The sequence below is a fragment of the Perca fluviatilis genome, chromosome 11 (genome assembly GCF_010015445.1).
Source record: "Perca fluviatilis chromosome 11, GENO_Pfluv_1.0, whole genome shotgun sequence".
NCBI lineage: Eukaryota > Metazoa > Chordata > Actinopteri > Perciformes > Percidae > Perca > Perca fluviatilis.
In genome coordinates this window covers 34352518-34474322 of record NC_053122.1, presented here as the reverse complement: position 1 = coordinate 34474322, position 121805 = coordinate 34352518, and the positions used below count along the sequence as shown (strand labels likewise).

The following is a 121805-nucleotide window of genomic DNA, read 5'->3' as shown; positions in this document are numbered from 1 at the left end:
TCAATAGCACTTTCAGAGACAAAAAACAATGAAATGTTTGAATACTGGGACTCCCCTTTTGTTTCTTTTTCCATAGATAATGTTGGCCTTCTGGAATTCCATCACCAATATTTTTCGGAGTTAAACAGCCTTAGTGAATGTACAGGATTGAGCCCTCTAATGCACTTGTTCATAAATTGACAACTTGTTGGTCATTTCATCACTGACTTAATTCAAATGTGAATAGTGACTGCTCCCACAATCTATGTGCCCACAGTTTACTCAGAGTTTAAGACGCATTAATAGTTTTTTGCAGCTGCTTTTGAGAGTTTAGAAAGTATTTAGTTTGAGGAGCATCTATTTTGCTTCCGTTTTTTTTTTTTTTTTTCAATACAGCAAAGGGGAGAGAGAGAGAGAGAGAGAAAGCTGTGTGCATCAGATATTTTTGGCATTTTCCATGTGACATCTAATACTTAAAATGTATTTCCCTTTTATACTCACAAATCACTACCGCTTTTTCTCCCAACTTAAATTGAGATTGGCTTCTGCGCAGCCTCTTTCCATTCGTTCTTTCAGTCATTCATCCCTACCAATGTGCCTTGGTAAATGGTTAATCTGGATTTGCTTCAGAATTAAAAAAAAAAAAATAAAAAAAAACGCCTGTCCGTGGAGCTGGGTGTATGTACGAGAATTGCAAATCCCATGATCAATATGACGCTGGTATATGCACCGTTTCTGTTGCTTTTTGTACACTGATCTAGAGAGACTGAAGCTGCAGACAATGAGAAACTGCACAACGCAGCTGGCAATAAAGGAAAAGTGCTACAACTGGTTGATAAGAATCTGTTTTCTGGAGTTCTGACTGGGGGGGCTCTTTATTTGTTCAGTGTTTAACATCTCTCAATTGTTTGAAAAATAAAAATGATCTAAATCTTCAGCTCCGTCGACTGACTCGTGGGTCTTTTACGGTGCCATTGTGTTCATCGACCTTGGACATTTTGCCCTGTGGAAACTAAATGGTCAGTCAGGAGTGCTGTATACTTGTGCCTTTTTGTTGTGCGCTCCACTGTCGAAGTTGCATTATGCTGTAAGTTTGTTTTACTCGCGCAGTTCGTCCATGTGGGGGTGCACTTGTCCATTTGTCTTCTTTTGTCTGCATTCGTGTGGGCTCATTGGTTTCGGTTCACTGGGAATGAATTGGTCAGACTTGTCGATATCAAGGCCAACAAAGAATATATGGTCCCCCTATTTCATTTATTATTTTAAATAAAATAATCCTCAAGATTTAGTTTGTTCTCTGTCAGTGGAAGCCTGGAGTTGACAACACTAACAGTAAAGAAATAGCCTTGTGTGTACAAAAGTGATTTTTATGGGTCCCTTGTTTGATAGACTCAGATGAATCATAACTACGTCACTCTGTGCTGACGTAATCTGATTACACATATCAGGATGAGTAACTGCCCCTCTTGGGTGTGTTCTCTCAGACTCTGAATCAGTCCTCTGCACACCTGTATGATGTAATCAGCTGCCACATGCAGCCTCAGAAATACAGCTGTGTTTATGACCAGAGACCGAGGAGAGACACCTGGGCTTACGTCACTGTTAGTTTCCCAGGTTTGACATCCTATCTCGTCTCGTCAGAATCTGTTGGGACAGGCGCCGCTACGTCACCGCTGAAGATGTGCGATTCCATGAAATCAAAATGATCTCATTGGTTATTAGAGCTTATTTTTTTGTTATGTATTAATGTGCTGATGATTTTCTCACTAACTCAATTTCATTGTTTTGTCTATAAAACGTCCTCTTGCTTCTTTTTTTTCTTCTTCATCCGAACAACAATACAAAATCCAAATGTACTATCACACGCAATAAAGAAAAGCACCAAAAGCTCACGTTTGAGAAGCTAGAACCAGCAAATGTGTGACTTCTTTGCTTGGAAAAAATGGCTGAAAAGATTGATTATCCAAATAATTGTTGATACATTTTCTGTCAATCAATTAATCATTTCAGCTCTAGTTAAATGCAGCACACTTCTGCTGGCAGATTGAACACAAAAAACTGCTTTTGATCATTCTCTAGATCAGCACTTTGCAGCTGGTACAATATGTATTATATGTGTGTGTGTGTATATATATGTCTATGTGTGTGTACTAGGGTGACGCATCATTGTCGGAGTGATAATTTCTATCTCGCATTTCCAGGCTGTTACAGGTGTGTGTATATACAGTATCTCACAAAAGTGAGTACACCCCTCACATTTTAGTAAATATTTCATTATTTATCTTTTAATGGGACAACACTGAAGAAATGACACTTTGCTACAATGTAAAGTATTAAGTGTACAGCTTGTAGAACAGTGTAAATGTGCTGTCCCCTCAAAATAACTCTACACACAGCCATTAATGTCTAAACCGCTGGCAACAAAAGTCAGTCCACCCCTATGTTAAATTCCCATAGAGGCAGGCAGGCCAGTTATTTCATGGATCCAGGATACTATGCATCCTGATAAAGTTCCCTTGGCCTTTGGAATTAAAATAGCCCCCCCACATCATCACATACCCTTCACCTAACCTACAGATTGGCATGGGGTACTTTCCATAAGATCATCTCTCAATGCAAATCAAACCAGCTATTAGGCAAACTGAAATAAAACCATGCCAATTTACACTGTTCTACAAGCTGTACACTTAATACTTTACATTGTAGCAAAGTGCAATTTCTTCAGTGTTGTCCCATTAAAAGATATAATGAAATATTTACTAAAATGTGAGGGGTGTACTCACTTTTGTGAGATACTGTATATGTATGTATGTATATATATGTGTGTGTGTATGTGTATATATATATATATATATATCTCAGTGTTTAATCTAGATTTATTTTCAGTATGAAACCTCTCCGTCAGAAGCTCCTTAAACTCAAACATGCTTTTGCTCCTGATGACATCCAACTCCATGTCCAACATGGAAAAGTAACTGCACCGTGGAACCAGACTAGCTGAAACAAATGTCAGTTTTTGAGGTAACTAGCAGAATTTTTGGCCAATTTCATTTTCCGACTGGCCAATTATAGTCAATATAGCTCTATCTTTCCAAATAGCCCTATTGTCCATAACTAGATTATGTCTGGTCTGGGGAAAACAACTGGCTGTGTGTCACAGTCAGTAGGCTTCCTTTTAGAAAATATATATGTTGGTGTGTAACTCTTTCTTTATTATGGGATTCATATGTTTTCTCCAGATGTTATACATAATGTTACACTGTAATGTAGCCTACTTCGAATAGTAGTCTGAATAAGTCTGATTGCATTCAGGCTGAGGTGCAACTTGCAACATTTTAACAACTAAGTTACTTTTTTGTCTATAAAAAGTGATCTGTTGAGATCAGACATTTTTTCCGTTTCTGGCGTGTGAAGGGAAGCTGCATCTGTTATCTAACACCCCATAGCCCCGACATTACGTCACCTCAGTAGCTCAATAGTGCTTAGTTTAGTTCCTCAAAACTTTTTTTTTTTTTCTTCTTTTCGACAGTGACTCAAAAGAGTGCGACAGTTTTGGTATAGCTGCGAGTCTGGTTACGGTATGCAGGGTGGGACCGGTGGATCACTCCCACCATTCAGGAATTTGGGAAGTTTCCTTCCATATAAGGAGTTTTTGATGTCAATCGCGATCTAAAGAAGAGGAGGAGAAAGGTGGAGTCTATCGATTAACGAAGCGTATAACCAAAGAGTATACAAAGGAGCGAGAGAAGTCCTGTCGCCGTACCGCCGTGATTTCTGAAACCGTATACTGGGGAGGAATGGGTATTTTTTTTTATTTGAGTGTAGACTTATAAACCCTGTAATATATGGTATTACTCTATGCGCTACGGGCATAAATTCATGGAACAAGTGATACAACTTTCCATAATGCAGCTGGTGTGTGTTGCACTTGTTTAGCCTAATTAAAAATTAATTAAAAAAAAACTAATAAAAAAAATAAATAATAATAGACATATTCACATAGCCTATGCATTTTATTTTCCAACATAAAAGGTCTAACTACTGTTTCAAAGCCTTCTCTAACAACCCTGCCAGGATTAAAAATATGAGGGTGAGAAATAGCCTAGGCTACTAAAGCCTTTTTTCTATTTGTTTCTATTTTGTTGGACAAAAAATAGTCTGATATAAACAAATTGTGTTTTAAATAGTCTACTGAAAATATGTTCCCATAGTACGCTATGTCATCAAATAATTAACTTCTGATGTAATTTCAATCCGGGGTGTTTCTTTAAGAGTTTGTTCCATTCAATAGCCTACCATTGATAATTTCCTCCTGATTCCTCTCTGCTGGAAAGAGACGTCCGGTCTCCACTACGTTTTTCGCGCCCTTGTATTGCTCCGTTCAGTGACACATCGGCGGCGAACTATCTTGACTCTTGAATCCTAGGCTCTTTGGGAGAAAGTGTGGGCTCGCTCTAATTGGCGGCCGTAAAAGAGAAAGGAAGTATTTAGTTCACTCCGAGGTTTCATTGGAAGAGAAAGTCGAAGATTGTTTAGCTAGATCAGGGTTGATTCTCAAGTAGCTGTCTTTTTATTTTTTAACCCAAACAGAAAAACCTCAACTCTTTGACAATGGCTTTTACCAAGGGTCCTTCCTACGGATTATCAGCGGAAGTCAAAAACAAGGTAGGTGTTAATAGGTTTTTATCATATCATATAAAGTTGTCGTTTAAACTTTTCTTCCCATCATCCACTCGTTGTGCTTTCCTCGGACCGCGAGCATCGGAGTCACCTGGCCTCCATTTTGATATGCGTGCTCGGGTCAGGTTAACGTTATTCAGAGGTCGATGGAAACACGCGTGCCAAGAGAGATTTAAACGTGTTTATATTGAAGGATGAGCGGAATCTAGAACGTTCGCAAAACTTTCGTTGAGCGGGAACTTTGCAAAGTGTGTATTAATCTTTTTGAGTTTTACATCTCAAATTTAAAACCGAATACCCCACGCAGGAGACAAAGTTAAAACAACAACAGACTATATGGGCGTTGTCCCCTCTGGCAAAGAAGTGTCGTTGTGGCAAAACTGTTATCCCCGTTTCCAGCATGTTCTATTCCCCCCCCGAGCAGCTTCCGGCGTTGTGACCCGCATTAGCAGATAATGTAATTCATCTATTAGTCCCGGGACTGGATGTCATCCATCCTCATTATTCCCCATTCCCTGTGTCTTTGCTTTAAACAGCAAGAATTATTTCCTAGCGTCCCCCCCCCCTCCTCCCCTTGCGGTAAGGTGTCGTGCCGCTTCTCATGAACTTTTCTTCGCTCAAATCAAGACCGACCAGGAAGTTTATTTGTATTTTTTTCCTCCTTTTTAGTTTTCACTCTGCAGAGTAAGTCCTTGTATACACTGAAGTCACATAAACCAAACAGTCTCTAAAATGACCCACTTAGTGGTAATATGTACAACTTGTTGAGTGCGGCCTTGATGAGGAAAGCACCTTATGTTTATTTGGACCTGCCTACGCAGACCTCTGCACACCCGGATCCACTTAGAACACCGTAGCTGATGCCGGGGAGGACTTTTCTGGCCGTGTGTATCACACTGAGCTGTAACGGAGCGACCGTGGAGACGTTCCTTGCAATTGGGTTGTTACCGCGTAATAGTATTAAAAGTAGTAATTCACTCCTCCTAATACTATTACTGGTGAACCACGAGGTGACTGGCTTTTTTAAATTTATTTTTTATCTTGGCCTTAATTTTCTTGCCTGCATGGTTTACCCTTTGTTACTAAAACAGGGGGAAAATAGTATGCGTTGCAGCTATAACCTTACATATAGACAAAGGTTTTGCTCACTCAGCTCTCCGGCACACACCTATACCCTTGAACTCACCTTTTTTTTTTTTTTGGCTGATTTTAATTTTTTATTTTAATTTTTTTAATTCTATGTATCTGCATTCCTTGACTGTGCCCTTGTATGGAAGTGAAAGCCTCAAGTCTCCTCCTCAAATCTCTACACAACAACATGGGCTGGACATAAAGAAAACCCATGGATTTCCTCTGTCTGTTACCACTGATGTCCTTGGGGGTGTAAAGAGATGCTGACTTGAGTGATGTTTCCTGCCAGTGGTGACGTAGCCTCTGTGAAATGTGAGGCATTTAAAGGATTTGCACTCCTCCACGCCCCCCTATATATCTAGAATACCATGAACTCAGAGTTGACCAGCTGCAATAAGCAGTGGTCTACATTCATTGGATCAACACACAGTTGGGCTCCCTCTCTGCTTTAGCCAGCTCTTTCATCCAACCACTGTGGGGTAAATTCCTTTGCGCTCAGCTTGTCTCTATAAATTACATCTGTAGGATTCTTTGTGGATTCTTTTTTAAATATGGGGATAACTGAATGAAGGAAATGTAATTAGAGGACAGGCATTCCTTAAGCGTACAACCAGCTGTGAGCAAAGTGCGGCCATCTACTATGTAAATGGTAGGTTAAACTCAGAGAGAGAGAGAGAGATTTGCACGAACACCTTACCCTTGACTAGAAGGGAAGAACTCTATACCGGTTTTCAGTAGTCCCTAATTTAACGACAAACGACTTGTTGTTTACGTGGTCATAGTGCTCTTCCTGAATGGCCTCTCTCATAGCCAGCATGGCGTGCTTCTCACACTTATGTCATCAGTCAAAAACCAAACCTTGTAAACCAAAGTAACACCTCAATGTGACAGCCTTACAAGAACGTCAATCTTTGTGCCATGTTAAGGCCCTTAACACACCCACCCCCCCATTTCCACTTTCAGCCACTGCCTTCCTGTGTTTCAGGGGAGAATTTAGCAGTTTACTAAAGTGTGTGTGTGTGTGTGGACAAAACCCCCCTGTAGATGTAGCATACTACACTGAGGCAAAGTAAAAATCAGGGGTGACCCTGAAACATGATAACATAGTCATAATAAAGTGTGTGTGCGTGTCTCTCTTTGTAACAAAGAGGAAGTCTGTGATGAACTATGAATGCCTTTACTGTTTAAAAAAATAAATAAATAAAATCACCTAGTGGCTGCTAACCGAACACACATGTGACCTTTGACTTCTCTGCCCAACCAGATCGCACTAAAGTACGACAACCAGAAAGAGGAGGAGCTGAGGGTGTGGATCGAAGACACCACCGGCGCTTCTATCGGCCCCGACTTCCAAAAAGGCCTGAAGAGCGGAGTCATTCTGTGCGAGTAAGCGGACATCAAATCTTGTCTGTTACACCATGAAGGCTTTGATCATCCGTTTTTATGATGTACAGTGGCCGGGGAAATCTTTAAAGTATTTGCCTCCTTTTTCTCTCCCAGCCTTATCAACAAACTTGCCCCAGGCTCTGTGAAAAAGGTCAACCAGTCAGCGCTCAACTGGCATCAGGTGAGTTAGTTGATGAAACAAGCTTTTAACCAATTCAGGGGTGCAAAACTAGTGTCTTTTGGCAGCACCAGTTAATTTACATGTATTTATTTCTGGTTTATTTGTCAGGGACAACACACACTAATAATACATACAAGTAAAACGTGCCAGAATTAGAGCTCACCCTAAAAAGAGAAGGGATTTAGCTATAAAATAATAACATTAAGATTTGGCCCTAGTCAATAAAAGTTGACTACACTAATTAGCAATGATGTTTCATGCAGTGTTGTTTTTTTTTTTTATTATACATAGTTCACATTAAAATGTGCTTTGAGTGTTTCCTATCAGTTAGGATGTCCGTACACTGAATCATGCTAGGTCATGTTGATAGGCAGTGACAGCTTCTTTTGCCTCGAGGCATTTCTCAAACTGGTTCCTTTTTACCGAGTTGCAGCCAGTCACCGTAAACAAATCCACTCCCTTATTTGACACTGGCTGACAAAGGACTGCTCCTTGTTTTAAAAAGGATATTTAAGATGATATGCGAACAGAAAAACTAATCACACCTCTGGCACTCTAAATTGTGCACACGTTGTCGTTTTGATCCTGTATAAATTGGTTTGGTCTTAGCTGGAGAACCTGACGAACTTCATCAAAGCCACCACGGCGTATGGCCTCAAGCCTCATGATCTCTTCGAGGCCAACGACCTGTTTGAGAACGGCAACATGACGCAGGTCCAGACAACGCTGCTCGCGCTCGCAAGCATGGTGAGTCTTTTTAAAATCCGACCCTAAGTGGCGGGAGCAATGTTAAATTATTACGGTGAGTGATTGTCCTACCATGACCAAATGTCTACACTGTCTTTTTCTCTCAAGGCCAAAACCAAGGGCTGCCAGCCACGGGTGGACATTGGGGTGAAGTACGCTGACAAGCAGGAGAGGATGTTTGATGATGAGAAGATGAAGGCTGGACAGTGCGTCATTGGCTTACAGGTACTGTACTTTTTTTTTTTTTTAATGTTTTTTTTGAGATTCCTGGGTGAGCTGCCTGCAGGGTTTAACATGTGAAGAGGCTGAAACTCTGATTCTAACGGTGATCAAACCAGCAAAAAACTGAAATCTGCGTACACACACTCCAGCTATGTACACACAGCCAGCCAAACATCTCCATACCTAGCACATTCTACATTGAGACTACTTATTTATTTGTAGTTTCCAAAGGGAAAAATGGAAATATTACTCCATAAAGTCAGTTGCGGCTTATTAATTTGATACATTTGGCTACATCTGACAGAGGTGAGGGACTTCACCTGCTTGGAAAGCTGAGCTCAATACTGCATGTGTCGAACCCAGACTTTATCACGATGCCACGTCAAGCTTGGCATACTTCAGTATAAATGCTGCCCATTGTTCTCACGGCCTCCGCGGCTTGTGTTTTTGTTGATGTTTCCGTTGCCAAGATGTGTCAGGTAGACATGAGGGCTACCGACACGGTGAGAACAACTTGCAATCGGACTCGCTGCCTTCATTTTGAGTATAGGGCAGTCATTTCTGACAGCTGACTGAAACTTCAAAGTATTGTTTGCGTAAGTGTCATGATTCCCTCGCAATCACTCGGCTCACATTCTTGTTATTATGCAACGTTTTACCACTGTTTTGGTATGGCGTAAGTGCAGCATGGGGTTTAAAGCGAACTTCAGTTTAGTAAGTCTTACGTCCATGTATTGTGGCTCTCTGTCTTTTTTTTTAGATGGGGACCAACAAGTGCGCCAGTCAGAGTGGTATGAACGCTTATGGCACCAGGAGGCACTTATATGACCCCAAAGTTCAAATCCAGCCCCCGATGGACAACACGACCATCAGCCTGCAAATGGGAACCAACAAGGGAGCGAGCCAGGTAATGCAACACGCTGCCGACTTCTCATGACATCCTAAATAAGACTCGAGTGGAAATGAGCCTCGGGCCTCACTGTCCTTCCACTGCTGTAAACTAGTATTTGGTAGTTTATCAACCAATATGGATTTTTTTATTTTTTATTTTTCATTTTTCTCTCCATCAGCCTTAACCGATGACCGATACGGGCTGCCGATTTTCTTGAGCCGATATTTGGAGCTGATGTTGTCAGCCAATGCCGATACACGGAAAAACGCAAATATCGGCCGGCCGATTAAAATCGGTCTATCGCTAGCGTTTAGTCTTGTAGAAAGATGCAAACTCCTGGATTGTCTTGAGCCAGGCCAGACGGTCACATGATCGGTTCGGCCTATCACGTTTGCTCAGTGAAATCAGCACTTTTGTTTAGAAGCATAGACCGTATAGCAAGATGGGACAAAGCAGCTCCTCTTCCTAGCACTGTACAAAATTGAAGCCAAAGCCCCTGGTTTAATGCCTATACTAGGAAGAAATAAATGTTAATAGGGCCACAAAGTGTTTTTCTCATTTATTTATTTTGTCTCCCGTCTCTGCTACAGGCTGGGATGACGGCTCCAGGGACAAGGCGTGCCATTTACGACCAGAAGCTGGGCACAGACAAGTGTGACAACAGCACCATGTCCCTACAGATGGGCTACAGCCAAGGAGCCACCCAGAAAGGCCAGAACTTTGGCCTGGGGCGGCAGATCTATGACGCCAAGTACTGTCCTAAAGCTGGAGAGGTTGCAGATGATCAAAACGGGGCAGGAATCGCCCGTGACTTCCCAGATTTCCACGATGAGGGTTACCAAGGTTACCACGAGGAAGAGCAGGTGTACCAAGACGATGGAACAGATTACTAGAAGGAAGGAAGGAAGGAAGGAGGGAGGGAGGGAGGGAGGGAGCTGAGGAAGGGAAAGAGAGATTGTCTAAAGGAGGCATGTTCTGCAGAAAGCTGAAACTCCTTAAGGGCTTATTTTTTATATCCACAGGATGTTGCACCTTTCTGTTTTGGTCATATCCTTTTGTAGTATTGTTTTCTTAGCCCTGTTTGTGCGAAACCGATGTTAGACATATCATGATGAACTGCATTCCTGTGATTTTTGTATTTAAAGTGACCACAAAAGCCAATCTATTTGGCTTAGCTAGTGTTTTTTTATTCCAGGGATTTTCTTTTAATGTGCCAAAGCCCTACTATTCTTTCTTTTGTCAGTGTTTCTTTTGCTCACTCGTTAGTTACATTAAGGGAGGTTCCTATTTTTTGGTAAGGGCAACATGAAACTAAAAGTGGAACCTTTAGGGAGTTTTTTTTTAAGAAACTGTTCTTTTGTATCTGTAATTGCGGAATCATCTGTATAACAACGTAATTCCTGTGAATGAGACTGTACATGCGTTTGATACTTCAGTATCCTCTTCATCCCCTCAGTATTGGTCAGTAACAGACAATAGATACACTTTTGGTTGTTCGGACAGACGACAATTTTAGAACAAACTAGTCTTACCTTTTTCATATTCTGGCTTTTCTCATTCATTTCACTTTTTTTTTTTTTTTTTTTTAAGAGAAAATATTCCCTTGTTTGCATAACCAGTCCAACTAGAGTTAAGCTTGTTTTCTTTGGAGTAAAGCTGGTGGGGGAAGTGGATCCAATAGCACAGGTTAAGTTTTTAACATTCCAAGCAAGAATACTGGACTCCTTTTTTTTTTTTTTTTTATTGTGTAAGTGAATCAGTTTGAAATATTGATTGATATGCAAACCAATCATGCAATTATATTTGATCATTCCAAGATTATTATTTATGCATATTTGTGATTTGAATGGGGGTTGTTTTGTACCTTGACTGAATAACATTTGGTATTGACTATACTTTTTCCTGTGGTATAATCCTTATGCCAGTTTTTTTTATTTTATTTTTTTTATTGAGAACTATGTTTGTGTGAATACGGTGTAATAAAGATGTGTATTCCTTATCATGTGTTGATTTGCAAAAATACTGATGTAATGTTTGGCACAAAGGATGGGATTTATTTAATTGATCTGTCGATCATTGGTTATTAAAGGTCCTGCACAACCATCAGTTAGTATTGGCTTAGTGCAGTCCACAAGTTTCACTATTACTACATTACTGCACACTTCTGTGTAATACTTCCTTACGAAACATACAGTATATTTTTAAAGGAGGAGGGGGGGGGGTGACTTCTTGTGGTATTCATCCATACACTTATGGCGCTTTTCCATTACGTGGTACCTGCTCGACTCGCCTCGACTCTCCTTTTTTGGTTTTCTATTACGAAAAAACAAAGTCCCTGGTACCACCTCAGTCAAGGTTCCAAGCAAGCTGAGGCGATACCAAAAGGTGACGTGAAAGCGACAGAGGGGGGTGTCCTGAACAAACCCGCCATTTTTAAATTGTTTAGCCAGCTGTTTTTATTTATTTTTTTTATTTTTTGCTGCCTCCAGCTTCATTTGAAACAAAATGTGTCTTCTGGCTGCGGCAACAACAACACACCTTCGACGCTCTGTGTGTGTGTGTCGCGTTAGGTCATGGCAGTTTACTGCGGCGCCGCTATGACGACCAGCCGCGCTGAGGCGCTACTAAAATCTGCAATGGAAAACGGACGCACAGTGCGTCGAGTCGAGGCGAGCAGGTACGTAATGGAGAAACGCCAATAGTTTGGGTATAAATTGTCCAGGTTTTGCAATGTGTATCTCTGAGATTAGATGTCTCAAAACCTGGGTAAATAAAACAAAGCATTAAATGGCTAGATACTGATTAGAGGAAGTAAGAAAATACTGTGTTTTTGCAATTGGGTGAACTGACCCTTTAAAGGTGCAGTAGGTAAGCCTTATAAAACTAACTTTCTGTCATATTTGCTGAAACTGACCCTATGTTTCAGTAGAACTACATGAAGCAGGTCATTTAAAAAAAAATCCAGCTCCTCTGGCAATTTGCAAAAATCCACCGCTCCCTGTTCAGATGCACCAATCAGGGCCAGTGTAGGGGGGTCTAACTGCGTGTCAATCACTGCTCATGCACACGCATTCATTCTCTCTTGTGGGGGGAGGGGCTTAGGAGACAGTTTTGGTCTCTAGAAGAAAGGGGGGGGAGAGGGAGTGAGAAGTTGTCGATGTTCAAATTTTTCGGCTAAGTCCTGGATCTTCACAATCCTACCTACGGCACCTTTAAATTCCTTTATGACCCAAAGATGTTGCGCTTCATTCTGGTCGATACACACCTACCTCAAGGTGAAGTTGCACGGATCAATCATTTAAAGCAAATAGTACAATATTGGACTTAAGCTAAAGTTAAGAACTTATCAGCAATATGTACATAACGTATCAAAAGTAAAAGTACTTAGTGTGTAAGTTGCATTTTAATGTAGCTTGATAAAGTGGAGATGAAGTGGAGATAGTTTTAACTACTTACGGTAGTTTAGTAAAACTGCTAATAAGAAGGTAAGGGGTTAAGTGTAAGAGTGTTTCCCACCAGTTTAATCTCAATGTATTGTATTTTATCATCATATCCAGTGCAGTAAAAAGTACATATATGTCTATATTTATAGGGTGATATCAGGTAAAATGGGCCATCAGGTAAAATGGGCCATTTAAGGTTTGGGGGTCCCAGCCCCTCTGGAATTTAGAGCCAATGACTGCAAAGGATTTCAAACTGTTGTCATAACTGTACTTGACAAGTAACAGGTGATTTGATTGGTTCATGGTTGCTATGGTGGGCAGTGCAATAATTCAAATCAAGACTGCACCAGAAAGCTGCATGGTGAGTAGCCTGGCATACCAAATCTAACTAAACTATTATAAGGATGATAAATCTGTAAAAAAACAACAACATGCCCATAAAAAACTATGCATAATATCTGTCTTGATGGCATCAATCAGAAATAATGTTGTTAGTTTGGTATATGAACATATTTTTTGAAAAAGTGATGCTTTTTTGGGGGGCCCAATTTACCTTAACCCCTTGAGGTAAAATGGGCCACATGGTTTCAGCTAAAATGGGCCATCATTTGTGTCACTCACAAACACACATACACATGTGTTTGAGTGTGTGTGAGTGAGTTTGTGTGTAAGGGTGTGTGTTTGTGTTTGTATGTGTATGTACGTGCATACACACACACACACACACACACACACACTCACACCATGACCCCCCCCAACAGTAATAATGGTAGTATTTTATTTACAGTGAGTATCAAACGAGAAGCGAGGAAGCCGAGAGGGAGAGGAGAGAGAGGGAGAAGGAAAGAGAGAGGAAGTGAGGAGGAGAAGGAAGGATGAGAGAGGAAACAAGCAGAGGAGACAGGAAGTGAGAGAACAGGTGAGGAGAATGCAGCAGAGGAAATGAGAGGAGACAGAACGAGAGAAAAGAGAAGGAGGAGCAAGGACCAGAGAGGAAAGGATACAAAGATAAAACAGGGAGGGAAAGGAAGGCCAAACAACTACAATCTGTGGAAAGAGGAGAGGATGAAGGGTGCCTTAGATGAATACAGGGAGGGAGTGAAGAAAGGAATTACAGTGAGTGTGCACTTCTTATCACGAGCATGGGGTGTGCCGCGATCCACACTGCAAAGACGCATCAGCGGAAAGGTGACTGGCAGTGAACATGTGTCAGGGCGGAAGCCCTACCTTCCAGAGGAGGCGGAAAGGGAGCTTGCTGCCACCCTCAAGACATTGGCGCAGAGGGGGTTTCCCTTCACAAGGCGCGTGAGTGTCCAGCAAGTGGCCTTTGATTTTGCAGCCAACAACGACATATCTGGTTTCTCCCTGACAGCAGGAAGGGCCGGATATTACTGGTTTCAGAACTTTCTAAAGCCAACCCAGAGCTTGGGATGCGCAAGCCAGAGGTCCTGTCTGCAGCACGGGCTGCTGGACTTAACAAAGAGGTGGTTAGCCAGTGGTTTAACCAGTATGAGAACCTTTTGGTCGAGCTGGGTATTGAGGGCACACCGTCACATATATGGAACTGTGACGAGTCTGGGCTTCAGGACCGTTCAGTTCGACAAAGGTTGTTGGACAGGTTGGCCAGCCATGTGTGGAGGTGTGTGCCGGAGAGAAGGGGAGACAACAACTTGTCTGGCAGCGTTCAATGCAGAAGGTACATACAGTCGAACAATAATTATTTTAGGGAGGCGACGTGTTACGTTCTGAGTGGCTACAGGGATGCCCGGAGAACACCAGCGTAAGGTGTTCAGACAATGGCTGGATTACCTCTGACCTCTTTCTGGAATGGGGTCAAATGTTCATTCAGTCCCTCCCCAGGGATGACCCCAGGCCCCATCTTCTCCTCCTTGACGGCCACAGTAGCCACGTCTATAATCTGGAATTTATTAAGCTACTGAAAAGCAAGAATGTGCACATCATGTGCTACCCTCCCCACACAACCCATGCGCTGCAACCGGCGGACAAGGCCCTCTTCAAGAGTCTAAAGCACCACTGGGACCAGGAAGGGAGGAAGTGGACAAGGATGATGGCTGGGCAGAAGCTGTCAAGGATGGAGTTCTTTGCGGTGTTCAGCAGGGCTTGGGCAAAGGCTGCCACTATTGAAAATGCCCAGGCAGGGTTCCGGGGGACAGGGATGTTCCCTCTCAATAAAGATATTCTCCCTGAGACTACTTTTGCCCCCAGCAAGACCACCGAAAGAATGCTACCATCCACTCTACCATCCCCGCCCACAAGGCTGCAGTCTCTCCCACCCCCGCCCACTAGACCATGGTCGCCCCTGCTGACCTTGACCCACTCTGCCCGCCAGCCATCAGCCCTGCTCTCTGGACCTCAGCCCTCCCACCCGCCAGCCAGACGTCAGTCGCCTGCCGATCCGCCAGCCAGACCTCAGTCCTCTGCTTCCCTGACACCCCTGCTACCTCGGGAACCACTGCACTTTTTCCCAGAAGATGAGGTGGTGCTTGAAGAGGTTGTGTTGGAGGATGTACCGGAAGAAGATAATGACCTCTTCAATCAGTTCACACCACAGGAAGAAACCCACTCCCAGGATGAGGGACCTTCAACCTCCACAGTAAGTGATATTTTATACTACTTTTCAAACTTAGGCTACATGACATGTTACACATGCATGCTCACGCAAACATGCGCATGCACATTCATGCACGCACGCACGCACACACACATACATACACACAATTTAGTCCCTAATCATATAAAATGTACACCAAATAATTATTCTATTTCTTGCAATAATATAGGCTCTTTTTGTTATTTTCTTTCTGTTCAGTCTGTGAGATCGGTCACATTCAATGACTTGATCTGAATGCCGCAAAGGGAGAGGGCCATCAGAAAGAGAGTGAAGCGCCACCATCGTATAACCTAACAAGTGAGCAACACATTGAATATATTCAAACAAAAAAACATCCAGCAAGCATCCAGCCAAGCAAGCCAGCTGGTACCGGGCAGCAAGCGAACGAAAGGAAAAAAGCGGAGCAAGAGAAGCAAATCACCTTGCAAAGTCTGCAACACCCACTATGGTGACCCAAATGACCCTAAGGCTACTGAGGAATGGTTAAAATGTGTTCCATGTTCTGCCTGGTTTCATGAGAGCTGTGGTGAAGACAATGGTATCTGTGCTGACGATGGTTTCATTTGCAAAGACTGTGTTTGAAAAGTTTTCACACAAACATATCAGTTAATAATTTGGAATGTGAATTTTTGTATTTTTGTGAATGCACATTTTGTTCTAAATGTGTTGTTCACACACACACACACACACACACACACACACACACACACACACACACACACACACACACACACACACACACACACACACACACACACACACACACACACACACACCACTGACAGTTCACTGATCTATGCTGTTCCAAAATGGATTTTTTATTATGCACATTTGAATATGTGGGTTTGCACCCAAAATGTTTTTGAATGGCACATATGAATTTTTGTTTAATGCAGTTTAAATGTTATGTGGCTGTATAAGCAACTGTGTTTTAAAATTAAAATTGATGATAAATGACTATTTCCCTTTGGAGTTTGACTGGCCCATTTTACCTGAAGCTGTGGCCCATTTTACCTGAAACTGCTCATGCAACAAATGTTGGCAGAGCTGATGTTTCAAGAACTGTAGGGCCTAAATAATTATATTTTATTACATAATTTCAACACAAAATTATCAAAAACAGTCATTATTAATCATAAAAACACATGGAAAAGGCATATATGGTATTGTATTATTGTCCCAAACGATTTACCAAAAAGTGGCCCAATTTAGCTGATGTCACCCTACATATTTTTCCCTTAAATGTGGTGGAGTAGGTATCATCAAATACTAAATCAAAGTACAAGTACCTCAAAGAGAGTTGATGCTCAGCAGAAATTGGAGTTATTAGCGCCCTTTATATATAAAGGGAACTAGGAGTTATTAGTGCAGGGCACTAGGAGTTATTGTCATAGACAGTAGGTTATTGTACAACACTACCGCCTGCTGGTTCAAAGCGGGACCTACCGCCGGAAGACACCACCGGATGTTTGCCTTAAATCGCGCGATATGAGGCCTAACGAGACTTCTGCCCGTTCTTTTCTCCCGGAACTTCAGGCAAGATGGTAGGTGCTCAACAGATTGTGAAGCTTGTCAAAATTCAATCTACATGCATCCGAACTCTAAAATAACTAATTAGGATAGCTAGCTATGACATCCGACAGTTCTACGCGTTCGCTGACCATTCAGTAGAAAATCGTTGCTCAGAGTCTCAGATAAATGTCTTTTTTTTAAAGGCACTGTATTAGCCTTAGCTATGGCTAAGCTAACCCGGTGGTTCAACGTAGTCTATACCAATAGCTACAACATAATTGTAATGCCATTGTACGCCCGAGCAGGGATTCCGTAGCTAGATGTTTACCAGTGACATTGAATTTTGTTGTTGTTGTGTTTAAGCACTTGCGCGACAGTGTAAGTGTACAAGCTACATACTGAGGTGGGATGATGTCTCTTTCAGGCAGACACCGAGATCAAGAAGAAGCGTACCTTCAGGAAGTTCACCTACAGAGGTGTGGACCTGGATCAGCTTCTGGACATGTCCTAGTAAGTTTCAAACACTACCGAGGTTAAACAGCTGATGCTGCATGGTGGGCAGCTGGAGCCACGGTAACGTTATTACCTTTTCTCAGTTTGATTGACTTGTACGTGAACATACACCCTGCTTAACAGTCTCAATTCTTAGCTTCCCATCCAATATAGTCCCACGCTCAGCCCCTAAAAAGGATGTTGTTCCAATACGAGTAATTTCGAGAGATTTACATCCAGTCAATCACATAGATCAGTGGGAACCAAACCACGTCAAATAACGTTACCTCTAAACTAATACAAAGTAGACCATTGACCCCCATAAGATCTTGTCCCAGGGTCCTCCATCTCATAGGATTTTAGCCTTTTTAGATCTTTTATTACAGACAGTATATGAAACTCATGACCAAATTAGTCATACTTGCTGTCATTGTGTTACTTTTGGATGGATGATGTGCAAATTCTGAGATCAAAGTTTTAAAGGTCCCATCTTATGCTCATTTTCAGGTTCATATTTATATTTAGGGTCTCTACCAGAACGTGTTTACATGCTTTAATGTTAAAAATATTCTCATAGTGTCTGAAATGCTCCGTTTTGCCTACAGTCCCTCACCCTTGAAAAGTACAGTCTGCTGTGATTGTTCAGCATTTCTGGTTCTTCCCTCCCTCCCCCCCCGCTTGTGCTCTGGGAGATGCTAGCTGGAACCGCAGGTCGACCAGTTTATCAGTTCCGATTTAGCATCTACACTGTGCTCTCGGAGTCTCTGTACCGCCATTCCAGCCGGGGAAAGACTAGCGGTTGTGGTGGGCGTATCGATCCTAATATCGATACCAACATTGATATTGATCAATACCGGTGTATTAAGATCGATACTTTAGTTTCTCTCCAATATGCACCGCTGCGGATTCATCAAAGAGGCGACCTGTCTGTAAGTGCTGCTGCTTTAAAGTGGTACTGTCAAAGTACTGTCAAAGCGCGGTGCAGGCACACTTTGCTCCTCCTCTGCGCCAGGCCGGCAGCGGCCAGCAGCGCACACACACAAGCAGTACAGAGAAGGAGCAGAAGAATGGCAGAGAGGAAGAGGAGCGCTGTGTGGCTATATTTTCAGGCCGAAAATGAAACGACGGCAAGCTAGATAATTTGTAAAAATGCTGTAAGATACAGTGGTAACGCGACAAATTTATACAAGCATATGAAAATTCTGTCCTTAGTTTTAACTTATTAGTAATCCAAATGTAAAATCACAAACACTTAGGCTAAAGGTCATGAAAATTCATCCTCAATTATTAAAGCATCTGCATCGGTGATATTGGCCCTGTATTTACTTGGTATCAGATCTATACCAAAATATTGCAGTATCGCACACCACTAACAAGCAGCACTTTCTTCCGATTCTAGTTGTGACATCACAACTGTATGGAGGGCCTGGCGGCTCGTTTAAGCATGAACTGTATGAAGTATGGACGTAGTCTCCGTGACCTCACCCATAGGTTTCTGAGGAGTGAAAATGAAGTGCAAAGTGGCCAGCTCCCATTGGCTTTTCTGAATACGGGCTGTCATTTCTCTGTGGACTGAGCGTTTTTATACTTTAACAGTATTTATATAGCACCTTGACCTGCTTTAGAATCAAAAGAAATGGAAGTCTTACTTTTTACAATATGGGACCTATAACCGAGATGCTGGCACTGAGTGGACATTACACTGAAACAGGAAAGTCATTACTTCATCAGTTGAACGGGTTTAATTGAGTGAACTTGAGATGACCATTTAACATTCAATTGCCACTGGACTGTTGTGCATATTACAAAACATGTAAAAAGGATTTTGAAGATGGCCAGAGGCCTCATTGATGATTCTGTCCTTTTCTGTGTAGTGAGCAGCTGATGCAGCTGTACTGTGCCCGCCAGAGGAGAAGGCTGAACCGCGGCCTGCGTCGCAAGCAGCAGTCCCTCCTGAAGCGTCTGCGCAAGGCAAAGAAAGAGGCTCCCCCCATGGAGAAACCAGAGGTGGTGAAGACCCATCTGAGGGACATGGTGATCCTGCCTGAGATGGTCGGGTCCATGGTTGGAGTGTACAATGGCAAGACTTTCAACCAGGTTGAAATCAAGGTGAGGTGCTATTAAACAGGTGGGAGGCAGAGCATAAGTGTCCATTTTGGAACCCCAGCCTTCTTGGACCTCCTATCATTACTTTGCCCAATTACTTTGAAGGAATGTCACTGCAGTTTGAACAAAGTTGACATTGGGCGCTAATGTAAAACATTGACATAAAGGTGGGGGTATATTGCTTTTGTGTACCCAGATCAGGCTGTCGGAAGTCAATGCACAAGTGCCTGCAGTTGGTCTTATTTTGAAGCGGTTTGTCAGTGTGGTTCTGCACCCTGTCCACAAAGCCATCGTCTCCCATGTATTAATGTCAGGGCAGTAGGCATAAAGTTAAAGCTGTGAAACCATTTTAATCTTGATGTGTAAGAATGCTTCACTGGGCACCATTATGATGAAGATTGAGAATTAGTACGGTTTGACAGGCCAGGTATTATCTTACGATGGTTCCGGTATACATGCACAACTGTGGTTGACGAGTTGCTGCAAATGACCGGAAAATTGATGCATCGCATACAGCATCATCGATGTGCAACTCAAGTTTATATAGGTCTGGAAAATGATTTTGGGCAGTGGTCCTGCCAGTGTATGTGTAACTTGGTGTTCTGGAAAGTTTCCCAGTTATATGTACTTTTGAGTTATCCACTACCTCAAGAAAACATGGAAGAAAATGCCACACAGTAAAAGTCTGAAATCTCCACCAAAGAATTGCAGTGTGTAAAATATGTACAACCTTAAAATATTCCTAATTACATAAATTTGTTATGAAGGAGGCAGGGTGTTAAGACCATCTAATGGCAGTGTAGTGTTGGCAACTGGCACTACTTCCAGAGTACACAGACCCCTACCTTCTCCAGTCAGAAGCAGTGATATACTTGTAGTTCTAGATATTACTTTTTTGGTAGAGCTGCATTAAGTGTACATTTAGCTGTAAATCTTGTACCTTTTTAGATTATGATTAGCAGCTAATACATTGCTGTCCACGCAGCTATAGGTGCACCTAAGTGATCTTGTTACCAACGTGTTTCTTCTCTCTCCACAGCCTGAGATGTGTGGTCACTACTTGGGCGAGTTCTCCATCACCTACAAGCCAGTCAAGCACGGTCGCCCTGGTATTGGAGCTACACACTCTTCTCGGTTCATCCCTCTGAAGTAGAATGGCTGTATTCTTTGTATAAATAAAACAAAACTGTCTGCTCCACGAAATTTGTCTGCTTTGCTTCCTTTAGCATAATATTTCAAAAATGATTGTACATTTCTTGTTTACAGGGTATAAGCTCCAGGTTTGAGCTTTTAACCATTAGGGTGCCTTGATAAACAGTATGGTTAGCTTTAAGATAACTCAAAGAATACACAGAATGTTGGTAATGTCAGTTGTTTACCACCTGAATAATTACATCCAATAAACGTGTTTGTTTAACTCATGTGACATCAAAGCAATTCAGAAAATGATTTTACTTAACATGTAGAAACTAAAGTGTGGTACAAATGCACAAAAGATTAGTTATAATTGGGAAAACACAAGTCTGTAATGGCCGAGGAACCCTACCAGTCGTGTTTTCCAACTTATTTTTTATTTTTTTCCTTGACTGTCTCAATGGTTAATCCGGGTGGAATTTTACATGTCAAACATTTGTCATAAATTAATGCGCAGTCCAAGGTAATCCATAAATGGCTGAAATACATTTCTGAGGAATAACGAGTCGATATCTAGTTAATGAACCCTCCTGCCACATTCCGCGCAGCACTGACCATCACTGAACCATACTGAACGCCTCCTGTAAGCGGCAGTGCGGCCCTGAAAAAGTACCGGTGTGCACTCCACCAGGGATAAGGTTCCTCTTCTTCTTTCCGATCTGAACGCCAGCTAAATTGTGTGTGGCCGCTCTGGGCCATGGATACAGCCTCTAGCAGTTGCACAATCTGTTTATTGTCACCAAGCTAATACAATCTAGAACTTGGTCAAAGAAACAGTGGCCATATCGGTAAGTGTTTTTCTTCATTTCAGCTTGTTTCGTAGGGACAGTCGACTAAGTGTCTGTTTTTACAGAATCCAAGCCACCGATAGTTAGCGGCTCGCTAGCTAGCTAGCTAGCTAACGATAGCTTCAGAGCGAAAATGACAGAGATCTGTCATTTCAGAATGAAGCTAAGTAAGAGGTTTTAAACATAGACACGGTTTATTGACTGTCATTTTCTAACAACTTGCGGTTTTGTCATTCACTGCCAAATGTAACTAACGTTAATACCGTTTAAAATGTTTACACAAATTAATTTGCCGGTGTTTTTCCCAGTGTGACTGAGGAAGGTTAGTTGAAATTCGAGAACAAAGATCTATTGTAACGTTCGGCTAGCTAACTGTTCACATTAACGTTGATTCAATTCAATTTTTTTTAATTTAAAGTGGCTTTATTGGCATTAGTTTCAATAACAATGTTGTCCAAAGCTTTAAAATACAATTTTTCCAAATATTCGGACAGATATATATATAACATTAACACAACATTAAGATTAATTTATGTTCATGATATATACAGTATATCGTTTGTGTATTTGTGTGTGTGTGTGTGTGTGTGTGTGTGTGTGTGTGTGTGTGTGTGTGTGTGTGTGCGTATATAGCTATTGTATAGTGTGTGTGTGTGTGTGTGTGTGTGTGTGTGTGTGTGGTGGGTGGGTGGGTGGGTGGGTGTTTGTGTGGATCATTCCCAGTCCCTCAGGTTGTGGCATGTTGATACATATTCATGGGAAGCATGCTATGCATATACACATTAACGGTATTAACGACACCGATATTTTATTATTTAACTCGACTGGTTTCCCAATCTTAAAATTAGATTGCAATGAACTATCGAGTAACCTGCTGAGCCAAATAGGGCCTTTCCATGTATACAATTACAAGTTACAGTGTAATTATTTTCATTTTACATAATAATAAGGCTCTCAGTTACATTTTGGTTAATCTCCATTCATAAATACACTTCCATCAGTACACTCCTCTTAAGATATCCCCAGTAGGTACCAGCAGGTGACAGCTTCATCTGTGATACAGGATATTGTTGAATTGACTCTTTAGCTGGTGACTCAAGATAAGGAATTATGTTGGTTGGATATTATATTATTATATTTGTTATAAGCTCAGTGTTTCTTAACATAGATCTAAGGTGCCTCGTCACAGTATGAGACCAGTCTGCCACATCTTCTTAACACTAACATAAGAAAGGGACTTCAGTTTTTCAGAATATATGATTTTTTTCCTCTCCTGTTTGCATTATACCAATCCCTTACCCAACACAGAAGGATAAAGGAAGGAATGTGGGGTATTCCCTGTTCCCTGTACTTCACCTGAAGCAGAGTCTGAGAAATATCTGTCCAGTGCATGAGAGACTTAATAGGAATTATACTTCTTTAGTGTCACTCTGGTCTGTAGTTATGGCTATATGGCTACATGTTTCTGAGTCCATATACTTTTAAAGTCTTCATGAATGATTTATGTTTTTCCCGCTTCTCACTGATGTACATTGTGTTGCATGTATGTCTTCTCAGACAAAAGTATGTTCATATCTAGCTGTCCTAGTGAGGCTGTGCCCCTGTTTAGTCTTTGTTATTTTCTGTTTTGATTTAGAATGATTCTTAGTACCGTACTTTGTTCATAGGTTACAGAATCGGAGTGAGGTGTGTTGACCTGTGAATGCCTAGAGTCAAGAAGGTCAAACTTTGTGACAATAAAGAGGGTATCTGGAAAAGGTACAGTATAAGGTCCATGTTATATCTCCTTTTAACTGCTTTAATGCTTAGGAAGATGGATAAATAAACAATTTAACCAATTACATAAAAAAAAGAATGCATAAGCGCAGTTTTGTCTTGATTTCGACACCTCTTACCATTTCTTTCTAATGTCAACATCCAGCTGTGTGACAGTGAGCATGACGGCTGTGGACGGCCTTTCGGACAGCACCGAGGTGGTGGAAATGGAGGATGTCCCATCTCAGTTTTTTGTGGAGAAACACTCTTGGGAGGGCCTGCGTGACATTATCCACTGTAGCAGGAAGTACTCTGGCATGATCGCCAACAAGGCTCCCCACGACTTCCAGTTTGTGCAGAAGAAGGACGAGAATGGACCCCACTCCCACCGGTTGTACTACCTTGGTAAGCGATTGATGCTTGATGATGGGGCACAAAATCCCCTGCATCAGCTTATACTCCTCCTTTGTACTCCTTACACTAGACCTCAGTCGTGTTTGACTGCTCTAGGCAGGCTAATTGCCTTGTGACGTTAAAACAATCACTGTGTCAAATTTCTCCTTTAGCACAAGCTTTTTTTTTTTTTGTTCTTGTTGAAATTGCCTTTTGTTTCTTTTCTGTGTGTTTCCCAGGAATGCCTTATGGAAGCAGAGAGAACTCATTGCTCTACTCAGAAATCCCCAAGAAGATCCGGAAAGAGGCCCTCTTAGTGTTGTCATGGAAACAAATGCTGGATCACTTCCAGGTGAATTCCTCCTCTCGTCCCGTTCTTGCAGTGCCGGAACCAAACAGCACAGCGCGATGTGTCTCACAATGTGTTGTTATTGAGCAGTATTTCATTATTTGACTACAGCTTTTTACTTTGAGATAAGCAGTCCCTGAAGGTGTGGCAGTATCGCTTCTAGCAACCTGAGATATGTTCCTTAACTTTCCTTAAAAAAGATTAAGCAACTATGATATAAACTATGAGAGGAATGTTTGCACTGAACAACCATTGAGTAATTATTTGACCTGGGGGGGTAGGGGATTAAATTAGAAAACTTGTGTGTGTGTGTATGTATATATATGTATATATATATATATATATATATATATATATATATATATATATATATATATATATATATATAAACCCTCTTCCATTTTTTTAATGTTGTGCATACTGTTGGTTCTCTAAGGCTACGCCGCACCAGGGGGCCTACTCGAGAGGAGGAGTTGCTGAGAGAGCGTAAACGTCTGGGAGCATTTGGTATCACCTCTTATGATTACCATGCCCAGACGGGCCTGTTCCTCTTCCAGGCCAGCAATAGCCTCTTCTACTGTCAGGATGGTGGCAGCAATGGCTTCATCGTGAGTACACTGCTGTTTTCTTCTTCACACCGTTCCACAGTGCAACTAAGTGGTGTGCGCTGGGCAGTGTTGGGCAAGTTACTTCCAAAATGTAATACATTATAGATTACTAGTTACTATCATTTGAGAGTAATTAGTTATATTACAGTATTACTCTCTCTGAGTTGCAATGCTTTACATTACTTTTGCGTTACCTTTGAGTTACTTTCACCAAAATAACAGCGGAGGTAGGCTATGACTTGGCAGCTAGCTTGTGCATTTCACCACGAGATCAACAAAGTCTCATCTTTATCCACTTTAATACATCATCATTTATTCATAATATGTTGTATTATTAATCTGAATCTGCATTGTAACTAAAACTTTAAAATAATTAGTGAAGTAAAACGTATAATAGGCCTACTGGACTCTAGAAGTACAAAGTAGGAGAAAATGAAAATAATCAATTAAAAGTAGCCTACCATACAATTGTATTGAAGTACGGTATAGTTATACTTTCCACCGCTGATAAAATATAATGCTAATATTTACATGTAGCATGCCTAGACATTAATTCCCGACATATTTCTATCTGTCAGCTGCTTGCTGACGTACTGTCACCTGTTGTTGGGACACAGATGTTGTCCGTACCGTCTCTGGTTCTGGCTCTGACCAAAGGAACAGTGACGGGACAGCTCGCTTCAACGCAGCGTAAAAAACTAAAAATAACGTCCATTCTGCAAATGTATCTGTCTCTGCAGTCATTTCAACCACCAAATTCCACCAACAGGAAGTAACACTCACAGACTTTATTCTTTGCTGAAATGTAATGTAAATGTAAACTAAATTTCGGGTTTAAAATGCGTTGTACTCCTACACTGGCGCTGGGGCTGGTACATTTGTGCCCTAACTTAAGTACATAACAGCAACTCAGAGACAGAAAGGATGTTACCAAGCATCTGCTGGGTAGAGATGTGAATGCACTTTTTTATGTTCATAATAATTGTAATTCTGTTTGTCTGGAGTTAAAGCGTATGTTAAATTCATACTTTTACTGATCTGCTAGTGGCACCATCATTTGATCGCATGTGGCTAGGAGTCGCTCATAAGGATCGGGAAATCGGTCTCCTGCCGACTCTGCTAGCCTAGGGTAGCTAGCCAGCTGGTCAGTCACGTTTTCAAACGTAAACATCAGAGTAAACACTTCAGAGTGTAAACACAAGGTGGAGAAGATGAGCTCAAACTAACAAGACCAGCTCTGCGGCCATCTCATGACTACAAGTCACAATCCGGGAAGCAGAATTCTGCAGATTTTTAGATGTTGAACAAATGAAACGCAGAATGTTAAAGGCCGTTTTACAGTCGCCGTATCCGAGCTCGCGCGCACCAATGTGACGTCAAAATGACGTAGATCTCGCTGGCGCGCCAGGATTTTGAGTGCGCGACCAGAGGGTAGCCACTCTATTTTTTTCAGTGCCGCACGACAAAGCGGAAACAGGAAGCATGAACACGCTCGAGGGCAACCGAATGCCAGGACTCTCAGAGTGACTGCAGGTCTCTCTGGTAAACTTACTGGGTTAAGATGAGTTCTTTTATGGCGAATGAAAGGCTTGATCCGACGAAGTTGGTCATCGACTCAAATCGAAGCATTGACGTCAATGCTGCTGCCAGTTCTGTCGTTGTTTACCTTGTCTTTTTCTTCTAGTTTGTAGAAATAGCAAAGTCGGTAGTCGTTCCTAATTAGCGCCACCTCTGTTCAGGAGACGACTGCAACTAGTGTCGCGACCACTATAAACCGTTACAGCGTTCCCATGACATCACACTGGCGTTCGACCGCTCGGCCACGGCAAGTATACCCCACGTTTAACACATCTCCACCCTAAGCAGAAAAACAGTCCGCTGAATTCTGCAGATTTTCATTCTGGATCACTGGTGAAAAATTGTAAAAAAAAAAAAAAAAATCAAAGGAACACAGAGGAAAAGGTAAAGATGGATATCCGTCACGATCCCGACTTTGTGGACGGACGGGACCATCTCTGTTTGTCTATACAAATGACAGCTCTGCTGTCAACCCTAGCTCTAAGAAGCACATCAGGCACATTACACTGTATATGATTCAGAGTTTAAGGGATTTGCGTGTGTGTGTGTGTGTGTGTGTGTGTTCTCGTGTGTGTATGTGATGTTGTTTGCATGTTTGTGTGTCACAGACAGGCAGGCAACAGGTCGTTAGCGTCCATTGTTCATAACCCTGATTGCCTGATGAAAAAAAAGCTGGTCCGGGGCATTGAGGCTGCGATATCGCTTGCCAGGCGGCAGCAGCCGGAGCAGTCCGTAGTTGGGCTGGCTGGGGTCTCTGATAATCCTGCGGGCTTTACTGACACAGCGTTCGTTGTAAGTCTGTCCATTTGTACTGTCATTTCCATGGTTGTACATTTGAACAAACACAACTCTTATTTCAAAACATCAAGGGGGAGCTGTTTATGATCACACTCAAGCAGGAATCGATGCAGAACGAATGCTCACCACACCTAAAGCGTGATTTATGGTAGTGGGGAGGCTCCACGCAGAGCTTTCGCCGTAGCCTACGTAAGCGGCCTGAAGTTTATACTTGTGCGTTAGTGTGTGTGCGCCGATCTCTTTAAGAGAATAGCGTGTGTGTGTGTGTGTGTGTGTGTGTGTGTGTGTGTGTGTGTGTGTGTGTGTGTGTGTGTGTGTGTGTGTGTGTGTGTGTGTGTGTGTGTGTGTGTGTGTGTGTGTGTACATGTACATGTACATGTACATGTGGGGAGTGTGTGGTAGAGCGAGCTAGAGAGTGACGGTGATTAGCTTCGGAGAGAGTACTGACTCTAGAGGCATAGTGGGAGAAACAAAGTCTCTCCCCTGTGCTTTCTGCCCACTGTGGGAAATCTGTAGCAGGAAAAGTTAACCCTCTCCCTGATTTCATGTTGTTTATGGAGAAGGAGAACCAGGAAATGAGTCGGGGGGGATACTAGGGGGAGATGCAATGCTACCAAACCACGGCCGAGGGACGTGAGTCACCGCAACGTGTAGTTACATTTTCCGTGAGGTGCACCTCAGGCTACGGCGTAGGGTCAGTATCTCCACCTACCTACGTACGTAGCCACAGTGTAGATTTAATGCAGAAGCATAAATCACGCTTAACTGTGCTCATTGCATCTTTGATGTCTGTAAAAAATATCTCATGCTTGCTTCAGGTCTCTCCTATATGTTTTAATCCAAAAGTCACTCTTCTGTTTGCGTTGGACTAAGCTTGTGTATGTTGGTTTTAGCAGTCTGCTCCTGTAAAGCCTGTGGAGATCAAGACCCAGTGCTCAGGGACCCGCATGGACCCCAAGATCTGCCCTGGAGACCCTGACCTCATAGCCTTCATCAACAATAACGACCTGTGGATCGCCCACATTAAGACCGGCGAGGAAAGGAGACTCACTTACTGCCACAAAGGTCCGAAGGCAATAAATTGGCATGCAATAAGTAGCTTCCCATGCTTAAATATCCTCTTTTAACATACCATAGAGCTGTGAATTAAAGAAAAGATTGTTTTGATTTTGATACTAGATGACACTAGATTTTTCATATTTTTTCCATTATCTTTTCTTAGTACAACGTGGAGAGAAAATACCATTGAGATGCTTTATTCTATCATATCTTTTATTACCAAAATGCACAGTTTAGCACATGTGGATGTAAGCTTTTTTCCTAATTTATTACATTCTTTTCCAGGTGTGGATAATGTTAAGGAGGACCCTAAGTCTGCAGGAGTAGCAACATTTGTCATCCAAGAAGAGTTTGACCGTTTCACCGGCTACTGGTGGAGTCCCTCAGCAACGGAAGGTAGTTGTTATGCCTTTTGATGATTACCTGACATTTTTAAACATGCAGATTTTTTTTTAACCATATAGTTTTACCTCCGTCCATAAAGGTGGTTATTTTTGAGTTTGCTATTTTCTGTATACGCTAATGTATTTTTGTCTCCCGCTCTCAGACCCTAATGGAGCTAAAACCGTGTACCTGCTGTATGAAGAGGTTGATGAGACAGATGTAGAGATTATTCATGTTCCATCTCCAGCACTGGAGGAGCGGAAAGCAGACGCATACAGATATCCCCGTACAGGTCAGTGTAGCCCAGTCTCTCTCTCTCTCTCTCTCTCTCTCTCTCTCTCTCTCTCACACTCACACTCACACTCACACACACACACACACACACACACACACACGCTTCTGGATCAGTGCATTATTTTGGATCAGTGAATTGTTGTCTATTTTACATTTTCCTTTTATTTATAGGTAGCAAAAATCCCAAGGCTACCCTTAAAATGGCAGAGATCAAGACAGACCATCAAGGAAGAGTAAGTCTTTCGCTGTCTTTGTTAGTCTTTTCCTCTTCTCCAAAATTATAATAAGGTTTCCTAATGCGTGTTTATGGTTGTACAGATTGTGAGCATGCAAGATAAAGAACTGGTCGTCCCCTTCACCTCCTTGTTTCCTGGGACAGAATACATCGCCAGAGTAGGATGGACGAGTGACGGAAAATAGTGAGTGTTACTCTCAAATTCTTGACTCTGTTGCCTTAACGATGCTGTCATTCTCAAAATAAAACCACCACAACGAAGGTATACAGCCTGGTATTGGCACTAATATTGTGACATGAATTAGGATACATTTGGACACAGATAATATTCTCTTTTGCAATTTAAAAAAAAGTTTTTTAAACGGAATGGCTGTAACGGTTCGTGTATTCGTACCGAACCATCACGGTACGGTACATTGTGTCTGTCTTTGACAGCTGCACTACTGTTCAAAATAAATGAAAAGAAACGTATCCTTATGCGTTTTCTTTTTTCCCGTTGTACCGAACTCACACCAAACCGCGACTCCTAGTGACCCTGTTTCCATCCAAGTCTACGAGTACCTGGGAGTGTACATTGACCATAAACTAGCCAAAAATAAATGCCTCTATTTTCTGAGGAATTTGAGGTCCTTCTAACATCTGCCAGACAATGCTAAGGATGTTTAATGAGTCTGTGGTGGCCAGTGCTGTCCTTGCTGTTGTGTTCTGGGGAAACGGCCTTAGGCTGCAGACACACCGACCAGACGGCCGACCCTCGGCAGAAAAGGCAGTCGGACTGATCGGTCTCCCCAAGTTGGTCAAAAAAGTGGCTCGGAACACACCAAAGGGACGAGACGTAATACGTCTCCATAACAGCAGGCGGCGCTAATCTGTATTGTCGCCCAAAAAATGAAAACCGGCAGCTGATTGGACGAACGCGTCACGTGGGTCTGGTTTCTCTGGAAATTCAAAGCCAGACTGTCATGGTGGCTTGTTCAGAATACGATCTCATATTGTACTAAAATAGTTCACCGAAACGTGTTTCTGAAAACATTTTAAGCGAGAAATAGGCCGTGCAGTTGCTAAATCTGTCTTCATTTCAGATCGACAGAGGTCAGTTTAAAAGATTTTCGTCTCTAGTCACGCTCATTCCGCTCCCCGTTTCCGGGTTAGCACTCTACCAATCAGATGGGCATTTGAGTCCGACTGTCGGCAGTGGTTCCCCGCCGATTATACATGTCAAATTGGCCAAAATGAAGGCCGGCGGTCCCTCGGACAGACGACGGCACAGAACACACCGAACAGACTCGAGTCACTGACCTCGCCAGACTGTCCAACGGCCGATTATCGGCTCAGTGTGTCTCGGGCTTAGGTTAGCAGACGCCAACAGACAAACTGATCCGCGAGGCCAGGGACATTGTGGGGGTGGAGCCGGACTCTATGGCGGCAGTGTCCCATCCACTCCATGACACAATAGTCAAACACTGGAGTACATTCAGTGCAAGACTCATTCCACCTAGATGCACCACAGGAAGTCATTCCTGCCTGTGGCCATCCATCTCTTCAACTCCCCCCTCAGAGTGTCAGACACTGGGAGGCCCTGGGGTAATTCATAAATATTTATTCATTATTTATATCTTTAACTCTGCAATATTGACTGTGTGCAATACCTAATGTCAATACTCCAATAACAATTCAACTGTGCAATGCGCCGGTTTACTTGCATTAATAGTGCATTTGTTTATACCGCGCAACAGATCCCATTTCTCAGCACCATTATTATTTACATTATGATTTACACCATTATAATATTCATACATTTGACATATTTCATATTTCTATTTTTACTTAAATATTGATGCTCTACATTTTAGTATAATGCACATATTTCTACTTCATTTTTACCTACATATTTCTTGCTTCTATTTTGTTTACATATTTCGTATTCAATTTTATTTCTATTTGTTCTGATAATTTCTCTATATATTTCTACTCGAGAAGGGGTCATGTAACGAACTGAATTGCCCCCGGGAATCTTTGAAGTATTTTAATTGACTGATAGATTGATAAACAGATCCTTGACTTTTGTGTACCGTTCCACCCCTAGTCAATGGGCAATTATGCTTATGTTTATGGTTTTGCATAATGCAATCTTTTGAGTTCTGTCTGCTCTGTGTCCCCCTAGTGGCTGTGCAGTGCTTCTGGACCGCAGCCAGAGAAAACTACAGCTGGTCCTGCTGCCTCCAGCCCTCTTCATCCCTGTCACGGATGACCCAGCTCAGAGGCAGGAAAGTGTGGAGGCCGTGCCCAAAAACACACAGCCATACATAATCTATGAAGAGACCACAGACGTCTGGATTAATGTAGGTCTTTCCACGTGGCACGCCTGTTGGCTACTTTAAACCTGTCTTTCCTCTTTCTATTGAACTAATAGTTACGGTTGTGAATGCTGTAGGTGTTTCAATCACTAACTGACTGTTCTTCTCTTCCCACAGGTTCATGATATATTCTATCCCTTTATTCAAACAACAGAAGATGAATTTACTTTCATTTGGGTAAATGAGTCTAAAACAGGTTTCAGCCATCTGTATAAAATCACATCGCTGTTACAACCGGGCTGCTACCATTGGACGGAGGACTACCAGCACATAGAGGGTAAGAGGCTAAGTCATGCTTCTGCATTTATTTAAAAATGATCCTATCAAATAATCCTGGTTTACGTCATAGTGCTCGGTATGTTAGGGAGCATGTTGATTATCTTATTGTTACCTGTTTTTGGCAGGAAACTTCAAGTGTGCAATCAAGGAGGAGGTTACATTGACCAGTGGAGAATGGGAAGTGCTGGCAAGACATGGTTCCAAGGTTAGACAACATCCATCAGTGTTGACTATATACTGTAGATTCATACCTATAAAAGATTTACAGGTGTTAAGGGTGCATTCAGAAATTATTTAGACATTTACATATATTTTGTCGTGGTGACTCTGTACCTCAACTCATTGACTTTGACATTTAACAAAGATTATGAGCTTAAGGTCCTAACTCAGCTTTAATTTAAGGGTATTTACATCTACATCAAATGAAGGAATTGTGCTGAGTATTATTGTGCTGCTGCACTGTCCTAAAATTGGGGCACTAGGTATTATTAAAAAAAAAGTCCTAAAAATGCTACATTGCTCATCCAGTGTATGATATGAACACCCTCAAAAACTAAAAGACACCAAGTTAACCTCTGGTATCCCCTAAAAATGTATTTAAATCCTGTGTGCCGAACTGAAAAGTTTTCTGTACCTCACAGTTGCACAGATGCACATCTTGACCTGCACATGCTCTGTTTTTGTACACCCTTATCCCATTATATCCCATTATCTCTGTCATGCCCCATTGCACAGGTGCACAGATGCACAGCTTCACCTGCACTTTTTTCATATCTGTTTACGCTCTTTTGCACTATTCATCTGCCCTGGCATGCTCAACTGTTCGCCCCAACTTTGTTGTCATACAATTTTTGTACATCTGCTGATCTCCTTCACCATCTTAGACCACAATCTGCACCAACTGTATACTGACTCCTTACCACATTTCAGCATTTATATAGTCTGTCCATTTATGTATATCGTGTTATTACTGATCTACATCACTATCTAGACCACACTCTGCACTTATTGTACATTGACTATCTACTAAATCTCAGCATTTATATAGACTATTTGCACTAACTGTATATTGACTCTTTACTACATTCAGCATGTACATTGACTGTCTATTCATATATATATATGTATGTGTGTGTGTGTGTGTGTGTGGTGAATATATGTAGCGTTATAACTGATATACATCGCTAAATAGACCACAATTTGCACTTACTGTAATTTTCATCTGAGATTACATCTCAGCAGTGATATAAGACGGTCTATTCATGTTTATCGTGTTACTATTATATCCATCGACTTAGTTACACCTCACTTTGCGCCGGCTTTGTAATGCCAACTTATTCTGTACTTTATGTAGCCTATTGTATTCTGTATTCTTGTATTGTATTGAATGTGAAACTGTATGTTGTCTTGCACGCGTATGCTTTTCTTGGCCAGGTCGCCGTTGGAAATGAGAACCTGTTCTCAACGGCCTACCTGGTTAAATACAAAAATAAAAAACAGAATCATGCCTCGGCCTTGCTGCTACTGTCTTTTCTCCTATGTTAGATCTGGGTGAACGAGGCATCAAAGTTGGTGTACTTCCAGGGCACCAGAGACACTCCTCTGGAGCACCACCTCTACGTGGTCAGCTATGACTCGCCTGGAGATGTGGTCAGACTAACCAAGCCTGGCTTCTCTCATAGCTGCTCCGTTAGTCAGGTAAAACCATTCACTTTGTTGACCACTCGGCCAAATACATACATGCACATTTCAATAATCCATTCATTTATTTTCTCATCCAGCTGTTCATCTATCCATATTGCAGCTCACCCAACAAACAATGGGGTTTACAGATATTCCTCTCTAACTGTTTTGGCTGCTAGTGATAGTCATGTTTCAAAAAGCAAATGCTTTAGTAAAAGGAAATGGAAGACATATTTTCCAACAACATGGTTAAAACAGATGATGTCCAAGTGTGAATTTAAGGGCTATATGCAAAGTTTTATATGAACCTAAAATAGAACTAAATTGGAACAGTGACTTAAAGCTGACAGACTACTGAGTTTTTTTGTGATTGTTGCGGGCAAAAATCCTTGATTATGCGGCACGTTTTCTTAAAAAATGTGATGGAAAAAGTGATTCCACCAACACCCTGCTTTTTTTTTAACTTAATTTCCAAAAGTAGTTTACAGATATTCAGTCATTGCAATAAATAAACCAATAAGATACAACAATATATACAAATAATATAATATTAAAGTAAAAATAAAAGTAATAGTCTAAACAGAGGGAAATAAAAGATACAAAAGAGACAGACTTTCAAAAATCGTTAATAATATAGACAGCAGGAGCACTTAAACAAAGAAGTTTGAGTAGACATCAGATATTAAGATAGGTTTCTTATTAGATACCAACTTAAGAGACTCAAAGTACATGTCAAATTCAACCTCCAACACCTGCTTTACGATGATGTTCACGTCGCGTAATTACGTCACGTCATAACGTTCCCATGGCAACAGGGGAAAATGGCTGCTCTTGTGTGAAGTAAACGCAACATTTTTTCAACTTTCTGCTAAGATATATGTGATTTTTTTGTAACGAAAATGCAGGGATTATGAAATCATGCAAGCACCGCATATTTTGTGCGGAAATCGGCAATTTATACGGCGAAAGTGTGGCATATTTGAAAAAAATGCGGCCATTGAATTATGCGATCGCATAATCGCGTTTTTCTGGAGGGACTGGTTAACACAAATGGTGCAGATTGGGATTTAGTGTGAGTGCAGCAAATAGAAGACGTAAAATAGTTTTAGGCATATTAGAGAGACAATTTTACCTGAAAGTTAAAGCTACTGTAAAACCTGAGGAAAGCTGCCAGGGATTGTTTGGATAGTATATGGGATAAATGTTCTCTGGCCGTCGGCAGAATTTTACACCGACAGTAGCTCAAGTTGGGCTTTTTAACACAGAACCTGGTATACAATTCCCTCCTCCCTCAGTCTTTGTGTTCCTTCCTTGTCAGTTCTATTTTGTACATAATTATTTATATTTATATTATTTGCACCCTTCTCCCCTCTTTCATTCTGCAGAACTTTGACTTTTTTGTCAGCCACTACAGTAACGTGAGTACGCCTCCATGTGTTCACGTCTACAAACTGACCAGCTCGGAAGGTGAGCCTCTGCTACACGTGGTCCCTGAGTTCTGGGCCAGCATGATGGAATCACCAGGTAAACGGGATGTGATGCAACAAACCGCCATAAAGTAGTTTCCTGATTGATTCAATATGCACTGTTTGTATTTACATCATTGGGCTCGCTAAGTTTCTCTTAGATAGCAGTCTGACCAAGTGTGAAGGTTGCCCAACTATCTGTGATTTTATTTTTGGAACAATCAATAGAACAGAGTCTTTAGGGGAAAGTTGAGGTCTGGCTTTGATTAGATCAAGGACGGTCAGTTCAATCCACAGCGGCGTCCTCCAGACAATCCTGACAGCAGTCAGATAATATGGTGCTCAAACATCACGAGCAATTTGTGTCAGAGTTGATTGTCGTTTATGATTCATTAAAAGTGCCAGGAGTGAGATTGCAATTCTTTACTGTGGCTGGCTGTGGCTCAGGAGGTAGAGCGGTCATCTACCAATCAGAAGGTCAGTGGATCCCTGGCCCCCTGCAGTCTACATTAGGGCTGGGCAATATATCGATATTATATCGATATCGTGATATGAGACTAGATATCGTCTTAGATTTTGGATATCGTAAAAGGCTGCATTAGAGTAAAGTGATGTCATTTTCTGAACTCAAGAGACTGTTCTAGCTGTTCTATTATTTGCCTTTACACACTTTGTCATTAAATCGACATTTCTGATGATTCTTTATCAAAAATCTCATTGTGTAAATAATATTTTGTTAAAGCACCAATTGTCAATCCTGCAATATCGACATCAAGGTATTTGGTAAAGAATATCGTGATATTGGATTTTCTCCATATCGCCCAGCCGTAGTCTACATGTCCAGCTGTCCTTGGGCAAGATACTAAACCCCAAATTGGCTGTGCCATTGGTGTGTGAATGTGTGTGAATGTTTATCTGATGAGCAGCTGGCACCTTGTATGGTAGCCTCGGCCACCGGTGTATGAATGTCCTGTGTGAATGGTGCCTGTGCTGCAACATGACACATTGCACAATAGGGGTGCATGATATATCGACTCAATATTGTTATCGCAATATCACGTTGCGCAGTATTATATCGAAAGGGATTGCAATATTTGCAGTATTTTGTTTATATTGTGGAGCGCTGCGTCCCGTCCGTTGGCTGCGTGGCTTAGTTGTGTTTGATTTAGAGCCCGCTTGAAACGCTATAATGATCATCATTTCATTGACCAGTTACCGTGCCACTTGCACATGCTAATACACGGTAACGCACGGGTCCACTACGTGACAAACCCTATGGAGCGTACTGCGCGTGTGCATATTTGGACAGAGTGACCTTGTGAGTGAAGAAATGGAGAGAGACAACAAAACGGAGTGAATCAGAGAAGTTGTGTCCTGTTCTATTTATTTATTTATTTATTTATTTTATACTGTCCAACCAGTAAAACATGTCCTGTTCTGTAGACATGGTCCTTATTCATTTATTTATTTATTCAGGTTGGACCGGTCCAATATGACTGTCAGTTGAAATAAACCTTGTGTTGTAAGAAAACTTGTTTTATTTGTCATGAATCTATTTTGATGCATTTTCCCCTAACTTTTGTAATTTTACATATGTTTAAAAATATCGAAATGAATATCACGATATTCCTAATTGAAATTGAAAAATATCACATTTTGTCAATATTGTGCAACCCTATTTCACAATTGGTGTACCTTAAGTGTATGGTTTTGCAGATCCATTGCTTTCAGGTTCCACTAGTAGTTGACCCACAATCCCTGATAGTTTTAGAACATGCTAACCTGATGACCACATGTGTTAATATGTCTTCCAGGTTGCCCGGGAGATTACAACCCGCCTGAGATTTTTGACTTTCCAGGGAAGTCGGGCTTCCAGCTTTATGGGATGGTGTACAAGCCTCACAACATGCAGCCTGGCAGGAAACACCCGACTGTTCTCTTTGTGTATGGAGGCCCACAGGTTCGTGGATATATATTGAGTTTGAATTGGGTCTGTGTTCACAAAATGTTGCTCTGAACCTATATTACTGTGTAAATAAGAAAAAACCATTTAGGACAACATTTTTGCGTGTGTATCCAGGTGCAGCTGGTGAACAACTCCTTCAAAGGCATGAAGTACCTACGCCTGAACACGCTGGCCTCTCTGGGCTACGCCGTGGTCGTCATTGATGGGAGGGGTTCCTGTCAGAGGGGCCTTGAATTTGAAGGAGCACTGAAAAACAAAATGGTAAAGTAAGAGTCAGATGATTAAATTACCGTAATTCAGTAGGAGAATTTAATTCTGATGACTAAATGAATAATGAATACATCCTAATACGATCCGATACAACTTTATTGTCAGTTTACACTGAAATTAATTTGCCCCCGAGCAGCCCCGCTAAAAAAAGAAAAGAAAAGAAAAATACAGACATAAAACCTGTTTCATGATATCCTCGGATCCAGATTTTGGATAGACCGATGGATAAAAGAGTTCTTGAGCCTGTTGTATCTAAACGAAGGGACTCTAAATCGCCTGTTAGAAGGCAGAAGTTGGTATTCATAAATAACATGATTAAATGGCATTTAAAAAAAAACAAAAAAAACAAGCCATGTTAAATGACACTCTAATGTACACTCTAATCTGCCTTTGTCTCTTCAGGGTCAGGTGGAGATCGAAGACCAGGTGGAGGGGCTGCAGTATGTGGCGGAGAAGTTTAACTTTGTGGACCTGAGCCGTGTTGCCATTCACGGCTGGTCCTATGGAGGTTTCCTCTCTCTCATGGGACTCATTCAGCGACCCAATATCTTCAAGGTTAGGATGGTTTATCACCCTTCAGCCCTTCTTTTATCCTTAAACCTTGTATTCACTTTCTGTCATTGAGCATTCTCTGCTGTCTCCTTTAGCAAGTAATAAGAAAGTATACCATCACTATGTAATTCACTTTAAATAGAATGTATAGCTTCATTCCAGTCACAAAACTGGACATGTAGTTGCCACTTATATCCACATGGTGTCTGTGTTGTCCAATGTGTTGGTAAATATCCATCATTCAGTAAGGATATCTGCACATACATCCCTGTGCTAGAGGGATTAAAAGTTTAATTTTTATACCACCAGACCATACCACCCCCCCACCCCCAAAATGTATACTTTTCCACAGTAAGATTCTATTTTTGTATTCTTTATTTTACTTTCTTTTCCATCTGACTACACTGTGCTTCCCTGCCAGTTGGCTATTGCAGGCGCCCCAGTGACTGTGTGGATGGCCTACGACACAGGCTACACAGAGCGTTACATGGATGTGCCTGAGAACAACCAGCAGGGCTATGAGGAAGGCTCTGTGGCACTGCACGTGGACAAGCTGCCCAGCGAGTCAGTACACACACTTAAACAGTCAGACACTTATACCACTTTTTTGAGTTTAGTGCTTGAAACTTCTGAATATTTCAGTTATTATTGCAACCAATTCAACCACACTGCATGTCCTGTGTAATTGCATAGCTATTTGTACTCGTTTCATCGTGACTGCTGGGTACTTCTTATTTCCTCTCAAGTCGGGCTTCACATTCTTTGAAAGTCCCTGACGTGCAATTGACAATTTGGTCATTCTGTTTAACACATGTCCTTTACCAAATATTTGGGTCTAATTCTCATCTTTGGCCTAAAATGTGACTTGTGAGTTTGAACCTTTTGAACTGAAAGCAATACTTGCGTGTCCATGCCTGTGTGGCATTTTTGTTATGCACTTTATGTACTGCGGTACTGTATGTGCATGTTGGTGTATTGTTCCTTCCATTGCTACTTGAAAATATATATTTTTTTTATCAACACAGTTATTTAAATCTGGAGAGGTGAAATTAAGATTTAAAGTGGGCAGGCTGAGTGCCAGTTAGCCTCAGTTTTTAGGGACTGAGAAACCCCAAGGGCCTGACAAACAGCATGTCGGAGCACAGCTCTTGGATGCTGAAGTCAAACTAAAGAGTCTCTGAAGCCCTGCAGCTGCAGTATTTCACCTTTCTATAAATATGAAGGCATTCCCTGTTTTAAATCATAAAGAAATGGGCAGTCTTTCACTATTGGCTCACATGTGTTATGTATGTCTTATTATTCAATTTTATTTATAGTGTCAAGTCATAACAGAAGTTATCTCAGGACACAAAAAAGATTAGGTCTAGACCAAACTATCATTTACAAAGACCCAACAATTCCACCTGGAGCATGCATTTGGTGCAATAGTGGCATGGAAAAAAAACCTTCTATTGTATGGAACCCTATCAATTTGTAACCATGTAATCATAGAATGTGATCCTTGTCATTCCAGGCCCAACCGTTTGCTGATTCTTCATGGATTTCTAGATGAGAATGTGCACTTTTTCCACACCAATTTCCTAGTGTCACAGATAATCCGCGCTGGGAAGCCTTACCAGCTTCAGGTTAGCATCACAAGCCTTATTCCACCCGCCTCTTTCTGAAGTAGCCATATGAAATGTCTCCATAGTAGGTTGACATCATTTACATGCCTTTTCATCATACATGTCTATGTGATCGTGTGAGTCTGCACTACAAAAAATTTACAAAGCCAACAGCAAATGTGTTTAAGATATTGGCTTAGACCACTGTAATGTTAAGTGGTAGTAAAATACAACAGATGAATCCATGTCAGGATTCTATATGAAGAATTACATTTGTTGTAAGGTATTTTCCAAAGCAGATTTGACAGGATACAGACCTGTAGTACACGTCAGTCTGTAATTTGGTTGCCCTGTTTCAATTTTCCAGGTATACCCCAACGAGCGACACAGTATTCGCTGCCCCGAGTCTGGCGAGCACTACGAGATAATGCTGCTGCACTTTCTACAACAATACCTCTGAAATAAGACAACAAGGGAGAAGTGAAGTCTCGTTTCCCCATCTGTCCTCTTTTACCCCCAGCTCACTGCCCATCTTTACTCTCCCTGACCTCTGCACCCCAACCCTAGTCCCTAACTGTTCACCCTGTCTGTCTTCGAGACACTATCGGACACTCTGCAGCCGCAAGCCACTCTCTCCTTTTGAACTAGTCACCCAACCTCTCCACTATACTTCCCTCTTTCGCTCTCTCTGTCTCTTGTTCGGTTACTCGCTGTGTATCCTTCACGCCCTCCCCCCTAACCCTGTGTACAGTCTGGGGTATGGTTTACGAGCACAAAGATTTGGTGTCTCACCCTGAGAGCTGAACAAAGACAAGGACATAAGGAGAAACATTTGCAGGCTGTATCCATCGTCCTCATCTCTGCAACCATGATGGGTTTTTTGCCAAATGTTTTTGTGTTTTTTTTCTCCCCTGCTCCACCCGTTTTATTCACTTGAGTCAGTGGTAGGAACAGGGTTACAGTTCACAGATATGAAATGGGAATCTATAAGCATATTCGCAGACATGAGCTCACTTAAATACAGTTTGTCTCATACACTCACTCCTAAGCACACTCGCATAGAATTGCAATATCCATACATACTGGGAGTCCGTACCTTGCAGTTGTGTAACGATGAAGAAAGGAAGAAAACCGAGATTCTTCCTCTGTCCACTTGTTTTAAGTGTGTGTTTAAAATAAAATATTTTATGGATTTTTATTCTTTTTTTAATGAGTGCTGACAGAAGCCGCTCATTGATACTCTTGCGCTGTTCTTTCCCCTCACGTTACATTTGCTTGAGATGTCTGCTTGCCTTCTCAACACATAATTTATATTTGCCAAAGTACCTCTTGACTCTTGATCATGCTGGTATTTCCTTTTTTACTGCAATAAAGACAACAGGAGGGTGAGCACTGGAGTCTTACAACAGCTTTGTACCACCGGAATACAATTTGTACATGGTAATGAATAAATGTATGAATCAATCACATGCTCCCTTTCACTGCATTCGTCTTATTCAAGCGGTTCTCAAGTTGTGGCATGTGTCGTTCTTCTGTTAAATGTTTTGCAGGGTGCAACCAGGCTATCTTTTCTAAGAAAATGCACTCATCTACACTGTGTTTTTTCTTATACTGATATTCCACTCCTCTAACCCCTAAAGTATACCCCTGGCCTCCTGTCCCATTCACATCTGCAGCACACCTACCCAAAGCTCCACCACTGCTGCAACAACAAGGGCTTTCGAGTACTCCACCCCTTGCACAAGTGAAGCCGCAGATGCTTGGCGGCAGTCCTGTCCCCTTCCTTTGTGGATTGCACAATTGCCACGGTAATTTATTAATAGGGTACTCATGATAGGTGTTCAACACAAGCAACACGTTTCAGTTTTAATAAATGTTTTGTCAGGGATAGTCAGAGCAATTTTGTGGTGGTTGTGGTTTGTTCAGTCAGTAAAGTGTTACGCATCTTTCTCGGCAGGTAACAAGGGAATTCACCTATTGTGTGGCAGCCAGCCAGGCATTGACTTTAACCGGCTACACCGATACGCTGAAGGCAGAGGTCAGTTCAGAGCACGCTCCCATCAGATCAGCTGTTAACAGAGGTTGATCCCGAGTTGTCAGTGCCCGCGGGATCAGTAGGGTTTGAAGCACCTTAACAGTAAGCCCGACAAGGAAGCAGAAAGTGGTACGGTGAAAAATTAAAGCTGACACCTTAAAGCTCCTGAAGTATGCTTCCACATTATATGACTAAGCTGATAAAGAGATAGCAGAGATCTGCCACGTGTGGCTCAATGAAATGGATTAGTTCTACTGTATGTGTTTGGGCGTGCAGGTGGTTTCCAAATAAAGTCTTACTACCCAGACAGGTTTGGTTAAAACGGAGCATCGATTGGACAAATGAAAACCACAGACAAATCTGGATTGTTTTACATGGAAAGCAACAATCTGTGGACAATTTGAAATGTCCTCTCAGGTAAACCACAAACTAATCATTTTTTATTTTATTTTATTTTTTTCCCCCACCAGCAGAACCAATTTCTCCATTTAAGGGGAGGGCTTGCATTAGCAATTGACAAAATGTATTATAAAAAATAATAGCCCACTAGTATCCTATTCCATTTCTCTGACAAAATATTATGTAAGGGATAATGTAGAACAAGCCCGTCGGGGTTCAAGTTATGGTATTTGCTTCTGTGAATTTTTATTTAGGTTCTGTTGTCCGTTGACTGTTTTATGCTAGAATACTACCTTACGTTTTATTTGTTGCAAACTTGTGGATACTCTCAAAGTGACACATACAGTAATACACAGACAAAAGGCATTGTTAGTTTCAATCAATTTTATTGGCTCACTATGGCCCCCAAAATGGTTTAAAGTCTCTTAAAAACCATTTAACATCTGGCAAATATGACAAAGACAGTATAAATTACAAACGGGCAGCACCAGAAACCTATAGATTGATTCTTTAGCATTTAAATAAGGAAGGGAATATCTACAACAAACAAACTCTCGAGTCTCGAGGACAACAGATAATGTCACAACAAATCAGTTCTACTTCTGAAAAGACCGACGACATTCCTTCATACGCTATGTACAAAACCATGCCTCTGGTTTTAAAATAAGTCAATATGACTTAACATCATCAAACTCCCCACAGAAAACTTAGTCAGTGAAGAATATGCCTAATTTGATTCACAATTGCAGACGGAAAATGTATTCTACAAAAGGCTTGAATGTTTTTTTCAGTGTATCGTCAGTCTAAACGCAGTTTCTGCATTATAATCCTAGTTTACAGTGATTTATAACTTTACATAATGCCTTTTTGAACACAAATATTATGCTCATGTGGAAAATGACGTTATGATGTTTTTTACTAAGTCATTATTTGGTCCGCACCATTGGGTTTAAAAGGCCTTCTTAATTGGCCTGCACTTCAATCCTACATGCGTCCTTTACAAAATAAGAGCAGTTCTTAATCTGACAGTGTTGATTACTTGCTACAAAACCACATTTAAACTCAACCACAGCCCACATGCACAGTTGACACCACATGTCTGGTGATGCGTCTCTACTTGTTGGAAATCCTTCGTGGCTCACAGCACCGTGGACTGGCCTGGACTCGCTCTGGGATGTTCTCCTGACTAGGGGCCCCCGCTTTCGTGCCAACAGAAGGAATCAATTGCAATGGTACAACACGTCAAAAACTTTCCACTGCACGTTGGTTTTTTTTTGGTCTCTTTTTCCATCTGTTGCTCTAGGTGCAGGGGAGGAATCTGCTCGTCTCGTCTCTCCGAGAACAGAGCATTGGAAACCTGGGACCAAGAAAAGAAAGAATAGTCCAAAATCTACGTCTTTCTCCCCCATTCTCTTTGTCTCGACTTTTACATTCTGTCTCTTTCTAGTCTTTAGGCCTTTTTTAGGATTGCAGCAGGGGCGATCATCATCCTGCTGGACTTCAGAGGGTAGTAGCGGCCCCTCCAGGTCTTCCAGAAAATGCTCTGCTTCCTCTGGTGCCGCTGCTTGGGAGGGGGGGTCTGGAAGTATCTACCGTTTAGGTTGGAGTGACCGCAGTTACTGAACCACCAGCCACCTAGCAAGACAAAGGACAATATCAGGTTAGGTGCTGCCTTTGAGCCATATAATATTGGAAACTTGAAAAAACGACAATAAAAAAGGCATTTGTCATTGGGATTGTCAATTACAACTTACCAGAGAGGTGACTGGCACAGTTGGTGTCGTTTTTCTGGTCGTTGTCTTGGTCAGGGGTGGAAAAAGGCAGGCCGGAGGTGGCGTCAGTTCCCAGGGAACTCTCCAAGAGGCTGAACGTGTCGGCATTCTGAACCTTAAGCGAGTACTTGGTTTCCTCTCCGCCCAGATGGAAGGGGAGGCGGATAGACGCTGAGTCGTCACTCCAGTCAGAGAGCTTGATGTCAAGGATGTAGCCACCATCTTTAGCAATGGAGTGGATCTTTTCTAGACCCAACCAGAACTCTCCTAGAGACGAAAAAGCAGAAGAGGAATGGTGAAAAGACTGACACTGACATCTGCTGCTGTCTTGACTTCTGTTTGCCTTTGATCCATTGTAAGCGTATCAGCGATAAGATGCTTTTGGGGGACAGATTCTGCCCTCTAATGCAGTGGTTGTAAAGGACAGTAATGCTGTGTGAACTAATCTGGCCCTGGCCAGGCAGGCTAGCACCTGTCCAGTCAGTGAGAGTGCGATCAAAGTCAAAAGAGCATTTACCATCTAGGGCGCCAAAGCCTTTCTCGTAGGCCTGCCATAGCTGGTCAAAGTCGACTGAGCCATCTTGGCGCCTTTGGATCACCGTCCATCCGCCATCTGGACAAAAAGACAGAAACGGATTGATCAGGAAAAGTTGCATCAACCAGTTTGGAGACATTGTTTGTTTGAAGTCGGTGACTGATTGTCTAGTAGTTAGCAATTGTTGGCACAAAGACACAAAGGGCAAAATGGGGGAAATTTTTTCTCCGCTTACCAGCAGTCATCTCACAGAAGACTTTAAAGGGCTCTGCATTTATGGGCTGGATGGTGTAGACCCCACTTATTGTCTCTCCTCTCAGGAACAGCTCATGACAGTCTGTTGCCATTTCTAGAAGAAAAAAAAAAGAAATTCCAAATGTTAAGACAACCAGCTCCGTACAGTATCACTGCAATCCAAACAGTGTGATCACTTCTCATCTACACCGCTGTTCCATGCTATTTATTATGCATGACACATTTGTGTTTTGCTTTTTCTTTACTCCCTTTAACTCTGTTATTGTGATGGAGGTAAAAAAATGTTCTTTGTAAAATTGAGGCGGAAGGTTCGCTGGGCAGCTGCCAAATTCCAACTGAAATCTAAACTTGTTTACTCAACCCAGAATTGATAAGTAGGACATTTTGCTTAGGGAACCTCTCAGTGACATGTTTCTCTGCACTGCGAGCAGATACGACAATCGTTCCGAGTGAGCCTATCGGTAAGTCTGGAGATATAAATGTGTACCCGATAAAAGCCTTTGACCTAGCCCCAACAACAGAGAGAGAGAGAGAGAGAGTGTGAGAACCAAGACACAAGTCTTGGTTATAAATATGACCTTTCTCCCACTTCTCAAGCAGCCTTCCCTTTTTACGGCTGCTTTGGCTTTCCAGCCTATTGAGCTTGCACACACCACTACCCTTTACATTCCTCAACCCCCTTCTCCCTGTCATTGATTCTCCCCCCCACACCTCCCCTCTGGTCTGTCACAACTCCTTCACGTGCACAGCAGCCAGATATGTAATGCAGGAGTGCATACATGGGGAGTGATCAGCGCGTGGTAAGGAGGGGGGATATGGGCTGTCGCTGCAAAAAAGAATCCAATTGAGCTTGCACACACCACTACCCTTTACATTCCTCAACCCCCCTTCTCCCTGTCATTGATTTCCCCTGCTGGTCTGTTACAACTCCTTCACGTGCACAGCAGCCAATCGGTAATGCAGGAGTGCATGGCTGGTGCATGCATGGGGAGTGATCAGCACGTGGTAAGGAGGGGGGATATGGGCTGTCACTGCAAAAAGAAATCGGAGAAGGCAGTAACATAAAGCAGGGGACCCAGGAACCAATCAGAGCTGTCATGTGCCTAATGATGCATGATGCAACCAATAGCACCTCTTCAGTAATCCTTTTTTTAAAATCATGGATGACATCATCAAGTGATGCTATTTAATATCTTTACACGACAAAAAAAAAAAAATATTTAGCTTTTTTCCCCCCGATTGATTTGCGTTGGATATTGGCCTTCATATTGTTTCAATGTGAGCACGCCAGCTGACCGCGGGAACACAAAACCTCGTTTGTGTGTGATGACCTTTCCCCTAAAAGACGTGAACTCTCTGTGGCCGGTTGTGGCTGTGGTCGACCACGGGCTCAAGGGGTTCCCCTGAACTTTGGCACACTTCTTATTCATTACAATGGGAGAAAGAGAGAGAGGAGTTGGGGGTTGGGTGTGTAGGGATGGGGGGGGAGGAGAGGAGAGGATGACTGAAGAGGAGGAGGAGGGATGTCTGACTCCCTGACAGATCTAGGGGAAAGGTTGCTCATTCTTGAGGGACGTACAGGTTTGTTTTACACAGAAAGGTGGGACATCTTTAAAAAGGGGGAGGAGGCGAGTGTCTTCAAAACAGCGGGGGATATCTGTACAAAGTTCACAGATAAATATAGACCACCTTTTGCCCATTTTCCCATTGTTTTCCCTCCTTTTTTTTTTTTCTTGGCACAAGGACAGTAATCTGAGGAACATTGCATGCTCGATTTTTACAAAGCCTTCCCTCCTCACTTCCAGGTTCTCCTCATCTATCCCCCCCCCCCCCACACACACACACACACACTACAGAAACAAACAGTGTGAGTAATCCTATTGAGTTGCGTGAACCTGACTGAACTCTCTCGGACACCAGCGAACTTTCCCCCAGTTGAAACCTTGCCAGAGAAAATCCTGCTGATGTCACAGCTCGGAGGTGTTATTATAATATGTACTGGCTGACTGTTACTTCAGCCATGTTCACCTTTCACCTACTTCTCATCTATGGCTGTCAGACACAGAGGTTTGCCTTTAAATGTATTCCAATTTATTTGAATCTATCTTAATTCAAATCTACCATTGGAATGTGCATTAGAATAGGCATTTTTTATGCAAGCATTTCTTCCAATCATCCCTTTCGTCCTCTTTGAAGCCTAAACAGTCCTTAAGTAGGACCAAAGTGTGGTGGGTAAGAAAGCTGAAAGTGTGTCTCTTCCCTAGTTGGTGTGGAGTTGCTGTATATACAGTCGAGTGCAGTCTGGATGAAAGCATCCATTAGAACTGCTGCTCCAATCACAGTTCAGTTCAGGGAGCAACAGCTGCTTGGCGTGGCTGCTCACCGAGGGCATCATTTACTGCCTTTACAATTGCCAATTACAACAGTGAGCCACAGTATGAGGGTCACTGAGTAAACTGAGCCTCATTCTGACAATGTTAATTTCCCATTTTCTCTCCAACAGTACTTCAGGCTGAGTACTTTATATCCTGATGATTGAAATACGTTTCAAATAAGGCTATAAACTAAAAATATAATATATATTCTAGTTCATAGATCTGAAAAGTAGGATGGCTAAGTTATAGTTTTAAATAATTTCCTTTTAATTGTGTTCATCATTAGTTGAACAATGCCATTAGGATTTTACAGGCTAAAAAGCACAGCTTGGGCAAAAAGTCCACCAGTTGATATGTTTGGCGTCACGCTGAGAGTAGCGTGCCCAAATTGATTAGAGTCTTTGATTTTAATTGCTAGTGATTTAAGCTTCTTTAGAGCCTTGCTAAACAGATGGTCTGCTACATTTGGCGTCAGATTTTGTCCAGTCGACTTAAGACCGTGTCGGGAGGGGATTTCTGGCGCTTTCTGGCTTTACTTACCGACTGGTGAGTCGCTTTGCTCGGAAAGGCCACTTTGCACGTCGGTGTTGCTGCTCCGCGGGGGCGCTCTCTGCCGTGACTGTTGGACCTGAAAAAAAGGGGGTACGGACCACGATTGATGAGAGTGCAGACGATATGACAACGTGAGAAAAATACTTCACAACAAGTCCTCTGATGTGGAACGAGTGTTTGCAAAGCTGAATGCGTAACTGTAAAACGCGTCCTCACCTGAGTCTGCAGGGTCCTGATGCGCACATTCTGCTTGTCAAGCTTCTCCTGCTGGAGTCTGATCCGCTCCATCAGGTCGTCAACGCGTTTGTTTTGAGCCTCCATCATCAGCTGAAACGCAACACAACACACATTTCAATTTTTGTTTAGCTTTTGATCAACTTTTATTCTGCGCAACAGTGCCTGTGCGTAAAAGGTGGTGCTTTAGAACTTCAAAAGACATCGCCACAGAAGCACCAGCATGAACCAAAGGCTGTATATACAACTAGGAATGAACCCAACAAACGGGCCATTGTAGAGTTTCATTTAAAACCCCCGCGACATAGACACTAGATAACATTTTCAACTCTCAATGACGACCGTGTGTCCTTTTCCAACAGGCTGTGGTGTGGTTGTGTAACTAGCTCACAGCGCGGGATTTCCATCCCACTGTAAAAAGCCGTTCAGGCTCACGTACTGAAGACCTGCAACTCTCATAAGCCCCCCTTCCGCTGTGTGTGTGTGTGTGTGTGTGTGTGTGTGTGTCTGTGTGTGTGTGTGTGTGTGTGTGTGTGTGTGTGTGTGTGTGTGTGTGTGTGTGTGTGTGTGTGTGTGTGTGTGTGTGTGTGTGTGTGTGTGTGTGTGTGTGTGTGTCATATGGCCAAATACTCCACAGGTTGTGAAATGTCCCCAGCTGTGGAGAATTATTCACACATTCTTGCAACTGATGCGTGCAGATCCCTTTGTCTGGCAGCCATTAGTATTTCCCTGCACGTACTGCACGCTCTTTCTCCATGCCTCTACCCCTCCAACCCCCCCAACCACCCACTGCTTGCCCTTTGTGCATTTTGATTTAGTGCCTTTGAGCTCAAGGGAAAAAGCCCCACCATGAAAGCCAACGGTCCATGCATACTGTACATCCACTATCATGACTTATTTAACCATCTGCTGCTGTGCAACATGTTGTACTTTGTTGGGCTTTTTAATTGGTAATATCTTGAAGTTGAGATGAGATCATAATGTAAAAAAAACAACAACACATTTTTTAACAACTATTGTAGAAACAATATATCTGGATTTCTTTATCATTTGGGGATAAGGTTAAGAATGAATGAAGTCAGTGAGTCTATGGATCATGTCAGGAGAGGAACATCCGTACAGTTTGGTCTGAGGTGTTCCTCGGCAGAGATATGCCTCTGGGAGTAATGAGTATAGGAATTATGTTTTGCATACAGTGGAAAGCCTCATTTAGCCTCACTTTTCTCCCAAACTAGCTAACTAATGTCACTCCCACTTAATTTTTTTTTTTACATGCTTCTGCCTTCCCAAACAAATGATCATCATCAAAGACCAAACACAGAACCTTGCGCATTCTCACCTGGATGTTGCGAGCATCACTATTGTTCTTGGCACCGGCGCTGGCGTCCCCCTGCAGCATGCTGTCCACCCTCTGCTCCAGCAGGCTCATCCTCTCGCTCATCGTCCTCCTCTCCTGCTGCATCTCCTCCGCCTTCTCCCTCAGCTCGGCCGTGACGTTGAGCAGCTGCCCCTCTCTGTCCTCCAGTCCGTGGGCTCGAGCCTTCAGGGCCTCCCCCTCCACTCGCAGCTTCTGGCTTTCCTTCCCCAGCTCGGCCACTGTGCGGTTGAAGACCTTCAGCTTGCTGGAAATGTCCCTCATCTGGACTTTGGTTTTGTCCACGTGCTCCTTCAGCCCCTGGCCCAGCTGCAGCAGGCCATGAGCGATGACATTCACATCATCCCACCCTGCGTACTGTACACGCTTCTCCTTGCCGGCGCTGCCCGAGGATGAGCCCCCTTTCTTCTCCAAAGGGAAACCTGTGGCTGTGAGCACCACCAGGCACAGAGTCACAGTTGCCAGTGTTGTCTTCATTGCTGTCGTCCTTAACTGTTGGAATCTTTCTTTGAATGGTGTATATTTTCCGGTTGCAGAAGTGTGAGGCGTCCTGTCCTGTCTTCTTGAGTTGATTTTTGAGAGCTCAGGCTCCTTGCTGAGCAGTCAGAGCACTACTGTTTTATAGTTTCACAGCCCTCAATTCTAAACTGTAAGCTGCCTGCCATTGGCCAGCCGAGGAGAGGGAGGGGGGCAGTTACTCTCAAGTTTCTGTCCCTCCTCCACCTCTCTGTTAACTATTCATGTGAGAGGCGGAGGAGGGACATAATACAACGAAAAGATTGGCTTTCATCTCTGCACTGTGACAGACAGCGATTCCATTATCTACTGGAGCTGTTATCCCCTGCAGTGAAACAAGTGTAATCCTTTTTGTTGAGAAGTTTTACTGAATTAACACTAAGTGGAATATTTGTAGTGGTTGAGAATAAGTGAGGTGATCTTTTTATCAGCACAGGAACTGAAATCGGTTGATAGTGATATTAGAACCCCCATTAAACTCATAAAATAGACAGTGTGCCTGTTCGGAGAGTTACAAATAATAGCATATCACAATACATCTGCACAAGTCTTCCAACCTTGTTTAATGGGCCATTTGTGTTCACATAATTACGATAGTGAAAGTGGAAAATGCCATGATGAGCTGCGCTATAAGTGTGTACCACACACACTGCCCTTTATAGAGCTGACTAATCTGAGCCAGCTTCTTTATGTCATTCATTTACACAGCCATGAAGTGAGGAGTTCTATTTATTCCACTTCCTGTAACATCACTTAATTGTTTCAAACTTGCCATTCAGTCTGTGGAATTAGGTAGAGAAGCTGTTTGTTTGTTTGTTGGTGTTATTCAAATCTGTATTGTCAAGGAAACTGCACATTCAATCTGAATATTTAACTCCCACGACTGAGAAAGAATTCAGGCAAAGTTAGGGAACACACATTGATCTGCACTAGAGCTGCAATGATTAATCGATTAGTTGTCAACTATTAAATTGATCGCCAACTATTTTGATAATCGATTCATCGGTTTGAGTCATATTTAATTTAAAAAAGATAGAAATTCTCTGATTCCCGCTCCTTAAATGTGAATATGTTCTAGTTTCTTCACTTCTCTGTGACAGTAAACTGAATATCTTTGAGTTGTGGACTAAACAAGACATTTGAGGACGTCGTCTCGGGCTTTTTGGGAAACACCGATCCACATTTTTCACCATTTTCTGACATTTTATAGACCAAACAACTAACCCATTAAGCGAGAAAGAAATTAACCGACAGATTATTGGACAATGAAAATAACCGTTGGTTGCAGCCCTAATCTGCACATCAGGAAAGAAATACTAGTCAATTTCTTTCACAGTATTAAATGGCAACATAAATTATATAGCTGTCATGGAAAGGAATCATTTCCTTATTCCTTATTTTCTCTTATTTAGCCTGATTACGTAAGCCTTCACAATACAAATTGTACTGTTTTTAGACTGATATAGATAGATGAGATTATAATGTAAAACAGCTATTGTAGAAACAATATATCTGGATTTCTTTATCATTTGGGTATAAGGTTAAGGATGAATGAAGTCAGTGACTCTGTGTATCATGTCAGGAGAGGAACATCCGTACAGTTTGGTCTGAGGTGTTCCACGGCAGAGATATGCCGCTGGGAAGCTGTCAGGACTGTGAGAAGTAGGGGAAAGTTCACAGCACAGAGGATGCTCACATTACGGGGCTGTGATTCTTTTTTTTTTTTTTTACAACCTCCGCTGGAGAGATTGTAGGCCTCGCAAGATCCAGACCAGACCAGAAGAAGCTGGTTTAACCCTCTCCCGTCAGCGGCCGAGACTAAGTAGGTGAAAGGTAACTGGGCGACTGCTGACGGTGCTGAGAGGGGAAACTCAGTGCATGGGGATTACAGGGCTCCCACTCATGTGGAATCTGGTCTGGAATGTAACAAACAAAACATGCATTATTTCCCTCAAAGTCCTGCTGTGTTCTAGTTAAAAATAGGTTCCTCTCTTTCAATCTTTCCTTTTAGTAGGGAGCACCTAGGTCAATGCAGACAGATTTGCGTTTTGTTTTTTCAAACTGACTTGTGTATCAACTGCAGTGATGATTCATAGCCTCTGATTTACAGTACAGCAGCATTATCGCTGAATGGGTTAGGTAAAGGGAAGGCTAAGTGGTTGAAAGGTATCTGTCTGAAGCAGGTACAAGCAGGGACATGCCATCTCAGAAAGACGCCCGTTTCTTGAAAGAAATACAGTTAACAGTTCAATTCGATGCCCGTCTGGTACACGATCATCATGGTTGTAAATGTAAAGAACATGTACAAGAATGCCTTGTTCTTCTGGGACATTACAGAACTCGGCACATATGTGAGCGTGGTGTACAGTGGTGTTGAAAGAAGAACTGCAGGCCTTCGATTTTAGCTTTCTGTGCGGATGTCTGCATCATATCAGGCAAATGGAGAATTCATCTTTTTTATCCGTGGTGGTTGAGCTGAATTACAGCTGTGTTGTCAGGAGCTGGTTGTTCAGAAGCCTGAAGGAGTATGATGTAGGTTTATAAAATGGCCTGAATTGATCAGGAAGGTTGTGATCCAGATTTTGTGCGTTGCAGTTGGCTGTCCACACTGTCTGGGAGAAATCCAGTTTTGCTTGATGTTGTAATCTTACTGTAATCGTGGGATGACTCATGCTTGTTTCACCATCACCTTATAAAGTCATGATGTCAGTGCTTCCAACCCTTGTTCTGTCAGTGGTGGAAGAAGTATTCAGATCTTTTACTTACATCACAGTGTAAAAAAAACTCCATTACAAGCAAAAGTCCTGCATTGAAATTGTTACTTAAAGGTCCCATATTGTAAAAAAAGAATGAGAATTTCCATGTCTTTTTAATTATAAAGAAGGGTTGAGGGGCTATATAAATACTGCCAACGTATCAAAACGCTAATTCACACAGCCCGTATTCAGAAACTGTGCCTTTAATAAACCAAGCGGCAACCTCTGTTGCTGAAAAATGAAGCCACCGCGGAAGTGCCAAAAACTGCAGTTCATTGAGTGGCCACTTGAGCCTGGCTCCAAAAGGGAGTCAATCCGCAATCCCACGTTAAAATGCCCAACTTGGGCGCCTGTGTAGCTCACTTGGTAGAGCGCGCGCCCATATACGGAGGCTCAGTCCTTGACGCAGCGGGTTTGACTCCGACCTGCGACCCTTTGCTGCATGTCTTTCCCCATCCCTCTCCCCTTTCATGTCTAAGCTGTCCTATCAAGGTCTAAAATGGTCTAAAAATGCCACAAAAAACCCCAATCTAAAATAACAGCAGAATTAAACATGTTTACAGTCTGGTACAAAAACTGGTTTTGGTCTGTAAAGCTAAGTTGACCGTTCAAGACAACTAATTATATTAAGTGTTAATGTTGTGCATAATTAGGGGCGTTCCTCTTTGAGTGACAGTTGGGCTGTTGTCACATGAGGCGAGCGTAGACTGTAGGCTTAATTCCCGCCTCAGCTCCATCCACGCTCCACCTCTTTGCCTATTTTTCAATTAGCCGACGTCAGGCACTGCCAAAATGGCAACGACCGGAGCCATCAGGAGCCGCCCACTTTAAGCTTCATTTTGGCTCTTCAAAAACTGATTGGTTGACATCACGGAGACTACATCCATGTTTTATACTGTCTATGCTTTAAATGAGCCGTCAGAACCTCGGTACCGTTGTCATTTCACAACTATACTATATATGAGTACAAAGTGCCGTTACAGTCATTCCCTGTCTGCATTGACGGTTCAGAGACTCCTAGAGCGTAAATGCAGAAGACGTGGAAAGGCCTGAAAAGTATTTTCTTTCAAATGTTGTGGAGTTGAAGTATAAAGTATCATCAAATGGAAATAAGTCATACCTCAAAATAGAACTTAAGTAGTATTCAAGTAAATGTAGTTAGTTACTTTCCACCACTGGATTTCATCCAGCGAGGAATCAAATCAGCTCAAACTAAAAGAACTGACAGTCAGTAGACAATATATTTACTTGAGGACAGACTAAACAAATAGATTCAAGAAACCTTTTATTTTGTGTAATGTCTACAATAATGTGTGCGTCTTGCAGGAATCTGTTTTATCCGTATCCTCTCATTCGAACTCTCAAGCCATACAGTCATATGTTACCGATCATCAATGGATCCACACCTCCCCACAGCTGCTTGTTCAATTTCCACAAATTGCCGCTCCCATCTCTAGCCGGCATGGTGAACTTTTACCCAGATTCCAAACACAGAACATCTGTAAATCCCAGTGCAGGCCCCAGCCTTAGTCATGTTAAGGGGATGGAAAGAGGGAGAAATCAGTAAAAAAAGAAAAAATGCCGGAGCCTGTTAGAACTGTAAACCTCTGGTTCCCATGGATAGACTGTGATCTGTGAGCTTTTCCATTTGGGACTATTTGATGAGATTTGGGAGTTTTATATTTTTCCGCTTTTATTTGCCAGAAATACATATCTGAATATATTCCAATTTTGAAGAGGAAAAAAAAACTATACACTTTTACCTTGCATGCTCCTGTTCACTGATTAGAGCCCTTACCATATGAATATCCAAGCGGCGCTTAATATTGTAACTCATTATCACACATAAAGCATGTCTTGGGATGTGTCACCTGCCCACCTCACTTCTCTTGGAGTCAGCCAATTGTCACCTGGCCCATGTTCCTCTATTTCTGATATCATGAGACATTCATTCCTTTTTAGTTGAGTGCACGGCCATTGAAGTTTTCGTGGCTAGTAAGTGGAGCTCATGACTGCCTTGTGATAGAGTAGAAAAATCAGTCCGGATGGACTGGAGAAATTGAAATAGAAGAGCTTCAGGGAGGGACACAAGCGGATGCTGCTTTCTAGACGTGTCATAACCATAACTGAGAAGAAATAGGCAATAAAATATTTATGGTCTTTTGGTGGGGGTGCGGTCATGAATGTGAAGCATGTTAGATTTTTTTTCTCGAGGCCGGATTTATAGGCAGGCGTTTTTGACTTTCTTAGCATGAAAAGCACAGGTGTAACTGATTAACGATGGCTCTGTTCAGTTAAGTGTACCAGTAAGCCACCCAGTGAGTCAGCATGGAACGCAGCCATAATCGATTATTAGTTACACCTGTGCCAGTCCTCCTGCTAATGTAACAGTGTCACTGATTTACCAGGTTCACTCAGATGTGATGAGTTTAGGGATTTTGCAGAATACATTTGGGGTATTTCCATTTAAGTCAAGTCAAGTCAAATGTATTGTCAATTCTCTCAAAATATGTGCCTGACATACAGAGGAGTTGTAAATACGTTTCCCCTCCGAACCAAGGTGCAATAAGTACAAAATGCATACGATACGATATATATGAATTCTAAATAGTGCAAAAGTGAGGCACAACCATAGACTGTAAATGAGTGGACAGAGCAAGTGTGACGTCACCCATTGGTTTGTGGAGATCTGCTATGAGTCGTCGAGTTTACCGTTACCGGCGCAGCCATCCTGGTTGCGGATGTGACGATTTTAGACGAGAGAGAGGAGTGAGGGAGCAGCTGCTTACACTCTACGTTACGTTACACACTTTCACTGGCAATCACATCATAGCCACACCCTAAATGCCCCCTGCTTCATCGCCGATTTTAAAATCAACGAGACCATAATTAAAAAAAATTAACATCATTCTATGTTGCAGAAGACTTAAAACTAGCGATTGAGACCATAAACTCATGATGAAAATGTTTACTGAGGTAATAAATCAAGTGAGAAGTGGGTCACTTTCTCATAGACTTCTACAGAAACTGACCTCCTTTTGCAATTGCACGTGTCGCCCCCTGCTGGAACTCAGATAGAATGCAGGTTTAAGGCACTTCCGCATTTGCAGCACTTCGCCGAACCGGATGCGTTGTCCATTAATATTAACAGCCTATGGGCACAACCAAACAGTATAGAAAACTAAAGAAATTGGAAATGTGCAATATAAAGGAAAAATATAAAAATGAAAGTGAAAAAGTGTATTTTTTAAGTCTTTTATAAAGTGACCGTTGCTATTCCTGATGGTGGTTATCACAAGCTTAAAGGGAATCACATTGTATTTAGAGCCAAACGACGATTTGAATCAGTGTACATATGGAAAACGTTTGCCTCGAACCAGTTCCCATTCTACAGTATGTTGAGAACATCAGCCAGCCAGGTAAAACGCACTACTGCCTCCCAGTGGTGCAAAGCGAGAGCATATTGTTTGTATTTGTTCAGCCTTGAACCCCCTGGCCATTTTACCACTGGGGCCCCTTTGGTAACTGTTCTGCAATCGTTGCTCCAAGACCTGCGTACCGAATGTGACATGGCACCGAAGCAAATGAAAACCTTCAGTTTTTATTTCTGCCTCCAGCGGTCCCGAGAGACGAGGTGTGATTGATTTCAACTGTGGTTTGGGTCAGAGCAGCAAACAAGCAGGGAGGGAGAGCAGGCTGAGAGGATATGAGAGAGTTCCTGGGAGGACTCCAGCATGCTGTCCTCTCGAGACGATGCATCAGTATCGAGAAACTTCTTCGCTTCTCGCACAAAATGTTTGACTTCTGCTTTTTAATGACACCTAAAATATCGGCATGGGCTTAGCTTTTGTAACATCCTGTAAAGTTTGCAAGAGGAAGCATGAAGCAGTTATAAGACAACACATACACACACATAGTCGTCTCCCTTTACATTCCTTACGTCGCATGCTGCAGCTTACACATGCACAGACGTGTTACACGATACAGAGAAGTGTGTTGTGTTATTGCTTCTGCTTGACTGGCTCAGTATTTGTTTGCCATGAGATACTTTTACTCCTGCCGATGGAAGACCCACATACATCTTTACTTCTCCAGACTCTGCTGCGCTTTCACTGCTACTAAATGAGTGTCCCAGCTGGCAGGAAGCAGAAAAGTACAGAATGTACTCATATCCTAATTTGGAAATGGTAAATACGTATAGACAGTCTTTGACCACAGCATCTGTGTTTGCTATCAGTTCTTTACATTGTTGGAAATCTACATTGGTTTACAGTATTTTTGGGTTAGGCCTACCCCCTTTACACTGAGCAAACAAATTCTGCCCATGTACGACTGCAAACACTATTAGACTTAATCCTCAGGCTAAATGCAGCGAGAAAATATGCATTTTATTGAATACACAGACTTTTCATATCAGGGCTGTTGAGTGATAGATTGCTATGATAGATTCCAGCCTTGATCTGTCTTTATTTCCAGACAGGAAATCCAGGTTACATAACTGCTGTAAAAAAATAAAATAATAAACTAACTGGACTTGCTGAGTCTGTTTGTCAGGACACCATAGAAACTGATGATAGAATAAACTGGACTGAAGAACCCTTTTGGGAAGTATTAGGGGCGATTCCAGGATTATTTAAGTGGGGTTTTTCAACAGTGAAAAAGCTTGCTGTACACAGTTTTCAGATAGTAGGAAACAGAACAGAAATAAAGTGCAATACACAATTTATTTATTTCGCCTATTGCTTTTTTCTCACAAGTTCGATGAGAAGATCGATTCCTGCACGAGAGTGGCATCGATCTTCTCATCTAACTCTAGAAACCAATAGGCATATTTCCCAAAATATGAAAGTATTCCTTCTTGATGAGAGTTTGGTGAAAAGATCAATAATAATTTTCAAAGTCAGGAACATATTTTTTCTGATTATTCTGACAAAACATTAATGCAGAACAAATGCCCTATCTCGCAACGTTAACTAAAGTGAAATATAATTTGTGTATCAGCTTCGTGTGATTCTTATCGGCTCCAAAATATTTTGGGTTCTTCCTTAGTCCATGATGCAAGTTTCATGAAAATGGGGCCAGGAGTTGTTCTGTAATCCTGCTGACAGACAGACAAACCAGCAAGCAAACGGACAAACCAACATCTCCTTGGTTATTGGTTTATTGTTAATAAATATGTAGCAGCAGCCAGGATATGTTAAGCTTAGCTTAGCTTAGCATAAAGACTGTAAATGGGCTGTCCAGCACCTATAAAGCTCTTTAATTGACATGTTATATATCTCGTTTGTTTAATTGATACAAAAACTGACGTTGGGTTGGCTGCCTAGCTGTCTCACTATTTCCAGGCATTATGCTAAGCTAAGCTAACACACGGGTTGGACAGTGGTATCGATCATGTCATCTAACTCTGCCAGAAAATGAATATGATTATTTCTGAAAATGTCAAAAAAAGAATCCTTTAACAGTGTACTAATGATTAGAAATACACTAAAATACTGAATTATCTTTTGGCATAACAACATCAAAAGCATGTATTTATGTACATAAGGACTCCTGCTGTAGTATACGGTTTGCTCAAAATAAATCCCTCTGGAGACCAAAACAAGTTACCAAGGCCAAGGAGGTATTTCATGCTAAATGTAGTTGCTGCAAATAACTCCAACATATATTTACACTGTCTGGGGATTCTGCTTAAATGAGGCAGCTGTGGCTGCTCAACGAGCTCTCCAGAACCAATCTTTCACATTTCATGGACCCAAAGTCTCAGATGTAATATGCAGTAGCTGTTCAGTCTCCCCAGAGTTTCAGAGGACACATTCTTTCCCCCTGTTTGTCCCCAAAAATGAGCCCCTTGGTGGTGTGTACCCCGGTTATCAAGCCCGATTCCCATGAACTAATTGGCCTCCTGTGGATCATTCAAACACGCATACTGTGTTTACCACAGAGTTAGGAGCACTCGAGGCCGATGGGTGTATGTTACTGATCACAATGATACTAATTCATTGCCCCTTTCGTTCTAATCAACAGGAGTAGAGGTGGAAGCAGGTCGGATGGAGGGGACACTTGAACTGAAGAGGCATCTGGCTGTGAGTGTTGCCTGTTCTGGGAAAAATGTGGGTATCTGGCAGAAAGGCTCTCTCTGTCAAGTGCTAAGCAGCTGGTGGTTTGGAGAAGGGAAAGGAAAGATGGCTTGGATTACAAAGTGTTCTTCCAGAACAGTAGGGGTTCTGGCCTATAACTGCACCACAGCAGCTGTGCACTCTTCAGACATTTCTGCAGAAATTCTACATTTATGTTTCGGTTCTAAAAGGACAATGCACCCACCATCTGGAAGTCCTGTAGTGCATTGTACACTATCAAAAAGCTTTTGTATTGCAGATGCAGGTCCTCCTGCTTCTATTAGTTCTTAGGTTCAGTTATTTAAAGGAACACTTCTACATTTTGGGAAATGCTCTCTTGCTGAGAATTAGATAAGAAGAATGATATCAATACGATAAATACGAAGCTGCCGCCAGCATCCAGTTAGCTTAGCTCAGTAGACAGACTGGAAACACTGAAACAGCTAGCCCAGCTCTGTCAAAAGGTAACACAATCTGCCTACCTGAACTGCCGAAGTTCACTAACACATATCTCGTTAGTTGAAACAGTAGAAAAACTGAGGTGTAAAAAACGACACACAAAAAAAAAATACCCATAAATCTGAGCATACACCACAACCGATTAAACAGATAAGATATAACATGTTATGAGTGAGATTTAAAGGGTGATTGTTAGATTTTCTTACCTTCAGACAGTCAGGTTAGCCGTTTCCAGTCTTTGAGCTAAGCTAAGCTAACCGACTGCTGGCGGTAGTTTCATATTTACCGTACAAAGTGGTATCTTTTTTTTTTTTTCAACCTTTATTTATCCAGATAAGTCGATTGAGAACAAATTCTCATTTGCAACGACGACCTGTCACATTCACACAGCTCCACATTCATACCTGGATGCTGCCCAGTGCAACCACAGTCTGATCTGCTGGCCACTGAGCAGTAAATAACTCAAGGGCCTTGCTCAAGGGCACCTCGGTGGTGATAATGAGGTCTCAGTCACAAGTTTGCTTCTTTAACCATTAGGTCACCACTGCCCTTCTCATTTAACACAAAAAGTGTATATATCTCATGTGGAGGGCTCATTTCATGAGTGGAAACTGATCTCAATTACAAATTTTGTAAAAATGCATCTCTCCTTCAAAAATACTCCAAGGCACTGTGTAGGTCTTGTGCAAAATTAAAATGCATTTATTTAGCATAGCAATGTATTTCTTTTTAAATACATTGCCATGTAAAATAAAGGGATTTAAATTTTTGCACAGGCATTACATTTTTTGCACATAACCTACAGAGTGCCTTGGAGTATTTTCGAAGGAGACATGTATTTTTACAAATGTTCCACTCATGCAATAAGCCCTTCACATGAGATATAAACAGTGCACCCGGAATATCCAAAGAGCACCTGTAGTTGAATACAAGAAAGACCCAGCAGTGCTTCCACTCCTTTGTCTGCATGTTCAGCGAATAAGTGTATTTCCCAAATTGTCAAACTGTTCTTTTAATGTTACCTTTAGTGGAAGGCGTTGTACTGTGTCTGGTTGCTTACATGAGACTAGAACTAGAAAGTAGAAACTGTTTTTTTCTTCAACTAAGACATTTAATGACAATGCCACCTATGCACTTCAAGAATGATCAGATGTCACATTGAGTTAATGACCTCTGACCATCTGTTCTCTGCTGAGTCTCTAATGACCGTCCTGATCCATGTTAATCTCAAATCCCGAATCCTAATTGACATTGAATGGCCTCACTAAGTTCTTTCAGCTTTGTGTTTTTCTGTATTTTTTTTTCACAAGTAAGGTTAGCAACAAGATGTTTTGGAAGTGTAGCAGCCGGCCAGAATGGAATTACCAGAAGCAGTCTTGTGATTGCAGTTATTACGTTAGCAGTGTAGATGTGTGAAGCAGTTTTAGTCCAACTAAAAGGACCTGTTGTTGTATTATGTGTTATTTTGTTTCACTCCGGAGCCTTTATTTATGATGATATCTTCTGTGCATGTGTTGCAACATGCAAAATAACTAACTAGAGTTTCTCAGCAGTCATGACACAAATCCTGTCCCCCATTTGTCCCATTGACTCATTTAGTAGATATTTAAACACCGGCATATATGACAGGTCAAAGCAAACTTCCGTAGCTAAAAGGTTAAGAGTAACCTGTCATGGAAAGATTACGTCAAGAAAATGATGTCAAAAATTGGATTTGAACTTGTCAATTCCATCGACGTTTGTTCTTATTAAATATTGACACAGCTGGGCGTCCAGTGTAGCCTGCATGAGCTCTCATTGATGCGTGACCAGCTCAGGGTTTCTGTAAAAGTGTCAAATTCTTCCAGGATCATTACATATAAGCAACGCCAATTCAACTTAACTCAGGTGTGACACCAATACAAACGTAACCCTGCAGAGAGTTCTTTAAGATTTTAGCACATGCTACTGTTGTATCTTACATTATGCTTCAAAATGACACAATATGCCCTTTGCTAACACTTAGTAAACAAAGCAAACTGAACATTTTTGTTGTTGGGCATTTTAGCCTTTTAATAGACAGGACAGCTGTAGACAGGAAAGTGAGGAGAGAGAGGGGGAAGACATGCAGGAAATGGCCGCAGGTCGGACACGAACCCTGAGCCGATGCGTCGAGAACTGAGCCTCTGCGTATGGCCACCCGCTCTACCAGGTGAGCTACCCAGGCGCCCAAAACAAAGTGAACATTACACACATTTACACAATCATTTTTAAACTGTTCAAGTAAGATGAGTACAATAGATTACACTGTAGGCAGAGAAACAGTTGAATAACAGTGGAATATTTCACAAGCTGAATATATAATTAGTGTTTCTCACCCACTGTTTGCATTTACAGTTAACTACTGACTCATTACAACCTGACAACAGAAAGCACAGTTACATTAATTCAGAACAAAACAAGGAATACTTTAACACCATGTTGAAGGAATACTTCAACATTCTGGGAAATGTGCTATCTTGCTAAGAATTCATCAAAACTTTGCGTTAAGTCTATAATGTAAATTACGAAGCTGTGGCCAGCAGCCGCTTATAGTACTGCACTGCAACTTAACAAAGCACATACAAATAGACCACAACACAACACATTAAGAAAACACACGCAAATAGATCATAACACATTTAAGGTCCAATGTGTGGGAATTTGGCCTTGACCAACTGCCACTTTGCTCGTTTGAAAGCCATGATGTCTCTCTCTCTCTCTCTCTCATGGGTGGGCCAAATTCTCTGGGCGGGCAAAGCAGAGAAAGGGGAGGTAACCTTGCTCCTTATGACCTCATAAGGAGAAGATTCCAGATCGGCCCATCTGAGCTTTCATTTTCTCAAAGGCAGAGCAGGATACCCAGGGCTCGGTTTACACCTATCACCATTTCTAGCCACTGGGGGACCATAGGCAGGCTGGGGGAATGCATATTAATGTTAAAAAAACTCATAAAGTGACATTTTCATGCCATGGGACCTTTAATGTGTTGTGTTGTGGTCTATTTGCGTGTGTTTTCTTAATGCGTTGTGGTCTTTTTGCATGTGTTTGCAGTGCAGTGGTGTCTCAGGGCCACCGTAACTTAGCTTAGCTTAGCATACAGACTGGAAATGACTAAGGGGCCATCCACACGGAAACGTTTTTTTGTGCAAACGCACATGTTTTGCATCGTTTGGGCCGACCGTCCAGACGAATCCTGCAAACGCACTGCCTGAAAACGCACTTTTTTGAAACCTGGTCTCAGGGTGAAAAAATCCGAAAACGGCTCTCGTTTGGCTTCGTATGGATGGTGAATACGGATCCGTATCGATGATGTCATCGCCACACCCCTCTTTTACACCCTCTCCCACGGCCGCTGACGCACACAACTGCGTTGAAGCTAAGCGAGCATGTCCCATCTCCATGGTCAAACCAGCTCACTTCATCTAAATACTGTGTCTCTGCTCCCTGACCCTTCCCTCTGGATTCTACACAAGATATATTGCTAACGTTATGTAGCTAACGTTAAACATCGCTAAAGTAGCTGACTGCTCCAGCAGCGAAGTAACGTTAGCTGCTATGGCTATCTGTTTATAAAGTGGAAGTAGACAATTTATCAACTATCTAGCTAATCTGTCTGCTTATAAACTCCTTGAACGGATTATAGTAACTTTTACCACGGCTTATCGTAGAAAGGCTACTGCAAGAAAAACGTATAGATTATTAAAAAGACAGTTTGTTTGACTGCCGCTGCAATCATGCAAAATAAAAAGCAATCCAACAGCACATTATACAATGTAAACAAAGACACGTTTTCTTGTGGCAGCCTTTATAAAATGAGCAGTGGTGGTGAAAGGTATTATAGTCCACGGATGTATTAAGAGAACGTTATAATCTAGTCATGTCATGATGGGAAAGTGGAAGTGACTATGCTCTTCTTCTCCGTTTTTGGTGAATTTCTGTAGCAGAAACAGCGCCGCCTATAGGCCTGGAATATGAAGTAGCGTGTTGAGTCATTTACAAGTGGATTCGTTTGGACGCAACTTTTCTTGAAACGAATCCAGGCAAGACGGGTAAAAAAAAGATCGTTTTGGTACGTGTGGACGGGGCCTAATTGACACGTTGTTTGCGTCCATTATTCATTTCAGTCCAGGGGCCAGAGTCCACAAAGCTTTGTGTTTCACAGTGTTTACTTAAGGACGTGCTGCGGGGCTTCGCCCTGCCTCGACACCGCCATGCCTCCACAACAGGCCTTATCACCAGCCAAGCATCTGACCCTGTGTTTCAGGCCACCACTTTTTCTGTTCGTCTGCACACCTGCTGTTTGTGCTGTGACATTGTTGTGCAGAGAATTGTGGGAAAAGATATTTTACAAGTCACATGGAGCCTTCGAAAAAATAAATGGATGGCTTGTTTTTCTGACCTTCGCACAATGGAGTCCTCCCCCTTTTACACTTTTGCTTGCATAAAAGTAAATCAAGAACGTCCAAGCTGCTTCAAGTTGTCTTCATTTTACTTTTTTGGTTATGCATTTATTTTTTGTTTCTGCTGTAGTCTACATTGCTCTTGCTCACACAAATATACAAGTTATTTATTTATTTATTTTTATTACTGTATGCCTACATCCAAATCTGTTTGTTTCATAATGCACCTCTTTCAAGGTGTTCTATGTTGTTTGAGCACCCTGGAATCTGATTTACTGTTATTTCCTGGACAGCAGTGAATTAAAGCACTGTGCCCTTGCAAACAGGTAAACATAATTAGCATAGTATCGGGCGAGAGATGTGCTATGCATGCCAGCTTTGTAATCTTTCATTTCAGGCTTTTTTTCTTTTCTTTCTAAAGCTCCCCTCATTGCTGCGAGCTGTGAAAACGTGGCTCGCCCTCCTGTTGCCTAATTGCTTCACCCTCTACAATTAATGGCAGGAAACAAGGATAATCTGTAGAGAGGCCGGGTGTACTAAAGTTCAGTGTTCAGAGGGTCTGGAGGGGGAGAGAGGGTCAAAAAAAAGTTTGAGAGGCTTGTGAGAACGAGAAGGACAGAGAGGCAGGGAATGTCTTCTAGTTACCTCTGGGGTGATTATCTTCTTGGCATCCCCTCTGCGTCCTTTGGGCCCCATTTGAAAATTTGAGGGCCTTGACCCAGGTCGTAGCAGGGTTCAGAGTGTGTAAATCAGAGGCCTCTCCCCCCCTGGATGCTCCGTGACCTCCCTGCTGCACATCCTGTTAACCAGCAAGGGAGAAACAAAGCCCACAGCCTCCTGCCAAGTTCCTCCGACTCCAAAGAGCCCCCTCTCACACCAAAACGACAAGATGATGTGTGACAAGTGCATTTACTCAGTTACTCTACTTTTCAATACAGTTTTGAGGTATTTGTACTTTACTGTTTCATGCTACTTTATACTTCTACTCTGTGAATATTGCACTTTTTACTCCACTAAAATGATTTGACAGCTACAGTTACTACATTTATTTTATGGATGCAAAAGGGAGCATTCAAAAGATAAACAGTTTATAAAACATAGTGCACTGTTACAGGTTAAAGTACCAAACATAAAGTAGTTAAAAGAAGCTCCACGTGGCCGGGTTAGCACAGTTGGTAGAGCAGGCGCACATATATAGAGGTTTACTGCTCGACGCAGCGCATGTCGTTCCCCCTCTCTCTCTCCCCTTTCATGTCTTCATCTGTCCTATGGCAATAAAGGCCTAAAAATGCCCAAAAAATAAGCTCCACCTTCACCGGCTACAGCACGTGTCAAGCTCAAGGCCCGCGGGCCAAATCCGGCCCCTTGCAGCTTTATACCCAGACCGTATATCAGTGTGGGTTCACAATACATTTTGGCCCGCCTAGTTGTGCGCCAAACCAAAAACTCAGGAAAGTGTTTTTTAAATTGCAATTACCTGACATTCAAAGCAGAATTTGGCAGATTTGCCGACTCTGAGACTCAGAAATTCCCCCAGAAGCAGAGAGATAGTTTTCATATTCAGACAGGTTGTTGTTAAAAAAAAGCATACAACATTTTTTGAAAAAGGTGACAAATGTCTGAGAAAGCCACAAAAATAGGAAAAAAGCTACCAAAATGTTAAAAAAAGTGAGATGCAGTAACAAAAGCATGTCAATAAACTCTCAATGTCTGGCCCTTGGTGTGATTCTCTTCTTCCAGTGTGGCCCTCTGGGAAAATGAGTTTGACACCCCTGGGCTACAGCAAAGAAATACTGGCAACAGCATCAGTAGTAACAGTCCAGTAATATAATACATAACAATAATAATACACTCAAAGGGGATTTTTTTTTCTAATGAGTTTTTACTTAATTAATAAAAAGTTAATACTTTTGTTTGTTTTTACTTAGGAGAGACTTTGAATGCAGGACTTTTGCTCATCATTAAGCATTTTTAGATTGTTGTATTGTTGCTCATACTTGAATCTGCGACAAAAATATTCCACAATGCCACTTCGGGGCAGCGGACACAAGCTTGTAAACACAACACTGACATGTTATCAACTTAGCAGTTGCCTAACACATCCAGCAGATATGGAGCAACTTTGGCATTCATTTGGAGTGGTCTGAGAGAAATAAAGACTTCTGCACCTCTGCTCGGCTATGCATTCAAGCTTTAGAAAATCTAGTCCGTGACTGGAGACTTGGGCCAATCACAGGTCATGTCAGAGAGAGAGGGCGTTCCTATTGGCTGTTCTACACATGCTGACAGGGAGAGGAGAGGGACAGCTGCAGGAAGATGTCTTACTCTATTTTAAATTCTGGTGTCTTTTTTTTGCTTTCTACCTACAGCTTTAAGCAAAATGGTTTTAATGACTCAAATATATAAGCCATGATTGGTCGCTTTCTGAGCTGCTGTTCAGTTCAAAAGCAAAAATCTTAAGTGAACTCTGGCGCTGCATGGTTGCATTCTTTTCCCAGCATTATATGAGTAAATGAAAAACAGACACACAAGACTATTTTTGGGCACCGATGTCTAATTCTGGAAAGCAGTAAACACCCTTTCATACCAACAGTGTTGGAGGTACAGCGTTCTTGTTCTGATTGATGTTTGGATGTCTGGCATACTGTTGCAGATCCCTGATACTGCCTGGAGACAGACAGACAGACAGACATGTCCACTGCTGGTGTTTTCTCCTTGCTGAGTTAGACCTTGGTGGCATGCAAACAATGAGTGGCCTTGGGATAGATGTGTTTCTGACCTGGTTTGCTTCGGTTTCAGAGAGAGAGAGAGAGACGGGGGGAGAGGGAAGAGGAGAGGTGGTAAACACATGCCACCCGTAAGTCTAAATGGATGGGTGAGGCACAGAGATGGAGAGGTGCGGAATGATGATGACACGGGATGTAAGGGGACACCAAGTGTTTTTTAAGCGCGGAGCTGTTGTTGACTGTGAAGCCTGCTGAAAATAGTTGGAATCCCCCTCTCCTTCACTTTAAATCCCTTTCTGTTGTTCCCTCTCTCCGTCTGTTTCACTCTGAGGTCAACGTGCAGTCAGAGAATGAAGCAGGTGCAGGTTTTTGGAAAACCTTCCGGCTTTGAGAATAGTAGTCTGATCCTGGGTGTGGGATCTGTTGATCTGTTTTTCTGAAATCGCCTCAGGGTGCAGCACTTCGCCCTCAGACAGCCGCACGGCAACTTGTTTACGCTCACATGGGCCACTGCGTGGGGGTGCACTCTCCTGTAGGTGAACGTTGACATGAGGGGTGTTTTCTGTAAGATAAACGCTGTTGATCCAGATTTGTAATCTCATTTCTGTAAAATGAATGCATCACACAGAGTTGTTTTTCTGCCTCTCTATCACTGTCAATCTATTTCAAGTGCCAGCATGCTTCTTCTGGTTTTACATGACGTACTGAATGAATCGCTGCCGAGAATGAATTTGTGGCTCGGTATCCCTTTCACATTTCTTGTTGTTGGTCTCTACAAACCCTCCAGAATGCTTAGATCGTCAGAAGCTGATCTCCTCACTGCACCCACGATCAGTAGTACATCTGGCGGAGGTACACCAATAGTCAACCCTAAAATATAAAAATAAAAAATATTGTGGTATTTGATTTTTTCCATATTGCTCAGCCCTAACAGCTAGGTGAGAAAGGGGAAGACACGCAGGAAATCATCACAGGTCAGATTCGAACCCTGGACCTCTGCGTCGAGGCATAAACCTCTAAGTACATGTGCGCCTGCTCTACCCACTGAGCCAACCCGGCCGCACAAGCAAGTGTTTCTATACATAGCTAAATTCAGCTGTACCGTGTACACAAAACAACCAAACAGTCAATATCATTTCATATGCATGTTTTTAATAGGGTAAATACATTACTTATTAATGACTGCAAAATGCGGCGAAACAAATAAATTAACTACCTAATCCAAGCACTGTTTATATCAAAGAAGTATGTATAGTACAGTAGTATAGTATAGTAGAATAAATTCCCTTTACTCCACTCGCAGGTCGATCCAAAGCTCTGTGCAAAGTAGGTCAAAGTCAGATGGAAAATATAAGGTCATTAAACCTACAGAATACATAGCGCTATCCCTCTGATTAAACAGAACATGGGGCCTTAGTCATCTGCGGTCTGAGGAACCTTGGGGGTGACATTTGACAAATCCCTATCTTTTGAAACTCACATCAAATCACTGACCAAATCCTGTTTTTTTTTTTTTACTTATGCAACATTAGCAAATTAAGGGCTGTGGTCTCTCAGTCAGAACTGGGCATGCTCATCCATGCCTTCGTTTCCACCCGGATTGACTATTGCAATTCACTCTTCTCCTCATTCAACAAATCTGTCCTTCACTGCCTGCAGTCCATTCAAAACGCTGCTGCTAGGCTACTTAGTAGATCAAACAGGCACACCCATATCACCCCTCTACTCTGCTCCCTTCACTGGCTTTCTGTAAAACCTACAGAATGAAAATTCTCACCATAACCTACAGGGTCAGGCCCCTGCTTACCTTGCCACTATGGCACCCAGACCCTGGAATGCTCTGCCAAACAAGCATTAGGTTTGCTGGGATTGTTTTAAGAGACAAGTGAAGACGCACTTGTTCAGGCTAGCTTTTGGTTAACCTCTGACTTTTATCTATTGATAATTGTATCTGTTGTATTTTTACTTTATTTTATTCTTAGACTATTTTCTACTATGTTTCATTGTCTATGCACATGGAAAGCACTTTGTGACCCTGTCTGTGAAAAGCGCCGTATAAATACATTTTACTTACTTACTTACTTACATACATACAGCAGCCAAAAAACCTCACCACAACACATAACTCAGTCCTGCTTTCCCCTTCAAACACTGGGCTCCTTCGTGAACCTCAAGCTGGCATTCACCCAAATAACTTTATGTTGAAAAAACATCAGCAACTGAAATTTTGAAATATATAACTGTGATATATATATATATATATATATATATATATATAAATGTAAATATATATGCTATATGTGCTATATATGTATTAAAAGCAATGCCAGACCAGAATCATCTGGATCAGATTTGGCCTCATATACTCTATTGTCAGAAGGACAAGAGACAGAGGAAAGGTAAAACTGCATGGAATATGGTGGGAAAGAATAGGAAAAAAAAACACTTTGACACATCTTAGTTATAACCAACACCTTGAAATAACAATTCACGTGTTCATGCATGAGAATGGGTCTCGCTTCAGTCCCAACCTCTGATTCTGACGCCATGAACCCGTGCAGCCAACAGATAAGTGGTTTCAGACAAGTCGTTGTCTCGCACTGTGAAAAAGGATGGAAAGTTCAGAAATGCAGTCCAGATTGGCATCAGATAGGATTTTCCGTTCATTGTGATGAGTGGAGTGAATGTAAGCTCTAAAATCAACTAAGAGTAATGCTGCCTTCTGTTGGTCAGAACGTAAACTGCAAAACCTGGTAATAAAAATGTCCTTTTTTCTACATATACTCCGCAAAAAAAAGAAACGTCCTGTCACTTTCAACTGCTTTTTTGTATTTTAAGCAAACTTAACATATGCAAATATTTGCATGCACATTAAAAGTTTAGTTTGAACAATTTTCACAGATGTGACTAACAGAAATGGAATAATGTGTCCCTGAACAAAAATCAAAAGTAGCCCTCAGTGTCTGGTGTGGCCACCAGCTGCATTAACTACTGCAGTGCATCTCCTCCTCATGGACTGCACCAGACTAGCCAGTTCTAGCGGTGGTTTTTGCCATCCTGTCAGGGGCGACGGACGGGGGGGGGACTGAGTACCCAGGGCCCTCATGTAAGGAGGGCCCAAAAAGATGCTAGAATGAATAGCTGTGGATGCGGGGGAGGGGCCCATGGAAGATGCCTTTCTACAGGGCCCAGAATTTTGTGCTACGCCCCTGCATCCTGCACCTGTTCCCGCAGGCGTGACATTCGGATGAACCGATCCTATGCCGGTGTCGTTACACGTGGTCTGCCACTGCGAGGATGATGAGCCATGCTTCCTGTCTCCCTCTAGCGCTGTCTCAGGCGTCTCACAGTAGGGACATTGCAATGTATTGCCCTGGCCACATGTGCTGTCCTCACGCCACCTTGCACCATGCCTAAAGGCACGTTCACGCAGATTAGCAGGGACACCTGGGCGTCTTTCTTTTGGTGTTTTTCAGTCAGTAGAAAGGTCTCTTTACTTCCTAATTTTCTTATAACTGTGACCTTAATTGCCTACCGCCTAGAAGCTGGTATTCATCTGTTGTTTATGGTTCATTGAACAAGCATGGAAAACATTGTCTAAACCCTTTACAATGATCTCTAAAGTTATTTTGATTTTTACAAAAGTATCTTTAAATTACAGTTTCCCCACAAAGGGGCGCTTCTTTTTTTGCTGAGTATATTATATATATTGAACCACATTAAGATAAACTGCATGAATAACATCAAACAACCTAACTTGTACTCACAACGCTGCAGCAGAGTTGCTTCATCGCTGGCCACTTGTGATTTGACCTTGTGGCATTTGGTCACTTAAAAATAAATCTAGTCTAGTTTCAGTGGGCAGAGAAGTTTGGGTCATGAGAAAACTATACTATAGTTGGGGAAGAAGTATTCAGTTCTTTTATTTAAGCACAATACAGTGTAATACTACAGTGTAAAAATAACCTCTTACAAGTAAAAGTCCTGCATTCAAGGTCTTACTTAAGTACTAAAGTATTAGTATCAAAATAAAAGTACTGTTCACGCACAACGGCCCAGTTCTGTATGTCTATGTTGTTGGATTATAATTGATGTATTAATGTGCAAGAATCAATAAATGTTGCAGCTGCTAAAGATGGGGCTTTCAATTACTCAATATACCTCTGAAAAGTTTAATCTATAATCATTTATTAGTGGATGTATATTTTTTATTAATGTAACTAGCATTTAAAGCAGTTTAACATGCACAATTTGTGGAGTAGAAGCATAACATTGCATAAAATAGAAATACTAAAAGTACCTCAAATGTTTACTTCAGTACAGTAATTGAGTTACATTCCACCACAAACTAATCATATTAACTTTCTTTGTGGTACTTTAAAAACAAACTAACTCAGATTGCTTCATTTCAGATATTTTAAATGTTCTTACAGACACTAGATTACAATCACATAAAATATGGACTTCACCATAGTAATGCATGTATTGAAATTAAATAGGCAGTCATTTATGCAATGTGGCACTTTGCAGTAACCTCAGAATATTTAGTACCATGAATGAATAAGTCCACAGTGCATTTACACACGTGTGTGTGTGTAAAATCACACTGCCTCTATACCTAGACCACACCTGACAAACCAATAACCAGGAGAAAACTAACTCGGCTAAATTGACCACTTGTCTTCACTGTTGCAGCCTCAGGAAATGTCCGTTAATCATGATCAAAACTGTTCACATCTATTTAACTATACGCATTAAAAACACAGGACATCCACGCTCATCTTAATAACCAAATTTATTTCAAAGCATCTGAACAAATGAGATCGTAGGCTATTTCAATTGAAACTGACGGGGTCCTTCTGCTTCACAGTATGGACTCGGCACCTCAAAGCTTCAGCGGGCCCTGTAAAGACAAGAAATCAGTCACACACACACACAATCTAAAAAAACCTAACAAAACACACATTCAACACACATTCAAAAAGCAATACCTCTGTATAAACATGATACTTGCAGGGTTCTAGTTCAGGTGATATTATCAAGTCTAATTTATTACATTTGAAATTGTCCTGGTTATTTTGACCAAGTACTGTCATGGTTTATTTTTTTTTTATTAACTCAGCCCTGTGTCCTGCATTTGTCTGGTGTTCCAGGAGGAAATTGAGAGAGAGAACTGCGTGCAGTCCTGATGACCAGCTCCAAGAACCACAGAACTAAACCCATGCATGGACACAGCTTAAATGAAAAAAATAAAACTTTATTTATTTCTATCTATCTATCTATCTATCTATCTATCTATCTATCTATCTATCTATCTATCTATCTATCTATCTATATATAGCTATATATATAGTTGCATCCATTGCATCACTGCCATGCAATGACATTTAATTGTGTAGCTGCAAACAGCAACACAAGTAAAGCATGCAACAACAAGGATGATTCTCTCTCTCTCTCCCATATGAGTGGTTGACAGTTTAAACTTCAACATAGCGGGGTCAGATATACACTTACTAATAGAAATATAACCCTGTTACATAACACAATACAGCTCAAAATGTGGTGCAATAATCCTCCATTTGAGAAGCTTAAGTGTTCAGCTTTGTAGACACTGTGTCAAAAAGCTCTAGATTAAATTGAGTGGTAATTGTGAGGCCACAGACTGTGGTGTTTTTGTATGCAACTGTACTGAAAGATGTTTTCCAAAGGGTTGTCCAACCCCATTTACGTACCGAGGACATGACACCGAAACACCTTCCAATACAACCTAAAACACGGAGATTTTAGTCTGAAATGAAGACTTCCTTCATAGAGATAACACTTACTGCAGGGTTGCAATATTACATTTTGCTTTACAGTGTGCTGGGGTTCAACTTCTTTCTGGTCACTGACTACTACACTAGTGCAATACTAGTGTAGAGGAGATACAACTTATTATTTCCATTATCTAAAAAATATAAAATACATATATAACATTTGTTCATTCTATTAAATGAATAGACAAGTGCCCATATTACCAGCCCAAACTGATGTCTTCAAATTGCTGATAGGCATCTCTAATGCAGACTGTTCGGATGATGCCAACTTAGTTTAGATTCTATGCCCGAACTTGACCCGGGCCCTTGATCAAGCATTTGTGTGCGTTTTTTTTTTTTTTTTTTTTAAATCATTACTTTATTAGCATAATTGGGTGGGGAGGAAGCTATGCCTCTCCAGCTTCTCCCGTAGCTCTGGGTAGCGCGGCGGCATACAGACCGTGCCAAAGGACGGTAGTCTATTAATTAGGTGATCGAGACAACAAAGTCTCCTATATGGTTCCAGGGCTTTGATTATGTTGCTGCCTTGATCGGTTACCCACACTATTTGTCTGAGGGAGGGAGCTAGGGTCGAATTTATTTTATTTAACGTTTCTTCATTCAGATCCATTCCATTCTGAACAAACAACGCAGTTGACATGCTTTGTCCTTGTTGCATTATTCATTAAGATTATTCTAAACTGATTTCTGCAGTTCAAATTTGGAATTGTAGTTGAGAACATGAGTTACAACGGCCCACGTATTAAAAAAGTGTTGGCTTTAAAAATCGGGCTCAGGTTCATAATTACACCTAATGTATCGGGCCGGGCTCGGACACAACGTGCACGGGTAGGGCTTGATTTTTTTGGGTCCTGATCTAAGATCTATGCCAGCTGTTCAACAATTATCACTTAACAGGCCAACAGACGTGGCTGGTTTATATACCCCCCCCCCCCACTCACCTATCGCAGCCTCCTGGCTTCTCTTTCAGACTCCAGAAGTGTCAGCACATCTCCTTCTCTGACTGGACCCTTCACGTTCCTGATGATGGAGCGGTTGCTGTCGTCCATGAACTCAACACGGACCTGCAAGAACGATCAGATGAAGTGACACGATTCGACTGAAATACAAGTCGAGCCTTCAACATGTTAACAGGTAAATCTGACATGAAGTTAGTGATCCACTCTAAAGTGTACGCCGGTATGAAAAATCAAACATAAGCTCATGGAAAGTTACAGCAATCACATTTGATAGAGTCTACCTGAGTGACTAACACTTGGAACCTTTAGTATAGCTCAACTACCAATTTTAAACATTGCTCTAAAAGTGAAAAGTCATATTATACACACTATGAACACCCTGATCAACATTTGTTTTTAAACCGTACAACTTTCCCAGTTTCCCTTAGTTATAGTGTATACATTTGTTATTGCGTCTTTTTATTGTAACATCTATTCAGTATTAATGTTGTTGACTGTAGCAGTACTTTGCCTTATTGTTTATTCCCTTTAATGTGGTTATTGCATGCACCAAATACACCAAGGCAAATTTCTTGCAAGTCAAAATTGGAAATAAATGATTCTGATTGTCTTGTCTGACAGAAAACACGCAGACCTGAATTTAAGATACGTAAAACCAACCGCATTAATCTATAAAGTAAAAACATCTCCGGATCTACAGTTTTAATTTTGTAGGTATTTGATAAATTCGGGATCCAGAGAAGCCCATGTATTTCACGGTGTAAGATGCTTACTCCGAGACATTCTAAGCACAAGTTACCTGTGTACACTGTCCCTGGGAACCAGTTCTTCCGAGCACCTTGGTGACCTGAAACAACAACAAAATATAAGTGAGATTGACGATAGAGGGTTCCGAACTAAAATAAATCCAGAACAGTTTACAGCAGGCTAACAGTGAACTAGCTAGCTGGCAGACTGTAGCATGGACGGGCCTCCATGATGGATGCACGAGAGCCGACGTGCCGTACGCTAAATAATGTTTAAAAGTAAATACAGCTTCAATGTTTTGGGACCGTATAATACATTAGTTGTTACTATAGCCATATATCCGTTCGGATAGGATTATTTCCACCATAATATACATTTTCTTACTCTTGCGAGCTTGATCGGCTGCACGCGGCTGGCGTCCATGTTGTCAGGTTAGACCGGAAAGGAAGTCACGTGGTGCACGGCAGAGATATATGGCAACTGTACTTCTTGTTTGTTTTTTTAATTCACAATTTTATATTAACTGTACTTAAATTCAGAAACGATTGACCAAATTACTTAATAAAATATACCTTAAAATTATTGTTTTTAATCGAAATTGCATTTAAGATTCCCACTTCCTTTTCCGGCGAATGGCCAATACCATTCACGCAAATTGTCATGGGTGGAACCCTGGACCGTACCATAAGTCATTGTGTTGTCTCTATTAATCCACATTGTAAAGTTTAAATCAGTGATATGGCAAAAAGGATAGGCTACAACTACGGCAACTGTCTCTGTTGTTTAACACCTATGTTGTACATGCATGCTAATTTTAATTGCTTCCTGTTGTATATTGAATTCTTTCAGAGACTACAACTATTTTACAGTCTTTTTGATTGGGATGTCTGTAACACCCTATGGTAACACCAGAGTGTGTCCAACAGGCACATTAGGCTAATACTGTGTAGCCACCTGAGCATACGTAGGGCCTGCAAATTTATTTTTGTGGCATGTTCACATTATTACAGTGCATGTTTTACTTTCATTTTAAACTATTGATTTAATAAACTGAATAATAGTTTGATCTATACACTCAGTCATTATTATCATGTCATATAACCAAAATTAGATTTTTCTTTCTTCTTTTAACTTTGCTTGACTACGTTTTGACAAACTAATATGCTAGTAATTTATTATAAAGGGATCACTGCCAAACTGGGATTTTATTACTAAGAAAATATATAAAATATAAAACAAGGAAACAATTTTACCATACATTCATTTCTGGGGATGGAAATTTTAAAATCAAGTTAAGAAGGACAATAGCTGGAGCTAGCCAGTGTAATCTAGCTGCAGCATTAATGTGAACTTGCCATGCTAAAGCCCTCCATAGCCTCGTTAACAATGCAACACTAGTCATCACACCACTCTCTCCGCCTTTCCCCCTCTCTCAGAACTCAAGCCTTAAATCACCACACTAATCCTCTTGAACAGTATTTTTAACTTGCGTTTAGATAGAAAGAACAGCAATGGGATTAGAGAATCAGTAAAGAGCCTGAATCCCTAACACATGCAGTTGATCTTCTTGCACGGCGAGAGACGAGCACAGTAGCTGTTTCTTTATCTTTATTTTAACCTGAGAGCAGTTTTTTTAGAGGACAATATTCAGCCTAAATGAAGATCTTGTGGAATACTGTTGTTGTTTTTCCCTGACTTGATTGGCACAAAACGTTTTTTAATTGGTTTGTCTTCTGACGAGCTGTCACAATGGCACATGCACTGCCAAAGTTGAAAGTGCTGAAAAAGCGTCGCTCCAGTCTTTTTTCAACCATAAAACGGGAGATAAGTTTTTCACAAAGCAATGAAGAACAGGAGGGTGAATTCCCCTTTTCACAGGACAGCTCTGTGAAAGCATGGACATCTATGGACAACCTTGATGCACCTAATGAGAAAAAAAGTGCAAAAAAAGATCAGAAAAAACCTGCACCAAACCCAAGGAAATCAAACATTGTTAAGCTCAACGTAGGTGGAAAGTTGTTTCACATCCCAAAGCATTTGGTCCTCAAACACCCAAAAACCAGGATTGGAGTCCTGGCCCTTTGTGATGATCCGGCCAAGCGGATGACTCTCTGTGACGATTACAATGTTCGGAACGACGAATTCTTTTTTGACCGGGACCCCATGTTTTTCCACTACATCTTCCACTTTTATTGCAGTAATGTGCTGTGGGTGATGGATAGTCTCTGCCCTGTCAACTTTGAAGAAGAGATGAAATTCTGGGGGTTGAAACTGAAGGACACTCCAAGGTATGCTGTAGATATTTAATACTCACTATGTGTATTGTGTAGTTTGGTCCGTTGCTGTTTGTTTATGTCAAGCATGATGAGCTCTTGTAAAATCAGACAATAAATGATCTTCTTCTTCTTCTCAGGTGCTGCCGCATTCTGTTTGAGGAGAAAGTGGACGACATCCGAGACCAACTGAAGGTGAACCAGGAGTTGATTGATGAGATTAAGCCTCACGAGGATGGCGAGGGATACAGCAATATGTTTCTTGGAAGCTTTCGGAAGATCCTTTGGGACTTGATGGAGAATCCCTACTCCTCACTGTCAGCCAAAGCGTTTGCTGTGTTTTCCAGTCTCTTTGTGCTTATCTCTATTGTTGCCATGACAATGAACACAGTAGGTGAGCTCAGGCAGTACAAACTTGGTGACAAAACCTACATGGAGTGGATAGAGGTGTCTTCCATCCTTTTCTTCGCAATGGAGTACTTTTTACGGTTACTCACCACATCCAACATCAGAAATTTTTTGAAGAGTGCTCTCAACTTTGTGGATGTGGTGGCTGTTATGCCATACTTCCTGCAGATCGTTTTTGAGACATTTGTTATGGATTCAGAAGACGTAGGTGCAAAGGAAGATTTGAAGACCATGGCAAGGGTCAGTAAAGTCAGCAAGGTGCTGAAGGTTGTCAAGTTGATGCGCATCTTCCGTATCTTGAAGCTTGCCCGTCACTCCACAGGCATGAGGGCGTTTGGTTTCACCATCCGACAGTGCTCTGAGCAGGTATGGAGGAGTATCAAACAAGACAAATACATATGACATACATTTACTGTGGGGACATGCACAGATAAAACAATGGAACACAGAGTTTAAGCAGTTATAATCAGTATATGACTAAGGTTGCTCGTAGTGATAAACTCCCACATAAGTATCACCCAGTTTAGCTTCTTTGAGCTCATCGTTTCTGTTTTCAGGCCTGCAACTTTAATGTTTTGGTCTCACCGCTCTTATCAGAGTTGTTTCCAGCTGCAGCAGGCAGCTGTCTTCAGCTTTACATACCTGCCCAGCACCAAACTGCAGACAGACAAAGTAAGCTGCTAGCTGGTGAACACATAGTGGGGAATTGAGCAGCTAAAAAGGCAGATATTTCCCTAAGGAGGTGGTGGAGACCAAAAACAGAGCTAAAAGCAGAGTGAATGTTGGACTTTTATTGGTCCGGTGGCCAAAAACATGACTCCAAATTAATGCTAATGTCACTCCGTATCTGCTGGTAGGCAACGTTCTGCTGACAAGCCACCATAGCAAATTTATAAGATGATAAAATGCCAATCATGCTTGTTTTCCCTATCATCTGCGTGGTCAAAAAAAAAAACTGATGCAGGTTTAATGCTAGCTCAGGATCTGAGCTGATGGTATACAATAAACAGTCATCTAACAGCACAATAGGTTTTTAAATCCATAATTTTTGCCTAAGAAATCAACATGCTCTTTTTTTTGTTTTGTCCAACTTACTGCTGTTCTCCCTTAGAGCTGTCGCATGTGGTGAGACAAATCTAACACATATGACTCATCGGTAAAGGAAAGCTTGTGTGTCATTCTCGGCTCAGTTGTTCCTGGCAACTACCGAATATTGGCCATTCATGTTCAAAATACTGTAGGTATAGTGTACATTATGTGGTAATACATGCAGCATAGCATGTAGGTATTCTAGATGAGTCACAATAAAGCTTAAAACTATCATGTGATCAGATGGGTGGTCCCAAATGTATAAATCTATTGATTACCAAATACGACTAGGCACTGCTGTTGACATGTACTCTTCTGTCATTATTTAGGTGTGCTGTCTGTTTCTGTTCATTGCCATGGGCATCTTCACCTTCTCTGCTCTGATGCACTCTGTGGAGGTGGATCAGCCCGGGACACCATTCAGCAGCATACCAGATGCCTGGTGGTGGGCTGCGGTGAGTAGGATCAACGTCAACGTCTAATTGACTAACATTTCTTTTTGGTGACTTTGCCTTGATCTTGGCTGGATCCAAGTAGTGTAAAGTTAGTTAGTTTTCCCCTTTCTTACTATTTCACCCGACTTGGATGGAAACATCATGAATAAACATATTCACATTAACAGGCAGCGTCAGATGGCTACCCACCAAGAGTCAGGTTCTGTCTGAGGTTTATGCCTAAAAGGAAGTTTTTCCTTGCCCGCTGTTGCACCAAATGCTTGCTCTTGGGGGGATTTGTTGGGTCTTTGTAAATTATAGAGTGTGGTCTAGACCTACTCCCTCTGTGAAGTGTCCTGAGATAACTTCTCTTATGAATTTACACTATAACAAAAATTGAATTGAATACCAGGCAACACCTGAACAGCTATTAGTATTAATGGAACAAAGAATGGTGCACAGCATTAAGAGGATTCAACCAGCTCTTATGTTTGCCGGTTCTTCCGGATCAATTAGCTTGGTTATGAACTGTGCCAAACTCTTCCTCTTGACTGTGCTGAAAAGTAAGAGGAGGAGATTAGTATGGGGAGGGGTCAGTATGAGTCAGCAGTGTGGTGGCCTACCGCGATATGTGCTCCCTGCTTAGTCAGACCAAGAGTACCAAAAGTACACGGTACCAGGCAGAGGCATCTTCTGTGCTGTTGTTGTGGCTTGTCCAAGCAATGAACATGTGACAAGATGGTATTTAACTGTTGAGTGAGGGCCACCAAACTGGCCTGTGCTTAAGCACCAACCATTGACAAAAATGAATTCTTACCTGCACTAGGCATCAGATGTCCTGCAACTAAAAAAAACATGGTAACCAAATGTGTTCTCTGCTCCCAAGCTTATTATTTAGGGGCTATCTTGGTAACTTTCTGCTCAAGAACATCAGCTTCCACAAGAGTGAGTGGCATTTGTGGCAAAGCCTGTGATTTAATTACCCCATGAGTGTGTCCAGCCTCTACCTCTGCCCCGAACCAAGATGTAACAGTATGTTCTCACTGTAAAATCATGACTTGTTGTTTCTACATTTCTGTTTGTGTCCTTGTTTCCAGTCCTTGTGCTAAGCTAAGCTAACCCACTGCTGGTTCTAGCTTCATACATAACAGACATAAGAGTGGTATCAATCTTCTCATTTAACTCTCTGCAGGAACATAAATAAGCAAGATATTTCCCAGAAGGTCAAATGTTTCCTTTAATTATTGGGAAAGGTTGTAATGGTGAATAAATAGCAAAGTGGTGACAAGAAAAAAAAAACTGCCTGAGTTGGCAGATACCTTTTTTTAATTATAGTTGTTGGAATTGTGTCAAACCCATTTGGCAATTGACGATGTAAATATAGAATAGGGTGCAGTATATTTAGTTAATCATCTATTTAATTTCGCAGGCATTGTGCAGGAATACATATTAAAAGGCTCCACTACTTTGGATCCTGTTTTCTATATCCTGTTTCTGTTGCATAGCTTAATTTAACATGGCAAACTATGGTAAGAAATAAGATGTAGTATTCCTTTCCTCTGTTGCTGTTCCTTGTTGTTCAGTGTAATAGTGACAACGTCCTCAAATTTTACTTGCTTCTTTTTAATTTGCTAGTGTACTTGTCATCAGCCCGGTTCTCTGTGTTGTGTAAATTAGTTTTATTTATCTGGTGGCAGCTGTCCTTATGTGTCTAATCCACTCTAATTCGGTGTAATGCTTCTTGTTTGTGGCCAGACACAGTGATTGCATTCGAGAGATGGAAAGTGTTGCAGTGCAGTCTTGGAGGTTTATTTGATTCTGTTCATGTTCAACTTTGCAACATGGCAACTGATCAGGAAACATTTAAATTATTGGACTCTTCCATGATCATGGGGTGGTTTTAGGCAGACTGAAAGGCACCATGAGGATGAGCCCTTCCTCTTTGGGACAAATAAAGAAATCACAATATTTCATTTTCCTGCCATGCTCTAAATGTCTTCAAGTTAAATGTAAAAAAACAAAAACAGGATACAAATCATGCATGTAAGCTGACTCACTTTACTCTTTTCTTCCCTACAGGTGAGCATCTCTACTGTGGGCTATGGAGATGTCGTACCTATCTCCTATCTCGGCCGCTGTGTGGCGTTTGGCTGCATCTCTTTTGGCATCATCCTCAATGGCATGCCCATCTCCATCCTGTTCAACAAGTTTTCCGACTATTACGCCAAACTGAAGGAACAGGAATACACAATTTCAAACACAGAGCGCACCTTCCAGCTGAAGAAACGTATGAGGCGCAAGTTTGACAACTGCTTCGCACCCCAGCCGGAGGAGTCTGATGACGACATACACTATCGGCCCTATGTTAGTCAAACTGTCCATCAGAGGGAGGATTTAGCTGCCCACTAGTTGCGACCTCGCTCACCCTAAATGGCCTTATCACTCATGGGTCCAGAAATTGTAAGACCCCATCTGCCTCCAACTCTGAGCCTGTGTGATTTAAGATAAACAATCTAGGGGAGGGGGGGGAATGGGGACAGAAGCAAGTTGAGATAAGCTTAAAGCCTCAGCTTTACAGTAAGTGCTGTTTGCACGCTATGTCCGATCTGTCAAATGGACAAGATGCTTCCGCTGGACAGCTTGTCTGTTTCCAAGAATACCTAAGCATGGAAACTTATTCCAGCTAAACTGAAATAGATGTTTGACACAAAGAGGTCAAGTAGTATCAATATTAATGGGAGTGTGATACTTGTGAAGAACTCTTATCATCGGAAGTGCTGTTAATGAACTATTGTGGACAACAACATGGTCTCTTACATTTAACTTTACATTCTTAATACTTCGCACAACAGACAGTATAACTCTGAGTTGAATGGCAATGATTTAAATACCAACCGGTTCAAACACCATGGTGTAGTCATTGTCTTCCACTTTTTAGACTATACATTGTAGAAAATACAAGTCCTCCCCTGTGCAAAGCTCTTCCATGTGCCATGCTTCATGTGTCGGCAAAATGGTATTCTCTGTCCAGTCACTCTTGATGGCACCTTCATGGGAAGAGAGCTTCAGCACGTGGGGTGTCCGTAGCCATCAAGAGCATGAGTCTAATTTTGTCGTCAAGGATTACTGGGATTTGCACTTGCGCCTCCTGTCTGGTCACTCAAGGGCAAAAGTCGGAAACATTAGAGCCACTGTTTCTCAAGCTAGTTACTCGGGCAATGGTGCATATAAACGTTATCCAACATGTCGGTTTTTGACATGATCACAGGAAAGAGGATTTACTGAGCTAAGAACAGGTTCTTGGCCTGTAGATGGAAGGATCAAGCATGACCCTTTCCTGTAGTCAAACCCTTTCTGTTTCTGGCTGGCTGTGCTAGCTCATCTAAGATCATTAAACAAATTCCTGTCCTGGGTACCATAGAGCTATTAATAGTCAGCACATGTATTATCTCATCCAGACATATTTAAAGGTGCAGTAGGTAAGACTTATAAAACTAACTTTCTGTCATATTTGTTGAAACTGACCCTATGTTCAGTAGAACTACATTAAGCAGGTCAATAAAAATAAAAAAAATCAAATCTGGCACCACCTCCAGACTGTAGTGGGATTTGCAAAAATCCACAACTTCCTGTTCAGATGCACCAATCAGGGCCGGGGGGTCTAACTGCATGCCAATCACTGCTCATGCACACGCATTCATTCTCCCTTGTGGGGGGAGGGGCTTAGAAGACCGTTTTGGGTTTTAGCTGAAAGGGGGGGAGGGACTGAGAAGTTGTGGATGTTCAAATTTTTTGGCTAAGTCCTGGATCTTCGCAATCCTACCTACGGCCCCTTTAACACGCCGTATTGGCTACTTACTTACTAACTCAATGCAATGTTGTTGTTTTTTTTAGTAGTAGATCTGTTCAAGTTTTGTTTGGCCTACTGGTTTTAAGAGACAGATTTAAGAGAACAAAAATATGTTCTTTGTTTGGTCATGACTAATACCAGCACTGACTGATTCACACCATCTTTCCAACTTTTTTCATTTTTTCTTAACGTGTCTTAACGTTTTATGGTGTGATTGCGCTTGGTTTCTGCATTTGGAGAGGCATCTCATCCAGAGGTGTATAGTCCAGGTGCCAGAAAGTAAAAATCCTGCCATGTTTTTGGATCTGCCTCTACATCTAGAACAGGTGTTTTCACTAACGAGCTCATCTACCTGGTAGAGGAGCTGGTTTAGTGATGGTTGGGACAGCTGCTGGACAGGATTTCTACTTTCTGACACCTGGACTATACACCTCTGATCTCAACACACTTTAGGTCCAACACTGATTGTTCACTGTTACATTTTAGTGGAATTTAAGTGTTAAGTCCAACACAGCCGCGATTGGATTTCATAAGGGCGACTTGTTAAATTGTTACAATGTAATTTCAAATCTGCTTTAAAAAATAAACATATGTTTATTTAGCATGTTTGTTTTGTCCATATGTGCTTGTGCTGTGTTCCCCAGGTCTCATCTGCTACAATGAGTTTTTTTTTTTGTTGCCCCCCCTGGCTTGAATGTCAAACTCCGCCAATGCTAACAGCCTGTGGAAAGTAGCTGTTCAGCATCCTGCTAGTTCTGGAGTGGAGGCTCCTGTATATTTTCCCAGATGGAAGGAGGGAGAAAAGGCAGTGGGAAGGGTGGGAATGGTCTTTGATGATGTTGATGGCCCTGCAAGCGCACCGCTGGTTGTATGTCTCCAGCAGGGTGGGGAGAGGGGCACTGATGATCTTGCTGGCTGTGTTCAATTTCTGTTTGTATTTTTCTGTAATGATACAATGGTTTCAAAGGTTTTTGATTGGAGTCAATGGTTGAAATCTGTTGAGCAATCTGACAGCTCTTGTGCAAGAACATTTATAACTGTATGAATGTGGTACATACTACATAGGTGATATAACAACAAAAGTTGACAAAAGAAGGGCATATGCTATGTATTTCACTTAACGGGGATTTCTAGTCATTTCATTCATTTTCAGAACAGTAATATACATGTATTCCCTTTTCAGTAATGAGAGCAAATTCTGTAAAATGTGTCAATATTATTTTGTGTCATCATTTTTCTTAGTTGTGCTTAAAAACGCGACAAAATAACCACAAAACCAACAACATGCTGGAACAAATGAACACAGCTTTTATTATGTATCATAATGTTCTATAAAGTCCTCAAGACCCTGAGAATGAAAAATGAGTATAGTATCTTGCTCAATAAAAAAATCTGTTCTTCTGCATCAAAACTATTATCATGACCATCCACATTCCCTTTAGATGGACTTGAAGACCATTGCTACTACAGTAGCACTTTATAGTAGCACAGCTCATTCATTTGAGGGACGACGCTGCCTGTCTAATAGTATTACAGGATAAGCAAATGGTTTACTAGTCCCGTCAGCGTCAATAAAAACTCAATAGTACTAAGAGATCCTGGCTGTCTCACATGACTCAGCCTGAACTGAATGGACAGGAATAGATGCAGCCAAGTGCACACGGACAGACAGACAGACAGACAGACAGACAGACAGACACATGCACACATACAATCTTTGACATAGAACAAAATAGGGTGACAATACAAGCATAGGCCTATTTTAAATATATTTTTTAAGATAATTCTTTTTGGCATTTTAGGCCTTAGTTTGATAGGACAGACAAGGTGTGAAAGGGGAGAGAGAGGGGGGAATGACATGCAACAAAGGACTGCAGGTCAGAATTGAACCTGAGTCTGAATGACCATAAAGCAATAAAAAGTGATTTTAAGTAGCCTACGTAGCCAACAGGTGGTATTCAAACACCCAGCACACAGCAACATTAGCATTTATTTGGAGTCCAATATTTACTCTCTCTGCAGCTCTGTTTTGGTCACCACCAACTCCTGAGGAAAACATCTGGCTCTTTAACTGCTAAATGCTCCACCATGTTAACTTTCTCTGGCTGCCATTTAATGCTGAGGAGGGAGTGTACAGTCATTTTATCAGAGCAGAAAACACCTGCTTTTGCTGCTTAACAAGGTTGATGAGAGCGGTGGGACTGAAAGCAGTAACGTGAAAACCAAAACAAGGAGCTGAAAGATGCTAATATGCTCTGTAGCGCTGAAGGGAACTGGAGGGACGAGTGATAATTCTCTATTCATGCCCAATGAGCGACCCTTTTCACAAGACACAGTCCTTTGATCCAGTGTTTATATAAAATATCAATTAGAGCAGCTTCAAACTACATCAATAAAGAAACACATCAGACTGGGAAACTAAAGAAAAAAACATAAACGTATGACTAATTTTGCATCTAATTATGGTGGCCCTGAAGTGCCAAACAAGACGATATTTTGGGAGCACAAACACAATGATATATCACAGAACATAACAATAAAACAGAAAACACTGAGGCATTGATAGTTCACAGTAGACGTTTCTCTTGAGTCCATTGGGACATCAGTGGTACAACGATGAATAAAATAAACACTGATTAGTTTAACGTCTGTAACATCTGTCTGTACTGACTCATTTGAAAATGTAAATGAACAGCATCAACTTTAACACATTCAACAAGAAATACAGATTAAGGGCGCTTTCACACCTGTGGTTGGGTAGACTGGGTGCGATGCGGGGGGTGAAGTTGCAAAAGTTTTCACGTGGTTCTGTTAGCGTTCAGACTGCACTTTGTAAACCAAACCTTGTAAACAATTGTCACACAGTCGCTGGTCTATTGAATAGAATATCGGAGTGAAATAATGGAGCAACATTTCATTTATAACATCTTGGGTTGCGAGTCAAGGAGAGGCTGGCCCTGATGAGATGATGATGATGATGATGATGTGTTGTCACACAGAAGACCAGCGATGTATGGTCAGAATAGGTTGTGGATCTGAAAGTTATAGATCTTTAAATCGTATATAAGTCTACATATTGTGTGCAAGGTTGAAATTGCAGTGTTGTTGTTTTTTGGTTCACTTCCTGTATTTGGGTCGGATTGCATTCTCACCTAAAGTCAGTCAAACTCTAGCGCACCGTTTGCAAGAGGCTCTGAGTTTGGTCCGCACCAGAGGACTATCAGATAAAACACTCCAGGGTTCGGTTCAAAAGGACCTTACAGCTCAGGCGTGAAAGCAACCCAAGAGACAGTGAGGTTAAAACAATAAACAGCTAAAGTCTGGTATTTTCAATTCACTATCCTGGGTAATAAACTAATCACTGGTTACCAATGAAGGATATCGTCATCAGAGGTTAAAATGCCATGCATAGCCAGATTAAGACATAAAAGTGCCATCTTTCACATTTTTCATCAGTGCTGGGAAATGTAAAAGTTATCTCTGGCATGATTGTGCCAATTCAGTATAGGGCCCGGGGTGACCACGTGTGTGAATTGCTGCGTCAATATCCTTGACATATTTTTGCCAGTTGCACTGTGTTCCAATTAGCTCTTATCCCTCAAGATATGTCAAGATAAGGTGCAAAGGCAACTCATATTCAAGGAAAATAGTTCACTGTAAGAACATAAATTATGATCTTTTGACAATTTCCAAACAAACATATGTAAATGTTGTGAGCAAAACAGCAGTTCATGTAAATTGCTGGAGAAAATGCTCCTTGCTGGCAAGACACAAGACGAAACGTTAACAGAGCAAAAAAAAAACAGAACAGAACAAAAGTGTATCTGTGTGCATTTTGCATTTATGTATTCAAACAGTCGTCGTGTGAGTTTGTGTGTGTGTGTGTGTGTGCATCCAAATCCAATTCAACAAGCAACAACTTTGCACTTAATAATCACATACACACAATACAATGTAGTGACATGTTATTTCTGCATTCTTAACCCATCCAAGTATTAGGAGCAGTGGAAAGTAAAGCATCCGGGGACCAACGTTGGGGGGTTCAGTGTCTTGCTCAGGGACACGTTGACATGTGGCCAGAGCCACCTGGGATTGAACCGCCAACCTTGTGTTACTACTCTACCTCCGAGCCATAAAGAACATTCAAAAACATGAAAAGTTGACCAGAATGACACTAATAGTATATAAAGATTTATATAGATTGTATAAGATTTAGTATAAAGATTTGTATTAAGACGGGGTTTAAAAACGAACGAACATGTAGGGGCCACTCATTCCACAGCCTCCCCTTTGCTTCAGCCTTGATCTTGGGACTGCAATGAAGAGATAGGTTGGAGCTATCCCATTTAGCGGAGGTGGAAGAAGTATTCAGAGCCGTTGCTTGAGTATAAGTACTGATACCACACTGTCAAAATACTCTGTTCCAAGTAAAATCCTGCATTGAAAAATGTTAATTAAGTAAAAGTATGTACGTATCATCAGGAAAATATACTCAAACTATTAAAAGTAAAAGACTCAAGTAAATGTATCTAGTTACATTCCGCCACTGCCATTTAGTAATTTTTACGTAAACAATAAAATCTTAAAATCAAGCCTAAAACGTTTGTGTGCATGTGTGTGTGTGTGCAACAACATTTGTAACTTAATGCCTCTGATGTTTCTAAGCGGTAGATCACTGTCCCACGACACGTTCGTTATCTTGACGAGAGCTTTTAGCCTTGAGGTGACTTGCATCATCACTCTCACGATGAGCTCTAGATCAGGACATGCTTATCCTTCAACAAGGCTGAATACATCTGTTGGAGAACTCTGACCTCAGCACCGCTGCTGGTAACACACACTGACTATATAAACCCCTGCTCTCCACACACCTAACCTTAACGCTCATCTCCGATCCCATCCTGTTCCTTTCTCAAACTCTGACCAGCAGTAATAACCACCATACAATGTCTGCTGCTAGGTCTTTGGTGCCTCTGATGGTGGTGCTGGTGGCTGCAGTGGGTGAGGCCCGAGCACAGGACAGGATTAAGATGTGTGGGAGAGATCTGATACGTCTGGCCGTGACGTCCTGTGGCAACTCTCGGGTGAGGAGAAGCATCCTGGACGCAGACCTGGCCCAGCGGCAATACGCCTCAAACTGTAAGTACCTCAGCATACATTTTCAAACATCAGGTGCATTGACCCGAGTCATTCCTGCTGAACTATGTGAATATCTGACCACTGATTCAGCAAGATATGGGACGCATAATAGCCTTCACTTTTTAAATTAGAAGAAAAAAACAAGTTCTATATACCTGTCTTTATGGTGTCTTATTGACTTCTCTCTGTACATTTATCCTGTACTAATGTCTTGCCGTTTCCTGTTGCTCTGGTCTCAAAACATCGCGCCAAAGGACTACAGTTGAAAATATGCCAGCTGGCTAACACTGGCACATTCACAGAAATGTTAATTAATGTGCGTTGTCCTTTATAAATAATAATACAACATTTTTTTTATATATATATTTCTCAACGTTCAATTGACATTCATGATTTATTTCTCTCTTATATACTCATGTCCTTTCAGCCTTCATTGCTTTATTGTTTGTTAACTGCATACCCTTGGATCATTGGGTTAACTCCAAAATTGTACAATCTATGTCTTCCCTGAGTGACTGGGGTTTCACAAGAAGTTCCAAGCACAAAACTACACATTTTCAGGGACGTCTTTAAAATCCCAGGTGTCTTTCCACCTCCCTCTGCACAGGGGGCCAGGATGCCTTCGCAGAGGAGCACCAGGCTACGGAGGCAGGCCCCATCCCTCCAGAATCCGACGGGGAGAAGGGTGTCTTCTCCTTGGCTCCTCACTGGTACACCCTGCCCTCTCGGATTAGACGAGCTGCCGGAACGATGTCTGATATTTGCTGCGAGAAGGGATGCAGCATGAAAGAGTTGATCCAGTTTTGCTAGATGTAGCGCCCTACTTGTCATACAATAAATGACTGTCTTAAAATGTTCTGATCTGTGCTGCAACGTTGTTTAAAGGAACCTTTGTTGCTTATTTTATTTTATATTGTATTTACCAAAACAATATACATCAGTAGAAACATGATCATATTTAATACATTATTTACTGTGCCATACTGCAGGCTAAAATCACAATGTTTGTTTATAAAACATTCAAATTGATATAATTTATTCTCTGTATCATTGTAGAAGAAGTTTATTTGCAACCCTCAAACTACCCTGGAATAAAGCTTTTGATGATTATGAGGGTTTATTTGTTATATTACAAAGTTAGGAGGCTTGCAAGATATATTTATATACTATATATATATATTTTAATCCAGTGATCAAAATTGATGCAACAGAGGCCAAGATATTCTGACATTTTAGTCACTAGTACGGGCTAGCCAAGCTATAAAAACTCCTACACTTCCCATAATGCAACTCAAAAGCATTTTTTAAATGTTTGAAATGTAGCATTTCTATAACTGTACAAGGCTTAAACCCCACATTGGATAAGTTAGGGGCAGACTAGTCTATATCCACGATGTTCCACTTGTGGGATTGCTCCGTTGCCGACGGAAATTCATCTTTTCGACCGGATGTTCTAATTTTCGGCCGGATGTCGGTAACCTTACGATTCCTTTGCAACACGGCCTCATGGCAGTTCGTGAAATGGTCACGTTATTTTTTATCTATTGATTTGTGTACACGGACACGTTTATGTCTCTTTTTTCGTGGTGGTCAGTGGGTTTAGGAAAAGAAGAACGGGGAAAGGACACGTCACACGCGGGCCACGATCCGCGGTCTCTGGGGGACGCGCGGCAACACCGGGACGGTCGTGTTTAGGAAAAGAACAACGGGGAAATGAAACGCCGCACACGGGCCACGATCTCCGGTCTCCTGGGTGAAAGCCCCGTGTTGTTTGACCCATCCACCACCCCATCCAACCGCAGATTTTCGGCATTTCATACTACTCGCTACCGTAGTAGTGCTGTGATCACGAAAGATGCTTCCCATTGAAATACATTAGTTCAAATAACGTGCTGAGCACCACGAAATAAACAAGATATAAACGTGTCCCTGGACACAAATCAATAGATTAAATAACGTGACCATTTCACGAACTGCCGTGGGACTGGCATTCTAAACTGAGGACTATGGTTAACTGCTCCTCAGATCTCTGCAGGTTAAATCCAGACAGCTAGCTAGACTATCTGTCCAATCGGAGTTTTCTCTCGCACGACTAAAACAACTTTTGAACGTACACATGTTCCACCAAAACAAGTTCCTTCTCGAGGCTGTTTTGGCTTAGCGCCGCCCATGACGATTGTGATTGGTTTAAAGAAATGCCAATAAACGCTGGTACATCTTGACTGAATAAACTAACCAGCAACACCCCAATCAACACTAAGTAACACTGTCTTTTTCCAACGTTGATTGAAATAATTAAACATGCAGAGAAATTAACCTTGAAATTGCTATTGGGTTAATTAAACTAGATTGCAGTATACACACATGAAAGAACGCGCACACACACACACACACACACACACACACACATACACACACACATATATACACACACACAAACACACACACACATTTGAGTAATCTGACAGTATGAGTGCAATTTACAACGGCGTTGTCCTCTCCGATAGTGCTAAATCAGATTGAGGCCTTTCGCTGAGCAATTCAGCTCCATGATAACAGAAATAATCTCTGTAAAGCGGCCAGTTCCTCACACTGAGGAGTGAATAATTCTCTTAACGGATAATCAAATGTGGTGCTGATTATCTGCCACTCTATACCGCAGCCTTCACTAAATGACTCTTAATAGCAAATGAAATCGGCCCACAGTGACCGATTGGTTAATTGGTTTTATTTGGGGAGGGATGGATTGCGTTGTACATACAATTGTTTTTTTTTTTTCTTTTCTGTGTAATTGGTTTTATACTTGTACTTCAGATACTTGGACAATACAGCACTTTGATCATGTTTATAACAATTGGCTACATCTAGCAAAGTTCTTCTGGTCACGGAATAGATTCTACATTCATAAACAATATTAATATTTTAAACAACAAACCAATTTTTTTACTAAGACAGTCTTTTAGTCAGCTGACCATGAACAAATGTGCACTACAAACAAATAATTCAACATATGGAAAATAAAGTTTTCAGCAACAAAAGAATAATTAATATTTACTTTTATATTTACGTTTGAGGAAAATGCTCCTGGAAGTCACCAACTATGTATAAACATTTCCCCCATAATTAGACCAAATCAAGTCATTAAAATCATAATGAAATTACTGGCTTGTAAAATAAAGTGTAACCAAAAACCTAAATCTCAAATAGCCTATATATTATGCATGCACTTTTATGTAGAGCGCAATGTGATTTAATGGAGATTTTATGCAGTGCTTCATGTTAACCAGCAGAGAGCGACAGATATCTGATTAAAAAACAATGGACTTTCTGCACTGCTTTTCCTCATCTGACAGTAGCACTTATATTACCTCTCACAGTTGACACTGGTGAAGAACAGGTTCAGTCTGCCAACTCAGGGGGTGGTACCATTGAATTTCAACGTTACCGTATCAAGTTCACTTATTACTGCCACATTCCCCCTCCTGCTGTAATGATCAGTCTCTCAGAGCTCATTATTGTAAAATGCTTAATCACTTCAAGTGATCCTTTATCTCCTTCTGACAAGAGGAGAAATCTGATCAGAGGACACTTGTAGGCCTCAGCCCATCGTTACTCAGTGCCAACAGGAGATGACAAACATCCAGGCTGCATGGGGGCCTCTTTGATGGGCTCCGGTTAATGTTTTTTTTCCGCTGGAAAGCTGCTAAACCTGAAATGGGAAATGAAATCAGAGCCTTTATCTCTCTTTTTCTGTCTTTCTACCTCTTTGCGTCTAGTTTCAGGGAGCAGGAAAAGCAGCAGGACAGAATAGCGCCTTCGCTGAGTGCCAGCAGAGCTACACTGCTCACACACATGCATGAATACACGTACACAAACACACGGGCATGCACGCGCGCGCACACGCACACACACACACACACACACACACACACACACACACACACACACGCCGTGCAGGACACTGTGTGGTGGACCGGTGGGTGTCAATTTGCATGTAAATGAAATGGCTCTCAGTGCTCTTGTTTTCAACAGTAGTGTCAGGGCTAAAGATGCTATATTTGGTATATGTGTGTATATTCATGTTTTGATGTGCATACATTGCATGTGTCATTGTTTGGACATAATGGTGTGTGTGTGTGTGTGTGTGTGTGTGTGTGTGTGTGTGTGTGTGTGTGGAACCCCATTTGAAGTCTATGTCTATACTTATAAAGCACATTTTGGTGTGTTTTATTTTGGGTGTGGGAGCAGAAGTGCGATGACTGACATTTTTTTATTTTTATTTTGTGTGTTTATTATTATTAGTGCTCCAGGCATTCTTCTGCGTGACACGATCTGTCAAATGCTGTGTCAAACTAATCCTCAGCAACAGGGTCTTTGTCTTTTATTACATGCAGTGTTTCAATCTTAACTGAGACTTGAAACTCTAAAATTAGATTAACACTGCAAGCTTGTTATATTGAACCCATTTGACAAACAGCAGACCTGATCCACTGTGCTTAAGAGAGAAATAAATGAAGCGACAGCACCAAATTACATGAAGTCTGAAATAAAATCGGATTTTATTTGATAGGGGATAGGCCGACATTTACTTGCACTGATAAAGTCCAGTCCTCCAAAACCTCTGTCAGGTTCGCACTACAATAATACAACAATGTGTGTTTATTTGTCAAACATAACATTTCAAATGCCAAAGCTTGAATCTTCATTCAACTTTGACATAACTTTATACACATACGGTACGCTGCCATCACTGCCAAGGACAAGGGCAGACTGCAGCGTGTCATTCGGTCTGCAGAGAAGGTGATTGGCTGCAATCTGCCACCACTCCAGGACCTGTACGCCACCAGGACTCTGAAGCGTGCTGGAAAGATTGTGGCTGATCCCTCCCACCCCGGCCACAAGCTCTTTGAGTCACCCCCCTCTGGCAGGATGCTGAGGTCCATCAGGACCAAAACCTCACGCCACAAGAACAGTTTTTTCCCCATCCGCCATAACCTTATCAACAAGGCCACCCTGACACTCTCCACACTCCACCTCTGGCTCTACATGCCACTGTACTTACTCTGCTGTACTGCTCTTTTTATTTTTAATAGATACTGTGTGTATATATTTATACTTATATTGTTTATATTCAAATACTTGATTTTCTTAAAGGTCCCATGGCATGAAAATTTCACTTTATGAGTTTTTTTTAACATTAATATGCATTCCCCCAGCCTGCCTATGGTCCCCCAGTGGCTAGAAATGGCGATAGGTGTAAACCGAGCCCTGGGTATCCTGCTCTGCCTTTGAGAAAATGAAAGCTCAGATGGGCCGATCTGGAATCTTCTCCTTATGAGGTCATAAGGAGCAAGGTTACCTCCCCTTTCTCTGCTTTGCCCGCCCAGAGAATTTGGCCCACCCATGAGAGAGAGAGAGAGAGAGAGACATCATGGCTTTCAAACGAGCAAAGTGGCAGTTGGTCAAGGCCACACCCCCACCCTCCACCTTGCACCCCCCCCCCCATCTCTCCTCCTCAATAGCTACAGACACAGAAATGGCACATCCTAAGGAAAGCTCATTGTGGGACTGGCTCTAGTGGCTGTAATTCTGCACCAAGGCTGAATTTTGGGAAATAGACTTCAGATACAGTATTAGGGGACCACTAAGGTCTATATAAAAGAGACTTCAGATACAGTATTAGGGGACCACTAAGGCCTATATAAAAGCATCCAAAGAGCACCATGTCATGGAACATTTAACCTTCTTATATTTAGAGAATGTGTGACATGCACCTACAAAACCAAAACAAATTCCTTATATGCGTAAAAAATGTACTTGGCAATAAAGCTTTTTCTGGTTCTGATTTCTGATTCTGACATTGTTGCCATCTTCAGCGATCAGAAGATGCGAGGTGTTTTTGCGTAAGCTTTCTTTTAGCTAATTCTGATATTTGCGAGCATTATCAGCAGCGTAATCATGCAACTCTAAATTGGGTTAAGTTTGATTGGAAAGTAATTGCAGACATTGCAGTAATAACCTGTCAATGTGAACAAAGTTGCTGCTTGCTTTGTCTTTTTAGCTAGCTCTTCATCAGGAATAACCCTCCAAAAGTCTCCCAAACCTGAAACTATGATACCTAATTAGAACAAAGACATAATTAAGTTTCTTAGTTTCACCTGTGCTTTTCGTGGGAATTAGGCCCTATGTTCCCACAGCCCTATGTTCCCACATTTCTGACCCCCTTTTGGTGCTATGTCGTCTGCCAAGGAAAGGGAAAGTAGCCTAGCTACTGCATGGACCGGCGGAATAAACAAATGACTCCGGTAACATCTTGGCAACACATTTACGACTGTAACAAACACGTTTTTGTGTGCTTGTAGTTTTCTTTTATTCATTTTTTTTATATTTTTTAAAATAGCTAAAATAGGAAAAAGTCTAAACTGTGTAAGAAGAAATGCATCTCCAGCTGCAGCAGAGAAGAAGCTGCAGGAGTGTTTGCGGCCGCAGGACGGGCACCGCTCTTAAAAAAAGGTCGCATCTACCTTAATCACTGATTGATTGCACCAACCGGCGAGCATGCTAAAAATTGACCTAAATCAAACGCACCCTGTATATCGCGTCATCAACAGGTGCATGATGGCTCTAGCAAACATGCTAAAAGCTAAAAAATACGTGCGGTGGATCTTTCGGCAGAGATTTCTACGTTCGCTGAAGAACTCTGAACACATTTTAGCTCAAAATGTTTGGAAACCCGCGAAGTGGGACAGAGAGACTGGAACTGGTTCTAGGCTACTGGGACAGAGAGGCTGGGTGGACTACTTTAGTGGACTTTTGCTTAAAGTTGAACATCGTGGTTCACAAGACTCACCGGCGTTCAGACAGTGAGTACAACTCATTTATTACCTAGGAACGTGTGTGTGTGTGTGTGTGTGCGCGCGCGTGCGCACGTGCGGGGCAGCAGGCTCTGCATTATATTTCTGTGTTGTCTGCTTATGAAGTGTCAGGTTATTTTGTTTCTGAAGCCTTATTTTCGGTAATTTTTGTTTAATTGTCTGAGTTTTGTCGTCTTTTCTGGGAAATAGGCCTATTGTTAAGGTCATACCGAGGAAGGCGGTTGTGTAATTGATAACCAGTGCTGTCTATAGAAATGGCATTTATTGTTGGTTTGGAGTTGGACATGGGTGCTGTGTGGTGTGATGGTGTTCCACTAGTGTAGGCTATACGTTTACATTTAATGCAATTTATTTTGTAGCCTAAAATGTGATTTTAATTTAAATTTTTTACAGCATATCATATCATCCCCTATTTTAAATGTAGCAGTTAGTTTAACACAACTACTTTTACTTGACTATCATATCTTTTTAAAGTAACTACTTTTACGTATGATACTTTCCATCCTTCACTGTATGTAAAGTACAGACAAAATTGCTCCTCTTTCCCTGCACCATACACTTTAGAAACATAAGGTAACATGTTTTCTACTCCATGTCCTCTGTGTCCTTCTTTTTTTCCCACATATAGCAAGCCTTCACATCAAATCCTGGTTTTGTAGCCCTGCTCAATGCATCCAGGGCACACTTTAATCACATTTGGAACACATGATGAGGCCATTTGGATGCCATAAAGCGATGGACATGCCATCAAGTGAATGTATGTGCTCCTGCCCCTGAACCTGAAAGCTCTTTAAAAAAAAAAAAAAAAATAAGACAAAGAACATCTTCCCCACTGCACACTCTCCAGTCAAGGCCCAATTCCTTAATCCATGTCTAGTAAACCGGCCCCCCTAACATCATCCCGTCCACCATCTCCCACAGTAATGGGGCAGGTCTGTCGTCTTCTCTGCTTGACAACATTTAGACGGCCTGACCAGCAGTGACAGCTTCAGGAGCATCGTGTGATTTAGACGACGCTCCCAGGGGGACGAGGGAGAGGAGAGGAGAGGAAGACAGAGCCACCGAAAAAGAGCTTTCTTTGTTGTCTCTGATCTCCTCTCATCTACAGTACCTAGCTGCATGCTTGGGGACAGTGTTGGACTATCTTTAGCATCGTTACTATGAGATACTGCAAATAAACAGGGACATGGTTTTAAAGTAGTACATGTATATGGTTTTAGTGCTTGATGAGAAATGCAGCTTCACATCTTAGCATCATTTATTTCCATACTTAATTCAGTTTCTGCAGATGATGCATATGCTTGCACTTTTTAATAGCCATGCCGGGATTTGAAATACTTCCATTATCATAAACACACAGTAAATTATGCAATAAATCACATCCTGCCAGGAAAACCTTTAATTTTATGTAGACTAGTGCATTAAAATATTAAGATAAAGCTCCATTAGAGATGTGTCAAAAACTTTGGGAGTGTATTAAAAGGACTTACAATGTTTAACGCTCTGTGGTCCATAAGAGAGGTGATTTTGATTGGTCTTCACATATCATCCTCATCTTCTTCTTTTTAATTGTTCTTTCAGCATTTCTTTCCACATTCCATGACATTTGTACAGTCTTTGTATTGTCACATATTTAGCTTCTTTGTTAATATTTTGTAAATCATGTTCTATAGGCCAGTTGGGGCTGGGCGATACGGAGAAAATCAAATATCACGATATTTTTGACCAAATACCTCGATATCGATACCGCAACGATATTGAAGGGTTGACTATTGTTGCTTTCACAAAATATTTACAAAATGAGATTTTGATAAATAATCATCAGTAATGTGGATATAATGACTAAGTGGGTAAAGGCAAATAATAGAACAGTTACAACAGCCTGGTAAGTTCAGAAAATGACATCACTTTACTGTAATGCAGCCTTTAAAACCAGGAAAAGACACCAGTTATGCCATATTACGATATTACAATAACTAAAATCTAAGACGATATATAGTGTCATATCGCGATATCGATAGAATTTCGACCTATTGCCCAGCTCTAGTGCCAGTTGTCTGTTTTATTCTTTTTACAACTTAAATGTCCCCAGATTCCCATAGCGTGTGGCCCTTGAAACAAAGCCAATTGTTACCTCAACTTCCTTAATTACTTTCTCGTCCTATACGGTCGTCCATATGCACGTCATTATTATATCCGCTTAATCTTTCCAGCGAAAGAATAGAAGCACATGCAACACACACACACACACACACACACACACACACACACACACACACACACACACACACACACACACACACACACACACACACACACACACACACACACACACACATTAACTACCACTTTGTCACCGCCGTAGGGCCACTGGAAGGTGGTGAAGCTGAACTAATGGAGCTGAGCTGGTAGAGGGCAGTGTGGCAACAGCAGCCGCTTAACTGACTGTAGGGCAAGAGCTGAATGCCACCGCGCAGCACAGATAACTGCTGCTCACAGACAAATCTAATGGCATTACATGCTGAATAATTGAGAATCTAAAGTTTGCTTATAGCATCTGACATACTAAGCCGGAACCGTAGCAATTTTTTAAAACTTCTTCTCTTTCAATACAAGTGTCAGTTTAGTCAGATTTTTATTATCTTTTAAAATAATACCAAATGTATATACATTTCTTAAACATCCCCTATGTACCATTCAGAAGTCTAACTTTTACCCTTCAGCATACATTTGTGTGTGAGCTGGTACTATTTGAGATTAGGGGTGGGAATCACCGGAGGCCTCACGATACGATATCATCGCGATACTTATGTCACGATACGATATTATTGCGACTTTAAACATATTGCAATATTCTGCGATATACTGCAATGTATTACCTTTTTTCCAACTCCCCAATTTCAAATGATGTCCCCAAATGAAAATTTTGTCAACACCTGTTTTATCTAAAAAGATACATTTCTCTGTTTGTTCATCTCCCTTCAATTTTATTGCTGCAAAATGGTATTGTCAAGCAGACAGACTAACACATATAGAATCAAAGATCGATACTTGGCGTCTGTGTATCGATACAGTATTGCCACGAAAAATATCGCGATACTATGCTGTATCGATTTTTTTTTTTTTCCCCCACCCCTCTTTGAGATGCTGTTAAATGTTGTTAAATCAGTCCGTTTGATAAAGACAGAGATGCCTCTACTGCTGTTGTTCTTCTGAAAACATGCAATTGTACAGTGTAGCAGCTCCACTGCTGTAGACCTCTGTTCTCAGATAACCACAAACACACGGGGAGGAATATTTGCCACAGCTCTTTATTTGATGATCACATCAGCAACGAATTGTCCCACAATCCGTCTGGAGCTCCCTCGCTCCCACTTGGCCCGAGGCTCTCGGTCGCGAGGGCAAAACTTTGCGCTGTCCAGCCCACCGCACAGTGTCCACGTCTCCTCTCTCACAGTCGGCCATCAAGAACTTGCTCCGGCTCACTACTGATTGAAAGGGAGAGCATGATTAGACAACTCGCTGCAGCTGTAACAATCAGTCCCTCCCTGCCTGCTCACCTGAGCCACCACCTCCTCCCAACACTCTCTCCACACCTCCACATACAGTTAATACAAATTATGTACTTCCAATCTTTTGTTTGCCGAACAAACAAACCATATTCTCAGAAGCTGCTGACTACACATAGTTGTTCTTATTGTTCTGCACCCTTTTCCCTTTCTTAATCCACTGGCAACTTCCCTTCAAGTAACCCTAGAACTGTCCTAACCATAACTGTGACACGATGCCACTACACACGGCAGTCAAACGTGATTCAATTACTGCATGTCCACCCATGCAGCTCGGCCTTTAGTCTGATGCTGGAAGTCACGGCTGTCTTGTTGTCTGTAGTTGCGAGGCCGACTAGAGTAAGCACCAAGACTCAAGCTGGTTTTGTGTATCCGTTCCCCACGTGTTTGACATACACACATGCACGTTGTATTTTAGAGCTCGCACACACCCAAGAAAGTGTGTGAGTGAGCAAGAGAAAATGTGAAGAAAAAGTAAGAGACGGGAGAGAGTGACACGGCGACAGCGGTGGGCAGGCCCAGAAAAACGATTACTCCAGCTGCTCTTTCACAGCTGCTCCCAATTGCTCCATAGCACCTCCTTTCTCTCCGTCCGTCACTCCCTCCGTCTCATCCCTCCATACACTCCTGTGTGACTGGGCTGTTTGTAGCTGATGCAATGTTGACAAAATGCTCCTGAGTGGCAGTACTTAGCTGGTGTGGCGCACTCTTTCAATGATGTACGATATAAAGACGTTGCTGTGAAGATGCAGGAGAGGATTATACTTGATGGGATGGGAAGACACTGTTAGTGAAGACACTGTTAGTGAGTTAAATAATGTAGTGGAGGAATCATTTGCTTTTATAGCTGTCTTTCACTTTTTTTGTGAAATGTATTGCTGCACTAAAATATGTATTCATCATATCTGACAAATACCCTTTTATGTCTTTAGATGTTCATGCCTCACATTAGTGTTGTATATTGAGAGACACACACACACACACACACACACACACACACACACACACACACACACACACACACACACACACACACACACACACACACACACACACACACAGCAACCTTGGCTTGCCTCCTTCGATATTCCTGTCACTGTTATCAGCCGGGTCCATCTCAGGGGGGAGGCTGACGTTAAAACATGAGCAGTCCACTCAATACACTTCACCTAATCAAAGCTAAGCAGCCTGGGTAACTTCCAGTCCTCCACCCCATCAGGGTGTGTGATGAAGACGAAATGAGAGTGCATGGGGGTTTCCTGGCAAGCTGAGGTGTGCATCTTCTGTGTGTTTTCGTGTAGCACGCTTTGGGCCTTGTTTGCCTCTCTCTGTGTAGGTTGTGTGTGTGAGGTAGAGCCTGACTGATAAAGGATTTTTAAGGCCGATATCGATACAAATATTTGGTGATCTAAAAATCCGATATTCCAATATATCGGCCGATTTTTTATTTTATATATATATATATATAAAAAATATGAACAAACAGATTTCCCTAACATTATTTATTTGTAGTTATTTATGAGTCCTCACTAAAATAATATGATAATGCAGTTGAACAGTTCAGTTTGTCACAACAGGAAAGGGGAACATCAGAATATATTAAAGTTGTGATAAATAAAATGCATAAAAATAAGATAAGCTATGATATAAGATATGGAACTTAAAGGGTGTAGAGCGCCCTCTGGTGGACAATATGCAACGCCAACACTCATAACATGGTTGAAGGGTGTTTCGTCCGTTTATATTTTTTAAATATTCATTTATCGGCCATTATAAATGCCAATACTGATTTTGAGTTTGGAAAATGTCTAATATCGGCCGATAATGGATTGGTCGGGCTCTAGTGTGAGAGGTACCTAAGCCCAGAGGAGTACAACAACAGCCGGTACAATATCGTAGTACAGTGAGATAGCTTTTTTTTAATTTATTCTTTTTAAGAAATGTAAACATGGCTTCTCTGTCTCTTCCAGTAAGTGGACCCATTAACGAATACAGAGGCTTAATGGTTCAGGGTTTGGCCCCCTCTTTGGTAAATGTGCCATGAAAGAGGCTTCACCAAAAGGTGGAGGGACAAGTCAGATGTCTTATTTTTCTGCTCTACAAAAAGAAACAGACATATTTTATAGTTAGTCTTTAGTCTCATATTCAGCCCTCCAATATTATGGTGGTGCTTGGTGACGTAGTAACTACTTGCAGTGTTAGTTCTCTTTTGGCAGGACAGGGTTCTGTTATATTGGATGTATGTAACTTAGCTAATATAGTAGCTTCCTTTTACCATGGACTCACTAGTTCTTTCCCTCAAAGGTCAGTACTGTAGACAGTTAGCATTTCGTCAAGCGAGCAGATTTGGGTGACAAAATGTACAATTTGCATGCACTAAGTAGCTTTATGTCTGAGTGTGCTTCTCTTTGTTTAGCTTTGTTGTCCTTGCTTTAGCTGTGTATGTGTATCCTTCTGTATCTGTTCCTTGTGCTGTGTGTATCTGTTCCTTGTGCTGTGTGTATAAGTAAATTGGGAGCCATTAGAAACCAGAGTTAAATTCCTTGTATGGCTAAACATACCGCCCACAAGGCTGGTTCTGATTATGAACTTTGCTGTTGTAACCTCTGTTCTGACTAAACCTTAAAGGGGTGATAGAATGATTATATAGGGTATTTCACACTGTTCCTTATGGTCTCCTAATGGGATATGTAACTGAAAATGGCCTGGTTGATATTTTATTGGCCCTTATGCATCCCTGTGTTTTGGCCCTATTTGTAACAAGAGCTTTTCTTCCAAATATGGTATGGTCATGAATATTTAGATGAGCTGCGCGTTGCTTGGTTGAGCCTTAGCCCCGTACACACACGTAGAGACGCGCGCTGATTGGTTGAGCGACTCGCCATATACACGCATTAGAGGTCGCGTGCTGATTGGTTGAGCGAATCCCCAATACACAGACATTAGAAACGCGACAGAATCTCATATTCCAGACACTGCAATGTTTCCTTACCAAATTCACTTCTGAGACTTTTTTTATGCGAGAAATCAACTATATAAATCTCAAATATGGGCCGTTTTATGAAAATGGATGGCTAATTGCAAATTTGGTAAAACTGTGTGTCGGAGTTCAGCTGCCTGTGTTGCTGCCCTCGCCGCCGGCCCCTTCCTCCACAGACCCCGGCTTGCTGTGAGCTCGATTGAGCTCGGCACGCTGTGCCTGCAGCCACAGCACCTCATACCCGCGCAAAGTCACCGTTTGGGCTAATGGACTAGCTACCAAACACCGCTGCCCTGACATAGCTCCAGGGCCTGCATCTCCTCTCTTCCTGCTAGCTAAATGGCCCGTGTGTGAGAGCGCGGTCAGCGAGCTTGTTACACCAGCAATCTCTTACCACATGTTACACACATGTCACGCCACTTAGCTATACAACATATACCTAAATGTCTTATAAAGCTAACAACGGTTTCCGATTTCAAGTTAATGAATATTTGTGAGCTGTAAGGGTTTTGTTAGCTGCGACTGTCCCTTCAATCCTATGTGTACAGATTGTGGCTAGTTAGCTTCACTTTTGGTCGTAATTCGAGTATATTTACAGTTTGAATTTCGTCACGCCACTTATACAACATCTAACTATATGTCTTATAAAGCTAACAACGATGTCCGATTTCAAGTTAATTAATATTTGTGAGCTGTAAGGGTTTTGTTAGCTGCGACTGTCCCTTCAATCCTATGTGTACAGATTGCGGCTAGTTAGCTTCATTTTTGGTCGTAATTCGAGTATATTTACAGTTTGAATTTCGTCACGCCACTTACACAACATCTAACTAAATGTTTTATAAAGCTAACAACAGTGTCCGATTTCAAGTTAATGAATATTTGTGAATTCGAGAGGAATTCTAAGAGGAGGCTAGCTAGCTCTCATTGATAGAGCTCCATCCAGCCGCAGGCTCTATCAATGAGACTCACGGACAAGCGGCGTTTATTTTCCCAATCGTTTGTTTAAATAACTCAACACATTATAATTACACACATTAAAAGAGTAACTGGGACCTGTGGTAAGAGAATGCTGGTGTAACAAGCTCGCTGACCGCGCTTTCACTCACATACACCGTGCATTTAGCTAGCAGGAAGAGGGGAGTTGCAGGCCCTGGAGCTCTGTCAGAGCAGCGGCGTTTCGTAGTCCATTAGCCCAAAACGGTGACTTTGCGCGGGTATGGAGTGCCGTGGGCTGCCAGCCGTGCCGGAGCTCAATCGAGCTCACAGCATGCCGGGGTCTGTGAAGGAAGGCAGGCCAGGCGGCGATGCAGCAACACAGGCAGCACCGGCCTCTGAAGTCCGACACACAGTCGGACAAAATTTGCAATTAGACATCAATTTTCGTAAAACGGCCCATATTTGACCTCTACTTAGTTGATTTCTCGCATAAAAAAGTCTCAGAAGTGAATTTAATGGTAAAATAGCATATGAACAATGTATACATTTTCTGAGATCTGCACGACCTAGATTCAGAAGACTACCTGATCTCAGGTCAGTTGTGTAGCCTATGCAAATGTTTGGGTGTGACCGTTCTCTTAATACACCCACGGCTGTGACAAAGGTTCCGGATTTTGAGATGCTTACGCAAGCAACTAGCTTTGTTGAGATTCGCCCGTTTTCAGCGGCAGTTTCAAAATATGAGATTTTCATAGTTAAGAGGTGTCAATGGGATTTTGAGCTTATATGTATGTCCTATTTACCCACCGAACTGTCGTTATTCAACTATGACAGGGTAAAATCGGTTTTGCATTCTATCACCCCTTTAAGGCAGATCTCTGCACTGGTGCAAAATTATTATCAATATAAATTGATCTCTTTTTTTGTGCTAAACATCCTGATGGGTTGAGAAAATAACATTTTAGGACTGTATTCTAGTCTTGTCTTTGCCATGATTATTTGCTTCGCTTTGACATGTATGCCATTTTGTGCTTTTAGGCTGTATTATCTATTGCTGAGCATACGTCTGACATGTCTTGATAGATGGCACTGTATTACTGTGAAGATGGCTGTCTTCATTTTTGTGTGTTTTTTTTTTTTTTTTTTCATATTGTCCTTTTGATCAGACCAGATTAACCGTTGAGAAGAATCACCTGCAGCCCAGTCAACACAATGGGCTCTCTTGTGTATTTGCAACCTTCACCACCCACAAACACCCTTAAGCATGACAGAAACACCCCCACACCCCCCACCCTCTTACTCATTTTTTTTTCTTCTCCTTTGCCCTTCCTACTCCCCCTCCTCTCCACATGCCCCCCTACCCTCTGCGTAGGTGGGTACTCTCCTCTTTCCCTCTCCATCCATCTCTCCTCTCTTTTGCTCCAGCTGCCCTGCCATGCATAATTAAGTTTCAAGTGGAAGTGCACCCTCCCTCGCTCTTTCTCCATTTCCTCGTCCTCCATTTCTCTTCACATTGTTCTGTCTTCCTTTCTTGTTCTCCTGTGAATAAGAAAGGTACGGCTGGCAGGGGAGCAGTGGACATCTCTCTTTTTCTTCCTCTCCCTTCCTTCCCTTACTCTGCGGGCCGACGCTGGGGCCGAGTGCCAGGCCTGTCTTGTTAGAAAAAATTGTTAAAATGCTAAATCACACCACCACAACCGCCACTGTTGCCGCCTCCCTCCCCGTCTCATTCTGTGAAGGGTCTCTGGTTTCACTTTGCTCTGACATCCTATCCCATCCTACTCATCAATACTCAATGCAGGAGCTCCATCAGCCTGTGCATTTCTCTTCCCGAGTTAGACGAGGGGATGTTTGGGGTCTGACCAAGTATCGGACTTCCTTCTTTCTTTCAGTTCCATGTCTTTTTCATTTATTTAACAAGTAAAAACATTGGGTCTTGGTCGCTCAGTTTCACTCCCACATCCTGTCTCCACTTTACAGCAGAATAATCAAGATCTATTCATGCGGTATAAAGTTAGTTTTTGTGAATACAAACCACTCTAACTCAAAGCAAAAATTCACTGATTTAAGATCTGAACCAGAGATTTAATTAAAATTTCAAATCTTCAGCTGCTGAGACCTCGCATTTTAATGCAAATGTCCTGCACTTTAATTCACTTCACACATTCATTTAACACCAGTTATACTGAAAGTGGAGGCTTTGCATTTTGTTAGCCAAATATGATATAGTGTTGGGCAGTAACAATAATGTAATTACTTTTTTCAAGGACGAGTAGTGTAACACTCTTTTGGTAGAGAAATCCAATAATTAAATGACCGTTACTAACCCAGTAACTGACATTTTAGGCAGTCAGCTTGTTCACGGCTTTACCGAGAGTTTGGTGGGAGGGTTGATGTCAGTTTCAACAGTGGACAGACTGCTGCAGAAGGTGCGAGCATGAGGGGTTTGAGGCAAGTAGCAAAAAATATAGAAACGCAATGGCAGCTGAAGTTGTTGTACTTACGTGTTCTGTTAGCTGGCTAATGTTATGCCACCTCAAAATCACTCACTGTGTTCACAGTCTACGTTGAGCTATTGCAGAGGCCATACTTGTAGGAAGTTATCCTGCAAAGTCACAAACCTTTGTTGCATACGGGGCAGCAAAATCAACATTGTTGGTATAGTTAAGTTGCAGTGCCACCTAGAGGGACAGCCATACTAGGGCTGAAACGATTCCTCGAGTAGTATTCGATTACTAAAAATCCTCGCTGCAAAATTTGATTTGCCTCGAAGCTTCGTTTAATCAATGTTACCAACGCTGTATCGCTCATGGTGTTTCCGCACGGATGATTATTATTGTCGCACGCCGGTGCTAACGCTGCTGGCGACACATGCCATCAAGACTGGCGGCGCAGATTACAAAAATGAAGAGAGAGTAAATAGTGAGGGGCTAAGAGAAGAGACAGGCTGGAGAAAACAGCAGAAAGTGTCCAAAGTTTGGAATCGGTTCAAACGTAATTAAAATGAAAACTCTGTGCAGCGTGTCTACTGCAAAATCAAACTAGCTTACCACGATAATAGCACGACGTCGATGCTTCAGCATCTCAACAGAAAACATTGAGTCTAACCGTTGGACAGTCTGGCGAGGTCAGTGACTCGAGTCTGTTCGGTGTGTCCCGTGCCGTCGTCAGTCTGGAGGGCTGTCGGCGTTCATTTTGGCCGACCTGACATGTTCAGTCGGAGGCAGGGCAGTCGGGACTCACCCGGAAATGGCGAGCGGAATGAGCGTGACTACAGTCTCTCAGAATCTGACAAAGCTTTTAAACTGACCTTTTGTTGAGCTGAAATGAAGACAGATTTAGCAACTGCACGGCCTATTTCTCGCTTAAAATGTTTTCAGAAACATGTTTCAGTGAACTATTTTAGTACAATATGAGATCGTATTCTGAACGAGCCGCCATGACAGTCTGGCTTTGAATTTCTGGAGAAAACAAACCCATGTGACGCGTTTGTCCAATCAGCTGCTGGTTTTAATTTCTTGGGCAACAATACAGAGTAGCGCCGCCTGCTGCTATGGAGACGTATTACGTTTCTCAAGTCGGTGTCACCTCAGTGTGTCCCGAGGCAGTTTTATGGACCTCGGGGACCCGACTGATCATCTCGACTGGCTTTTCTGTCGACAGTCGGCCGTCTGGCTGGTGTGTCCCAGCCCTAAATCATTCATTCCACAAAGGGGACCCGACAAAAGCAAATCACAGAGTCGTATGGACGATGGAACTACACCAAATGCAACAACAACCAAAAACGGAGACAAGAAAATACGGAGGGACCACAGTTTGATCTAAAGAGCCGACTTGTTGACTATCCTTTCGGAAAAAACAGCCGATTGTTGGGCACCACTCTCTCTCACTCTCTCTCTCTTCACGGAGAAACGGCTGATCAACGATCTACTAGCATAAGCGTAACAGAGCTGTGTAGCACTGTAATCAAATGTATAAATACAGATATAGGTTGAGTATAACTAATATTTACATATAGGCCTCTATACCGATCAGTCTGAGGTTGAAACTTGTAGTTCTGAAAGTTAAGTTGCACAACCTAAGGTAATGTTTGTCTGTTTAATGTATGCCTTAGTTTGAGGTTGTTATTGCATTTCAGAAAATGTTTTCTTTAAAAACAATGCACTTAATTGCTTTTTCCGAAAATTAAACCAAACTATTGTATATTATTGCTCTTCAATAAAACAAAAGCATTTCTTATCCGATTAATCGATGGGATAATCGATAGAATACTTGATTGCAAAAATAGATAGCTGCAGCCCTAAGCCATTCACATGGTCATTTTACATTGTCCAAGAGGACGTTCTGCCACTGCTAGGGCTATGTGCATGTATACAAATAGGGCTGGTCTCATTCAGTAAAGATGTTTACCAGTTAAGCCCCACTTAAGATGACCTGTCATACCAAATTCAAACCGAAAACCTTTTTGTTTTACTACGACGTCAGCAAGCCGGATACGCTTACTTGGATGCTTCAAAGTATGGACTTGGTGCAGCATGTTTCCAGGAAGGATAACCTGTAGCCAATGCTTAACGGACGCTAACTGCAGTGTTTCCTCTGTTGATTTCTGCCGCCACGGTATCAGAAGTAGGGCATGGGTTTCCGCTATGTACACCACGCACCGCCGCTCCTTCAGCTGTTTATGAAAAGTCATAAAGTGGTAATTACACGACTCTGCACAGCCGTCTGCTTTACTGAACTCCAGCGAACTGTCATCCGCTCTCTCTCTCCCCTTTAGGGTGAGCAACTGGAACAGTGACAGAACGTCATCACTCGCAAAGTCATGGCAACCAAATAAACAACCGGGCGAGTACTAGCCTACTTCACTCAATCTTAGGCAAAGTGACAAACGGCGCCGAAAGCCTAGACATGAAATCCGCACTCACGCGGGTCACGTGAAATATGACCGCTACAGTTTTATTAAAATATAGCATTGGCGCTGAATTTGATGAATTTACTGTTTATCAGACCCCAGATGAGACAAGAAGCTAATGTTAGCGAACGCTGTGGTGACCGTCCCCTGCCACTGAGGACAACGCTGTATTCCCCCGACACGCTGTATTAACGCTACTGTTTTTTTTTCCAGGATAGTGGGGGAGCATACCGCTCAAAACCAACATGAAAAACGTAGCTAGTAATGTTCACTCAGCGTTTTGTTTTGTTGTTAAACTGTGTGTAAAATGAGCGGTGACGTTGAATCACCGGTTTCAGGTAACGGCACTCTACGGTACCGTCTATTTGGTGGATGGTGTCAAGGTAACGGTCGGGAGCTAACATTAGCAGATAAGCCCGTTGACAGCGACGTTTTTGCATGTTCCAAATTAAATGATTAGGTATATGGCGAGCCACTGACCGTAGAAACGGACGGACCATCCGCCCCTGGTCACCGTACTAAAAAAGCCCATACGTGCTTCCCCGGCAAGACTTCAAAGGATGATGTTAAGATTTTAGGATGATAGTTTTCTGGCCTATAATGACCGACAACATTAACAAGGAGATAACAGTCATGCTCTGTGTGTAACAGCCCAGGATCACACCAGCAGAAGGAACCACTCCGGCTGCATCCAGTTCCAGACCTGCCTTCTTTGACTGTGTCAACAGACATCTTTGAATGACACAGTCTCAGCAGTACAGTACTTGTGGACAACAGTAACAGTGCTAGTGGACTCATATTTAGGCTGGTATGAGATTGACCCACTTCCTACAGTGTCTCCCCTATAATTGTATAAGCCTTGCGGACCGCCAGGCCAAAGGGTGCCCCCGCCAGCCAGAAAATCATTTTTTTAATGCCAAAAATAACACCGAGTCCATGAACGATTAGTTCACATCTGTAACACAGGACAGTTGACTGTGTTGTCTAAACTGCTCAATCAGTTGAAACATTGTCAGTAGCCTAACGGTTACAAACAGGCACGGTAGGGAGCGACGCATTCGGTGACGTGTTTTTAGATGAGCTAGACCAGACAACAAGAGAGAACAACATCGGTGATGCTATTTTGCCCTCATTGTTCTACGTGAAGTTTGCTGGAAGTAATGTAATGTAGTGTTTTATGTGGAGTGAGCATTGTGCCAGACTCTGTTTAAAAAAAAAAATTAAACATCACTTGCAAGGAAATAAAGGGATAAAAGTAAGTAATGTTACTTTTTTTTTTTTAAGTAATAAAAGTAACAGATTTTCTTTTTAAATAAGTGCTGTGCGGTGGATCCAATTCATGCCGATGCGAAGAGTAGTTTTGTGGATTTCGAAAACTAACTGATAGATATTTAAAGAAATTTGAAAGTGTTAAATTGAAAACCAAATTTGGTGCGGTGCGCTTAAAGGACTTTCCGCAGCGCTGAACAACTCATGGAGAAGTCTCACAGAGACAGAACTGATGTTTTTCTAAACCTCCTAAATCTCAGAGACATGCAACGTGACACAAAGCTTGGATCTCCAGCACAAAGAGTAATGCCAAGGCAAAAATGTACTACCCACCCAGTCTCAGTCTCCCAGCAAGCTGCTGGAACAACAGATCAGCTTCTCTATTGGAGACTGTCACAAAAAATGATGATATGATGATATGACAAATCAAGCAGACCACTTCAGCCTTTTTATATAAGGATACAGACCCTAGCTCTAGTTTTGGTAACTGCTGCCTTGTCTGTTACGTTGCATGTTTTCTATTTCTACAAATAGAAATGTATAGAAATAAAAAACTGAAGTTGTGATGTGTGGTTGCAACTTTGGAGTGGTTTGAATGCATCTTTTACAGAGATGTGTTGAGTGACAAAAGTAAACTAGTAATGTAACTAATTACTTTTGCGTGTAATTTGTAATGTAATACGTTTTTCAATGAGAAATATGAGTAATTGATTACATTTTTCAGTTTATTGAAACTTCATTGTCGTGATATGCAGAAATAAGACAATGGTTTCATCGTCCTCATCATTCCGCAGCAGTGAAGCTGTTTAAACTGGGACTTTATCACATTTGCTCTCAGGTTCGGGCCCTTATGTTAATGTAACCCCTCAAAGTGACGGGTGACTTGCTTGTTAGCTATACTGTTTTAGTACTATTACACAGGGTAGTCCATCTTATCAGCTAATGCATTTTCCGGCAGCTACTGTACCACTGACCCACTGGTGGCCCTATCACCAGCTTTAAGGCTTTACAGGATTTAGGCTGGTAATGCACCTGGCTGGTTGCTCAGCCATAGCCGTCATTAGGGTAGGATAACACTGATTCATTACACAGGCATGGAGTAATTCTAAATGTCTGGATTGTATCAACATATTTAGAATTTTTGGCAAAGACTTGGCTGTGGCCAAAAATTCTAAATATGTCACTGGAGACCAAATAATTCAGTTTTAAATAATTCTTTGTAACTGAATACTAACCTAATAAAAATTAACTGTTAGCTTGCCTCTACTGGAGGGTGTCCAAAGAAAGCCTTTCCTGGAGATCAGGTAAGTGCTTATTCATGATTACAACATGTATCTAGTAGCCATGAGCACACAGAGAGGCAGTTCCTGTGTCAGACATTTCCATCGCACTAACTTGAGCCAAGCCTTGAATATAATCCAAGGCCATCTGTTGGGATAGATCCTTCGATATGTTAATTAGGTTGCGCCAATCTTTTCTATTTACAATTGAGGCCTGACTGTCTTTTGAATAGGGGAGATCTACTGTGTCACTGATGCATTTGAATATGAATAAAGTTTAAAATGAACGTGTGGTAAACCCCTTCCTTGAGAGGCAATGTTACAGATGTGTGTTACAGTTAGTTGTTAGATGGATTTTTTTTTTTTTTTTTGTCCTGAAGTTACATAAACCATTTGTTAAATACAGCATTTTTAAGATGAGCACTGTCTGTACTGGTCCCCACTGGGTAACACTTTAGAATATGGCCCACAATGTAACCCTAGTTGGGAACTTTGGAATTTATAATTGTAGATAATTTTTTTTAAATTTACAGGTACCTATTCTATTATTAGTAAGTAAGTAATTTATTTGATATAGCACCTTTCACAGACAGAGTCACAAAGTGCTTCACACAAAAGACATTTGATTAAAAAACATTAAAATCCAAAACAGAAAATAAACAAGCAACAAGAAATGCAGTTTGAGTGAGGATTAAAAGAATAAAACCCAAAATAACAAAAATGAGACAAAAGCCAGTTGAAACAAGTATGTTTTCAGATGCTTTCTGAAAGCGTCAACCGAGATTGCAGAACGTAGGTTAACAGGAAGAGCGTTCCACAAAGTCGGAGCTACCACTTCGAAAGAACCGTCACCTTTAGTCTTTAAACGATGCTGGAGCAGGTCAGAGATATAAACAGGCGCCTGACCATGCAATGCTTTATATGTAAGAACTAGAACCTTAAATTGGATCCTGAACTTTATTGGAAGCCAATGTAACATGGATAACACAGGAGTGATGTGTGACATTCTGTTAGACCTGGTCAACAGCCTTGCAGCCGAATTTTGCACTAGTTGCAAACGGTCCTGGGATGACTTGCTAAGACAAGTGAAAATGGAGTTACAATAATCAAGTCGTGATGAAATTAAGGGGTACAATATGACCTACTGAACAATAATCTGGCATTTGGAAGGAATTTAAAGAGAAATTATATTGTGAGTATTTTTAATTACTGGGTACCTATTAAGGGGTACAGTAGGACTATTACGGAGCAACAAAGCTGGAAGTTTGCAGAAGATGGGGTTATGAGTTCTCTAGTACTACTGTAGTACAAATCTGCTGTGATTTATTTCAAATAGGGCTGTCAAAGTGAACAACGAGTTAACTTAAATTCCTTTCTGTAAGTTGGTCCCTCGCACCGATCCGTAGTTTGGGAAATCGGGAAGTGCTGCAGCACCGCGCTGCGCTCACTGGAGGTTTCTCTCGGTATCAGTTACCTCGGGGTCACAGCACATTAATTTGGCATATTTTTCACAGTGGGAACTTGCTTTGACTGTTATGAAGATAGGGGAGAGGCAATGTGCCCATCTGTTGGTGCTTGATGGGCTTGAGTTTGCTATATTATGCTTTCAGCTTATATATTTTTTTAACCTACAGTACCTTTTGAGGTTATTCTGGAAAATATTATAGATCGTATTTGTCATTGTTTTGGGTTGTTGCAATAATAATAATAATAAACATTTGCATAAAGCAAGCCTATTTGTCTCATGTTGATAAGAACTAGAACTGTCATTCTTCTATAATACCATTCGAATTTCATTTTTTTTTTTTATATTTGAATAATATTCAAGTATTTAATGCTCACATGTAGCCTGTTATTAATGTGCTACACTAGTCGGGCATATACATTGTCAATGCCACTATAAGCATTAGGGGTGGCACGGTTCATGAAAAAACATCCAAACCGTTCGGTCCGCTTGTCTTGGTTCGGAGCGTGTGTGGGTCGCACGGTTCGACGCATGCGCAATGTAGCCTCAGGCCCGTATGTGACCTCAGACAGTGTGTTTCCCTTTCGCACGAAAGAAGCGGTGTGGACAAGTTACCAACAAAACGTACAGCGAAAGACATTTTAGACCGTCCTGCCAACCTGTATACATTTTAACATCAATGTACGCTAGGGTTGGGTATCGTTTGGATTTTTACGATTCCGATGGCGAACTGGTACGTTTTAAAACGATTCCGATTCCTAAACCGATTCTTGAAAAACTGAAAAATGACATCAAAAGATGTAATATGTTTACTAGCGATCACGTGCAGTGAATGGTTAACAGCTTTTACGTCTGTTTTGGTGAGCCCAGAGGGAAAATATGGCATTTTAAAAGTAGCCTACATTTACGGTAGCTAACTAACTGTAGACTACAGAGAAAGTGTGATATTTTTACGTCCGTTTCGGAGGGACAGAGGGAAAATATTTCAGTCGACACATTAAATGGAACCGAAATTTGCGTTCTAATCCGGTCCGATTCCAACCCTAATGTACGCTGCATTTTTTTCACTCTAAAGCCGCTGAAGCGGCTGCTGTTTCAACCCTGTCGGCTCTCTGCAGCGGGCGGGGCTGCTCAGTTCCCCCTGCGACTGACGCGCACACACACACACACATACACGGTGGATGCGGGAAAAACCGGAGATGAGACGACCCAATGACCTAAATTGAGGACAGCTACGCTCATTATTGTAAGTGCTACGATAAGTTAAAGTCCAATAGGTAACGTCACTTTATCAAACCGTATGAATGTGTGTCCAAGCCCAGGCCAGGATATGAAATTAACTAACAATGTAAAGATCAACAAGCCACTGACAGACAACAAATTTGATTCATTCAATAAATTATTATTTTTTGTCTTAAATCCACCAGCCATTTTCATATTCTACCAACATTTGCAGCATCCTGAGCCTTTTTGGTAATGTTACTAGGAAAACTCAGCCTAGAGTAGTTTAATTCTCCCCTTTATATAATACAACTATACAAAAAAACAAAATTGCAACTTTTTTAATGTTTAACGTATTCTGACTTAGTCAAAATACGGAGCTTTAAGAGTTCCTCTCTTTTTCTTTTAAAGGATACAATTTTTGTAAGAGCTACACTGAAGTTGGCAGTTTGATAAATGCAATTTATTTCAATTGATATTCTGTAATATTTCAATCTTTATGTGCTAAAAAGGCACATAAGTTCCTGTAGATGGCAATACACATTCTCCCTTTTTTGCCAAATAAATGAAAAGCTTGTTGAAATCATCAATGTCTTCCCTCCTTGCTGTATAAAAATCTCACCTAGCTTTCCTCAGAGAAATAATGTGCTTAGAGTCAAGTCAAATTCAGTTTGTGCATGATAAAAATGTGTAATACTGTATCCTACATTGTGGATAATGAAGCTAAATATCATATGCTGAAGTATATTTCTGGAGTGTTTAAAGATTAAAGCGCCCATATTCTGCTCATTTTCAGGTTTATAATTGTATTTTAAGGTTGTACCAGAATAGGTTTACATGGTTTAATTTTCAAAAAACACCATATTTTTGTTGTACTGCACAGCTCTCTCTCACTGCTGCAGATCCTCTTTTCACCTGGTTTCTGTTTTAGCTACAGAGTGAGACCTCTTTTCATCTTCTTCTTCTGTACTATCTTTGATTGCACTCGCACATGCTCAGTAGCTCAGATGTAGAGCATGTCAGCTAGCTAGCTCCATAGAAGTAAAAGACAGGCTGTTTCTCCAACTTCAGTCAGTTACAAGGCAGGATTAGCTGGGAGACTTCTAAATGAGGGCGCACATGGAAGTAGTTCTTTTGTAGATTATGGTGAACTTGTGTGTGTTGTAGCAGTGCTTTGCTATTGAGAACGAGGTACCATGCTAGTGTTAGCATTAGCGTTAGCATGCTAACGCTAACGCTACGAGCTAACGGTTGCGGTTAGCCAGCTCATTTGGGATTGTGACGTCACAGTCCGAGCCGATTTTGAACAGCTCACCAGGAGACTGAAGGCAGGACACATTCATAAACTGTATCTCACTCAAAACAGCATGGATGGATTTTTTTCAAAGTTTGTATGTTTGTGGAAGCACCAGAGACACAAAAGAACACCCCAAATCCCAGAAAAAGTGATTTTTTCATAATATGGGCACTTTAAAAGAAAAAATAACAAGAACCGTACAGAACCAAAAACCATGACCCTAAAACTGTGATTCGGACCAAACCGTAGGTTTTGTGAACCGTGCCACCTCTAATAAGCATGTGGTTGTTGTTACACATTCTGTCCACTAGAGGGACTTCCAACATCAGCCTGGCCTTGAAGGGGACCTACGTCAGGGCGCGTTGCATTTCTGGCATGCAACTTTGTTTACATTCATTCAGAACTCTGTAATGAAACATTATCTGACAAGTATAGTGAAGTGGCTCTGCTGTAACGGTGCTCGGTTAGCTCAATGACCTCATGTTAGAAAGCACAGCTGAAACGATTTGTCGTAAAGTAACACTAGTTTTAGCCACGATGCTAACGACCTTAATAACTAAGCTTAAACGGTGCTGTCACTACTATTTTAGTGATTTATAAGCAACCTGTTTCTTGCAGGTTGTCACGTTACTGAGAATACACTGGAGGGGTACTGGCATTAACGAAATGAGGATAGGCAAAATGCATAGTTTCTTATTTTTTTTTAGGGTTTGGGTACTTATTATTTCGACTGCTTTCATGTACCGTATATCAATGAAAAAGTACCTGTGTAGTAGAAATGTATTCCCCGATTTAAGAAAGGACATTAAAGATTTATAACAGAAAATGGACCATAAAAGGAAGCTCAGCCAACAAAAAAAATCATCTAAGCCAATAAAACAGAAACCTTCTTGAATCAGATGCAAAATGTGTTTGACTTTGAATATAGGAACAAACCGAAGTCTAGCAGTTTTACCAAGTGTGCTACAGCTCCCAATAGGCAGACAACAAGAGGAGTAAGCAGACACAGAACAAACACACCATGTAACCACAAGGGTGTTTCCCCGGCAGTGTGTGGAGCAGCTTGAATAAAGATCGCTCAGTGATGTCACACTTTATGGTCTTGCCTATAACAGTAGGTAGGAACCTAACATCTAGCGTGGCTCTTTCCAAAGGTAATACAGCATGCCTATGAGCACATTTAAAGCAAACCAGTTAACGCTTGATGTCTTTTTTTGTTTATTCCGTACAAAAACTGAAGTGTAAAAACAAAAACTTGTAACTTTACCAGCGGTCATGTGCCAAACTATTACTATTAGTACTTCCTGGAGTCTTTAAGCTACCTTTTAGACAGAGCAAGGCTAGCAGATTTCCCCTGTTTCCAGTGTTAATGCTAAGCTTATCGGGAAGAAATTGAATAAGAAAACTGTCAAACTCCTTTTTTAATAGGAATTCATAACCGCTCAGAAGATATTAAAAATGTGAGTTCACAAGTCATGCTGCCTGATTTTCATGTGAATCGGATTTGACCAACTACTGTATGTGGTGTGTTCATGTGTATGGTACTTCCTGCATTATCCCTGGGTGTAGGTGGATAACGGGGGGGGGGTTGTATCATACATGGCTAGGCAGAGCATGTCAGTCATATATAATGAAACGGTCTTGTAATGAGTTGGCATCAATTCCTCAAGTCTAGTTCTTTCTGATCTTGATATAAATTAAAAGCATCAACAAATCAAAATTGAACGATCCTGTGTTGAATAAATGAATGCAGTGCATGTGGATTCTGTTTCAATCCATGTTTTCTCTCCACCGCTTATGCTTATTCAAATCTCCAGCAAGAGCTTTAGTCACTTTCTAAAATAAAAAAGGACAGACTTGACGAAATGGGAACATTGTCAAAGCAACCTCAATCTTTAACTCTTCTCTTAAAGGCCCAATCACTCATTCTTTTGACTATATACAGTACATACATTATTGAAGTGTTTGTGTAACAAATGACAAATCAGCATTTTGTGTGTTTCATTATTTCAAAATATGGGCTTGTTTAAGCAAGTTAAATTTTTTTTTGTGTGACTATTTTTAGGGCATTTTAGGCCTTTATTTTATATAGGACAGCTGAAGACATGAAAGGGGGGAGAGAGAGGGGGAATGACATGCAGCATAGGGCCGCAGGGCGAAGTCGAACCTGTGGTCGCTGCGTCAAGGAGTGAACCTCTATCTATTGCTCTACCTGGTGAGCTACCCAGGCGCCCGTAATCAAATCTCTTAAAGGGTCCGAAAGCGTTAAATTAGTTTGAGCTGTGCTCTAGAGTTAGACTTTAAATGAAAACGTGTCAATCAATTTGAGATTGATAGGCGCTTCCAATCCATTTGTTTATATCTGAATCACAGATTGTGGCCTTATGAAAATGGGCAAACTCGAGAAAGAAGGTGTCCTCTGACAAATATATGCTGAATCATTCCATATTCAATTATTCATCATATGCACAACTGCATGTGTGTCCATACTGACAGCCTATCACATGCATGGATTGTATTGCACATTCACATACTGTAGGTCTCAGCGGGCAGCGCTTCACTGCTGAGTGTGCAGCCTCTCTTGCCTCGGTGGGGGGAGGCCACCTCTGTCGAGGTATTATCCGTTCCCATCTAATATTCATCAGCTACTGGGAGATTCGTGACGACAAGTCAATTTGATAGGCTAACAGTGCACCGAGGTGGTCGGTGGTGTTGTGTGCACATGCAGGGGTGTGAGTCTGCATTAACGAGGTCAAAAACAGACCACACATGGGAGGGCGTGTGCGTGGACGCCGGGGACTTTTTCAGTTAATTATAATCCGTTAATTCATCTTAACATTTATACAACAACTTAAATGATTTTTACAAAGATTTGAATGAATAAGTGATTTATCTGTCATTTAAAAGACATAGTGGCATGAAATTATGACTTTTATTTAGAGTCGTAATCCTTTCGTTACAAATTATTGTAGGTGTAGGTATTTTAACTGGATCATTTAAATGCAAATGTAATTACTTGATAATGCATTTCATGCCTAAAAGCAATTTTGCTAATAATTTACCACATTTGGAACAAACTCGGGGCTGTCAATGCATGTGTTTGGGAGAGTATGACATGTGATGATGGGTCACACATGTGTGCTTTATGTTTCAGGTGTAAATGGACAGCCAAGTGTTAATATGGCACACAGTTGGCTGTTAACACAGAGAACATCGGCACTTGACTATTTCTAATTAGCATCAACCCAATCTTTACACAGAGGAACACACAAGAAGTAAGATAGGGATGTGAGAAATACCATGAGATAGATGATGATTCATGCCAATTTTGTGGAAATATAAATTGGTTTAAGGTTGTTTTTTTTGGGGGGGGGGGCTATATATTCAACAACAAAACTGATTCGTGAGATAAAGCTGTTTTCACACATACAGGTGGTAATTCACTTCTCGTTCCTCGCTAAAAGTTCAAATCATTTTAACGTTATTGCGCAACCTTGCCCCTATTTTCACCTGTTGCTGAGTAACGTACGTTAACATCCCATCGTCTCTTGAATGTAGCATACCTGTAGCAAGCTCCTTCGTAGCGATAAAAACAAACGTCGAAGCGGAGCTCCGTGCTACAGAGCGGCGATTGCAAGTTGTTTAGGCTGCTACAGACCTCCGTCACAGCTCGGTTGTATCAGCGGCATTTAGTAGATGTGTTGAGCCGCAAAAGAATTCCTCAACACCGCCTCTGGTGCCCCGCATGATGCTCCTTCAGGTCAACTGTAGCTGGTGGTTCAGTTACCGAGAATAGGTGACTGTCAGCCGGGGACAGAGCACCGCGAGCTGCCGGTCATTTCGGCGGAGATTACGGATAAGTAAGTAATGAAACGATTACTGAAACGTTAGTCCCTGTCGCTGCCATGTTGTTTGTATATCTCTATGGCAAACGCGCGGGGGGAGGGATGAGCCCGTTCGGAGCTACGGGAGCCCAGAGGGGAGTGTAGGCGGATGTTAAGGAGAAAATCGATTTTTCATTTAAACAAATCTACGTTGACTACACATTCGAGTTAATCGATAAAATCGATTTATCGCCCAGCCCTAAGTTCTATTATGTTACTGTTACTATAATTGCCATGTCATTTCATCCATTATATCCACTGCTATAATTATTATGAGTCATATTTCTGTATCGGTCTCCTCCCCAACCAGTTGAGGCAGAAGGCCCCCCACCAAGAGTCAGGTTCTGCCTGTTAAAAGGAAGTTTTTCCTTGCTGCTGTTGCACCAAATGCTTGCTCTTGGGGGGAATTGTTGGGTCTCCTGTAAATGATAAAGTAGGTCTAGCCCTACTCTCTCTGTAAAGTACCCTGAGATAACTCCTGTTGTGATTTGACACTATAAATCAAATTGAATTGAATTGAGATGAACTTAGATATGTCATGGTGAAACATGGTGGGCACTTAAACGTAGTGACTGCACACTAGAACTCCATGACACACTTTTCCTAGTCTCTACGCTTACTCTATGTTTTTGTGTTTATGTAGAAGTGCAAAAAAAAGAAAAAAAAAAAGTACAGCTGCAAAACATTCCAGAGTGGATTTTGCACACACACACACACACACACACACACACACACACACACACACACACACACACACACACACACACACACACACACACACACACACACACACACACACACACATACAGAATCACTCTGCTTCCTCTGTCCTCTCTCCTCTTTCCCTCTCTTTCTTTTTGGCATCCATCACTGTCCGCGGCAATGGACTGCGAAACAAATTTCTATCACTATACATTACAGGTTAAGAAAGGGAGCTGGGAATGTGTTATATATGCCGGGTTCGATTTTTATGTAGCGTCTACGGGCTCGTCCATCATTGCGCTGCTAGGCACCCTTGTGCACTGGGCTCTTGACGAGATGTTGTCTTGGCACCGCTATCAATCAACCTACGCTTGCCCGAGCCCAGTGCCGGATGTGCTGGAGGGGGCATGTGTTGTAGCTGCGGGACTCCCTCTCTCCCTCCCTCCCTCCTGCTTCCTCACCTCTCCAGTGACAGGGACGCCAACACTCATTCATTCGTTATTCCAATTGTGCGTTTTATAGCATGCGTTTAGTATTTGGGGTCTTCGTCCCTGCATGACCTCTTTCGGTCTTCCTTTCCATGTCACTGCAGAGGACGCTAAGCTTTTGATGGCGGGAGAAGATTGGGTAATTATTGTGCAGGCCGGAGGGAAAACGAGGTTGGTTAAGACCCACCTGGCGCCACTCACCCGTGCAATGATACTTGGGTCAGAGCCATTAAGAAAACATGAGGTCACGCCTTCTTCTGAAATATATGTAAACCCCAACAGTATAGCCAACAAGGGGAGCAGCATAAACTGACAGCAGATTGCCTTATACAGTATGCTAGTGTGTAGTGCAGTGCTTTGAGGCTTCATCGCCTAATGTAATTTCAGTCCACCAAGTCCATGATGGAATAAGCCTTCATCGCTCTGATGCCTTAATATGTCCATTTACTCTCTCTGTGTCTTTATAGATGACTTATAGGGTTAAAAAGACACAGGATGCTGAAGCATGTGCCTTTGCATGGCTGCTACGGCTAGACTAATCCTTTTTCTCCCAAAGTCAGCCGGATTATGATTTGAGGAGTACTCCTTTGCCCTTCACACTCCACGGTGAAAGTCAGCAACCTATCCGAGAGCATGGGGGTGTTGGAGTGGTGGTACTGAAGGTGGAGGAGCGGGGGAGGGGGATTGGGAAAGGGCTTAATTAGGCCAGATCACCGCCGCTCTCCACCACCAGCATCCCCGGTCCCCACACTATTCCCTTAGATCCCATCCACTTAATGTTCTGTGAAATCATATTCCACTCCCCAGGGAAGAGAGAGAAATCAGAACAATAAAATGACACATTTTACAGAGAGGCAGCACCACGGGGTAATAGACCGTTAGTGACACATGGAGGATGCATAGCAAGCACATCTGTCTTGCCCGTCACCAACAAACGGCATCCGGCCCAAAACACAGCAGTCTGGAATAGGCCTCTGCACTTCAGTCCACTCCACTAAGAACACGTCTGTATTATTGTCTTTTTATTAGAACACTGATATAGTTATAGTGTCTACATTACACATTTTCTTTACGAAGGGACATCCTAATTAATAAAATGTTCAATTGCATTTTTATTTCAATTTTGCTATGATAAATTAACAGTTTTAGATCACATAGCATAGAGAAAAAAGGATTTAAAGTTTTCAGGCTGGTTGGCAAACTGCGTGACAAATAAAGCAATGCCTTCTTTATTCTACCTCCAATCACCATTGCCTTGGAACCAACATAACACCTAAAATGAAGCTATTACGTCTCCTAATATCAATAGAAAAGATTATATTACAATTTAATACATGTTAAGTGATTTGGCGGTAGCTCAGCCATATGGCATAATTTCCACCAGAGTGAAAAGCTGAGACGGCAGCTTGTGAAATCTGCTAAACTAGCAGGTTCAGCTGGGTGTCCGTTGGGATTGGATTGAGCCACGAGGTGTGGAGTTACCAAAAGGTGATATTTTCCAGTTTCTTTGTAGCAGGATTCGCTGCCACCGTGGGTTACCCTCCGCACAGAACACAGCAGACAGACGATTTACAGGCCAACCGTTTCTGCTTTTCTGACTGCTCACACTTCTCAACACAGCTTTACAACCGCCAGCCGTGAGCCTCCGACGGCCCAGCTACTGGTAGGGGCTGGGGGTGCATGATATATCGAGTCAATATTGTTCTCGCGATATCACGTTGTGCGAAAGTGTCGCGATAAGTATGCAATATTTTTTTATATTTATTTGTTATTGTTTCTAATATGTCCTGTTCTGTAGACATGCTTTTTATTTTCTTGTTTTTGTACTGTCCAACCAGTAAAAAACACGTCCTGTTCTGTAGACATGGTCCTTATTTATTTATTAATTTATTTACCGGTCCAATATGACAGTTGAAATAAACCTTGTGTTGTAAGAAAACTTGTTTTATTTGTTATGAATCAATTTTGATGCGTTTTCCCATAAGTTTAGTAATTTTACGTATGTTTAAAAATATCAATTAGTATCGATATGGCAATATTCATAATCGATGATCGCAATATCACATTTTGTCCATATGGTGCAACCCTAGTAGGCGCACAGCCCGTTGCTTAACGCTTTGACAAAAACTAACCAAACGATCTCTCCCAGTCCAGGCCTGTCTCTGTGGTGTGTGGCAGCCCTCTGAAGGTCCAGCACGCTACTGCAAATAAAGGGAGCAACTTGGCTTCATGACGTTGTGTAAACATACACGCCAAGCCAAATGGCGTGTTATCTGTACGCATTTTGAGCTATCCGCGGGTATGTCTACGCTGTATACAGCGGATGTAAACATACACAGCACGTGTTATTGCGAGAACGTGCAGTACTATCGCGAAAAACAAATTACAAAATAAAACTTGGGTTTAGGAATAGAACATTGGGAAAGGCTTTAGTAACACAAAAACACGACGGTGACCAACGTGACACGCTTAGGAAAACAATAAACGGTTGGGTTTAGGAAAGAAACATTGACATTGTTTTTTTAAAACGCCACACGCAGGCTCTCCTGGGTGAAAGGCCTGGGTTTTACCCATCCACCCCCCCAACCAACCTCCCTCCGCAGACTTACGTCCTTTCATACTACTCGTAATGTAGGTCAATGGCGGCCGTATGGCGATGATAAACACGCTAAAAAGCGATTATGCGTCTGGATAACACGCCAAAATGGCATACGTATTGGCGTGCCATACATACGCCACTTTATGAGATCAGTCTGAAGGGAGAGTTTAATTAGTACAACAACGAACGGCTGAGACAATTAACTCACCTGGCCCTGCTCTCCTGCTCTATAGACCTTTTTCACAGACATGTCATAGTAGGAAAAGCACAGGTGTATTACCATTAATGATGGCTGCATTCAGCTTAGGAGAGGTCCTGGTACTGGGCATGCTGACTCACTGAAATGGCTTACTGGGACACTTGATGGAACTGAGCCATCAATAAGGTTTTATTTCAGCTGTGCATTTCTTACTATGACAAGTCCAAATGTCTGCTGTGAAACAGGTCTATCTCCACACCTCTCTCCACTGCAGCTGATTGCGCACCACGCCCACCTCCCCATTCTTATTTACAGGTAGGGGAAAATCAACGAGTAAGATTAGTTTTAGCTATAAGGCTAGCCGTTGCTATCTTGCCAGCTGGCGTTCACTTGATATAGCTTTTGGAGAGTGACAGTAAGTGCAGCTTCTAAGGCCCAGAGATTATCCAGCACCAGTGCAGTTGCTGTGGGTTGGTTATTAGCTCCGTTTTGTAGCAACCGGAATGTACAGAAATTATACATTTCTGGCATATTATTATGTTTACAATCATGGCAAAAAGTCAGGTTCAGGTCGTAACTCAACTTTGACCAAATATGTCAGTGTTTCCCACAGGTTCAGAATTTACTTGCGGTGATGTGTGGCTGGGTTTATTAATTTTGGGTTCAGTTATAAACTAGTCAAACGAAGGTCAAAAGAATGACTACATAACATTATCAGATAATTTAGAAAGAAATAACTATTTACATATTAAACCAATTAGACTAAAAGATACAGATGAAAATATTCCGACACTATGCGGCATCTGACACAATTTCAGGGTAGTTATTAAGGCTGCACGATATGAGGAAAATATGCCCTAACGTTGAATATCGCGATAATGATATAACTTGTGATAAATAAACATTTAAATGTAGCCTACTAATTTCTGCATTTCTGCTGCTTTCAGTATTTTGCTAAAATCCAACAATGTATGGGAAACTCTGTATCTAGTTACTGCGTTTTGTGTTTATTCGACGTTTTGGCCTCTAATGCCCAGAAATTAACCGCCTGACTAAATTTTAAAGGAATAAAACCAAATGTTTAACGCATATGAACCCATGTGCGCAGGTGTGAAATAATTTCATCATGCTGTGTTGAAAACCTTTTCGCAATTTTGCTTGTATGCACGTTTTTGATATTGAGAAGTTGTGGGGGAAAGACAAAATCCTTGTGGTGTCAGTGAATCTCCAGAGTGGTTGTCTAAAAATGCTAAAAATACTCTGTGGGCTTAAGGGCCTGGTGGAAAAAATACAACCGAGCAAAATTTGAAACGTCACCGTGTCCCTTGAAGGTTAAAACAATGCTGCTAATAGCTGCTAGTTGTTCCACCCGACTTAAAGATTGTGAAGATATCAGCTGTGAATTAGAGCTGCATCCTGCAGCAGCCGATTCAAGGAAGGGAGTTAAATTCTATGATGGAAGGACCTTGTTACAAATTCAACCTAAGCTACTTTAATTCCTTAATTAGAACTGTGTCTGTGTCATTGTCCTGTGTTTCCCTCAGCTCCATTTTAAATTAGCCACAGTTACCCAAATGTACTCATACACAGCAGTCCAACTGGAAAGTTATAGTAGGCTGCACGATTGTGGCCAAAATGTATAAAATAAATGTATAAGTATTCATTGTTTTCAGGGACAATTACACATTTAAATAGAGCACTGCTTTCGCTTCCATGTTGTGATACATTCCTGCTAATGTACCATAGACCGTAAAAGAAATGGGCCAACAGATCCCGTGTCTCTGGATGGAGACCAGTGAAGGATATTAGAAGCACTTTCCCGGTGATGGCTGAGCGTTACTGCGCAGCCTCCGACTGAGCTTGAAGACGT

The 121805-nt window shown here is 41.7% G+C and overlaps 8 protein-coding genes and 1 long non-coding RNA gene across 9 annotated transcripts in view; 6 read left to right on the top strand and 3 right to left on the bottom strand.

The window, feature by feature from the left end:
* The first annotated feature begins 4422 nt into the window (after positions 1-4422).
* On the top strand, positions 4423-11217 carry cnn2 (calponin 2). Its single transcript, XM_039814829.1, has 7 exons — positions 4423-4644; positions 7055-7176; positions 7291-7357; positions 7967-8104; positions 8213-8329; positions 9087-9233; positions 9809-11217. Exons 1-7 carry the CDS (start codon positions 4591-4593, stop codon positions 10109-10111), a joined length of 948 nt encoding a protein of 315 aa, XP_039670763.1. The 5' UTR covers positions 4423-4590; the 3' UTR covers positions 10112-11217.
* A 2509-nt stretch (positions 11218-13726) lies between these two features.
* Positions 13727-15527, top strand: LOC120567701. The gene is made up of 4 exons (XM_039814670.1): positions 13727-13947; positions 14034-14292; positions 14388-15275; positions 15492-15527. Exons 1-4 carry the CDS (start codon positions 13727-13729, stop codon positions 15525-15527), a joined length of 1404 nt encoding a protein of 467 aa, XP_039670604.1.
* Positions 15528-16714: 1187 nt separating this feature from the next.
* Positions 16715-20606, top strand: rps15 (ribosomal protein S15). Its single transcript, XM_039815193.1, has 4 exons — positions 16715-16837; positions 17230-17315; positions 19172-19406; positions 20443-20606. Exons 1-4 carry the CDS (start codon positions 16835-16837, stop codon positions 20554-20556), a joined length of 438 nt encoding a protein of 145 aa, XP_039671127.1. The 5' UTR covers positions 16715-16834; the 3' UTR covers positions 20557-20606.
* Positions 20607-21195: 589 nt separating this feature from the next.
* Positions 21196-40484, top strand: LOC120568015 (dipeptidyl peptidase 9-like). The gene is given in 22 exon segments (XM_039815191.1): positions 21196-21385; positions 23053-23143; positions 23307-23545; positions 23773-23885; positions 24319-24341; positions 24343-24490; positions 27760-27931; positions 28211-28321; positions 28473-28601; positions 28775-28836; positions 28922-29022; positions 31003-31180; positions 31313-31472; positions 31600-31679; positions 33020-33172; positions 34543-34681; positions 36438-36583; positions 36704-36850; positions 37262-37414; positions 37833-37975; positions 38925-39036; positions 39383-40484. Coding segments are annotated over 21 exon segments (2658 nt in total). The 5' UTR covers positions 21196-21385; positions 23053-23087; the 3' UTR covers positions 39476-40484.
* Positions 40485-41818: 1334 nt separating this feature from the next.
* Positions 41819-49024, bottom strand: angptl4 (angiopoietin-like 4). The gene is made up of 7 exons (XM_039815192.1): positions 48512-49024; positions 47155-47265; positions 46927-47014; positions 43992-44105; positions 43739-43834; positions 43204-43488; positions 41819-43084 (listed from the first exon to the last, which is right to left on the bottom strand). The coding sequence occupies exons 1-7, from the start codon at positions 49022-49024 to the stop codon at positions 42900-42902; spliced, it is 1392 nt and encodes a 463-aa protein (XP_039671126.1). The 3' UTR covers positions 41819-42899.
* Positions 49025-70321: 21297 nt separating this feature from the next.
* On the bottom strand, positions 70322-73575 carry rps28 (ribosomal protein S28). The gene is made up of 4 exons (XM_039816045.1): positions 73451-73575; positions 73119-73166; positions 72302-72424; positions 70322-70447 (listed from the first exon to the last, which is right to left on the bottom strand). Exons 1-3 carry the CDS (start codon positions 73487-73489, stop codon positions 72302-72304), a joined length of 210 nt encoding a protein of 69 aa, XP_039671979.1. The 5' UTR covers positions 73490-73575; the 3' UTR covers positions 70322-70447.
* A 999-nt stretch (positions 73576-74574) lies between these two features.
* si:rp71-39b20.4 (potassium voltage-gated channel subfamily V member 2) lies at positions 74575-81389 on the top strand. Its single transcript, XM_039816043.1, has 4 exons — positions 74575-75354; positions 75480-76113; positions 77166-77291; positions 79350-81389. Exons 1-4 carry the CDS (start codon positions 74816-74818, stop codon positions 79677-79679), a joined length of 1629 nt encoding a protein of 542 aa, XP_039671977.1. The 5' UTR covers positions 74575-74815; the 3' UTR covers positions 79680-81389.
* A 4677-nt stretch (positions 81390-86066) lies between these two features.
* insl3 (insulin-like 3 (Leydig cell)) lies at positions 86067-87272 on the top strand. Its single transcript, XM_039816044.1, has 2 exons — positions 86067-86259; positions 86867-87272. Exons 1-2 carry the CDS (start codon positions 86067-86069, stop codon positions 87067-87069), a joined length of 396 nt encoding a protein of 131 aa, XP_039671978.1. The 3' UTR covers positions 87070-87272.
* Positions 87273-96427: 9155 nt separating this feature from the next.
* The window catches only part of LOC120568876, a 28616-nt gene continuing 3238 nt past the window's right edge, over positions 96428-121805 (bottom strand). Inside the window, exon 2 of the long non-coding RNA XR_005640799.1 lies at positions 96428-96622. This is a non-coding gene — a long non-coding RNA (uncharacterized LOC120568876). The remainder of the gene's footprint in view (positions 96623-121805) is intronic.

Bases quoted from the DNA above. Each gene is read 5' to 3' on its own strand.
- cnn2 (XM_039814829.1), top strand. From the start codon at position 4,591: ATGGCTTTTACCAAGGGTCCTTCCTACGGATTATCAGCGGAAGTCAAA. The intron at 7,177-7,290 runs GTAAGCGGACAT...TTTCTCTCCCAG, and splicing joins AGCGGAGTCATTCTGTGCGA to CCTTATCAACAAACTTGCCC. The intron at 8,105-8,212 runs GTGAGTCTTTTT...TTTTCTCTCAAG, and splicing joins TGCTCGCGCTCGCAAGCATG to GCCAAAACCAAGGGCTGCCA.
- LOC120567701 (XM_039814670.1), top strand. From the start codon at position 13,727: ATGAAGGGTGCCTTAGATGAATACAGGGAGGGAGTGAAGAAAGGAATT. The intron at 13,948-14,033 runs GTTTCCCTTCAC...TCTCCCTGACAG, and splicing joins AAGACATTGGCGCAGAGGGG to CAGGAAGGGCCGGATATTAC. The intron at 14,293-14,387 runs GTGTGGAGGTGT...TAATTATTTTAG, and splicing joins TGGACAGGTTGGCCAGCCAT to GGAGGCGACGTGTTACGTTC.
- rps15 (XM_039815193.1), top strand. The intron at 17,316-19,171 runs GTAAGTTTCAAA...TTTTCTGTGTAG, and splicing joins CAGCTTCTGGACATGTCCTA to TGAGCAGCTGATGCAGCTGT. The intron at 19,407-20,442 runs GTGAGGTGCTAT...CTCTCTCCACAG, and splicing joins TCAACCAGGTTGAAATCAAG to CCTGAGATGTGTGGTCACTA.
- angptl4 (XM_039815192.1), bottom strand. From the start codon at position 49,024: ATGAAGACAACACTGGCAACTGTGACTCTGTGCCTGGTGGTGCTCACA. The intron at 47,266-48,511 runs GTGAGAATGCGC...GTTGCGTTTCAG, and splicing joins GTGATGCTCGCAACATCCAG to CTGATGATGGAGGCTCAAAA. The intron at 43,489-43,738 runs GTAAATGCTCTT...TTTCGTCTCTAG, and splicing joins AGGCTTTGGCGCCCTAGATG to GAGAGTTCTGGTTGGGTCTA.
- rps28 (XM_039816045.1), bottom strand. From the start codon at position 73,489: ATGGACGCCAGCCGCGTGCAGCCGATCAAGCTCGCAAGA. The intron at 73,167-73,450 runs GTAAGAAAATGT...TTGTTGTTTCAG, and splicing joins AGCCGATCAAGCTCGCAAGA to GTCACCAAGGTGCTCGGAAG. The intron at 72,425-73,118 runs GTAACTTGTGCT...TCGTTCTTGCAG, and splicing joins CCCAGGGACAGTGTACACAG to GTCCGTGTTGAGTTCATGGA.
- si:rp71-39b20.4 (XM_039816043.1), top strand. From the start codon at position 74,816: ATGGCACATGCACTGCCAAAGTTGAAAGTGCTGAAAAAGCGTCGCTCC. The intron at 76,114-77,165 runs GTATGGAGGAGT...GTCATTATTTAG, and splicing joins TCCGACAGTGCTCTGAGCAG to GTGTGCTGTCTGTTTCTGTT. The intron at 77,292-79,349 runs GTGAGTAGGATC...TCTTCCCTACAG, and splicing joins ATGCCTGGTGGTGGGCTGCG to GTGAGCATCTCTACTGTGGG.
- insl3 (XM_039816044.1), top strand. From the start codon at position 86,067: ATGTCTGCTGCTAGGTCTTTGGTGCCTCTGATGGTGGTGCTGGTGGCT. The intron at 86,260-86,866 runs GTAAGTACCTCA...CCCTCTGCACAG, and splicing joins GCGGCAATACGCCTCAAACT to GGGGCCAGGATGCCTTCGCA.